General features: G+C 50.8%; 4 protein-coding genes and 1 long non-coding RNA gene across 6 annotated transcripts; 2 read left to right on the top strand and 3 right to left on the bottom strand.

The window, feature by feature from the left end:
* The first annotated feature begins 3,184 nt into the window (after positions 1-3,184).
* On the top strand, positions 3,185-13,341 carry LOC114508583 (pyridoxal phosphate binding protein). Its single transcript, XM_028526554.2, has 8 exons — positions 3,185-3,367; positions 5,863-5,970; positions 6,050-6,085; positions 6,819-6,894; positions 8,548-8,682; positions 10,311-10,453; positions 10,906-11,004; positions 11,968-13,341. The coding sequence occupies exons 1-8, from the start codon at positions 3,269-3,271 to the stop codon at positions 12,097-12,099; spliced, it is 828 nt and encodes a 275-aa protein (XP_028382355.1). The 5' UTR covers positions 3,185-3,268; the 3' UTR covers positions 12,100-13,341.
* LOC118497425 lies at positions 8,682-21,549 on the bottom strand. Its single transcript, XR_004899952.1, has 3 exons — positions 21,538-21,549; positions 14,594-14,598; positions 8,682-8,989 (listed from the first exon to the last, which is right to left on the bottom strand). It is a non-coding gene; the product is annotated as an uncharacterized LOC118497425 (long non-coding RNA).
* A 4,478-nt stretch (positions 21,550-26,027) lies between these two features.
* Positions 26,028-64,057, top strand: ADGRA2 (adhesion G protein-coupled receptor A2). The gene is made up of 19 exons (XM_028526524.2): positions 26,028-26,700; positions 38,924-38,995; positions 51,921-51,992; positions 52,278-52,349; positions 52,513-52,584; positions 52,861-53,024; positions 53,440-53,653; positions 54,176-54,340; positions 54,891-55,089; positions 55,808-55,957; positions 56,084-56,245; positions 56,980-57,204; positions 57,409-57,625; positions 58,296-58,504; positions 59,134-59,261; positions 59,578-59,701; positions 60,181-60,326; positions 60,846-60,935; positions 61,189-64,057. Exons 1-19 carry the CDS (start codon positions 26,438-26,440, stop codon positions 62,456-62,458), a joined length of 4,014 nt encoding a protein of 1,337 aa, XP_028382325.1. The 5' UTR covers positions 26,028-26,437; the 3' UTR covers positions 62,459-64,057.
* Positions 63,848-68,044, bottom strand: BRF2 (BRF2 RNA polymerase III transcription initiation factor subunit). Its single transcript, XM_028526916.2, has 4 exons — positions 67,761-68,044; positions 66,964-67,023; positions 66,189-66,510; positions 63,848-65,335 (listed from the first exon to the last, which is right to left on the bottom strand). The coding sequence occupies exons 1-4, from the start codon at positions 68,023-68,025 to the stop codon at positions 64,618-64,620; spliced, it is 1,365 nt and encodes a 454-aa protein (XP_028382717.2). The 5' UTR covers positions 68,026-68,044; the 3' UTR covers positions 63,848-64,617.
* Positions 68,045-73,501: 5,457 nt separating this feature from the next.
* Positions 73,502-100,671, bottom strand: RAB11FIP1 (RAB11 family interacting protein 1). 2 transcript variants are annotated; one of them, XM_028526972.2, is made up of 6 exons: positions 100,137-100,600; positions 86,288-86,727; positions 84,449-85,238; positions 81,808-83,688; positions 80,897-81,005; positions 73,502-76,665 (listed from the first exon to the last, which is right to left on the bottom strand). In XM_028526972.2, the coding sequence occupies exons 1-6, from the start codon at positions 100,511-100,513 to the stop codon at positions 76,447-76,449; spliced, it is 3,816 nt and encodes a 1,271-aa protein (XP_028382773.1). In that variant the 5' UTR covers positions 100,514-100,600; the 3' UTR covers positions 73,502-76,446. The 2 variants fall into 2 exon arrangements, with proteins under 2 accessions (XP_028382773.1, XP_028382774.1); XM_028526973.2 differs by lacking the exon at positions 81,808-83,688 and having other exon boundaries at positions 100,137-100,671.
* Between the last annotated feature and the right edge of the window lie 12,315 nt (positions 100,672-112,986).

The following is a 112,986-nucleotide window of genomic DNA, read 5'->3' as shown; positions in this document are numbered from 1 at the left end:
TCTCCAGAAATTGGGGAGATTGTATGGTTTAAATGTCATCCTTTCTATATGAAAGATCAAATGCTCTCTAAAGGTCCTCTCCAAGTCTAGGGTTCTAGAATCTATATTGACATTTCAAAAGCCAGATGTGACAGCGTGTTTGCTGAGGGATTTCTGTCGTGGCTACTCGGCCTGAATTCATTTAAACTGGGACATGGGCATTATTTCTCCATTTCTCTTCAGAGCCGAGTAACCAGGCAACGGTAATTTTCTATTATTTTATCTTTTTTTTTATCCCCCAAAAGACTCACAGTAAGCTCAGAAGGAAACAATTTTAAAATCCATAAATATCTTTCTCATAATTTAAGGCATTAGACTACAGGGGCAATGTTTTAAAAGCTTCGTGGCATTTATGGTGAATAAGTATACTAGGTTTTAGATTATGAAATCTGTCCCTCTGGGTATTTGGCTTTTTAATCTTTCCCTTTTCTCCTTTGTCCTTGTAAACTATTAGAGAAATAAAAGACAGTTAACTAGCAATAAAGTGATTTTGAACTTGCATTTTTCAAGGATTAGGTAATGGAAAAGGATAAAAGGTTGTTTTAGATGTTTGAGCCCTGGCTGGTGTGGCTCTGTTGGGCATCATCCTGCAAATGCAAAGGTTGCCGGTTCAATTTCCGGTCAGTGTACATGCCTGGGTTGCAGGTTCGATCTCTCCAGCATGGATGTTTCTCTCCTTCTCTTTCTCCCTCCTTTCCCTTCTCTCATAAGTAAGTAAGTAAATAAATAAATAAATAGCTTGCTCTGGCTGGCGTGGCTCAGTGGATTGAGTGCTGGCCTGTGAACCAAAAGGTCGCCAGTTTGATTCCCTATCAGGGTACAAATGGGTTCTAGGCCAGGTCCCCAGTTGGGGACCTGTGAGAGGCAATCACACATTAATGTTTCTCTCCCTCCTTTCCCCGTCTCTAAAAATAAATAAATAAAATATTTGTTAAGTATTTTAAAAAATTAATAGATAAATAAGATGGTTGACATCCCAGGAAGAAGAGGAGAAGAAAGTAAAAATGGCGAAAACAGTGGAATAAAGTTGATTGCAAAACATAGCTAAGAAATAAAGAAATTGGAAAATGGGGAAAGATCGTGGAACTGGGGTCACCGTGGTCTTTTTGTCTGCCACTTTCATGTCATAGGATGCGGGAGATAAAAAGCGTCTTAGAAATGAATCCACAGCGAAGCCTGCCTTCCTCACCTTGGCCTCGCCCAGGGCACCTCTACAGAGACGTACCTCAACAGATGTGCTCTAAATGGATAAGCGGAGGGTGGGGGCTCACAGTCACTGAACACTGGCATCTGTTTGGGGGGGGGGGCAGTCTTCTAAGTGTATTACATTATCTTGACTGCCCCTTAATGCAACTCTGAAGGAGATGTTGACTCTATTTTATGAATGAAAAACTGAGAAGTTCAGTAACTTATCCAAGATCACAGTTTAGTGATGAAACCAAGATTCAACTTGTGTCACTCCTATGCCACCTCCCCCCAATCTTGCCACCACTGCCGTTACTGGCTTGAAAGTTTAAATCACTCTTCTCATACCTCTTTGGGAGCTACACACATTTATGCCATGATGGTGGGGTTAGGGGCATTGACCTTATAATTCAAAGGAGAGACCTGACCCGACCTATGGTTTTTCCAATGCTTTCCAAATGACATACCACTTTAAGTGTTGGTGCTCACCCAATTCTTGCTCTGTATGTCCCTTCCCCGTGACCTCATCACTGTAATCCCCTTGTTCCTCCCATCACCACCTGCTGGCTAGCACCTTTGAACTCTGTATTTATAGCAAACATCTATTATATTCACACCATGAAGGGCTATTCTACCCATTTTTCAATTATCCCTTTGGCAGGAGTAGAGATCAAGTCCAGAGATATTTGAATACCATTACTCCTAATGTCTTTGACAACCCTAGTCGTGTGTACCTGGTGAATGGGGACTTCCCCGAAAGAAGTCCTTGGTGGCAAGAACATGTCAGAGTTCATCTCAGTCCCTGGGGTCTGGGAGATGATGAGAGAAGGAAGTAAGAATATTGCCCTTGTTTTCCAGTCACCTCAGCACAACCTGGAGAACAAACTTGAGCCCTTTCTCCGACAAAGTATCATCCCACTTCATTAAGTTGAATTAATGTTAGAGAACCAACAGCACAAAAAGTGCTTTCCTTAACAAAACGGACCTCTTTCTACTTACCCACGACACCTACTATTGCATCACCTGACAACTTTGGTATTTTACCTTCTAGTCTTCGTATTGTCTGGCTCCTCATTCCGTTTATGACTGTCACGTTACCCAGAGGTAGGCAGGCACATGAGACTCAAGAACTGGACTGAAGGTGCGCTGAGCTGGCGCTAGCCCACCTGTGCAGGCCCACAAGGCAGCACTAGCCACAGGTGGCTTCTGGCCGCTTGAAGTATGGAGAGCTCGAACTGAGACAGGCTATAGGTCAAAACTACCCCTGATTTCGGAAACTGAGTACGATATAAAGAAAATATCTCGTTTGAAGTTTTTCCACTGGTTGTATGTTGAAAGCTTATTCTGGATATATTGGGTTAAATAAAATGTATCATTACGTCTTTACTTTTTATGTGCCTATTCGAAATTGTTTAGTTACATATGCGAATCACCTATTTCCATTGGACAGCACTAGTCTAAAGGATGACAAGATAAAACTAGACACTGAGTCACGCCATGTCTTTTATATCTCTTAGCGGTTCCTCACAAGACTGGGATTCTAAAAGGGATGTCCTCCGCTCAGCAGCTTTGAATCCTGGTCCGGGCGCACAGAAATCTTGGCTCACAGCTCTTTGAACGCCGGGGACTAAAAATTTGGGAGGCATTTTGAAAGGAAATAGGACAGCAGAAGCAAGCCATGTTTTTGCTTCAGGGAGGTCCCGCTAGGGCGGGGGCAGCAGCGAATCAGGCGACACAACCTTGAAGGCTCTCCCGGCGGCACAGGAATACCCCCTCCCCGCCCTGCCACCTCGCGCTGGGCGCCCAGCGGCCCGAGCCCCGCCAGCCCGTCCACCGCGACCTCCCCAAGATGGCCGTCGTCAAGGGGCGGGGCCTCCACTACACCGCCCCCGCCCCGCCCCCGCAATGCCAGGTTTCGATTGGGCGAGACGATTTGGTGGTGAGCGCTGATTGGAGTCCTACGGAGACGTAAATTGGACGGGACCGGAAAGCGGTCTCAACCCCGGGGTACCCCGGTCTGGGTCTAGACGTTGATCCCTAGGGGATGTGGAGAGCTGGCGGCATGTCGGCGGAGCTGGGAGTCGCGTTTGCTCTGCGGACAGTGAACGAGCGCGTGCAGCAGGCGGTGGCGCGGCGGCCGCGGGTGAGGAAGGGGACCGCGTGGGGACAGTGGGCGGCCGCTGTGAGGAGGGGGACACCTGCGTGAGAATGGGTCGTCACGGTGACGCAGAGGGCTCTCCCGGAGGGGCGGGACCTGTCCGCCGCCTCGGCGTTGGCACGGGTCGCAGAGCCCCAAAAAGCTAGGGAAGGGCTTCCTCGGTGACCTCGAGATGAGTCGGTCAGGTTTCCTGGAGGTTGGCTTGGCTGGAACGGAAGGTATCCGCTACTCCGGAAAAATGACCAATCTCCGGGCGTAAATCGCAGCCTTTGCTCATCCCGCTTCGTGTAGGAGTCACCAGCCTTAGGGGACGGGAGAAGGGCCAGGCCTGTGCCCAGCAGCAGCAAGAGAAGACGTCTCCTACAGAAGCGCGGCAAAGGAGGCCAGATCCGCCTGATATCACGTGTGTGGCTGCGTCTGACACCTAGTAGATGCTCAGTAAATGTCAGTTCCACGTGTAGGCGAAGCAGATAGTATTGATCGGAGGCGCGGAGCTGTACTTTCGCGTTTCCAGCATAGGGGAGCTGACATCTAATCCCCTTATGGGGAAACTACCCCCCCGCCCCTTATTGCTGTCTCCTCCTGGAATTTCATTAGACCAAGGGTCAGTCAATATCTGCTTCCCTCAGTGCAAGTTTAAGCTGGATGGTATGGAGTTAGACATACCTCAACAGAGAGGTCAAAGGTTCATCTATACTTATGGTGTCAGACTCAGAACGCTGGCCTGGAACTCATAGACACAGAGAAGAGTGGTGGTTGCCAGAGGGGAGGGATGTTGGGGGAATGGGTGAAAGAAGTACAAATTATCAGTTACAAAATAGTCACAGGCATGTAAAGTACAGCATAGGGAATAGTCAATACTATTTCACTATGTAAGGTGCAGGGTAGGTACTGGAAGTGTCAGGGGAACACATTTAAAGCATATGATTGTCTAATCACTGTGTTGTACAATGCAAAATAATATTGAAAGTAAACCATAATTGAAAAATAAAAATAAAATGTACACACATACACACACACAAAGAATGTTGGCCTGCAGACAAAAACCTGTACTAGTATAGTATAGCCTTTCCTTGGCTACTAGTTAGATATTACATTGAACAAGTCACTTAACCACTTTGGCCCCAAGTTTCCTTATCTGCATAGGAAAGGGAATGAACTCTGATTGCTCTGAGCTCACTCCTGGAGTTAATGTTCTATGATTCTTAGTGATTCTCCAAGATAAACTAGGGATTTCCCTAATAAACATCATACTTGGAGATTGTCCCAGCAAATCTGCCTGTCCTACATTTCCGTCTGGATACCATCGATTCTTCATCATAATCCCAGGAGTTATGACATGATGTTATAAAAGGCTATTAATATAGCCCTCGGAAAGATGAGGAAATTCTTTGTAATTGACCTGATTCTTCAGGCCCTTTGAGGATACTATGACTCTGTAAAAATTGCAAAAGGGTGATGGCATACATGCAAACTGAACTCTGTAAGGAGAGGTGAATCTCTTCTCTTACTGCACCTGTGTGGATTTTGTTGCAGTAGAATTTAGGGAAGCCTTGCTCTTCATATACTAGCCTTGAAAGGGGGGTCGGAGAGATCTAATCCAGAGTCCAGAGGGTTTTTTGTGTCCCTCCATCAGGTCTGCCACTGGCCCTTCATTAGATTGAACAATAGATTATATAATTAAGCAGGCTGCTTTTGAATGTGAATGGGGTCAACACTAATAATTACACCAGGACCAGAATGTCCTGGTGTAAAACAGTTAACCTGGGGTTTTCAGAAGCCAGAACTGGCCTTCCTTCTATTCAGAAAGTGGTGCCTTCCTGTAATGAAGTGATCCTTAAACCTCCTACCCTGGTGTGCAAGAGAATCACCTAGAGAGTTTATTTAAAAGGAGATTCTCAGAGTCCAGCCCCAGAGATTCAGATTTAGTAGGTCTGGAGTGAGACCCAGCTGATGACAACACAGTTGGTCAAAGACTGCATTTTAAGGAAATATATGGTTTTTACTTACCTGCCCAGCTCTCCCAAGAACTATCTTTTGCTAGATGTTAAAGTAGGTAACATATTGGATTTAAATGCAATGCATTTGGGTATTTTTAAGGTTTTATTTATTTAGAGAGGGGGAAGGGAGGGAGAAAGACAGGGAGAGAAAGATCAATGTGTGTTTGCCTCTTGCACCCCCTACTGGGGACCTGGCCCTCAACCCAGGCATGTTCCCTGACTGGGAATCGAACCAGCAACCCTTTGGTTTGCAGGCCGGAGCTCAATCTACTGAGCCACACCAGCCTGGGCTAAATGCAGTACATTTGAAAGACATACTTGTCAACATTATTTGGCACTGATCTTCCTGCAGTACTGGAAAAATGGAACTTACCAAATACCAAGTTAAGATCTATGCTGATCTTTTGTACAGGATGTATCTTACAGGGTTTATCAGGATAATGTGCCCAAACATTTACTCATCTGGCTCTCTCTCGGCAGGATCTCCCAGACATCCAGCCCCGGCTGGTAGCCGTCAGCAAAACCAAGCCTGCGGACATGGTGGTTGAGGCCTACAGTCACGGCCAGCGCACTTTTGGGGAGAACTATGTAAGAGCCCTTTCCCAAACCTCCTTTGGAAGAGTCATGTTAGCCAAACTGCTGACTTGTCTTTCTTTTAACCCTGTAGGTTCAAGAACTGCTAGAAAAAGCATCAAATCCTAAAGTAAGTAGATATCTCAATTCTTGAGTTTGTATTTAAATCTCAACATTTCATTTGAAAATTAGACCCATGTCGGTGGTTGAGTTTTACACCAGGAGGTTGGATTGGCAGCAGAAATGTCTACATTTACCTTGAGCCCCCAATATTTCTCAGTTAGATTTTCTTTCTTTATTAAGATTATAGTTTTCTCCTCTGCAGTTTTTTTGAAAATGGTGATTTTTAGGAGCTTGCTGTAATCTAGGATCCTTCTGAGATTTGAAAGCTTTAGTCAGCTGATTCTTAATGGGTGATATCTGAAAGATGGAGGGAGTTGATGGGAACAAGGAAGAGAAACAGAACAGAAGCCTTAGATGTTTTCCTAAGTATCCTTAGGAGCCTGGCTGAAGATGGTGGTAGTGCTTTATTGCGTAGACATGAAAGGTCAGAAGAGAGAGTATGCAAAGTATCTGAGCCAGCTAGACCTCCATAAAAATCTAAGCCAAGCCCTGGCTGGTGTGGCTCAGTTGGTTGAGTGTCGTCCCATAGACCAAAAGGTCACAGGTGCAATTCCTGCTCGGGGCACATGCCCAGGCTGTGGTTCCATCCCCCGTTGAGGCACATAGGAGAAGGCAACCAACTGATGTTTCTCTCTCTCTCTCCCACCGCCCCCCTCGCTCTACAAGCAGTGGAAAAGTGTCCTTGGGTGAGGATGAAAGAAAAAAATCTAAGTCAAACATAGTTCCCTTTTTCTTTTCAGGTTCTGTCCTCATGTCCTGAGATTAAGTGGCACTTCATTGGCCACTTACAGAAACAAAATGTCAACAAACTGATGGGTAAGATAAAACTCTAAATAAGATCATATGATTTTTCTTTTTTAGTTTATTGACATGTTGAATTACATTTATTGATTTTCAAATGTTAAATCAACCATGCATTCCTGGGGATGAACTTCACTTGGTCATAAAGTACTATCTTTTTAATATAATGTTTCATTTGATTTGTCAGGTGGTGTTTGGAATTTTTGCATCTATATTCCCAGGGGACATTGGTCTCTAGTTTCCTTTTCTTGAAGTATCTTTATTTGGGTTTCATGTCAAGGTAATACAGACCTCATAGAGTGAATTGGGAAGTATTCCCTCCTTCAGTCTTCTGGAAGAGTTAGTGTGTGGAATTACTATTATCTCTTCCTTAACCATTTGGTAGAATTTACCAGTGAAGAATGGAGATCACATTGTGAGAAGGTTTTTAAATATAATTTCAATTTTACTAATAGATAGGGCTGTTCACAAAATCTGTTTCTTCTTGGATTACCTTTGGTACTTTATGTCTTTCAAGAAATCTGCCCATTTCATCTAAATTAATAAATTTAGGGGCATAAGGTTGTTTGTAATTCCCTTTATTATCTTTTTTAATATCTGGAGAGTCTGTAGTAATGTCAACTCTCTCATTCCTGATATTAGTAATTTCTGCCTTCCCTGTTTTCCTAGTCTCTCCAGCTAGAGGTTTATCAGTCTTCTCAAAGACTGATTTTATTTTTCTCTATTGTTTTAATGTTATATAAGCAAAAATAATGATGTATCATGGGGTTTAGAACATGTAAAAGCAACATACATTACAACAATAGCTTAAAGAATGGAAAGGAAAAAACAGAAGTACACTATTTTAAGGTTCTTAGACTTTATGTGAAGTGGTGTAACACCATTAAAGGTAGACTGTGATACGTTTAACCTAAGGAAACCAATAAAATAACACAATAAAGAGTTAGAGTAATAAGTCAGCAAAGGAGATAAAATGGAGTTTAAAAAAATATGTCAAATGGTATCTCGTGGTGGTTTTTGTGTGCATTCCCTAGTTCCTAATGTGGTAAAGCACCTTTTTGTGTGCTTGTTGGCCATTTATATATCTTCTTTGGAGAAATGTCTACTCACATCCTTTGCTCATTTTTTAACTGGGTTATTTATCTTTTTATTGAATAATAAAAGTATTTTTATGTATTCTGGTTACCAGACCTATCATAAATGACTAGCAAATATTTTGTCCCACTCCATGGGTCGTCTTTTCACCATCTTGATGGCATCATTTCCAGTGCCCCCACCCTGGAAAGTTCAAGAACATGGTGATGTCATGCCAGAGAAGCCCTGCGGTTTCCACTGGTTATTCTTTCTGTATCGTCCTCTTGAACTGTTTCTCTCAGTTGGGAGTGAGGTTGAGGTCTGCGACTGTCAGCCCCTTGGACTGTGTGGATACAAATGCTGAGGGATTGTGCTGTGTCAGCATTTTCCTCTCCTTGTTCGTGTTTGCTGATTAGACAGTGATGGTCTAGTATTTGAACTTACGTCTAGTAAAACTTCCACATAAGTCTTCTTAACAGAACTGAGACTTAACTGTCTTTTTCTCTTCTGGGAGATTATTTTTCTGTCCACCAAAAGCTGTTGCTTGCTGCAGTGAGATACATGAAGAATTTCCTTGCTTCTTTCTCATTTCAGCTGTCCCCAATCTCTTCATGCTGGAAACACTGGATTCTGCGAAGCTGGCAGACAAAGTGAACAGTTCGTGGCAGAAAAAAGGTTCTCCCGAAAGGTTAAAGGTTATGGTCCAGGTTAACACCAGTGGAGAAGAGAGTAAGTGACCAGAACTGTATTGTAGATTTTTCCTCCCCCTGGGGTGCTGGAAGCCCGGGAAGAATGGCTGGCCTGCTCTACCTGATAGCTAAGGTTACAGAAAGAAATCACAGACTGTTAAGCGAGCCGTGTTACGTGGGATCTAGGTGGCACAACGACATCAATGCCAACCCATGTGGGATTCTTTAATATGTCATGATTTGTTATTTCTTAATTTTGAAGAGGCAGACAGAGAAGCAAGAAGGGGATTGTGATTTTGATCTCCTGAAAATGCCCAGAAGTCACCATCACTCCTGAAGAAGTTGCACTTCTTGGGCCCTAAAAAATAAATTGCTTAGTGTCACACTGGGAGAAACTGGAAGGAAAAGCAGTGTGAGCATCAGGCAGTGGATGTCATTACAGGGCTAACAGTGTAACACGGTGAGCAGAGCACAGGCTTCGAAGTCAGACACGCCGTGGGTTTGAGCTCCACCACTTCCCAGCTCCGTAATCTCGCACAAATCACCTGCTCCCCCTGCACCTCAGTCTCCTTGCCACACAGTGATCATGTGATATCACTGTTGTGAGGACTGACTGTGCTCACACAGGTGAAGCCACTGACATAGAACTTTGCACATCTTACTTGTTAGCAGTTTGTCCACAGATCAGTCACTTGCTTCCAGCCATCAGAGCACCGGCATTCACCAAATCTGAGCATGAAGGAGCTCAGTATAGGCATCTGTTTTGCAAATAGGCACTGGAGTCAGGCTACCTGGGTTCAAATCTAGGTCCACAGTTTCTATTTGTGTGACCTTGGAAATGGTACTGAGCTTCCCTGTGTTTCATGTCTAGAATAGAGAGAATAAGAATAGTCACTCAGGAGAGTTACTGTATTACGAGAAAAACACTTAGGTTTCGCCACATATGCCTGGCACATAAGTAAGTGTTCAGTAAGTTTTAACAATTATTGTAAATCTGAAATGGACTCCAGATCAAGTCTATTGCATCATTTCTTGATAATTAGCTATAATCTTCCCTAATTAATTATTGAAATAAGTGTTCTTAGCATCTACATGTGATAAATGAGGGAAAGACAGTATCAATAATCCTTACAACTGCATAACAAACGATCAGTTGCTCAAGATTCCTCCTCTAGTGGTTAATTAGCAAGTTCAGTTTACCAACTATATAGTCAGAACTGTGTGATGTATACTTTATTTTACATTTTTACAGTTTTACTAATAAATTATTAAAACTATAGAAATACCAGGTTTGGGGGGGAAAGCTCTGAGGTCAATCTGGCATTTTGGCAACGTGAATCTTCTTGGAATCCCAAGAAAAGCAATGTTTTCTTCTTTTCCTAGTGCTCTAGCTGTTCTCAGCTCAGATATTGAGACAGAATCAAGAGAGTTCAGTTTATAGCTCTTCTCTTGAGAAATTCAGAACCTGACCAGAAGGGGAACTGCATGGAGACCTCAAACACACAGTTACTGTTTTGGACTTGAGAAAAGGGGCCTTCTTGTCTGAGGATCACTCCTCTATTACAAAGGAGGGGTGAAAATAGGCCCTATGTCTGGCTACTTAAAACATTTTGGTGTAAGGGTCCTCAATTTTTTTTTTTAATTTTTGTTCTGTGTTTGTGTGTGAAGGTAAACACGGCCTTCCACCGTCAGAGACAGTAGCCGTGGTGGAACACATAAACGCCAAGTGCCCCGGCCTGGAATTCGTGGGGCTGATGACCATAGGGAGTTTCGGGCATGATCTTAGTCAAGGACCGAATCCGGACTTCCAGGTACGGGGGCCAGGGATGGGGGACTGCTGACAAGCTAAGGGAGCATCTTAGTTAGCACAGTGCTGCCGCGGCGTTGGCTGCTGGCATAAACTTCGAAGACTCCCAGAGGCAGTCTGTCAGGGGTTATAGCCCTCTTCTGAGCTCCTTCCATCGGGAAGAGAGACAGGTCTCCAAAACCCTGCAGAGCTTTCTCAGCTCAGTTTGAACCTGGCTCAAGCACACTCTTTAGAGAAAACAAGCTCCTTCTTCTTCTCCAGGGACTGAGGGTCTTCTTTCTGAAAGTAGGTGAATTTGAAGAAAGAAAAAAAAACTTTCAGTAACTACTGGCAATTTTGACAGACCTTGAAACCATTAGAGATAAATAACCTTTGTCAGAGGTGTTCAGATTCGCCACTCCCAGGCGTCTGGAGAGGGGCAGGTATAAAAAGGCGTCACGCTTGTCTTCCCGTCAGATGTTATCGTCCCTCCGGGAGGAGCTGTGCAAGAAGCTGAACATTCCTACTGAGCGGGTTGAGCTGAGCATGGGCATGTCCACGGACTTCCAGCATGCAGTAAGTGTCCTTCTGGGTGCTGTGTGACGGCAGGGCCCCAAGGCCACAGCAAACCAGGTTCTGCTGGGGGAACCTTTGAAATGCTTCATTGTAGCAATCGGGCACCCAGTAGCAGTGGTCCTCAACTCTTCTAATATCCCCCACCCCCTTCTTTATTTATTTATATGTGTGTGCGTGTGTGTGTGTGTGTGTAAGTATATGTTATCATCCCCTTCTTTTTGAAATGAAATGTATAGAACTTATAGCCTAACACACAATTTAATTTTTTAACATAATTCCCTAAGTGGAATCTAGAGGAAAATAAGAAGAAATTAAACTATAATTTTTAAAAGACATTTTGCTATGTAAACGCTTGCACATAGATATTTGACAGTAAGTCGTGATGAAGTCGGAGGCTTAATCTTATGTGTAGATCCACTGTGAATGCAGTGGCTATAAAAACTGGTTTGGTACAGACGTGCTGTATTGTCAACTCTAATACATGATTTTCTGGAACAGTAATGAAGTTGCAGAAATCAAAGAATAAACTTCCCTCTGTGTAGACAGTAGTTGCATTGCTGGAAAATTGTGCAGATAAAACAGTGCAAAAATACTTTGTGTTTTTAAGTAAAATACAATTAGATTCTTTACAGAGACAATGATAAGGCTTTTTCATCTACCAGACCGGGAACATGAGAGAGTGTGTGTGCTGCTGTGTGTGTCTCTCTCACACACACATACACACACACACACACTCACACACACACACACTGGGACATCTGGTATACCTGTGAAAGCCAAAGAAATCCTCACTTACTTCTAAAACACCCCCAAGGAGAGCCACTGCCCCACCGTCGTCCTAAGCGGCATCACCGTCCGCCCCTAGAGGCCCCTCGAGAGCCAGAATGGGAGGCACAGCTTCAGCTCCAGCTGCCGTCCATTAGTCCACACTCAGCCCTCTACACTCGCTCTTCTTTCCCACAGATCGAAGTAGGATCTACTAATGTCCGCATAGGAAGCACCATTTTTGGAGAGCGAGATTACTCAAAGAAACCTGCCCCGGACAAGTCCGCGGCAGACCTGAAGGCCACCGTGGAGGTGACGCAGGCGCACTGAGCCCAGGAACAGCCAGCAGCGGCTCACCACCCGTGGGCCCGGTCCAGGAAGACTGACTGCACTCACCTGGCTTTCACATTGATGTTCCCCAGGTTATGGCACAACCGTGCTCCTTGTGACCTGGTGAGAGCGTGCAGAGGATCACGTGTATCAGTGGAAACCATCCATATTCAGTGTCTGACAAAGGAGGCTCACTTTAAGTTGTGGCTTTGTATTGACTCTGAGAAATCCCGACATTTCTGCAGAACAAATACCAAATCCATAGCCAGGAATTGAGTGCAGTATTGACTCCTGTCCAGGAGCACCAGCCAACCCATGAATGCCTTCCCCAGGTTGAAATTAGGTCACAGATGCCTGTAATCACCAAAGTCAGGAATTCCCATCTGTCATTCACTGTACAGAACATTCCCTGTGATTACCAACTTCATGAAAGCCCTGCTGAGTAGTCACCTCTGATGCTCTGGAACAAGGTGGTTCTGCTGCCCCCCCCCCCCCCCGACACCCCACCTTACTCAGTAAATATTTCTGTCTACTCTGGAATAGAAGTACAGGTAACTTCAGGAAATGGTTCCAGTTCATGCCCCAAACCCAAATGATGGTTGATGAGAATTTGTCATTGACTACCCTGTGTTGTTGGCCCTGAAAATTGTAGGGGTCACACGCATGGGACTTGGGCCTTTCTAACATCCTCCCAAAGAGACAGGGCTTTGAGCTTTTCCCCCCGGCCCTACAGTGAAGAGGAGTTAATGATGTGATTCTCTTACGGTGATTTCTTATCAAAGCCCAGTGAATCTCACAGCTCCCCAGACGTGAAAGTTCCCTTCAAAGCCAGTTCAGGTTCACAGCTTCAACCAGGCCTGACTCGGAGGTTCCTGTTCCCCAGGAGCACTGTGCAGGCCTTCCCCGGCCCACCCCACCCCCCAACATGCACACTGTGTTTGGAAGCCAGAGCTGCAGCTCCTCTTGTTTGTTAATAGAGCAGCAGGATACCCTGGGCTGGGTGGTTTATTACCTAGATGGCTTTTTCTTATTTATTCAAGCCCCACTCTGTAATTTTATGAGATAACTTTCAGATAGGATGCTGCTGCTGAATGTGATTTTGTAAAACTTTAACCAGTATGATCCCTGTACTCTCAGTCAGAGCTAGAGTGTGATACTTCAGAGTCTATTAAATAAAAATGTGAGTTTGGATTATGCCATCTGTGCCGATTACAAAGCAATTAAAAGATTTATTTTCTAAGATCTGGTGTAGTGAGTGAACATGACAGGAGCGGGGCCTTGGGACCGGCACGATGCAGCTGTGCCTGTCACTGGCCTCGCACCAGGCGGCTCTGGGTGGGGAGGGCTTCCCTTGGGTCACAGATGCCGCCAAAGCCACACCGCGGATGAGAGAGGGATTCTGAACTTGCAAGGGCAAGAAAATGAAATGTTGGCATTTCAGGAATTAACAAAAATAGAAGTTGCCTACCTCTTAGCAAGATACTTTTAAACTGCCTCTAGATGGCGACATTGGCTAGCCTGCGGAGCAAGCACGGACTCCACCGTCAGCAAATTACCTTGCAAGGGACTCGCCCTTCCTCTCGCACCCCCTTTACTGGGCAGACACCGATGTCAGAGAGGACAGGATTTTCCCAAGCGATAGGGCTGCCTCCTGCAGAGCCACTAGGTTCCTTCAGACACGCTCCTTCGCTGACTCAGCGGAGGGTCCCAATGGTGGCTGTGGAGCGCTTTGGGAGAGGTGAGATGGTCTGAGCAGTAACCGCTCTCCGGCTTGTGCCCAGACATGGAGAACAACAAAGGAGGTGAGCCACGGGAGGCTGGATCAAACCCGGGTAAGGACAGTCGACCAAACTGTCTCTCCGGAGCACCCACTACAGGCCAGGGCTTGGGCAAAGAGAACACTGAGCAAAGTTGTGACAGGATTTTTTATTCCACCTGATGAGCAGCAGGTCTGAAAACTTCTAGATCTTCATCAGAGCAGTGGCGGCATCCTCAGCAGTTTCCTGAGTGACAACAGCACGCTGCCCTGGGTCAGACCCACCCAGACAGCCCAGCAGCCTCCGGCTTGAGAGAGCTGTCAGCAGGCTGGACCCTTGTCTGCTGGGTGCGGGCCTCAGGTTTGCACGCCCTGAGGCTCCCGACAATCCATCGAGGCCTTGTCCTCAGGAAATGCGTCATGGATTCTGACTGCTGCATCTCTTAACAAAGCAGCCTCTCAATACCCGAATTGTGCTCTCCGCTTCTTAAAACATTCGTGGCACGTGAAGCACTGTCCCGTTCATTCTCTCATTTTCCCCCACGGCATTCGGTAGGGGAATGCAGGCTATTTGCCAGTACCCCTTTGTGGACTGGGCACTTGTCTGAGGTCAGAGCTGGTTGGGGACAGGGCAAGAAATACATTCAAGACTCTTAATTCCTGGTCCAGAGCTTGGCCACCGCACCACACTGGCATCTTCTGTTGTCTCAGGCTTTGCTTTAACAATTGGTAAATGACATATTCTTATTTTACAGGCTTAATTTACAAGAAACTTACTAACATAAAAGAAATGTATGTTTTTAGTCTATTGTAATGGTTAAAAACTGACACATCCTAATGCAGAACAAACTCCAAAACTACAAGCAGTGGGCATGAGAAAGAAGGAGAGAATTGAACCCCACCTGGGTGGGGTTCACCTTCCCCTTCTGTCACCCATTTCCCCTAACACCCACCTTCCTCCCCCAAGTTCAAACTGTCCCACAGGCTGCAAGGCTCCGAGTGCATGCCCTTCATCCCCTAGAGGTAGACCGGCAGTAGGCTCTGTCCTCCAAGGCTGGACAAGGAGGAATGGCGTCCAACAGTACATACTTTTTTTTTAAAGATTTTATTTATTTTTAGGAGAGGGAGAGAAACATCAATGTGTGGCTGCCCATCACAGGCTGCTTACTGGGGACCTGGCCTGCAACCCAGGCATGTACCCTAGACTGGGAATCGAACCGGTGACCTTTTGATTCAAAGGCAGGAACTCAATCACTGAGCCACTCAACCAGCCAGGGCCAGTGGGACATTCTTAAAATCCAAGACATCTTTGCCCTTCCAGAAAAAAAAATGTGGCCCTGTGCTTCCTACCAAGACTCTGAAGGAGGAAGGACCCACCCACCAGTTCCTGAAGGGCTGCGATAAGGGTGGATGTCGTTATGGCGCAATTGGAAATGATTCGCTCTGGGAACCGTGGCTGTCTTTAGCATGAAATCAGTTGACTGCTGTTACATCAGCCTCATACTAAAGGCAAAAGAATCCAAACCCTCAACCAAGATGTTTCGCTAAGCTGCCCTCTCCCCTCGGGAAGCACACAGGTAAAGAAAAGAGCTTTCTTCCCCATCCAGTTTGCATGGACGGCTATGTGTGGTTGAGAGGCTATTTACACGGTAGAGGCCCTTAACCTTAAGAACCTCTCCCATAATCACTTCAAGGCCCCAAGGGACCTCAGAACGAACACTTTTTTCCTATAAAGTCCAGCACAGATAAGCTGAAATGGCCCTATGTGGGGGCTGAGAGGATACTTTGGGCACCCTTCTTATATTGAAAATAAATTTTACAAGCTCAAGCTCTTGAGCTTTGAGATCACTAAGGAGTGGAAACCACCCTTGGGGTGCCGGAGTGCCTTCTAAATGGGCCCCCTCCCCCACTGACTGTGCCCCCCCACCCATGGCATGTGCTCTAGTGGAGGGAGCTGTGCTGCTCTCCAGCCTCAGAGCTAAGCTTGACCCAGCTGCCAATCTCCAAAATAAAATCAATGTGTGACCTTATTCACCAGCTGTACCGAAGAAACTAGCACAAACTTGGGCCAACTTTGAAGCCAAAAAGGGAAGATGAGATGTTGGGAGAGAGAAAGGGAGGGGGGAAATCTTGGCTGGACATGAAAGGTGTCTTGTCTGTCTGTTCCCCATTAGGCGCAATTCTCTTGCAATCTGCAGCCTCGATATAATTCTCTTGACCAGAAACTCTCCAGAGAGATAGTGTCAGAAGGAAAAACAAAGAGAATAGCATCTCTGACAGCAAAGTCACTTAAAAGCCTGTTTGGGAGGGAGGGGTTGCAGGGAGACACGACAGCACGCAGGGGAGGGCACCCCTCCACATGCGGAGACACGTTTGCCCCGGGCAGGGACAAGGACAGGCTGGGGAGGGGCGCCCCCGAGAGGGCTGCGTGCAGGGCGAGGCCAGCCCCAGGAAGCCCAGCTCCCAGGCCTCTGCCCTTTCAGCCCCTCTGATGCCTCGAGACCCACCTTGTGCGGCTTTCTCAGATGTACACTCAACATGTAAATCCACGGGATGGGGCTTCTTATGGCCCCACGGTGCATTGAGGGGATCCAGAAGGCTTGCTAGAGTTAAAAAGCGGTCCCAGCTTATTCTACTTTCCCTTTCCCACTTCTGCCCGCCGCCAGCCGCCACCGAGCCCAGCTATCCCTGTCAGCGGGCAGCTGGCTCCCCAGGCAGCGGAGGCCCATTCTCCCCAAGCCCCTTTGACCTGCCTCTGAGCTCAGTCGTCTAGTGGGTGTTGGGAAGCCAGGCCCCACCCTCTCCTGCAGGCGCCCAGGGGGTGAGGACTCGGTAGTGTGGGGTGCAGGGAAGGAGAGGGTGCAGTTCTGTGCTCAAGTTTCTGGGGCAGGCATCCTGTTTTAAGAGGGAACTTTTTTAAAAGGAATAAAAACTCATCAGAAGAAAAGAAGCAAGAGCTTTTCCCTGCCTTTCGGACTTGTTTATTACTAGGATATCTGATTTCAGCAGAGGAAGCCGGCACTGAAGCAAGGTTTTTATTGGCCGTGAGCAAGAGGAATTCAGGCTTTGCCTTTGATTTGGCTTCCCCAGAACACGAGGCATTGAAGAGTGCTCGCTGCTTTGATGGAGCAGCTTGGGACTCGGGGGGCCTCCAGAATTCTCTGCTTTCTGCAGCACGGACTCAAATTCCCTTTGGGGTATGAGGGTGGAGCTGGGGTCCCAGAGTGGAAAGTGGCCTCATAAACATGTCAGAGAGGAGAGCAAAATAGGGGACAAAGGTACAAAGTTCTGAAACTGGCTCCCGGGGAGTAGAAGTGAGGCCATGCTCGCGGCCCCCCTTCCCCAGAGTGGGGACCCGGAGGAGGGAAGGCCTGGTTTGGATGAAAGCACAGTGTCTCCAGCAGACAGAGCCGGGCAGGCTGCAGTCAGGACTGACCTGATGGTTTCAATGTGTGAGGAAGATAAAGCCAGAGATCTGCAGAGGCAGCCTCTGCCAACAGCCCTCCGCCGCTGGGGCCTGGCCGGCCCCTGCAGAGGGCGGATTACCAGCTGGGCCCCAGGTTTGTGGAGCTGCTGCTGATCCCCAGGGCTCCCCACAGACACCTCCACACACACGCACGCAGCCGCTGTTTGGGGTCTGGAGCCCCAGACGGCCTCATCTGCCTCCTGCTGGCTTCCAAAGGCGGCATCTGCGCCACTGGAGAAAGAATGTCCCTCCATTTGAGGCCTCTGGTGAGCCCGGCCATCTTCTTTTCTCCTTTTTGCCATGAGAGCCGGTTCTCTAAGTACCCCACGCTTTGCCCAGCATCGAACAGTCAGGCAGGGAGTCAGCCGCTGTGAGTGCTGGGACTCGGGACCCGCACTGACCGTAGAGGGCAGCCCCTCCGTCAGAAGGTGGCTCTGCCTGGGTATGGCTGTCTCCCTTTTCCCGGTTTGTGACCAGGGACTTAGGTCCAGGTGGGAGTCACCTTCTCCGTCTCTGCCGGTGTGGGCCTTCACAGGCGTTTCTGCGTGTGCCTCTGTGACTGGTCTCGGGCCTGTCTCCCAGACAGAGCGTGCTCCTCGGTTGTGGGGCTGGATGTCCCTAGCGCGGCCCTGCTCACCTGGGAGGCCCAGGCCCCATTTGGCAGCTACAGCACTGCTTGGCGCTCGGAGCTGAGGCCCAGAGCCTGGGGCACAGGGTGGGGAGTGGGGAACAGGGCTCTCACTGTGTCCACTTCAAGGAACCCAGGCATCAAAAGGACTTTATGCAGTAAGTTCGGGAACATACAGGGAGAAGAGCTGCAGGGGTGAAAGTGGATCCCCGCTGGGGCAGGGAAACACCCCCCCCCCCCCCCCACAATGCTTGCTCTGGGACTCTCGCACCCGTCTGCGTGGGTTTGAATTTCAGATCTGTTCTTTACCCGTCAGATTAACTTGGGCTAAAGAATGTACGCCTTGGTGCCTCAGTTTGCTCATCTGTAAACAGGGATGATATTAAGAGCAACTGCCCCATGCTGGGGTTGTGAAGTTTGAATGTGATAAAGCATGGGAAGTGCTGTGCACGGAACTTGGTGCAAAGCGAAAGCTCAGTCAAGGTTAGGGACCGCACACTGGACCCAGCCCAGCTGGGCTTTACAGTCTGTTTGAGTCTCCCGCAGAAACAGGGCGGAGCACTGATGCCCAGAGCAGATAAGGACTGTTGGAAACACTCTTGCCTTCCTGCATAAAGGAAACATGACCCTCTAAGGCCCAGGAGGAAGGGGTCCCTCCAAGAAGCAACTAAAGCCCTGGGTGCCCACAACAAGCTCCCGCATGGGTGTCTCTCTGAGTGCAGCTGGCACACGGGGCTGGACACGGGGAGGTGGAAAAGCCCAGCTTCCCCTGAACACGCTGCCCAAACATGGGCACCCAAACCTTCCCTTTCGCTCCCCACAGCTTTGAACTAAAGACCTAACTAGGAACTGGGGCGTAAACACAGCAAAATCAGCCCAGAGTGAAACCAAAACTGGATACTCGAAATCACACCCTCTGGGAGCCGAGACTCCAGTGACACACAAGCTGCCTGAGTGTGTCCCCAGGACGGCAGGCCCAGAAAGAGGGCTCCTCTTGCATTTCTCCCAGCCTCCCCTCCATGACCATGGCCTTCCCGGGCCCCAAGGCAGCCTGACAGGTCTTAGGTAATAGACCCGACCTTATGCACAGAAGTTTGACCTTGACCTTCCAGAGAAAGAGAAAGGGGAGGGTGCACCAAGAGGGCAAGAGAGAAGAGGAGAAAGAAAAACACAGAGAAGGGGAAAAGAGGAGAAGGAGATGACAAAAGGGGTAGATTCCAAAGGGCTGGCCCCAGGGACGCACTGCAAGCCCACGATGCACCAAGACGACAGCTGCTGCAGGGAATTAGGGTTCCACACAAAGACAGACTTTTCCAGAGAATTAGAAATCCAACCTGCCAGGCTGCTGATGAGCCTCCGCTGTGTGTAAATGAGGGTGTCTCTCTGAGACACCTCTGTGACTAGAGGGGCTTCCCACTTGCCCCGAGCCTGGTAACTGACCCATGCGGAAGGGGCCGTGGTGTGGGGAGAGGGCCACAGTGATTCAGAGAACCAGGCTTGGAAATCTGTGGAGAGCCACGGGGAGGGGAGGTCCTGAGGGCTGGGGGTGCAGACCCGCCACCAGACAGGAAGCTCTCCCAGGTACTGAGCCTCCTTCAGGGAACTGAAAGCAGGACCAGCTAAAAGCCACCCCCGGAGGACAGGACTGGGAGGGACCACTGCTTTTCATTCTAGGCTCTTCCGCACTGTTTCATTTTTTAACACATGCACGCATTGCTTTGATAAAAATACTCTTCGTCAATAGTGTTGAGGCTGGAAGCAGGCATCTCTGTGGAGGAGGCTTTCAAGTTTGCTTCAACGCTGGCCCAGCCTTGAGCCTTGCAACAGGAGACCTCACTGCTCAGTCTGACCAGCCCTCCGGGGGCCCAGTGCTCGGTGGGGGTGACCCCAAACACGCCAGTCTTGTCTCCACCTCTCCTCCAGCCACTTTCTCCAAACAGCTTTTTGCTCCTCTTCTTTTATCTTCAGAGCTGTGTTAGGTCTCTCCCAGGGTGTGTGAGCCTGGGCCAGGTGTCAGAGAGGCCAGAGAGCCACACCCGGCCACACCCGCCCACACCCGCCGCCTCCGAGCAAGCTGGCAGATGGAGTGGGAGGGCATCTCTCCCTCCTGCTCCCTGAGCTCCAACCACCTGCACGGGTCCCTAACTCTTCCTTGATTGAACACAGGAAGCGCACTCCTACCTTTTGGCCGCTTGCTGTTCCCTCTGCATGGAATGCTCTGTCCCCCCAAATCCATGGGGCCCGCTTGCTCCTTCCTTCAGAACTCTTCTCAAAGTTCACCTTGTCAGAGAGCTCTTCCCCATCATCTGCATTCCCTTACCCTGCTTCATTGCGCTCCATTGATCTTCTACCGCCTGCTAGATTACACGTGTGCATGGTGTATTTGTTTACGCATGCAATACCTGGCTCCTTCTGCTATGTCAGCTCCATGAAACCACACACTTTCTTTGGGTTTATTGCTCTATCTTCAGTGCCCAAAACAGTATCTGGCCTGTAGCACATACTCAATACATTTTGTTTAAATAAATGACTAAGGCCTCAGTAACACTTTGTTGAGCAAGTTAAATAAATGTCTCCTCTATGTGCTGGGCACTAACACAGGCTGAGAATCAGAGAAACGCAGAAAAGAACTCCTTCTTCTGGAATGTTACATCCTAATGGAGGAGTCCACTACACAAGCAGTGAATTATAATGTAGAGCAGAACTGTGTAGGTACGAATGAGAAAAATAGCAGCAAGCCCTAGGAGCTGCAGGCTGGCTCACAAGCTAACATTTCCTGAGGACGTGCATGTGCCAGGCTGGGGTGTTCTCTGACGCCAACCCATTCTCCAGTTCTCTGATATCTGCTGGTGCCTGCAACTGAGTTCAGTTCTGACACTGACAGCTCAGAGGGAGCGTGGCCTCCCCAGGTGAAGGGCTGGGTCCCACAGGACTGCCTCCACGTCAGATGCCAGGCGCAAGTCCCGGGCCACCTGGACATCTGACTGACTGGCTATAAATCGTCAGAGATTTCTACAACACCCTCTTTGGTTCTGACTTTTTTTTCTCTTCTCTCCTGTTTTTTTCCTAGAACAGTTCATAGAACTCAGGGAAAACTTACATTTGCTGGTTTATCATAAAGGAAATAACTCGGGAACAGCCAACTAGAAGAGATGCTTAGGGCAAGACAGGGAGAGGGGCACGGATCTGCCTTACGTGTCTCAGGTGTGCCGCCCTCCCAGCACCTCGAGGAGGTCACCAACCTGGAAGCTGTCTGAACGCCATGGCTCAAGTGGGCTCATGACACTCAGTCTCCAGCAGCCCCTCCCTTTCTTGGAGGCTGGTGGGTGGTGCTGAAAGTGCCAGCCCTCCAATCGCTTGCTCTTTCTGGTGACTAGCCCCCTCCTAAGGTTATCGAAAAGCAGCACCCTAAATTACCTCATTAGCACAAATGCAGGTGTGCTGGAAAAGGGTCCGAGGGATAACAAAACATACTCCTATTACTCAGGAAATTCCAAGGGTTTTTAGAGGCTCTGGGTCAGGAACCAGAGACAGAGACCAAATATACTTTTGTACCCTACCACCCACACTTCATTTACATATGTCAACATAAGAGAAGTCCAGACCTGTAGAGAATTTTTATGAGTTTATTTGAGCCAAATGGACAACAATTGCCAGGAAGAAAAATCTCAACAGATTGAGAAAATGCTCTGGAGAACGGCAGTGTTGCAGCTTATTTTATACACTAGAATAAAAGGAGAGACGTGAGGAAGTTACATGAAATCCACTGGTGGTGCTTTAGAGAGGCAGGGAGTTTCTGAGACGGGATAAAAAGCAACATGGAGAGACACGTACTTCCTTTACACTGGTGGGTAGAAGAGAGTTAATGCCTAGCATTTACGGCACAGCAGACACGGTATTCAGGGAACAAGATAATGAGGGGTTCTGTGCTTTACTGGACAAGATTACTCGGTCGTTTCCAAGTTATCTTACATGCAAACGGACAACAGACAGGCTCGCTGAAGGTAAAGATTGACTTTTGTCAAGGACGCTTCAGGCCTAGAACCAAACTACCTGGCGTGACTCGCTTTTAATTAGGAAGTTTTAATTTCAGACCATCCTATGGGGTTACTTTCCGTCTCTGAGTCTGTGAGGCTGCCACACGGGCCTCCCCTGAGCTTGCCAGGTTTGGTATGTGGCACCCTTTTCATCCACACAGGTAACTGAGGTCAACATCACAATCTCCTGAAGCCAATAATGGCTTTGTCTCCCATTTCGCAGATGAGAAAACTGAGGCCCCGGGTAAATTAAGTGACTTGCCCAAAGTCACACGATGAGTACAATGGAGGGACAGGGTTTGACTTCAATTTCAGAGTTCATGCTCTTAGCCCCTGTGCTCACAGTGAGGAAATATTCCATTATCTGAAAAATGTGAGTATATCTCGCTCAGAGAACGAGTCATACCTTAGTGGAGACAAAGCTCATAACCCTGGGAATGTCTAAATTATATGTAGGGATCTGCTATGCGGTGAAACCAAGCACCAAAGGAAAGCCCTGGCAGCCCCCAAATATTCTAGATAGGAATGAATTCTCACTCATTCCTTCTGCTTGAGGCACACACATCTGTCACGAACGCTCGGTGTGAAAGTTCCAATAGGACAGGCAGCCCAGCACAGCCCCCACAGGGAGTACAAGGCAGGGAAGAGGAGGACGGCGTGCTCAGAACACGGCCCAGTAGAGCCAACCCGGGGGGGGTGTGTGAGAATGGGGTGGGGGTGTCATGGACTCAGTGCCTCCATGTCTTTGCAAGCTCATGGAGCCCTAGGGAAATGTCCCATTTGCATTGTCAATTCAACTGTGGGCTATGACCTTACCCACTGTTGTCCTCAGCCTGCATTAGGACATAGGCTCTGAAAGGCAACAAGGCACAGAAGGAGCTCAAAACCCTAAGAAATAACGGTGAACCCCCAGGGTGGGGCCTCCACAGCAGGGCCCGGAGCTGGGATACGTTCGGACTCCGTGCATGTTTGCAGCGTCCTGACAGTCCTTACTCACCCCTCACGTTCTCCTGCGTGAATAGTGACGCTCCTTTGAAAATTTCTGTCTTCCTTGACTCCGTTGGAAGAACAGGGGAGTGCATCCTGGTTCTACTAACAGCTCTGATTTGGGAGAGGACATCTCTAAAGGTCAGAGCAGGACCAGAAAATCAAAATCAGGAAACCTCAAGGAGAGTAAGACTCCTGGGGGAATTGTTGAGAGTCCCTTTTCTCCTAGAAATGATAGAGCACATCAGTGAAAACTTGGGAGTGCAGAATACCCGCTCCAAATCCTGGTTCTATTGCTCGCTGTATGTCGTTGGGCAAGTTACTCTCAAGGCACCTCTTCACCTTTCAGTTCCCTGTCTGCTAAAACAGTCACCTTCCCTGTGTCGTGAGGACTAACTGAGCTAATTCTTACAAAATGCAGTCAACAAGGGCCTGTTGACTCAGTGACGTTACCCTCCTTATGGGCAGGTCTGAGGTCGCCCTGGTCTGCTCCAGTCTCGGAGGAAGGGGTCAGTGACCGGCCCCCCATTTCGGCTCTCAGCGGCTCCTAGTGAAGGGCCTGGGCTATCCTGGGGGAGAGCCCCCAGCCACTCCTTGACAAGGGGCCATGGATCAGCACTGAAACTGGGAAAAGGGAGAGGCTGGCCCACAGCTAGCACCTGGCAAAGACAAGGTTTTCTTTGAGAGGGGCATGGCAGATGTGAGGCCCCGGCCCTGACGAGGGTAGTTATGGCCTAGAAGAGTCCTGTGGGTCACACTGCTGCCCCAGATCAGACAAGAACTGGTGGTAAGCCCCACTCCCTGGCTTCGCTCAGGGTCACTTCAGCCTGGTAGCCACCGTCTGGGCACCTTATCACCACTCCATTCAAGTGCTTATCACACACTAGGGACTTTGAGCAAACTCCCCAGGCAGACTTCCTGTGTTTGGGAGCAAAGTTTGAGTCATCCTTCTATCTCAAACAAGCCTCAAGACAAAAAGATTTTCATGTAGGCCACTCATTCACTCCGCCCTGCACCTCTGAGGACAAATAGCCAGGAGCTCCTATCAGAAAAGCTTTGAGTGACTCGGAGAAAAGCGGGCTTAGAAAGGGATCAGAGGGTGAGCACGCACCCCTGGCTCCTCATTGCTCAGTGAGGGATTCGGTTTCTTCATGCACACTTACGAAATGGGAAAGTAACCCGGCCCACTCACCTCCCTCGGTGGGTAGCAGAGGCCAGAAACCATGGCCAACAGAAAGGACAGCACCTCATTCCCAGCTGGGGGGGAGCATCACCTTATTAAATGTCATCTGGCCCCTACCCAGCCTCAGAGAACGTGTGTTACAGTGGAATTCCTTTCCAAACTTTGAGTGTCTTCATTCAGCAAAAAGAAAGGACAGAAAAGCTGTGTGACCCAGGCCAGGGCTCTCCTCTCCTCTCCCCTCCCCTCCCCTCCCCTCCCCTCCCCTCTCCGAGTTTCCCTCTCCCCCCGCGCAGGACCGTGGCATGGCAGACCCTGCCTCTGGGCAGCGGCTCTGCGACACACTCTGCTCTCCTGACCTTTCCTGAGGAATGCAGCCTCAGCCCGCCTGCCGCCTGTGGAGGGCTCCTGCTGGGGGAGTCCATTGCCCTTCTCTCTTCCTCCATTTGCAATCACTATTTATTTATATTTGGAAGTTGAAGGAACCAGAGCCTGCAACTGGGAGAGACTCGTGGAGCCAGAGAGGGAAAGTGAAGAGGCCAGCGTCTGGGCCTGTGTCTGCTGCTGATGGGTGAGGAGGAGGAGCTGCTTCCGTGCAAAGGAGGGTGGGAGACGGGCTGAAAGACCACCATCCTGGAAAAGGTGCCACACACACCAGCAGGGCCAAGAACACGGAGAGAAGGTGCTGGTCACCACAGCAACCACTTGGGTCACACCGTGAAGGACAGAGAACAGGGGTCCTGCTCAGGGACCCCTTATCCTGGGCTGCCGGCCCCTCAGCAGCAAGGCTCTGTTAAGTGGCAGACAGGCCAGGCTTTGTGGGGAAACTGAGGAAGCAGACATACTGGGCCACACTTCTCTTCTCTTCTGTCCCCAGCCCTGTCCGGGCTTGCATTACAGTCCATCAAAGACCCACAGGCAATTTTCATCCCCATCCCCAGCTGTCAAGGTCAGACCCCTCCCAAAGCCACCAGCTCTCTGCCTCAGGTAACTGGAGGGTGTGCCCCTTGCCCACTCACTCATTCTCATGTCACAACTGGCATTCACAAAGGAGGGGCAGGCAGGGCCCCATTTTGACTCCAGAGATTAAAACTACTCCAGGATGTCAGCAGCCGCGTCCTAAGTCACACAGAGCTTTCTGACCGACTCACAGCACAGTGCTTTCTCCACACCGGGGCTTGGATCCCTGCTTTTCTCTTCTTGGGCTCCCTCATTGCCACTGCCCGCCCCGCCTACACACACACACACACACACACACACACACACACACACGATGGGATGTAGAAAAGGTAAGAAGCTAGATCTAGCCTTGGCCTTTGCCCCCTCCTTGGCCGAGAGACATGCACGCCCCGCTGGGCAAGGTCACACCAGCAGAGGAGGGTCTGGGCCTCCTTAGCCTTTGGCTGTGTCCTGCGGGGCTGGAGCAGGGCTGCGAGAGCAAGAGCCGGCTTCCAGACTGACGCATCAGGTCAGGGGCCAAGGGAAGCCGAGCCTCGGCAACCCCAGAGCCGTGATCAAAGTTCAGTCCCAGACAGGGAGCAGCAGACCTCCCTGGTCAAGCCGGCAGGCCCATGAAAGCCCCAGAAGCATCAGGGTGTGGGCTGGATGAGCAAGAGGACGGGAGGGTTTCGAGGAAAGTGACGGCGCGGGGCTTGAAGATCTGAGATGAGTCGTGGGGAGGGGCGGAAGAGACAAGGAACCTGGGTTCAGGGCGGGTGCAGGGGACACGCGAAGCCTCAAGCCCGCGAGCCCTCTGTCGCGCCGAGGAGGGCATTGGCCTGGCTGCGCATCGGGAGGCGCTAGGGCCTAGCGGACGAGCTGGCAAGGGGAGGGCGCACCCTCGGGAGGGCGGGCGGGGTCTGGCGGCGGCGGGAGCTGCGCCGCGCCGAGTAGCCTCCATCCATGGCACGGAGCGGCGGCGGCGGCGGCAGCAGGAGCTCGGCGCAATCCGTTAGGTCCCAACCCAGCGCCGACAGACCAGGCGACGCGGAGGGTCCCGGCCTCCACCAGCCCCGGGGCACCGCGCAGAGACTCCGGCAGCGCCGCGGAGGGCCGCCTGCTCTGCGCTGACAGCCGCGCCGGCGTCCTCCCCGCCGGGGCGCTCGCCGGACATGCCCCCGGGGTGCGGCGGCGGGGACCCCGGGGCTTGCCTCCGCCCAGGGCCCCCCGCCCCGCCCTCGGGCGCCCCGGGACCCTGCTGAGCACGCCTCCCGCACGCCCGGGTCCCTCCGGCCCGTGCGCAGAGCGGCCCCAGCGCTGTCGGTCCCCGCGGGGCTATGGGCTGATGGGCGCCGGGGGACGCAGGATGCGAGGGGCGCCCGCGCGCCTGCTGCTGCCGCTGCTGCCGTGGCTCCTGCTCCTGGCGCGCGAGACCTGGGGCGCGCCCGGCTGCCCTGTCCCCATCCGCAGCTGCAAGTGCTCGGGGGAGCGGCCCAAGGGGCTAAGCGGCGGCGCCCCCAACCCGGCGCGCAGGAGGGTGGTGTGCGGCGGCGGGGAACTCCCGGAGCCTCCCGAGCCAGGCCTCCTGCCTAACGGCACCGTTACCCTGTGAGTACCCTACTCGGCCGGCCCGGCCGGAGCCTGGACCAGGGGACGAATGGAGACCAGACGGAAGGGGCGGGAAGAGAGGGACTGGGACGGCGCCGACACTTCAGAGACTTTGGGACGGGCCTGAGTCCAGGCGCCGAGAAGGGAGAACTAGAGAAGAGATTAGGGCTCCAGAGATGTGGAGGGAAGAAGGGGCCACGGAGGGCGGGCGAGACCCAGAGGGAGGCACCGCGGGCACCCACTCACCTGCACAGGTGAAGGGGAACGCTCGCTGGCGGGACCCCCACGCCCCTTGAGTTTTCAGCCTGGGCTGGTGTTGCGAATTTCGGGGACGTGAGGTGGGTGGGACGGGAGAAAGTCTCAGGGAGGATCGACGCCCGCGGCCCACTGTGGGGATGTGGTCGTTAGCACCGCGACGCGTCCCTGGCCCGACTGGAGGAGTCTGCGGGGCTCACCCAGCGGGCCAGGCTCCTCCAGTGGGGGGCGCTCCGTTCGCTCACGGCTTGCAGCCGGTCGGTGTACTTAGGGCGGGCAGGAGGGTGGGCTCGGAAAAGTCTGCCCTTGGAGTGCAGGCGCTTCTGGTCTGAGTGAGACCCCGGCGTCCCGATTCCTCTCGGACCCCACTGCCGCCGCGCGCACCTGGGAAGTGAGTTATGCGCTGGGTCCTGCATCCCTCCCCTGGCTGTGACACCAGCTTCGGCTGTTACTCCATTGAATTTTGCTAAGACAGAAACCTGGCGGAGTGGGAGGCGGCCGCCTCCCAGCCTCCTTCCGTCATCCCGTTTCCCTTTCCAGCCAGGGCCTTAGCCCTCACTTTTCAGGCAGCCCGACCCCACGCCTGCTCGATAGGGGTCTGAAGGTCCCGAAACCGCAGGAGTTAGTGACCCCTCCCCACGGCTGCGATTTCCTGCGCTGAGCATGTGCTTGGAACTCCACGCACGCCACGCAGTGAAGTGGAAGTTTGGGCCCTCGCGGCGGCCCTTTCCTTTCCTGTCGTTCTGGATCCCGCCTGCAAGCGGCTTCCCTTCCCCGTCCTCCAGACCCCGGTGGCAGCCGTTTCCCCAGCGCCCCTCGCCCGAGCTGGCCCACACTCTGTCCGATTGTGTCCAGAACAATACAGGAACGCCTCTGGTTGGGTGAGTTCAGAGGCTGCCCGCTTCCTGACAGGACAAGACTGGTCAGCCTCTGACGCTGGCCTCCTGGCCCGCGTTTCCCCACCAGCTGGGCTGTGTGCGCGTGCCTGTGTGCATTATTAGGTGGGTGAAGGTAGTCTGTCTTCCTTCTCGACTCCCAGCAGCTCGGGGATGTGGCCATGGCCTGGGAAGGCGGCTGTGGCTGCTCATTCCAGTTCCTGCTGAGTGTCCCCTAGTGCGGAAGGGTCCAGACAGGCCCAGCATTCCCCAGCCCACTCAGTTCTGGAAGAGAAAAATGCTTGCAGTGTGAGAGGCTGGGCCCGCGACTGTGCTGGGCCACGACAATTCAGTTCCCAGAGGGGGGTGTGTGTGTATACTGGATCTTGTGGCGGTGCTCACACACCTGGGAAGGTCGCTGTCTCTCTGCATGTCCGTTTGCCGGGATTAGGAAATCCTAACGTACTGAAGGCAGAAAGAAGGGGCAAACCATTAAAAGATGGTTTAGCAGTACATCTTAGAATGATTTGGCAACTAATCCTTTCCAGCCATGGCTAATTCCTATCGACGCCACTCCAAAGAGAGAGCCGGGCCAGTACTGGGTGAGAGCCTATGATGACAGGGCAGCAGCAAACCTGACTGCTGGCTCACCTTCCCATCCCAAAACCCTCCCCAGGGGAAGGACCCCCTCTCACCCTAGGGCACGCATCTAGCTGGTTTAAGAAACTTTCCAAACCAGCAGGCCCCTGAGCCTGGCTGGACCTCCTCCGCACGGGGACAGCAGACAGGCCAGGCCAGAGAGGAGCCTGCGAGCCTCTGAGCTCATCAGCCTGGAGTGAGAGTGAACCCCAGCTGCAGATGTATTTCTTAGGTTCTCCCCTCATCCCAAATAAGCCTAATCCTGGGTCCTGCCCTCCCACCCCACCCCTCACAGTGCTGGCTGTGAGGGGAAAAAGAAGCCAAGTTCTTCTTCGAGAAGCCCGGCCGGGGTTCTCTTCTCCGGGCCCAGTCCCTCCAGCACACCCATCCCTACCCCCCATGCGTCGTGAGGGAAGGAGGAAGAGAGGCCTGGAAAGGGGCTGCCGCCTCAGCCTGGCAGCAAAGCAAGAGGCTCAGAGCCTGAAAACCTCCCCCACACCCTCCCAAACTCCTCCTCCTTGCTCTTTTTCTTTTTCCACACACATTTCCCCTTTCACCTTTTTGCCTGTCACCTGGTACGAGCAACAGGACTCGAGCCAACAGTTTTTGCAGTGGCCCTCTCCTCCCTCCTCCTGCCCTGCTTTCCTCCCGAATGGGCCACCAGACCCCAGTCCCCTTCACACACCACCCTGCGGAGAAGTCCCCAGGGCACCCGGGACTCCGCCTTGGGAAATCTGGCAGGCTCTGGGTGTTGGGACCGGTCAGGCACAGCAAGCGCTAGACTAGGTGCCTGTCTGCAAGGAGCCTCTCAGCTCAGAGAAGGCTTCCAGGCCGTGCAGAGGCATTTCTGTGAAGGGTCAGCCCCGCTCACCTCACCAAAACCCCTTCTACCTCCACCCTGTTATCGCAACTGGTGCCTCTGTTTTTATGGCCTGCATGCCCGCTCCCCACATGGATTTTTATTCGAGGTTTTCCAGGAAAGCAGAACTCTTGGCTTCCTTCCTGATCCATCTGTCCCGCCCCGCCCCGCCCCACCCCCAGTATCGGGGCCCAGTCCACAGGACAGCTGTGGGCACTTATGTTCCTGTCCTTTATGGAGGAAGGTCTCGTGGCGGAGGAGCTTACTACAGGGAGAACCTGGGTGTGAGAAGGAGATGCCCACCACTGTGAGCCCCCACCCACCAGCAGCTGTGGATGGGCCTGCCTGCTGGTTCTCAGCTCTGGCAGTCAGAGTGAGAGGGAGGGGGCATTATGAGGAATACCAAGGAAGGACTGACAATAGAGAACTCCAGAAGGAAATTTCCTAGGAGGACCTCCCAGGACATCTGAGCAGCCCCCAGAGGACACCAGCCAGTGTCGTCAATTCCTAGACTGTTTGCACGTGCTGAAAAGGGCCTTAGAGATCAGTGAGTCCAACCCCTGCACCTACAGGTCACAGCTGAGCAAGCTGAGGCTGACAGGGGCGGTCCGGGCGCTTGCTAACAGTCACCCAGCTAGCTGACGCCAGCCTCAGGATTAGCTGATTAGGTTCTCTTAGCGTTCCTCTCAGGTCAGGGACTTGCTGTCCACCTGGCTGGACTTGGAACCCAATGGACACAAAAGTTGCTTTAAAAAAGCCCTGTTCTTTCTCAGCAGGATCCGGGCCCTTTTGACCTGGGAGCATTCCAAGGCTGGGTGGGGAGGGAGCCAGACATGGGACAGGTCACTCCAGATTGTCCCAGAGCCAACAAACCCTCATCCACTCAGCCCTCCCGCTGGGGGGGGAGGGGGGTGCTGCCCACCACATAGGCTGTCCACATAGGGGAGAGGGGCATTTGCCACACAGATGTACCTAGCCGTGGCTGGTCCTTTTGCTGTGAGTGTGGTGATCTTCAGAAGCACCATGGCGGGTGCTTGCCTCAGCCTCAGGGGAGTGGTTCTTGAGCATAGATCTCCCTCTGGACCTCCAGCTCTGGACGGGGCCCTCCAGTCAGTGTCCTCACCCCAGCCACCAGGATCCAGTTAGGGGCGTTTGGGGCAAAGTGTGCCAACCGCCGAGCACACAGCCTGAGGGGAGTGGAGTGATGCTGGCTGGAGGGGCGGGCCCACGCCGGCTTCCCCACCCCCTTCTCTTCCAGCCTCTTTCCCCCATATGGTTCTCATAAGGTCTGGGCTCAGAGACAGCAGCCAGAGGAAGTGGCTGTGTACAGAGAGCTTTTGTGAGGGGAGGAGGGGGGAGGGGGAGAGAGTGAAGAGAAAGGAGGAGAGAAAAGAGGGAAGAAGCAGAGGTGGGAGGAGGCCAGGACAGTCCCACACACTCCCTTACCCTCCAGTGGAGCAAGGTCTCAGCTGCGACACCCCGCTCGCTCAGGGTCCAGAACCCCGCCTGTCTGAAATGAGGGGCCCAGAGGGAGTCCAGGTCCCTTCCTGACTCTTCCCACCTACCTGCCAGAGGAGGTGGAGACAGCCAGATGCTCTCCTGGAGGTCTCGGGGTCCCCTGCCCCTGTGGCCCCCCTCTGGTGCAGAATGTCAGGGTCCACCCTCCCATCGGGGTGAGCACAGGGCAGAGAACAGAGCCTTCTGGGATTCGCTTGTCGGCTCCTCGTGGCACCGAGAGCGTGAGGAGGCCGTGGCACTGGGCTCCAAAGACAGCACCTATAATTCAGCCCCACCAGTGGGGTCCAGAACCCAGAACACGTTCTTTGACCCGAATTATTCAGAACCTGAGCATGAAGCCAGCCACTCCTGATCCCTAAGGTGGCCCCTTCCTGCTGACTACCAAGGATCATCCCTCCCGTGTTGGGGTGAGGGGGTGGGCAGCAATCCCTAGTCCTGGGGGTGAGTCTGAGAACTCCCCTCAAAGGCACAGGCAAACCAATGTAATTTGAACCTAACCAGAAATTGACCCTTAAATTTGGGGTCATGTTTTTAAAGGGAGAGAGTGATTTTAAGTTTAAGCCACATGGGAGTCATTGGGATAAGAACCCTTTCCTGAGGGAGAAAGCGTTCTAGCCACCTCTGTGTTTGATGCCTGGCCTTCCGTTCAGCGGGCTTTCCTCACCAAAGCCCAGGCCCGACGCCACACAGCCCGGACCGGGCCCTGCGCTCCCCCAGCTCCCCGAGACGGAGCTTGCCCCGTGCCGCCCTGGGAGCAGGCTGGGAGCAGGGGAAGAGAGAGGAGGGAAATGGCCCCGGGCTGGGGAACCAGAAGGAAAATCCGGTATCTGCGAGGAAGGGGCTGCTAGAGGGGCTGTTTATTTTCATTCCCCCAGCCCAGCCGCTCTGTTCTATTTAGAGCTCGGACACTGACAGGACAAGGCTGCCTCCTCCCCTTCCTCCCTCCTGGGGGAGGGGGCATCCTTCCCAAACTCCAGAACATTCCTTTGTTTTTAGGACTGGGGGGTGGGGGTGGGGGAGCAGAGACACTGGAGTTGGCTAGCCCTGGGCAGCCTCCCAGGACCCATCTTCCCCGGCCCCCCGGAGTGAGGAGAGGCAGATGGGGGAGCAAAGGGTGTGCAAGATGGATGGGGCCAGGTGAGGGGCAGGGGAACCGATCCGTCACAGACGAGCTGGGAATGGGGCAGAGGGAGCAGGCTGAGGAGGGAATTCCAGCCTGAACTTGAGGGGCCAGACATCTCCCAGCTGGGAAGGAAGGTCTGAGCGCCGCCCTCCCCCCAGGGCGCTTTGCCTGCTGGGAGCTGTGTAGTGAGGCAGACACCCTAGACTGCAGGCTCCCAGAGTCTGCATAGCCGGGATGGGAAGAGCCGTCAAATGCAAGGAGTGCAAGGAGTGCGAGTCTTCTGTACAGACCCGTCTGTCACAGAGAAGAAAACCCCAGGGGAGGGACTGGCCCGCCTGAGGTCACACAGCTCCCAGCCAGACCCTAGGGCTCCTGCTCCCCACCAGCCTCTTCCCACACTGACCAATCAGAGATGTCATCCCTGGGGACAGACCGGGAGATACGCTAATCCACTTCCTCCGCAAGGATCTGGAAGCCAGGGAAAGAGGCACCCATCCCCAGCGACTGCCTAACAAGTACACGTGTCCTTAGGGGAAAACTGGGACCGTCCAGAGTATTTGAAATCAGACCCGCCCAGGGAAAAGTGGGACCTCGGTCTCTAAAGCATTCTCCCAGTGTTCCCTGTCCCTCCCCCATCCCCCCATCCTCAGCTCCTGGGCTTTGCAACCCCTAGGCTGTCCCTGGAGAGCTGTGCTCAGAGCCAGGTTAGCTCAGGAGTGAGCCCTGCCGAGACTGTGGGGTGTGCTGGGAATAGACGTAGCAGGAAACTGCCCCCTGACTTGGGACAAGCAGGGTTCGGCATGAACTCTGTCTACTGAGCACCCCCACCTTCCCTGGAGCTCTGTCCCTCCACACATCCATCCATTCATGCAGCCAGTGCCCGTGTGCCCAGCCCCAGGCCAGGAGGTGAGAGGCCTGGCCTGTGCCCAGGTCCCTACAGTCCTGTCGTAGGGACTGGATACAGACTCTCACAAAGCAGGGCAGGATCAGGGCCTGGCATGGAAAGATTAGAGACAAATTATACTTATGCATGCAAGACTGATAAAAGAGTGAGCCTTTCAAGTTTACTTGTATTCAAAGAGAAACTCACTTTCTTCACCCAAAAGCTTGGCTCTCCAGTGGCGAGACTTGAGGCCCTGCGTGGAAGAAGTGTGACAGTGGATCGAGAGTAACTTCCCAGCTTCCTCCGATCAGGTGGACACACACTCACAACCATCCCATCCTGCCTGACACCTCCCTCCACCTCCCACGCACGGAAGCATGTAGACACCCCGTCTCGTTGAGGTTGGAGGTCCCAGAGTGTTGCACAGGGCTGAGCACACCATGGGTGTTAGTGTGGGTTTGAAGAACGCGTGCGTGAATGCCTAGGTGTGAACGATCACAGCTAGTGCCCAAGTTAGGGTGCTGGGGGCCCCCAAATCCCCACCAAAGCACACAGTCCATCTCCCGCAAACACCAGCTCACCACCAAGACAGGGTGCCTGGTAGGGCAGGTTAGAGAAAAGGAGACAAGAAAGCCCCATTCATAGCAGCCATTGCAAGACTGTTCTCTTGACCTTGACCTCAGGCCCTGCCTGGACAGCCCAGCATCAGGGCTGAGGTCAGCGGCTGTCTCAGGACACGACCCTGTAAAGCCTAGGGAAGGGAGGCCCTACCTGAGTCTCCTACTAACCAGCAGAGGTTCAGGGCTGACCGGACAGGCTTCCGGCCCAGGGCCAGGAGCACAGAAAGTGCAGGAGTGTGGAATGTCCTCTCCAACAATCATGTCCCCTGCAATCAGGACATAAAGGGCAACCTGGAGAGGAAGGCAAGCCCTGGGAGGGTGGCCCTTAGCCTGCAGGTGTGTCAGAGTGGAGCCCCGGACCGCAGGCGGCCTCAGTCCTGGAGGCCCTGCTGCCGAGTCAGAGTCACGGTACTGCGATGCACCCCCTCCTCCAGGAACCGTGCCAGTTACTGCTCATGGACACGGGATGATATTTAGTAGTCACGTAGTTAAGCTTTTATTAATTACAGTTTCGTAGCATTTATGTTTCAGAGGGAGTGATTTTTTTAGGTCTCAGACATCTTTGTGAGCTCTGGAAATTGCTCAAAGGCCCTGGGCACTATACCTGTGGGAGAAGCTGGGACCCCAGTGTCACCTGGATGGTCAAGGCACATTATAGACCTGATGCCTTTTTGGTGCCAGCAGGCAGACCACCCCTCCCCTCACTGATGGTCTCCCTAAGACACCGCCCAGGTACCAGCAGCAGGTGCTGGAGACGGGCCTTCCAGCCCAGGAGGCCTTGGCGATGGTCTGAATTTCAGGCCCGGACTCTCTAGAGAGCCGGATCCCTGGTGTGCAGACCTGTGGTCCATACATCCCTGTGCGCCGGGGTGGGGTATCGTACATGTACGACTCTTCCTGCACACGGGGGAACCATTTGGTTCAGGCATGTGCTGGCCCCTCGCCCCACAGAGCAGTGCCCACATGACCCCCACAGGGTCATCTCTGATGTCAGGCTGGGGTCTGGTGAGTTCCTGTGGCTTCCCAGAGCCCACAGGGCCTCTCCGTAGACGCCAGGCACTCGCTCCCTTGGCCTCCAGCCTCATTAGTGGTAACTCCGCTTGCTTCTGCTCCCTAAAATAGGGCCCTCGCTGTGAGAGAGTTCTGAAATGGACTCGGTGTGTCCCTGCTCCTTGGCCAGATTCAGAGTCTGGGGTAGAACACAGGGGACTCCAGGGACTGGCTGCCTTTCTCTGCAAATCTGGTGTTGGAGTGGCGGTGCTGGGGGTGGCGAGGGAAGCCAGGGAGACGGGAGCCGGAGATGCCGGGCCGAGCGAGTGGGCCAGAGGTCAGTGGGGCGGGTGGGGTGGGGTAGCCAGCGCGGTTGGGAAGGAAACCCACCTGGCCGGCTCCCTAGGCTGGTGCAGGGCCAGAGGCTGGTGCAGGCCGAGGAAGTGTCTGTCTGGGAGCGGGTGTGTGTGGGGGGGAGTGCAGGGAGGAGGTTGTTAAGATGGGGCCAAGACTGGCACTGTGTCTGCAACGCTGCAAAGAGCCTTGGGGCCGAGGCTCCTGCCTTCCCTGCCTGATTGTTGGGGCCGCCCTGCCTGTCTTCCTCCCTCGAGACAGACTAGCATGGTGGGAACACAGAGCAAGGCTGTGTGTGCTTTCGTTCACCCCAGTGGGAGCCCTGTGACCGCCAGCTCCCTACCTGCCCAGGACACAACGCCCGACCCACAAGGGGTGGCTCCGGGGAAGTAAACAGACAAGCACAAGTGAGGCCATTCTCCGGAGAGTCTGAGTCTCAAGTAAAACTTCCTGAGCCCTGCCTAGGTCGTTGAGGCCAGAAGACCCAATTCTGGGTATCTGGGGACTCGAGTCATACAGATGTCTGCTCGAAGTCTGTCCAAGAACCGGAAATGCAGCTAGAAGGGGGCCCATTGGAGAAGGATGAAGTGCTGTTTGCCTGGTGTCCCCGCTTTTGTGAGTGGCTTAGAGGGGGCAGGATCAGGGTTCTTCTGCAACAAGAAAAAAAAAAATCTCATTTCAAGATTTTCAGGGCTGGACTTTGCACCAGGCTAGCCGAGCTGGAAGCCTGGGCTTCCGCAGACCCTCACCCCATTCTGCCCTCCTCTCCCCAGCACAACAGAGGCTGCCCCAGAGGGAGGGAGGGGCTCTGGCCTGCAGGGGACCTGGGTTCCCGGTGCAGAGCGGTGGGACACAGGAGGTGAGCTCTTCCGGGCCCGAAGCTGGTCCTCACCTGCCTCGGGCTGGTCCCTGCTCCTCTGCATTGCTCCTGCGCCACACGCATGCATGCAGACTCGCGCACACCACTCAGCATCTCTCATGCTACGCAGACACCCATCCCCCGGGGAGGCGCTGGCCACCGGACACCAGGCAAGGGTTAGGGCCACCAGCCACACGGGGCCCCTGAGCACCTGTAATGCGCTTGTTCACTGAGACGTGGAGGAAGAGTGTACACACCCGATTCTGAAAACTTAGTACAAAAAAATGAAAAGGAAAATACCTCAATAATTTTGTGTGTTAATTACATGTTGAAGTGATAACACTTTGGATAAATGTGTGAAATGAAATGTTAAAATTAATTTAATTTTTCATCTTAAAAATGGCTACTTGAACATTTTAAATTACATACGCAGCTTGCATTGTACCTCCATTGTTGAGCTCTGGGTTAAAGAATTTGGAGTTCAAGGGTTAAAGGTTGAAAAGTCTGGTGAAGGTGGGGTACTTTCCCCCCAACACCACCCTATACCTGTCTGGACATGGTTCTCAAATTAGGATCTCAGGTTTTAATCTCAGTGATTTGGGAGTTGGAGAATTTTTAAATATTCTGTTCTCAATTCCATGATCTTTTTGAAAACCTCTTGCAGATTAATTTTTTGTTAGAAGGTACTTTCATAGTATAAGATTTTCATTTCTGAAGTCAAAGTTTCTTAAACTGGAATCCTCAGACATTTTCCCAGGAAATAAGATACCTTTTTCCATCCCTTTGACAGGTCCATACTCAACCCAGGTTTGAGAAATTACGTTCCCAGGCCTCCCGCTTCCTGGGTGGGGCTGTGAAAAGGCAGCAGCCCTGTTCCCCACCCTCCCCACCCTCCGCCTCTTCCCATGCCCCCGACCCGACCCTACAAACCTGGGCAGGGACAACACCTGGGATGGGGACAGGCTGAAAGGGATGCCTTTTTTTCATTTTTTTTTAAAGATTTTAATTTACTTTTTCGAGGGAGAGGAAGGGGAGGGGAAAGAGAGGGAGAGAAATAATCAGTGTGTGAGACAAACATTGATCGGTTGCCTCTCACATGGCCCCAACCAGGGACCTGGGCTGAAACCCAGGCAGGTGCCCTGACAGGGAGTCAAACCAGTGACCTCTTGGTTCGTAAGCCAGCGTGCAATCGCTGAGCCACGCCAGCCGGGACTCACCCTCTTCCTGATACGTCAGGACCCCTCCTTGACATTCCTAAGGATACTGGGGAGCGGGGCTCTTCATGCCATCGACAACTTGTAATATAACCTCGGAAGCTCACACCCCGGGGTTGTACTGAGGGAGTGAGCTGGAGGTGAGGCGAGGCAGGCTCTTTTTTTTTTTTAACTGATTTTAGAGAAAGAGAGGAAGATGGAGGAGAGAGGGGGGACACCGATCTGTTGTTCCACGCATGTATGCACTCACTGATTGGTTCTCGGATGTGCCCTGACCAGGGACTGTACCGCAACCTTGGCGTATCGGAATGGTGCTCTGAGCAACTGAGCTCCCCTGCCAGGGCTGAGGCAGGCTTTGGTTTAAAAGTCATACCATCAAGAGCCAGTCACCGCCGAGGGTGCCAGCCCAGCTCCACCGGGGCCTGAATGAGACATTAGAGGCACTAGGAAGTGACAAGACTAGTTATGATTTACCACCACCACGTGTGATGAGAAATAAAACTATCCTAATCCATAAATGCGAATAAAGGAGTTCGTGAAAGTTCTGATTGCTCACGTAGTGACTTGTGCGGTGTGCTTTTGGAAACACCATGATAATGGTGTGCGTGTGTGTGTGTGTGTGTGTGTGTGCACGCAAAGCACTTTGGACACCCAGCATTCTCCCCCTCAACTCTTCCACACAGTCGCCCTTCGGGCCCTACTGGGAAATGCCATCGTTGGAGGGGCCGTAGGCAGGGACGGGATGGGTCGGGGATGGGTCGGAAGGGTCTGTGTGGAGAGGGGAGGAGGGAGGAAGAGGAGGAGGTCTCCACCCCTTCCCATTGACCCGGATAGCCCCTTCTCCTCTTGCCTCCATCCTGGCCATTGTCTGTCCTCCGCGAGCCCTTGAACACGTAGTGCCTGGAATGTCCGATGTCTGGGGTCCCCTCGCGCCTGTTGGTGTACTCACCCACACAGCTCCAGTGACCTCCGGGGCAGAACTCTTTGGCAGCTCCTCTCACGTTTGTCCCTAGCCCTGCCCTCTTCCGTACTGCCCAGCTCCGAGGCTGCCCACTCAAAGAAGCCCCCAGGCCTGTACCTCTGGCCCTCCCAAGTCCACCAGTAGGAGCAAAGGAGGGAAACCCTTTGCATCATCCCTGGGCAGGCAAGAGTTTGGGCAGAGAGGCTCATTAAAGTGTTTGAATAAGCAATTAACTCAAGGGATGAGCCCTTTGGCTGGTCTGGAACTGCCTCCTCCCAGCGGGGAGCCTGGCAGAGAAAGGCTGAGTGGGTGGGCCGGGTGGGTTCAGACAGCTGGCTCCGAGCCTCTTCCCTCCTCCCCCAAATACAAACTAATAAATAAACAGAGCTCCGAGAGCGGGCAGAAGGGCTGAGGCCTGGGGGAAGCCCAGGGCCCTATCAGTTTTCTCTTAAGGCAGCAGACAGGTTCAGGGAGGCGACGGCACTCGGGCCCCCTGAGTTGGTGCCCTCTCAGGGCTAGGAGTGGCCCCTACCAGTGAGGGCTTCAGCTCACAGAGGAAGTGTCCGAGACCCCAGGGAGAGGCAGCTCCTCCAATCTGCCGCCACACCTGCTGGGCTTACTGTTCCACCTGCCAGAACCCCGACCCAGTCCTCCCCACCACTGTCCTCGGGACGCTGGGCTGAGGACTTGAGCGAGACAGAGCTGTTGAGGGCTGGAAGGGGGCGCTGTGGGCTAGACCCTGCGGTTCCACGGTGTAAAGGAGCATTGCAACTTTACACCTACACGGCCCACTGGCATACAGAGCCCTAAGTCAGACCCAGGCTGTAGGGGCACCCAGGGCAGGTGAAATATCTGATTTGGGACTCAATGGGTTGAGCAGTCCGCCTGAACCATTTGCTGGCCCCTCCCTACAGTCTCCTGGAGCTGATGGTGGGCCTGCTGCCTTGCACGCCTTTAGGCAGCGCATTCATGCAGAATGCAGCATGGCTGCAATGGTGAGGCTGGCTCCCCACGCCATCGACACCTGCCAGCTTGTAACTGCACCTTCTCCTATCTGTGTTCTCTGCCCTCAGGCTCCTGAGCAACAACAAGATCACTGGGCTCCAGAACGGATCCTTCTTGGGACTGTCCCTGCTGGAGAAGTTGTAAGTGCAGGGGCAAGGTGGGGCGGAGGTGGGGGTGGAGGTCACGGGCAAGAGCTCAGTCCAGGGAGGATGAGGCACACTGGTTGCTAAGGGACCCCAAAATCCAGAACCTGCTGGCCAAGAGTCAGATCCACGGGGACCCCACCCAGAACGTGGCCATTGGGCGAGAGGCAGAGAGGGGTTCTTCTGAGAGACCAGCTCCTTCACAGTGACAGCAGAGAGAAGGACGGAGAGTGTCCTCAGGTGATCGGGGATACTGGTCTAGGCAGGGCTGGGACTAAGGGAAGTTCATTAACGCTCTGTAATGAGCAATTAGCTATGAGGGCTGAGCCCCTTCCTTGGCCAGAAGCCTCTGCCTCCTCCCAGCTGGGGCCCAGCAGAAAGAAAGGGCTGAGAGAGGATTTAGTGTGGTTGAGACCTCCTTCCTCCTTCTCTAAAAGCAAATCAACAAACAGAGCCCCCAGGGGCCACAGCCCTGGGCTGAGGGTGGGGTTGCTGATCAAATGGAAATCCACCCCGACCTCGAGGTACAGAACTGCCAATTTTGCGTTGCCCTGCAGACCCAGGCAGGGCGGTAGTGGACTCGGGAGGGCACTGCTAGCCCAGACGAACTCACTTAACGTCCCAAATGGGGGGGATTGAACCAGCCCCTCTCCCAGGTCCGTGTTGAGTTGGCATGCCCCCGGACCCACAGACTGTGTAAGAGCTTTGGGTCCTGTCTCCTCCACAGAAGACGTGGGCTTCCGGCTCTTCCTGGAGACTGAACCCTTCAATCTGCCCTCCTCCTGCACCCCCTCCCATCTCTGCTCCCAACCTGCTGGGCGTTCCCAAGCCCTCCAGCGGGGTCTCTGCCCCCTCTGGTACCGTTCTGCCTAAAATGCTTGGGTCAGTGTGACGGAGGATGCAGAGAATGAGGCAGAAGCCTGCTCTCAAAGGGCCAGAGAGATTACTGTCTACCGGAGACCAGACAATGCCATATCTGTTAGAATAGGTAGGATGGGCTCCACCTGAGGTCCAAAGGAAGGATCAGGGAAGGCTGGAAGCTTCAAGGGGAAGAGACAGGCAGTATCTACATGACAAGGAGTTCAGATCTTGAACCACGACAACCGTTTGAGGTTGTCTCCACTACACCCACTTCACAGGGGAGGGGAACGCGTCTCCTCCAAACTCCCCGGCCCACCCCACGCGGTGGGGAAAGCTCGGTGGCCTGCATGGCTAGTGGCGTTGGGAAGGCAGAGCATGTTTTCTGATCTGGAGCATTCTGGGGGTCTGAGGGGGGCCTTGGGATGCTGACTCTGGTGTATGCAGAGCTCTGGGACCCGGCCCCTCTGATCATCTGCTCAGCAGCTGACAGGCAGGGCGACCCAGGCAAGGAGGAGGAGCGGCCACCAAGCTGCTATTTAGACGTCTCCGTGGGAACCGGCTAACAGGGCAGGTTCTGCCCTCCCAGAGCAGTTAGCGTTCAGAGAGCTCCAGTTCCTGTGCCCGGCCCAGCCCAGGCCCGGCCTCAGAGGGCTGAGTGGCAGGAAACCAGACTCTCCTTCTAGGATCTTTCGGAGGAAGACAAACCGCAGCTGCCTTGCCAGCTCTTTGCTTTGCCCCACAAGGGCCGGTCACCACCCAGAAATGCTCCCCCTTCTCCTTCACACGAGCAGGCACCCGCTCAGAGCCCCTCGCGCCTCACTGACATCTTCCCACCTCCGCCCTCCCGCTGCAGGCGTCAGAGCACCCGGCTCTGCCCGCTTCTCGTCCTTCAGTCTCGTGAGGGCAGATCTTCTGATGAAGATGAAAAAGATGGGCCTTTTCTCCCCATCCATGCCAGCACCCTGACTCGGACCCCTCTCCCCAGCACTGCCACTCTGGGCGCCACAGCAGGCGCATGCAAAGCGTGGGAGGCAATCAGAAAAGCGGGGGAATGGTCAAAGAATGATGACTACGCCCTGAGTCTCGGGAGGCAGAAGGGGTGCTGGGCACGAGGAAGAGCACCCGAGTGGAACTCGAGGCCCTGAGTTTGCGCCCCTGCTCTGTGTGAGGGAGCATTCTAGACACTCCCTTTAGAGAAGGTTTTCCAGCCCCCTTTATTGATTTTTTTTTTTTTTTTCACTTACCTATCATGAGTCTCCTTCCTGTACGTGCCAAGCCCTGTTCTAGGCACCGGGAGTGAACACAATAGACAAGTGCCCGGGCCCGTGCAACTTCCCCTCTCCCGACGGGACCCAGAAACTAGCAGACGGATGTATCCTATGTCAGGAGCTAGTAAGTGCTACAAAGAAAAGCCCAGCAGGGTAAGCAGGGAGAAAGCAATGAGAGGGTTGCTGTTTTATTTAGTGAAGCCAAGGAAGGCCTCACTGACAAGGTGGCAGCCTGAGACCTCAAGGAACGGACTCATTGGGAGGGGTCTGGAGGGTAGAGTGAGCAGCCGTGGCGAGGCCCTGGGGTCCAGAGGGTGCCTGGCGAGTCTGCGGAGCAGAGGGCGATGTGACCGGGAAGTGGTCCGCGATGGGGTCAGACAGATGCAGGGGTGGATGCCAGGCTGGGGCCTGTCTCCTCCTCTGTAAAAACGGGAGTGGGGACAGGGCGATTTGTACCGTGCACTATGGATTTAAAAGTCTGCGATCCTGTGTGTGTGCGTGCTCTCCACAGGTACTGCATGTGAAAGAAAAGATCAAAGGTCAGAGTGATGTGGCCGGTCATTGCAAAGGAGGGCAGGCACTGTGCTCAGCAGGTGCCCACGCCGCCCAGGGACAGGAAGGCAGTGCAGGGGCTGGGGGCCCGGGGTCTGCAGCCTGGCTGAGCACTGCGCAGCCAGCCAGTGTCCTCCAGAGAAACAGAGTCCGTCAGAGGGGCGTGTGTGTGTGTGTGACACACATGAAGAAATTATTTCCTTTCTTTCTTTTTTTTTAAAGGCTTTATTCACTTATTTTTAGAGAGGGGGAAGGGAGGGAGAAAGAGAGGGAAAGAAACATCAATGTGTGGTTGCCTCTCAGGTGGCCCCTCACTGGCCTCCACTGGGGAGCTGGCCTGAAACCCAGGCATGTGCCCTGACTGGGAATTGAACCGGCGACCATTTGGTTTGCAGCCCATGTTCAATCCACTGAGCTGCACCAGCCAGAGGTTATTTCTTTATAGAGAAATGTGTTTTAAGGCAGTGGCTCCCATGATGTGGGGGCTGACAAATCCAAAATCTGTCGGGCAGACCCGCAGGCTGAAAAGTCAGGCAGCAGTCGACGCTGTGGTCTTGAGACAGAATTTCTTCTACGTGAAACCTCTGTTTTTGCTATGAAGGCCTTTGACCGATGGGATGAGGCCCACCCATATTATCAAAGGTAATCTTTACTTTCAGTCAGCTGGTCGTAGATGTTAACCACATCTACAAAATGCAGACACAACACTAGCTTAGTGTTTGACTAAGTTACCTGGTGGCGATAGCCTGGCCTGGGGGACACTTAAAACTAATCACCACGCTATCCCAGAGGTGGGAGAGATCCCGGGCCCCGGCTCCTGGAGATGCTAATTCATCAGGTTGGAAGGGGCCTGGGAATTGTTTACAAGGTATGCAGGCGATTCTCATGCTCGTCCGGGGTTGGGAACCAGTGGACCAGATGACCCCCAGACTGTGGGCCTATTCATGACAAATGAGACGCCGTGGCCTGGGCGTGCAGTTGGTGCCAGGAAACACTGATCTCTCTGTGCTGTCGGGCTGAGACGTGCAGGCTTGGGCAGCTGCGCCACGGCGGCTCAGCGTCCCACAGTCCACAGCAGCAAGTCCTGTGGGAGGGTCGGGGCCTAGTCTAGTAACTGAAGGGGCAGGTCTGGCCTGCTCTAGAAAATGCTGGCATTGCCTCCCTGTGCTGAGCACCCCTCTGGCCTCTGAGAAGAGGGCCAGGGTGAGCATGGGGGGAGGGGACAGAAAGGGCGAGGAGCCGGCATGTGCCTGAGTTGGTCCCATGGGAGTACCCATGCTCCAGAGAGGTTGGGGGTGAGGGTGGGGATGCAGGGGCACACCTCTATCAGCCAGGCAGTATGGACAAAAACACCTGAAATAGTGTCCAGCAGAGGCAGCTTGTGGCCAGCCCCAGGAGTGTGCAGAAGGGCCCAGAGGAAAGACTTCCGGAGTGGGCGTGACCAGGCTATGCAGGGGCACAGAGCTTTACTCTGCTTTAAAAAGAGGCCTGGGATTGAATCCTGCCGCTGCCGTTTACCTTTTGGGTGCCTGCCCAAGGGTCTGGTTTCTCCCCTGGAAAACGAGGCAAGGTACGACCCCCTGGCAGGTTGCCACGGGAATGGATGAGTTTGGCTAGGGAGAGAGCCCCAGACAGCGTGGGCTTTCAGTCGGTAAATGGCCGTTTCCTTCTCCTCGGAAGAATTCCAAGCTGCAAGATGTTCAACAGCCCCTCACTGCGTAGGCTTTGTCCGGAGCCCCCCAGCCTTGAGCAGGCAGGCGGGGAGACGGAATGGATGAGCTGGGAGCACCCAAGACTGGCTTATTCCTCTGGGGCTTCACGTCTCTGCCCCGATTTTCCCACCCACGCACATTCAACAAGGAGCAGGCCACCAGAAGACTTCCCAGGGTTCCAAGAGTGCCCCAGTCACAGTGAGAAGCCCCCGCCCGGGACCAAGTGGGCCACAGGGCAGACAGTCCCCAGCAGAGGCCGCGGGAGCGAGACTGGGCTGGGAGGGAGCGAGTGGATGTGTGTGGACACTGCCCCCAGAGGCTGTGCGCCTGGAGGAAAGGGCCCCGGGCGGGGAGCCTGCTTAGCCCAGGATGATTTGTCATTGCCTAATGAGATTAATAAGCCTGGGGTGGGGTGGGGGGGGCTGGTATGCAGGGGGATGGGACACTCATTAGAAGCAGATGGTCATGGGAATGGTGGCAAGTGGGGGCCTGGGGGTGGAGTGCTGCTCACCCGCCAGGTGGTTTCTATTAATCTGTAGGCGGGGCCAAGGGACCTCAGTCCCTCCTCCCCTTTCCATCCCCCTTGACAGTGGGGAGGAATGCCTGCCCTAGGCTCTGGCGCAGCTGAAGGCAGGGAAGGGAGGCTCGTGGGTTTTAGAACAGCTCCAACGCCTGGCACAGGGTACGTGCTCAATAAATACCTGCTGGATGATATCAGAGATGAGAGGGCCGAGGGCCAAGGGGTGAGAGGGAGGCCAGGACCGTCTTGGACCTCCTCCCAGCCACCAGAAGCTCTCCCCGTCCTCCCCCCAGACAACCTCGATACCTGCGGGGGTGTTTTGGCCCCCTTCTCAGCCAGCCCTTGCTTTCTAATGAACCCTGGAAGTCCTGGAAGAACCAGGGAAAGCTGCTCTGCGGCCTCCGAACCAATAATTTAGTTTCAAAACCCACAAGCAGGGAGGTCTGAAGGGGCCAGACGAGCCAACTTCGTGCCGCCCCACCCTGTCCTAACGTGGTACACACACACACGCACACACGCACACACGCACACACGCACACACGCACACTGTTCTTCAAACTCACACACCCTTTTGACAGCTTTAATGAGATACAATTTGCATATCATAAAGTTTGCCCATTTAAAGCATACAATCCGATGGTTTTAGTATATTTACACAGTTGTGCAATCATCATCATAATCTAATTTTAGAACATTTCCATCGTCCTCAAACCCTGAATCATTAGCAGGCACTCCCCATTCCTCCACCCCCTATTTCCCAGCCCTAGGCAACCACTGATCTACTTTCTGTCTCCACAGTTTTCTCTGTAGATTTGGACGTTTCGTGTAAATGGGGTCATGTGGTCTTTTGTCAGTGGGTTCTTTTACTTAGCATAATGTTTTCAAGGTTCATTCATATAACAGCACGTATCAGTACTTTATTCCTTTTTATGGCTGAATAATATTCCTTGTATGACTATAGCACATTTTGTTTATTCGTTTATCAGCTGATGGATATTTAGGGGTTTTCCACTTTGGGGCTTATTGTGCATAATGCTACTATGAACATTCCTGTACAGGTTTTTGTTGGATGTGTGTTCACTTACCAGAGATATCTACCACCTAGGAGTGGAAATGCTGGGTCACATGTTAACTAACTGCCGTACTGATTTTCAAAGTGGCTGCACCGTTTTACACTCCTGCCAATAATGTACAAGCGCTCCAATCTCTCCACATCTTCATCGCCACTCGCTCTTGTCTGTCTTTTTTATTGGAAATGAAGTGATTGTAACCAAAACCTCAGGTCTGGCTGCCTGCTGCAATGAGAGCCAGGCTCGTGAGTCTGGCTCTGGTGCAAAATGAAAGAGGTTTATTCAGGTGCTGTGACCTGGGAGAAGGATGAACGTCAGTCTCAAGGACCATCTCCCCTTCCGGCTCAAGCTCTAGGCCCTTACAGGGATAGGGAGGGGACGGCTTTTTTCTATGCAGCTACCTTGCTAGCTTTCAGCATGCCGAAGCCCTCTCCATTCGTCTTTCTAGCTTTTGGCACCACTCAGTGTGAGGACCTCTACCTCCCCCTGTGCTACCCCGGCCATGGGGGAGACTCCCCAGTACTCTGAAGTGGCTGTCTGTGAGTAACAGTTGCCCCCTTCAAAACTCTGGACCCTTGTAATCTTATAAGGGTAAATGGATGGAGGTCTCATCTTTTATAGTTTCTTCCTGCTGTCAAGGGATGTAGTCTAACCTATCCCCAGAGGTCTTTGCTGTCTACTAAAGGAAGAGGTAGTGTCAAGAATGGAGGGAAGCCTTTATGTGAGGGAAAAGAATTGCTGTCTTCAGAAGGCAACATGTGCAGTGCCTGGAGGATGGCACTGCTGAACAAGAGAAGCTGGTAGACTGCTTTATATTTTAAGAGGTGGTGTTGCAGGTGGCTTTTTAAAGTGAGACCCAGGGTTCCATCAACCCAGACAGCTCAGTCAACCTGCTCATAGATCTCAGGTGGGAAGAATTCACCTCTGGGCCCTTCGGGGCAAGTCAGGAGCACGTGGAGCTGCAGAGCATGTTCCAGCAGGACTCCTAAACACAGTTGCTGCTTCTCAGGGGAAAAGGTTACTTGTGCATGCAATTTACAAAGTAAATCTTGGCCCAACAATAGAATGGGGCAGTCTGGCATATTCGAAAATTATACATAAGTTTTTGATTACCAAGCTGGCATTCTACAGGCTGAAGGAATGACTGTCTGTAATTCTCTGGTGACTCCAGTAACCAACACCATAGCCGAACTTTCTTGGTTAGTTTTGTATTTAGCACTGAGTATGTAGCTGCCGTATCTACGTGGGAATCAACTAGCTTGTTCCCCACTGTCAGTTGCACCCCAAGCTTCCGTGGGGAAACAGTTTGGGGTTGGGAGTTGTCTAGGGGAGCCCCTGGGTCTCCTCATTTGTCATCAGATTTGTCATTCCTCTCTAACATTTCTCAGTGAGGGTTTCTACAATTTTTCTTTTTTTAATCTCAGCCAGTCCTTTCTCCAATGGCCTTCCTCTTTGCAATAGGCACGTTGATTGGCACCTATGGGTCTTTCCCTTTTCTTTTTGGGCCCCACCTCTCTTTCTGGTATTTCCACACTATTTCTAAGAAAACGTGGCTTGCTTTAATTTCCTTATCTCCCAAGCATAATAAACTTTAAAGGTTATGTCCACCAACTGGGAGGGATTCATTCCCAAAGCCCTGTCTAAACACTGGAGCTTCCTATTGATATCCAAGGCACTTTGCCCAATAAAAGTCATATTTACTATCCAGACATTTTCTGGTGCCCGTGGGTCAGCATTGGTGTGCCTGCTCTTTCTTTCTTTCTCTCTTTTCTTCTTTCTCTCTCTCTCTCTTTCTTTCTTTCTTTAGATTTTATTTATTCATTTTTAGAGAGGGAGGAAAGAAGGGAAAAAGAGAGGGAGAGAAATGTCGATGTGAGAAACATCAGTTGGCCACCTCCTATACATGATCAGACTAGGGACCAAATCCACAACTCAGGTATGTGCCCTGAGTAGGGGCTGAACTGATGACCTTTTACTTTGCAGGACAATGCCCAACCACTGAGCCACGCCAGCCAGGGCAGCATCAGTGTGCTTTCAATAGGCCTGATAGAGCCATTCTAAAAATTCAGAAGGATCTTTGCTTGATTTTTGATGAATAGCCTGTAACATATTCAGGCTCTTTTCCTCAGGCACCCCTTTCTTAAGCCCTTCCGGTGTACATCTTTTGTAACGTTCAAGGAAGGCTAGGTCCCCGCAATTCAGGTCCTGGTTGGGATCTGTCAAGGGGATTGTTCTGGCTCGGTTGGGGGTCCCATTGGGATTTTCTTGATGGAGGTAACAAGCCTTTTCATTAGCTTTATTTATAACTAGCCACCTTTCGTCTGCCATTACCAAGATGTTAAGGGCAGCCTGTACATCTGCCCCATTTGAATGGTGAGTGGCAAAAATGGAGGTGATAAGATCTGCCATTTTCTGAGGATCTCTATGAGGGGTTGGAATTCTTCCAATTCAGTAAATCTGAAGTGGAAAATGGAGTATTGACCCAATAGTAGCCAGTGGGCTGAGCTCCCTGATTTACTGCACCTGTAGGGTATTGCCTTAAAGGGAGTTGTCCTGCTCTGCGTAGGGTTGCCCCTTGGCCAAGTTGTGTGCCCTGCTGGATCTTCAAGGGAGAGACTATTCCTTCATCATATATATAGAGGTGTGGTTGTTGCCCCTCTGGGCCCTATTGCAGGGGCATCTAGCAGCAAGGGTAGTGGTGGAAGAAATCTTTCTGCTGCTAATCCTCGGTCCCCTGGGTTCAGGGCATTCAAGAGACTCATCTTCTCGTTTTCCTTTTCTTCCTGGGTCCCGCTGTCAGGTAGGGGATTTGAAGTCAGTTCCCTTCTGTGCAGGATCAGTCTGTTCCCTTTGCTGAATCCTTCTTGTGTGAAGACATAAATGTATGGACGTAAGGGGTTTTGTCCCAGTTCCCTGACTATCAGCACAACAATTCCAACTGTATGATGGTGTAGTAACTTAGGGGACCATTTAGGGGCCATTTTTCCTCATGGTATAAAGTATACATAGGCCAAGCAGTTTTACAATAGAAAACCAATTCCTTCTTTGTCATTGGATTATAGCTATACATGGACCAATCTGTTAAAATTTGGCCCAGTGGGCTCCCTTCAGGAGTCGAAACAGAACGTGGATGGCATGAAAGTACAAACCCAAAACCATAACCATAGAAAGACCCAGACAAAGAGGGAACATATGAACCAAACTTGGATCCATAATTCCATTTGTCCAAATGAGCACTCACAAGCAAGTCCTAGCATCTTATTTCCTGCCAGCCAACACCGCAAGTAGTCCTGACCAGACCCAAATGGCACGAAGCCCAGGTGGCACGAAGCCCAGGTGGCACAGAGCCCAAGCGACAGGAGTAGTCTACCAGCCAGTCCCGCCAATGGCCCTGACCAGACCCAAGTGGCACAAAGCCCAAGCGGCAGGGATAGAGGACCTCCAGTGCGCATGCTGGTTCAACTTACCCAGTCTTGAATTCCATCTGCTCCCCAAAACTCGTTTCCTTTCACCAGCCCAGTGTTTCAGACAGCTGGTGCCTTGAGGAGTGCAGGGGCATTCCCTGAGAAAAGCTCTCCACAGCTGCTGAGCAGTCCTCACGGTCTGCTCCTGGGGGGTCAGTCTGCCACCGGCAGCCGGGACCCCCACCTGGGGCCCCAGGAAGTCCCTGTTGGACTTCCTGAGGTCCACGCTATACAACCTGGGCCACCCAAAACTGTAATTGAAAATGCAGGTTTGGCTGCCCACCACAGTGAAAGCCAAACTCTTAAGACAGGTGCTGGTAAAAAAGGAAAGCGATTTACTCAGGTGCTGTTACCTGGGGGAATGGTGGACTTTCATCTCAAAGACTATACCAAGCCTTTCCTGCTCAAGCCCATGGTTCTTGTAGGGATAGGGAGGGGAGGGGAGAGCTTTTATTTTTCTATTCAATTATCTTGCTAGCTTTGGGCTCAGGGGGCCCTATCCATTCACCTTTCTAGCTTTCAGTGTACTCAGGTCCTCTCCCCTCATCTTTCTAGCTTTTGGCGTGCCTGGGCCCTAGCCATTCATCTTTCTTTTGAGGCGCTCAGTGTAAGAACCTCCCCGTGCCCTTTGGCCAATGGGGCGGCTCCTCGGCACTCTGAGTGACTGTCCGTGGTAACAGAATCTCATTGTGGCTTCGATTTGCATTTCCATAATGACTAATTGTGCTAAGCATCTTCTCACGCATTAATGGGTCATTTTTATGTTATATCCTCTGAAGAAATGTCTATGTAAATCCTTTGTCTATTTTTTCAGCTGGGTTATTTGGCTTTTTATAACTGACCTGTAAGAGTTCTTTGTAAATTCTGGATAAAAGTCCCTTATCAGGCATAGGATTATGGAAATTTTTTTCTCATTCCATGGGTCATCTTTCTTAATGGTGTCCTTTAAAAATCAAAAGGTTTAACTTTTTTATTAAGTCCAACTTATCAATCTGCTGTTTTGTTACTTGTGTTCACACACACACTCTTACACACTCAGCTTCCTGAGCTGTTTTCTCAAGAAGGGAATAGGGTACGATTTGCTCCCAGAAGTCCCCCCTCCCCTGACTTCTGTCATGGGGGTTCCTTCTCCTCCACATCAGCCCAGACACCGGGAGAAGGGTGTGCTGAGTGAAGGGAGCCTGGTCCCAGCTGGGCACGGGGCAGGTGGAGGGGAGGCTCCATCCGTGTGCATACCTTCTCCATGTTCCAAGATCACGCAGCTTTGTGGAAGCGGCGGGGTGGGGGGGGGGAATCCCACATCACAGAAACATCTGTGCATCCTCATGACTTCACCCAAGAAACGAAGGGATCTAATTAGACAGTGCGGAACGGGGATTCAAACTTGGGTTCCACAAGCCCCTGAAGTCACATGCACAATGTTGGATGTATGCACTGGCGGGGTGGGTAGGGCAGCAGGAGTCCATAGCATAGCCATCATCAAATTTTCAAAAGGATGTGTGCTAAGCAAGAAAGGGGCAGAGAACCACCACCCTATAAGGGCCTCATAGTTTCTAAAAAAAGTTCTATCATAGCATACCCTCTTGCTGCTCAGGAGGGCACCACCCCAGAGCTGTTTAGGGACCGGAGACCAGGAGTCAGCTGCTATGTGGGGGCCCAACCCCACTGGCCTGTCAGAGCTCAGCCCGGTGAGAAGCAGGACCCAGGACTGGCCGGTCCAGGAGAGCAAGCCAAATCCCAGGGGCAACTGAGGTGCTGCCTTGGTCACCCAGGAAGCCCCTCTGCGGGTGTGAGGTGAGGGGGAAGGGGTGCCAACACTTGAGGGAAGCTCCCCTTTCACTAGGCCCTGGCATGGCCAGGCTGCAGGAAACACGGGGCAGGAAGGCGCTGGGGCAGGCGAGCAGGCCCAGGCCGCCTTGCTCCCATCTGCATAGCATCAGTGGGGCAGGCGGGGTGGGGGTTCTCGAGGAGGGCCAGGGAGGAAATGAGAATAAACACAAGTGAACTAGAGGGAAGGGGCGGGGGGCTGTAGCCTCGGCCCCTTGGCAGCCCATGAAGGGAAGTGACACAATGAGGAATGTGTTTCCCTCTGCCTGTCCCCCCGCATGGGGGTGGGATACAGAGTCCTGAGAATGGCCAGACCCCAACAGGGGCCAGGGGGCACATGCTGGAACAGCACCGCACAGGGGAGGGGGGCTGTGAAGGGGGTGTCTGGGCAGCAAAAGGGGGGTGGCAGGCAGGAAGGGCAGCCCTGGCCAGGCGGGGCACTTCTCCAGTCCTCTGCAGTCTCCACTCTCCAGGAGCGTGCTGGGGTCTGCACGCTCACACATTCCTGGCCCGCGCCCAGCACGCCTGGGTAGGGAAGCCACCCCTCTAGGAGGCTGACCCCTTCTGGTGGCTTTCTCTTCTTCCCCAAGGGGCCTCGGGGTTATGGAGGCCGGCAGAGTCTTGAGTATGAGAAGGAGCTGAGGTATGAGGACCCCTGGCCATGGGCAGAGCTGAGCAGGGTGTTTCCTTCCCGTGTGTCTGTCTGTCTCTCTCTCTCTCTCTCTCTCTCTCTCTCTCTGTGTGTGTGTGTGTTTACGTCCCCAATTGGGACGGTCAGTTCGAAAACAGGCCCCCTGGTGGGACAGCACCTCCCCATCCTGGACACCCATTTCCTCTCCTTTCAGCGGGGAGCTAGCTCCTTTAACCCCCTCCTGCCCACAATCCAGACATTCCCCTGAGGCTTTGGCAGGGAGAGCCATGAGCCCCCTTCTCAGTCTGGGCTGGGGGGTCACAGGGGACTTCACCATCTTCTGTCCTGTCTGTGACCTGCTGGAGCTCAGCCCTGAGTGGTGCTTTCCCTGCCACCTTCTCTCGGCGCTGTGGGCTCCTAGGGGACCCTGGGGGGAGACAGGCACAGGACTGTGAGCAAACCTCTGTCCTGAGGGGCCGGCCTCCAGGTGACTTACAGCCCTGCCCTGGAGTCCGGACCCCGGGACCTGGTCAGCAGCACCATGCGGTCAGCAGCCGGCAGCCTGCCCTAGCTCCTCACTTGCCCAATGGAGAGATTCACAGGAGAGCCATAAAACACCTCTCAACAGCCAGGCTGAAGAAGACTACCTTTGCAGAGCAATTTACAAAAGAGTATAATGCCCATTTTGGAATGATTCTCACACCTGCCCTGTGAGACCCTCGGGGCACCTCAGAGGTGGCACCAAGGCCTCCCGACCTCGAGGCCAGTGCTCACCTGAGGCCCTTTCTCCCCCTCTCTCGGCATCCGGCGCCCCTCAAGTCGGGCAGGGAGGCTGGAGAGACCTGTGTGAAGGACGCGGTCCTTCACCCAACTTCCCAGCCAGTGCTAAAGGGAGCTGGGATTCTAAAGGGAGAAGGAGACTGAGACCCAACACTTCTGGTGAGAGTGAGGCCGCCGGGCCCCAGGGGGCGCAGCCCCAGAGCGGGAGAGGTACGAGGTCTCCCATTTCCTCCACAGGGACCTGAGAAACAACGTCATCAGCACGGTGCAGGCCGGGGCCTTCCTGGGCCTGGGGGAGCTGAAGCGCTTGTGAGTGGCATGTCCTGCCCCCCAAACCTCCCAGCCCCACCCCTTGTCCCAGGAGAAGGTCCCATGGATTCCATGAGCAGCCACCCCTCCTATTCACCCCCACCCAGAGATGCCCCCTCCCCATGCAGCATATTGTCTGGGAGCAGAAATGCCACACCCCAACCCGCCTTCTTTCTTACTCCACTTCCCACACAAGCCCCAGCCACACTGGTGGGTCCCTCACAAGCTGATCTGTGTGCTACCACGTGGCTGACTCGCTGTGGTTGTGTGTGTGTGCCTTTCCAGAGATCTCTCCAACAACCGGATTGGCTGTCTCACCTCCGAGACCTTCCAGGGCCTCCCCAAGCTTCTCCGCCTGTGAGTGAAGGGAGGGGGAGAGGGAAGGCTCACCCCAAAGGAGGGATTGGGAGGAGGAAGGCGACCCCAGACCCCTCCAGGTCTCTGCATGCTCTTCACTCCCCCACCCCCTCTGGTGCCAGGAGACCCTAAGATCCGTCTTACTGTTGCCTGCCCCCTGCAGAAACATATCTGGAAACATCTTCTCCAGTCTGCAACCTGGGGTCTTTGATGAGCTGCCAGCCCTTAAGCTTGTGTGAGTATCTCTCCCCAGCCCAGGAACTAAGACCCCCGCTTTGCTCCTCTGCCCAGGAGGGAGACACCGAGACATCGTGACCGGTGGCCAGCCTCATGAGTAGGCAGGACAGCCAGTGGCTGAAACTCCACCACATATATTTGCCTTCCCTTAGGCTGCTGCACGCAAACCCACGTTTGCCCTCTCCAGCCTCAGTGCCTTCCTGGGGCTCCACCCCACTCCGTGAGCCCACACGCCTCTGCTCCACTCCATGGCCCTTCTTCCCGCCCTCTGCAGGGACTTCGGCACCGAGTTCCTGACTTGTGACTGCCACCTGCGCTGGCTGCCCTCCTGGGCCCGGAATCACTCGCTGCAGCTGTCCGAGCGCACGCTCTGTGCCTACCCCACTGCCCTACGCGCTCAGGCCCTGGGCGGCCTCCAGGAGGCCCAGCTGCGCTGCGGTGAGCAAATCCTCACCCCGCACACCTGCCAGGGGTCGTCCCTGTCCCTTGGGCCCCAGACTCCCTTCTGAGGGGCCTGGCTGGCTCAAGGTTCCCTCTGCCTGCGGTATTCCTGGGTGGTAGGCAGCTCTCCGGGTATCCTTTCCCTCAGATCCCACTGGGGGTCATCTTCCACCACCTTCTAAACTTTCTCTGGGGCCGCTGCTTTATGTTTTCATCTGGGTCGATAAGTATGCTGTGGAAAGCACCACCTTTACTTATGTGTCCAAAATCTTCCTGCTCCTACCGCTGGCGCGTTCTCCTGCCCCCTCTTCCTTCCTGAGGCCCCAGGCAGCAGAGGCCGGACCCTGCCCTGCGGGGCACTCCCACATTGGCGCAGGCGCACTCAGGCCGCGGCTCCCGTCTCCTCCCACAGAGGGGGCCCTGGAGCTACACACGCACCACCTCATCCCATCCCTACGCCAAGTGGTGTTCCAGGGTGACCGCCTGCCCTTCCAGTGCTCCGCCAGCTATCTGGGCAACGACACCCGCATCCGCTGGTACCACAACCGGGCCCCGGTGGAGGGCGATGAGCAGGCAGGCATCCTCCTGGCGGAAAGCCTCATCCACGACTGCACCTTCATCACCAGGTACAGGCCCCGCTGCCGCTTCTCAGCCAGGGCAGAGGGTGGCCACGGCACCCATGTCCCAGCCCCCAAGGGGGCTGTGCCCACAGGGGTATGCCGTCTGTGTGAGGGTGTGCACACGTGCATGTCTATAAAAACCCAGGACTAAGTCAGTGGTCTAGCTAAGGGACAGAAATTAAATGCCTGATAGAAAAAAATGATTATACTTGACATTTCTTTAGAGCTTTTCCAATGTATACTCACCTGAGTTATCAGACTTAATCTCTCCAATAGACTTGTAAGGGAGGTATTATCTCCATGGTAAAGATGGGGAAATGGAAGCTCAGAAAAACATTACCTCAAGGCCAACCACCATGAAAGGAGTATGTACTTGTATCCCTCACTCAGTTAAAGAACAAAGAACCTAAGCTCATCCTGCACACCTGGGGCAGGGCGCCTGTGGGCGGCCAGGCCGGGGGGGCGCTGGGGGGATGGCATGGCCGAGCGCCAGCAAGCCAGCCCTGCCCGCCCGCCCGCCCGCTGCAGCGAGCTGACCCTGTCTCACATCGGTGTGGGGGCCTCAGGCGAGTGGGAGTGCTCCGTGTCCACGGCCCAGGGCAACGCCAGCAAGAAGGTGGAGATCGTGGTGCTCGAGACCTCCGCCTCCTACTGCCCTGCCGAGCGCGTCGCCAACAACCGTGGGGACTTCAGGTTCGGTGTGCCCTGCTGCCCTGGTGACCCCACCACCTTCCCAACCCGGTGCCCCGCCCCACCCCCAGCTCCTGCCTCTGAGCCCACAGGCGACCAGGGTCTCACCTCCACTCTGAAATGGAGAGAACACTTCCCTCTGTGTCAGCCCCGAGATCATGCCTTCTGAAATGTGAAGGGTTCTTATTTGATTCCTCACATTAGTAGCTCACAAAGCTGTCCCACAGGAATACACATGCAATACCCTAATGGCCTCTCAGTTAGGAAAGAGGTATGGTTCTCCACACCGTACGACTGGGAACACTGGGGCCCAGAAAGGAGAAGTGACCTGAACTTGGGACTTGGAGTCTAGCCCCCATAGCACCAATGGCAGCGTTAGCAGTACAAACACGGTTAGGAAGAAGATGGAGTTTGGGAACCCCTCAAAGGCCGGCCCCAAGCCCCTGTTCTGGCTCATTCCCTCAAGGGCTCCAACATCCCCGTTTCAAGGGCAGGGGAGGGGCCCTTGCCTCGAGGGGCCTGGGTCATGGGCAACTCCTGCCTCTGCCCCCAGGTGGCCTCGAACTCTGGCTGGCATCACAGCCTACCAATCCTGCCTGCAGTATCCCTTCACCTCGGTGCCCCTGAGCGGGGGTGCCCCTGGCACCCGGGCCTCCCGCCGGTGTGACCGAGCTGGCCGCTGGGAGCCGGGGGACTACTCCCACTGTCTGTACACCAACGACATTACCCGGGTGCTCTACACCTTCGTGCTGGTGAGGCCAGGACAGGGGGTGGGGGTGCCCGTCAGCTCCGCTGGCAGGGAATGGGACGGGGAGAGGCCTCACAACTGCCCCGCCGCTCCTTGGGCACGCACCACGAGGAGCTCTCGCTCTTCTCCGGCTGCCCTCCTCCCAGGGGACGCAGACCCTGGGGGCCGCACTCAGGATGCCGGCCAGCCCGAGCATCTTGATCTCCTAACACAGTAAGGGCAGCCTTGAGGGGGAAACAAGGACACACGAGCCATCCTATGATCCCTGGGCCAGGGGTGCTAGGAGTGGGTTGCCTCGGGTTGTGATGAGCTCACTCCTTACAGGTGCCTCCTGTCTTTTTGTGGGTTTTTTAAGATTTTACTTACTTTCAGAGAGAGGTAGGGAGGAAAGGAGGGAGGGAAACATTGATGGGAGAGAGAAGCATCAATCCGTTGCTTCTTGCATGTGCCCCAACCAGGGACCAAACCCACAACTCAGACATGTGCCCTGACTGGGAATCATAGCGGCCAGCTTTAGCTTTGGGCGATGACGCCCAACCAACCGAGCCACACTGCCGAGGGCCAAGTGCCTCCTGTCTTGATCAGATGCAGCTGGTGGGCCGGGCCCCCTCTCCCTAGGCACTGGGCCCGAAGCATCAGCACAGAGGAGGGGCCGCAAGGGGCGGTTCCGGGGGAGAAGGGGAAAGACTGAACCGTCCCCTGTCCTTTCCCAACACTCCCAGATGCCCATCAATGCCTCCAACGCTCTGACCCTGGCCCACCAGCTGCGTGTGTACACCGCTGAGGCTGCCAGCTTCTCAGACATGATGGACGTAGTCTATGTGGCTCAGATGATCCAGAAATTTTTGGGTTACGTCGACCAGATCAAAGAGGTGAGATTCAGCCAGGCCTCTGGGGCCCCTGGAAACCTCCTGCTCCCCATTTGCTCAAGCCTTTCACACCCCAGTCCCTGGGTCCCAAACCCCACTCGTGCCCCATGACTCCCCCCTCCCCCACAGCTGGTGGAGGTGATGGTGGACATGGCCAGCAACCTGATGCTGGTCGATGAGCACCTGCTGTGGCTGGCCCAGCGAGAGGACAAGGCCTGCAGCGGCATCGTGGGTGCCCTGGAGCGCATTGGGGGCGCCGCCTTGAGCCCCCACGCCCAGCACATCTCTGTGGTAATGTGGGTCAGCTGGGAGGGAGCTCCTCAGGGAGCCTGGCACTGGGAGGGGACTTAGAGTCGTCCAGAAGGGAAGCGCTTCGGTCTCAGGCAGCAGGTCCTCCAGCTGTGCACCTGCCACGACCCCCTGACTTGACTAGACTCCCAGCCGAGTGGAATCAAATCCTGAATAGTCAGGGGAAGTGCAAAGAGAGGGAGGCCAGTGACCCTGGAGAAGGGAGGCAGGCGTTATGGTGGGGAACCAAATTGTAGGGGGTAACACTGCGCTGATGGGAGTGTGGGGGAATGCAGACTCCTGTTCCCTGTGGTGGGTCGTGAACCGATTAACAACACGGCTGAGCACCTTCCACATGCAAGGTATTGTGCTGGTCCCTTTGGGTGTCGCAGGAGGTTAGACATGCACCCTGCTCTGCAGCTTAGCTGGGGAAGCAGAACTAGTCCGTGTTAAGAGGCAGCAAGCAAGACACAAGGTGGGCGTGCACGAGTGGGAGGAAGAACCTTAGGAGGAAGGAGGCACCGTAGCCAGGAACTGGGGAGACTCCACGGCAGACGTAAGACTGGCCACGCCTGGAGAAGACAGTGAGGAGCGGAGAAGACAGTGAGGAGCGAAGAAGGGTACAGGGGCCCGGCCTGAGCAGATCTGCTGAGAGGGCCTGTGCAGTCTCAGGCGAGAGAGGGCCAGAAGGGAGTCACCGATCTCAAAGGGTCGGGTGACGAGCTCCCTATCCCTAGAACTCGAGGAACGTGGCATTGGAGGCCTACCTCATCAAGCCAAACAGCTACGTGGGCCTGACCTGCACAGCCTTCCAGAGGAGGGAGGTGAGCGGGCCCGGCGCCCGGCCCGCAGGCCTCGGCCAGAACCCCTCTCCCGAGCCGGAGCCCCTGGCTGACCAGCAGCTGCGCTTCCGCTGTACCACCGGGAGGCCCAACATCTCTCTGTCGTCCTTCCACATCAAGGTGGGCACCGGGGCAGGGAGGACACTAACAGGGGAGATGCCGAGATGCAGGAGCCTGGTGGAGGCAGATGATATGACAGGACGCTGGAGCCAGCAACGGAGGTGGGGAGGTGGGAGGAAGGGCTGGGGAACATCCGAGTCCCAGAGGATCGGGTGTCTCTGAGGAATTCTCTGAGGACATCCTGTGTCCTCCCCCACACCCCAGAACAGCGTGGCCCTGGCCTCCATCCAGCTGCCGCCCAGCCTGTTCTCGTCCCTTCCGGCTGCCCTGGCGCCCCCGGCACCCCCAGACTGCACCCTGCAACTGCTCGTCTTCCGAAATGGCCGCCTCTTCCGCAGCCACGGCAACACCTCCCGCCCCGGAGCTGTGGGGCCCGGCAAGAGGCGCGGCGTGGCCACCCCTGTCATCTTCGCAGGAACAAGTAAGGGGTTGAACTCCAGGTACCTCGTGGGGCCCCTCCTAAGTGTCCACCCTGCGCCCCTTCATCCTGCTCTTCCCTCACCTCCAGCACCCCCTAACACCCCGGTGGAGGTGGCAGAGAATGGTGGCCCTCACCTTTTCCAAGGAGGATGGGGGACACAGCCATCCCATAAAGAAAGGGCTCATTGGAGAAAAGGTTCAGGAAGACACCGGGATTTATATGCCAGATTTGTCAGGTTTCAAAAGGGCTATAAGTACAAACCATCAGCCCACCCAGACCGCCCTCTGTCCCACCTCTGCCTCCCAGGGACACCCCCCTGAGTCCTCTCCTCACCTAGGCTTCTGCTCCCTCAGCGTGACCTTCCACCTTCTCGTCCCTGACCCCAGCCCTGGAGTCCTCTCTTTCAGGGCATGTCACCACCGCTCTTTCGGCACTTAGAGTGGGCCGCCTCCCAGTGCTTTCACTCTGACTCACCCTGGTGTCCCCTCATTAGACTGAGGGTGTGCAGGGCAGGCTCGCGTTGGCATCCAACTCCATCCAGCAAGCCCAGGGCACACCCCACGCACGGGTCTTCCCCACCTGCTTGGCGGCTGCTCAGTTCCCCCCGCCGCCCACCCGCCAGCCTCCTGTGGCCTTGCGCGTGCCTGTGTGGACTCCTCTTCCCCCGTAGGTGGCTGTGGCGTGGGAAACCTGACGGAGCCAGTGGCCATTTCGCTGCGCCACTGGGCTGAGGGGGCTGAACCCGTGGCAGCTTGGTGGAGCCAGGAGGGGGCGGGCGGGGCTGGGGGCTGGAGTGCCGAAGGCTGCCAGCTCCGCTCCAGCCACCCCAACGCCAGCTCTCTGCACTGCCAGCACCTGGGCAACGTGGCCGTGCTCATGGTGAGTGGAGTCGGGTCGGGTGGCGAGAAGGACAGGGCACAAGGCAGGTATGCCGGGGGCTGGGGGCAGGTTCTCTGGTCACCTGAGGGCTCAGGGAAATGTCCCTCTGGTCTCCCCCACACTTCGCACCTTTCAGGAGACGGGGACATCCTGCTTCCTCTCCCGAAATAAGAGAGCAGGAGCTAGAACTACCCAGCCCGGTCTCTCGAGACCCGGCCTGTACTCCCTGAGATCCAGGTTATTAAAGTGGAAAAAAGTCTGTCAACCACTCTCCTTTCTGGCCACGTTCCTCACTCACCCCTGTCTAGCTCCCCCTCCCTGACCACATCCACACCCCACTTTCCCAGACCTGGAGCAGGCATGCAGCGGTATTGTAGACAGAGACTCCCCCTCTGAAAAGCCCCCAGAAAGGTAGGCGGCAGATTATTAATGCTACATAGGCCGACCTTCTAAGAGTGGATGCCTGGCACGTCCATCTTTGCCTACCCAGACAGACTATGCTGAGGACCACAGCCGGCTGGGCTTGGAAGGAGGAAAACTGGCCGGGGGACTGGCCCTGGCAGGACTCCGTGGGACGGCCTCTCCTCCTGGCTTCCTGGTACACACTTCCTCTCTCCTACTCTTTCCAGGAGCTGAGTGCCTTTCCCAGGGAGGTGGGGGGCTCGGGTGCAGGGCTTCATCCGGTCGTGTACCCCTGCACAGCCCTGCTGCTGCTCTGCCTCTTCTCCACCATCATCACCTACATCCTCAACCACAGGTGAGAGCTCCCTCGGGGAAGCGGGTGTGGCGGGAAGGCTGGGGCAGGGATGGTCTCACCAAGTACTGGCAGGTGTTCCTCTCCCAGGTGGGGCCATGTCTCTTTCCCAGGCTCTTGCCCAGCATTTTATTTGAAGTCCTGGGGTTGGGCAGCACATTTTGTGGGTTAAGGCCGACCTGTCCTGGGGCCTCTATCACATTCACATACATGCATGCACACAGATATCGGCACCTCTCTCTGGACCTCCCAATGGCCTTGAGCTCCCATGGGCCTGACCTTGGGCCAGGTGGCCCATTAATTGCTATTTCTGGGGCAGCTCCATCCACGTGTCCCGGAAGGGCTGGCACATGCTGCTGAACCTGTGCTTCCACATGGCCATGACCTCCGCCGTCTTTGCAGGAGGCATCACCCTCACCAACTACCAGATGGTCTGCCAGGCGGTAAGAGGAAAGGGGGCTGGAGTGGTGGCTGGGGAACCTCCAAGATTAGTGATGGCAGCCTAGGCAGCAGGGAGGTGTGGGGGAAGGGAACAGGGGCTCATGCCAGCAGGCCCCCACACCATCGTTCTGTGTCCAGTCTTACTCAGGGGGGGGGGGGGCCTGAGAGTAGAGGGGGTAGAAGCAGAGAAACTTGGAGGTGGGACTTCAAAGTGGGGGCCTGCCATGGAAGAGAGGCCGAGGACGAACCAGACAGCCATAACAAGGTCATGGAGAGTCACCAGAGTGGGGGAAACCTGGGGTGGAAGTAGAAGTTAACAGCAGGGACAGAACCTGGGGGAGGATCTGGGCGGACCTGGGGCCTGGGACTGTGGGAGGAGGGGAGCACCCTGTAGGGCTGAGGCTCTGGCCTGGTGCCGGCGGTAGCAGCCCAGTGCCCCTGACCCAGTAGCAGTCCCAGCCTCGGCGCCTTGATCCCGCAGGTGGGCATCACCCTGCACTACTCTTCACTGTCCACACTGCTCTGGATGGGTGTGAAGGCCCGCGTCCTCCACAAGGAGCTCACCTGGAGGGCGCCCCCTCCACAGGAAGGGGACTCTGCCCCATCTGCTCCCCGCCCCATGCTCCGGTACATGCTTCCAGATGTCAGCTTTGCAGTGGGAGAGGGCTCAGAGGGTGGTTAAGACACCAAATCGATTCTCTCCGGGTGGATGCAGGGTGGGTCTGAGGTCCCGGCAAACCACACTCCAAAGACAGGAGAGGCAAGGCACTAGGTTGCTGGAGGTCACATAGTGGGTGCGTCCTTAGGGCGTCTGAGGCGACCGACAGGCCAGGGAAGGAAGTGACTGCAACAATAGCAGGGAAGGGCACTGGGCAGGGATCCCAGGAACCTGAGTGGCACCCTCTGACCTCTGTAGTTAGCAGGAGAGAGAGCAGTGTGGCCTCTGTCCCTGAGAATAGTCTTGGCCACGTCCCCTAGGGATCTATCAAGCCTGCCCTGAAGGGGCCTTGCATCCCTGGGGGGAAAAATTGACAGAATTTAAAGGGGAAAGGAGATGGGACAGAGATCCTGGGTCAAGGGTTCTGAGCACCTGGTTCCTCCCCCTTGTTCCCTCTCTCTCTGACCCCCCAACCCATTCCCCTCCAGGTTCTATCTGATCGCCGGAGGGATCCCACTCATTATCTGCGGCATCACAGCTGCTGTCAACATCCACAACTACCGGGACCACAGCCCCTAGTGAGCACGCTGCCTGCCTGCCTGCCTGCCTGCCCCAAACCCACCCACCCCAGCACCAGCTGCCTTCTAGTCCACTGGCAGGGGCGCCTGCTGGGCCCACCCAGCCAGCGATCCCACCCAAGCGCGTGCATGTTGACTACGCCAGTCTCTGCCTGTCAACTCACTGTATCCTCTGCGTCCCCAACCACCCAGTCTATGGGCCCTGCCTCAGACTTGCGCCCCCTCCTCATCCGCTGCCTGTGTCTCCCCTCAGCTGCTGGCTGGTGTGGCGTCCAAGCCTAGGAGCCTTCTACATCCCCGTGGCTTTGATTCTGCTGATCACCTGGATCTATTTCCTGTGTGCAGGGCTGCGTCTGAGGGGTCCTCTGGCACAGAGCTCAAAGGGGGGCACGAGCAGGGTCTCCCTGGACCCAGGGGAGGAGCTGAGAGTTTCCACCAGGCTCAGGAGCAGTGGCCCCCTCCTGAGTGACTCAGGTTCCCTTCTGGGTACCGGGAGCGCGGGGGTGGTGACGCCTGGACCCCCAGAGGATATTGATGGCCTCTATTCTCCGGGAGTCCAGCTGGGGGCGCTGGTGACCACGCATTTCCTGTACCTGGCCATGTGGGCCTGCGGGGCTCTGGCGGTGTCCCAGCGCTGGCTGCCCCGGGTGGTGTGCAGCTGTCTGTATGGCGTGGCGGCCTCGGCCCTGGGCCTCTTCGTCTTCACCCACCACTGTGCCAGGCGCAGGGACGTTAGGGCCTCCTGGCGCGCCTGCTGCCCCCCTGCCTCGGCCTCGCGCGCCTCACCCCCAGCCGTGCCCGCCTCTATCCCAGACGACGGTTCCCCGGTGTTCGGAGAGGGACCCGCCTCCCTTAAGTCATCCCCCAGTGGCAGCAGCGGTGGCCATGCACCGGCCCTGGGTCCCTGCAAGCTCACCAACCTACAGTTGGCCCAGAGTCAGGTGTGCGAGGCAGGAGTGGTGGCCCGTGGAGAAGGGGAGCCAGAGCCCGTGGGCTCCCGAGGGAGCCTCGCCCCCCGCCACCCCAACAACCTGCCCCACGGGCGCCGAGCGCACAAGAGTCGGGCCAAGGGGCACCGCACGGGGGAGGCGGGAGGCAAGAACCGGCTCAAGGCACTGCGCGGGGGTGCAGCATCCGGGGCGCCCGAGCTACTGTCCAGCGAGAGCGGCAGCCTGCACAACAGCCCATCCGACAGCTACCCGGGCAGCAGCCGCAATAGCCCTGGCGCCCGCCTCCAGCTGGAAGGTGAGCCTGCACTCACGCCGTCGGAGGGCAGCGACACCAGCGCCGCGCCGCTCCCAGAGGCCAGCCGGCCGGGCCAGCGCCGCAGCGCCAGTCGGGACAACCTCAAGGGCGTGCTGGAGAAGGAAAGCAAGCGCCGCTCCTACCCGCTCAACACCGCCAGTCTGAATGGCGCCCCCAAAGGCGGCAAGTACGACGACATCACCATGGCCTCTGGCGCCGAGGCGGCAGGGGGCGGCTGCATGAAGACAGGCCTCTGGAAGAGCGAGACCACCGTCTAGGGTGGGTCAAGTGACACTTTAGGACATGCTGGCCACTGGGTTTATTAGCCCGGCTTCTCGGGAGGCCTCAAAGACGTCGGTCGGTACGTCAACAGGTTTGAGGTGGAAGCGCCCAGGGCTGCACCCGGGCTCACCAGCTTTGGTTCTGGAGGTTGGGGTGGGGAATAGGCAAGGGCCTACCACCGCCAAGAGGGCCATGCCTCTAGGGTAGCGACAGACAATCCCAGAGCCACAGCAGGATAATCTCCGTCGCAGCCCAGGCTAGTTTGGGCAGTTTTCAGTGCCGTCCAGGGTAGGGGGAGGGCCTGTCAGCCTGCAGTGATGAATCGTGGACCAGCACCGCACAGCCCAGGCAGGCTCCTCCAAAGGTGCTGCCGCATCCTGTCCACCTGCCTCGCTGGTGGTCGCTGGCCTCACTAGGAAAACACGGATGGGAGCACGAGAACAATGTTCTCTCACTGCACTCTTCTGAAGTCAGCCATCTGTGCCTAGATTCTAGGGTCTCTCCCTCACCCAGTTTTTGGCTAACTGGGGAGCCAGCCTTAGCAGATGAGCCAAGGGACCAGGACCAACTGGAGGTGATAAGGTGCTGCTTTTCAGATTAACTATGCAAGAGAAGGTGGAGCAGTGTGAAAGGCAGCTTGGGAGATCAAGTGGGGGGAGGGGCAGGTGCACAATTAGGGAGGGATACCGTTCCCACGTGAGTGGTGCACATACCATATAGCAGGGCTCCAAGGTGGCACTTGAAGACAAGCCAAGGGCCACCTAAGAGGCTGACGGTGCCTGGGGATAATCTGAAGGAAGTAGAGGGCAGTGCTTGGACTTGGGGCTGACATCAGTCCAGCCTCAAACTTAGCCCTATAAACAATGCCCCGAATGGGGCCCCTGCACAGGACTGCAAGCCATGTTGGAGAAGCACTTTCTGTTCACGTACAAGACCCACGCCTCCAGTCTCAGCCTCCCAACACCAAGGGACTAAGGAGAAGTACTTCCCTGCCTCCATGAGGCCACACGAAGACCCATCCCAATCACTTGACCTCTAGCTCCCTGTTAGGGGGAAGCCTCCAAAACATCAGACCAGCTTCCCACCGCACGGAAGCCCAGGCCAAACCCTTCCAGGTGGCAGGCACGGTCCCGACAGCTCCCCTGGGGCCTGAGCCTCCACTTTTAAACACCAGCACTCCTATTTTTCCCCCAACCTACAAAGCAACCACCAGCCTTGTACCACAGGACCCTGTAAAAGTGGAGGGAGCCTGGGGCCTTGTAAACAGCATCATGAAAACAAGACCTGGTCCAGGTCCCCCCAGCCTGATCTGATCACCAAGGTGAACGAAGACACAGGGGACAAAAGGAAACCCACACGCCTTGGGACGGATCCTGTTATTTATGCTTGCTGCACAGACAATATTAGACAGGAAAAAAAAAAGCTTTGTATTATTCTTCCACATACGCTGGCTGCTGTTTACATACCCTGCCAATGCCTTAGCACTGGAGAGCTTTTTGCAATACGCTGGGGAGAGGGGAGGGAGGGGATGAGAAGTGCCAAAGAAAACATGTTTTTAAAAGCTCGGGTTTTATACAATAGAATGTTTTCTAGCAGATGCCTCTTGTTTTAATATATTAAAATTTTGCAAAACCCTTTGAGCTTTAACTTTAGTCCACCCACGGTCCTTTTGTTATGAGGTAGAGGATCTCATGATACCATACCCATTAACCCGCCAACACCTGGGAAACGACACAGGGCCAAGAGCTGCCCAGCCCCTGCCCTATGAGGGCGTAACGTTGGAAATGCCAACTGGTCGGGAGGCCGGTCGGCCCTGCAGCAGCAGCAGCAGCAGCAGCATATCCGATTCAAACCAGGAGCAGGGCAGAGCCTGGTGTTCGCTCAAGAGTCTGAGAGGAAAGCCATCCCACAGAATGTGAACACACGTGCCCTGCTCCCTGGCACGCAAGAACGGGAACAGCCCAGGTGTCCCTACATTCCTTCTGACTTCTGCTCCAGGACCTGGGCTCCAATGAGCTGCAGAGCCCCTCCTGGTTCCTTTAAACAGGAAAGACAACACATAAGGACTTGTACACACTTATTTCTCTGCACATGACAGCCTTTTATCAAGTTGCTGTCAGAACGGAGTAGTGTTCCTCTCAGCCCCCAAGGTGCATCAGGGAGGGTTAGGATTACTTGTGGCAGCCTGGGCTCTCTGGAAGTCCCGCACTTCCTGAGGGGTACGCAAGTACTGCTCTATTTCACTATCAGAAATGTTCTCGTCTCCAGTGACCGTGGAGGCAGGGGGGGCAGGGCAGACCCGCTTTGGGGGCTTCAACATGCAGGGTGGGAGGAGAAGGGCAGGACTAGCTGGTCGCTTCCCCTCTGGCAACTCTACGGGACTACTGACCACTTCCCCATTTCCCTGTCCTTGACCCTGTCCCTGTCCCTGCAGCTCCTTCTCCTGGGCCTCCACCTCTACTGTTCCTTCTCGAAAGGCTTTGCGGATCAAAGTGTGGCGGTGCTGGAGCAGGTCACCAATGTGCTTCACCACAGACCGTTTGTCAAGTTTCAGAACCTGCAACCAGGCCAGCTGCTCGGCCATCCGCATCAGCACAGCCAGCAGCTCCTGTAAGCGGGAGGCAGCAGGGTAGGGCAGGTCCACGTTTGCCAATTTGCAAAACCGGGCCAGGGAACATGTCAGACGAGCTGCAGGCTGCAGTGACTGCCAAGCCAAAAAGGCAGCAGCAGTGATGACAGGCAAGGGATGCCGCCCAGTCACCAGCCACGTCTCATCTGCCAGCTCCACCAACTGCCGTGTTCGGGACAGCATCTTCTCTTTGTCTTCCACGTACTTGGCGGGCACAGATGGGGAGGCTTGAAACAGTTTGAAGCTGAAATAACCAAAATGAGAGTCTTGTCTCAGTGCCTATGGAAGGCTGCCCTTCCGAAGTGCTCAGTGCCAGCAGGGAGGCTGCTCTTCCGCAGTGAGGAAGAACAGTCTGCTCAGGAGGGGCAAGCCCTTCTGGCCTCTTGGGAACACTCAGGCTTGCTGGGCAGCAAGCTTCATACAGGCACCGAGAGAAGACTGGGTGAGTCCTGTTTGTGAGGTCAAGGGCAGGAGAATGCAGAGCTAACATTTGCTGAGCAACCCCCGCCAGCCTCTAAATGTTTTACAGATGTGCTTTTGCCTTCTCTGCACCTTGTTATGTGAATTTATAATTGAAAACTTGCCCATAGTCACCTGGCTAGGAAGAAACCAAGCTTCAAACCCAAGACTATTTTGATACCGATAGCCTTTCCTTTCTACTCTATCTGCCAGAAAAAAATGAAAGAATACAAGTACTATAAAAACAAAACAAAAACAGGATTAGCTTCTAACTGTAGCTCTGTCATCTACTAATATTACTTCATAGTCTTTCAGCTTCATTCGCAGCTGATCCCGCTGAGGCAGTGGTGTTGCGTGAAGCCACGCGGGCCACACACGTGAGGGGTGCAACTCAGGAGCCCTGTGCCAAGCCAATCCCTAGCTTCGTACATCATTAGGTTGCTGTGAGAACAAAGAATTTTGAAAATTATAACCTTCTAGAAATGTACAATGGATTAACCTTGGTAGTAGTAGGCACAGGAGAGGGAGGACAGATTTTTCTCCAGCATCCTTTTAGATGGGCTTTAGTCAAAAAAAGACAGCCAAAGGTAAAAGGCTTCAGGACCCACCCCATCCCCACGTCTCCCACAGGCAGGTACCTGCTACAGTAGGTCTTCACTAGGTCTGTCAAGCACAGAGACGGCACATCCAGCCCCAGGAGCTTCACTATCTGCATGTAGGTGCCAGAAAACATATCCAAATCTGCATATAGCAGGGTGCAGATGGTCCCCATGGTTAGGGGCCAGTTATGCTGCCGGCAGGTGATTAAGACACAGCACCCGACCAGCACCTCCTTCTTTTGCATCCTGGCAGCACGGATGCCAGAGTGCTGGTATGCCTGTTGGTAGTAAGCAACTGCTGTGTCCTCAAATGTGGACGGCAACTGCAGAACTCGACAGAGGTCTCTCACTCGACGGAGACCTAGGAAAACCCACAGCAAGAATAAGAGGGGTCAAAGGAGCTCTTGTGCAGCTCCTAGCAATTTCTGCTAAACTCGCCTCTAATGTGAGATACACACGTAATACAGTATCTTCCTACGATAACAGGAACGCTACCTAGTAGATCACTCTAAAAGCACAAAGAAATTCATGGGAAGAGTCACCTTTTAGCCCACCATGTCCAAGAGGCTGGCTTGATTCAGGGTCAAGGCAAATTTTGATCTGGACTCCTTGAGTCTACCTCAAACACACCCCTGAGCAAACCCAAAACTTACACTGCCTCTCCTAGAACCATCTCCATCCTTTACGTCTAATCACCACTCTCTTCTGCTCTACCTTACATGGTAACACTGAAATCAGGAAAAGTAAGCACACAGGCAGGACGATCAGGCAAATGTGCTTTCAAGCCACTGTGTCATAAAAGGTTGATTCTTACCTTGTTGCTGACTGCGACTAACTTGTTCATTTTCCCCTGTGCTTCGGGAATATGTTACTTCTGAAAAAAAGGGGGGGGGGGGGGGACAAGTACCTTGTTCAGCCTTTATCCACCAAACCCCTGCACTCCCACCACACAAAGTCAGGGAGCAGAATTCAGATCACTAGGTACCTGCTTGCCGTCTCACAGAAGGTGCCCATCTATGTACATTAAAGGTCCGTCTGATTGCCTGTGTCCACAAGCACTATCAAACATGCAGACACTGAGGAAAATTAGGACTGTACTGAAGTTCTACGAATTCCAAGTTTTCATAAATATCAGTTCAAATCTGTACCCTCTCAGAAACACAATCCGGGCAATTTTCCTGGCTGCAGATCTTCAGGGCTGCACTAATCAGGGACTGGGAAACGGCAAGCTTGAAGGGGGAAAAAATATATGCTTTGCCAATTAGTACTAAAAACTACTTCGGGGCAATATCATGTGCTGTATTTGTAGAGTTGAGCCACAATATTTCCACCACGACCAGGCTGAGTAAACTGCGCAGAACTTTGTTTCTCTTTGTTCCATTTATTGAACTTTTTTATATTTACTCTACGTGCCCGTTATTTTACTAGATGTTAGGAAAACAGGCGTGAACGGTAGTCCCTAACCTTCTGCAGCTCACTCGTTCACTTTAGATCCCCCCCCCCCGTATTTAAGTGTGTACATGACAAAGAATGGGCAGAAAAGAAATCTGATTTCAGTCCTTCCACTGCCCCAGGCTCTACCCACACCCCTGGAAAGGACGGCACAGGTACCTCGGAGGTTGCCCTCGTCGCTGAAGGTTGTAGTAAGAACTCCTTCGGTGACCACGCAGCCGCAGTCAGAGCACACTAGCTGGCTCTGCGAATAGTGCGCGTCGTCCACTAGGTCCGCGGAGCCGCAGTCGGGGCAGCGGCCTCCGCCAGGCATCTCGCAGCCTGCCCAACTCCCCGGAAGCTTTCGCGTACCCACCTCAACGTCTCCAACAGCAACTGTGCGGAAGCAGAAACTAAGAGGGGAACCTTTTAAGGGATGCACCATTTTCTTCCGGCCAACACGAATTCTCTCCGCTCTGCGACAGCAGGCTACTTCCGGTCCGTGCCTTTGAAGACTCGGGTGAAAACGTAAGCTAGGAGAGGAGGTTCCTGGCCTGGACTATGTCTTTGGGTTCCCAGTTGTCTTCAGGTGGTTTGAAGCGGGTCAGACTGGGAGTTGAATTTGGGTGAATGTTCGCCTACATGGACCCACATAACAGACAAGATATTGTTGCTGTCCCCAAACAATTCTTTTTTTTTCTAAGACGCTAGGGGAATCCGAGATTCTCCATTTCTAATGGGTAACAAATGTTGATTTTGACCATAGAACAAAGTACAGTAAGCCCCTAAAAGGGAGAGTAGTGAGCGTAGTGAGAGTAGGAAATTGCGTTCTGCTTTCCAGAGCGGCTTCCTCAAGCAATTTGTAGCCCCTCTTTGCAGTCTATTTTTCTCAGCTGTAGAATGAGGGAATAGAATTAAAATCTAGAGTGGCAAACTCAAATGTGTTCAGAGTCTAGGCAAGCAATGTGTCAGTGAGTTGGAATGAAAGAATATAGAGTGGTGTAGCCTGTGGCAAAATGAAGGGCTCAAACAGATGTAGATGTTTTTAAAAGCTTGAGATTTAAGATGCTCCAAAATTCTGGCTCCAAAGTTCCTTGGTATAGCTTGGTATAGTATAAATTAGTGGTTTTCAACCTTTTTCATCTCATGACACACATAAATTAATTATTAAAACTGCACATCACACCAGGAAATATATTTTTTGCCTATCTGGCAAAAAATAGGTATAATTTTGATTCATTCACACTGGATGGCTATTGTTGTGTTGGCTGTTGTCATTTTTTTATTTGACAGTCTAAGGGGAAAGAGGTCAGTGGCCCTAACTAGTCAGTCAGGTATTGCATGTTTTAAAAATTCTTGTGACACACAGTTTGAAAATTGCTAGTATAGATCAAAGAATCTTAAGCAAACTTGACACTGTTACAGAAACCAAGCTTATTAATTAAAAAATATGCCATATTGGAGTATAAATCAAAAGTCACCAAAAAGAGAGTAAATTTTCTTAAAAGTAAATCTATATTGCACTTTAATAATAAATATGTTAATGCTTGGGGGTTTTGGAATCAGTTGTGACTGAAAAATAAGGAAGTTGAGTTAAATGACAAGTACAGCCAGAGGCCTATCCTGATGACTCCAAGAAAGCAGATGGGAGTCATTATAGCAAGTGTGGAACATTTCTGTTCCTCAGACTAACAATGGAGAATTTCAGGGAGGCCTCTGGCATTACTAGATTGTAGATGTTCTGGGAGAAATTTCAACCTTGCATTGGAAGTCGGGGGTGCAGAATGAGTTCATCCCTTCCCATTGGGAACAGAAAACCATTGAACAGCACTTATGCAGAATGAATTGAAAAGTAAGGGTGCCGTGTTAGCCCCTTAACAAATAGGATTACACACTCCCTTGAGGAATGAGATACAGGTTACAGCTGCTTTCTTTAGAAGATCGGTAAATTAGCATGTATCCTAGAGCTGAAAAAATCCTAAAGAAAAATGGTGCTTATTAGTCTGAAATGTCAAGACCATGCATCCAGTTCATCCTCAAACAGCATTTGAGTCTTAAAATGAAAAGAATCTCATCAGACAGAGCTATAGGTTCTTTGAAAGGAGCTATAATCAGTGGTCAGTCAGGTATGGATGGCTCCATCAGTGCCTAAAGAGACTGTGGATTCCCTAGACCACAATGAGGAACAAGGACATACATGATAAAAAAAGATAGCATGTTGTCTATAATCCATGCACCAACCTTGGGCATTTCAAATCCCCTTTCTTCTAGACTTCCCCACTAGTGTGATATGTGTGATGAGAATTTATTTCTGGTTGTCTAGCAGATAAATATTGAGACATACTTGCATGCTCGTGTGCCCACACACCTCAGGATTTCTGAGTCACTTTTAGACAGTACAGTCGACGTTCTTACTGAGGAGGGAAACATGTCCCTAAAAACAACATAATCGTCCATGAGAGTAGCTCTTTACATTATCAGACAAGAGCAGCATAAGATTCCTCTCATCCCTGATTTTGCACAGATCTTGAACATAGCATTTTTTTAAGGGTAGGATTTTATTAAAGTCATCTACACATGACAGACGTCTTAAAATTCTGCTTTCTCCCACATGACCTAGAGTAAAGTGGAAGAGTAATTTTATGGTCCACCAACCAGCACCAGTCGGGGTGGAGGGGTGATTTTCCTTCCCAGTCACAAGTGTGTGATAGCATAAAAGGGCCTTGCCCCTGGACACTGACAGGCTGGGAGGTGGGCAGGGCCCAAGCCAGAAGGTGGCGCACTCTACCAAGGCGTGTAAGTCTGGGATTCTCCACTCTCCCAAGAAGAAATTGATTTAGAAAATTGATTGGCCTTCCTCTGGAAAACCAGGACAGATATATCACCCCCAGTGCCCTTCCCATTGCTACAAACACTTCTAAGAGTTACCATCATTCAAAGGTAGTGATGATCTGTTTAACAGATGCTCCTCCAGCCCTTCTCCCCTACCTCCATCTGTGAAACCGAAACCTCGTTTCTTATCTCTGTATCACCAGAGCTCACAGGGTACCTGATACACAGGCTTTTATAATGCCGAGTTCCCAGAATGGGTTGGATTTGAGCAGAAAGCTACTGTGAAGGGGAGGCTTTGGAAACGCCACTCCAGCCATGGTTCATATGGGAAATACTGACCATAAGGCCACAGTTCTTTCTAGAAAGGAGACCAAAGAGGAAGGCACTGATGGTGTGAGACCTGAAGGAAGCTCTCCACCAGTCCTCCTGTGGCTAGATGTGTGTATTCTAGTTTGTTGTTTGCCGGAATGACTTGCCTTTTGATTGCGAGTCTCTGAGGAAACGATCTTGCTTTCTCATCCCTGGGTCCCAGGAACACCTCCCGCAGTGAGGGCTGGCGCCCAGCAAAGAGCCGTTCAACTCCTGGGAATGCCTGTCCTAGGCGGGCATGCCAGAAGCAACACACAGACTTTCTCAGGGGCAGAATCATTCCAATCTAGAGCAAGTAACTAGGGAGAGTTGGGCTGCTCTCAGGTCCTTAATGTGGCCTTGCTCCTGGGCTCCGCCCAGCTCAGTTGCCTGAAATGTCACTCAAAACCAGTTTCACTCTGAGCCCCGAGAACACTCTCTGCTGTGTCACACTAAGCCTGGCAGTTGGCTGGGGCCTTCAAGCTGTTCTGACAGGATTCCCTTCCCAGCGCCTCAGTGCTGCCCTGGACACTCATTCTTCACCAATGCTCACTGGGGACAGCCACGGTGCAGAGCATGGCCAGGACTCCCTAAACCCTGCTGCCGAAGAACTTCCCTCACTCATACACACTTTTCCCTCTTGCATTGTTCATTCTTCGACCCCAACACATTGGCCCTCTCCAGGGATGAGGATTTATGTGTTCACTTTCCTGAACTCCTAAGAACAAAGGCATCTGATAGAGGAGGCCTCTGAGGAGGTGGTCACAGGCCCCCTTTCACTGCATAGACTGAGGCCCTGAACACCAGTCACCTTATCTGGAACTTCCCTCTTCGGGGGGAAGTTCCCCTCACTGAGAGGCTCATCTGGCCTCCTCTGGAGGGAGGATTGAGTTGTGTGGTCTTCACTTGCCCTGCTTGCTCCAACTGTCCAGGACTCCAAGTGAATCAGAACATCTTCTTGATTCCCGAAAGTGACCCTAGACTAGGGGTCAGAAAACCTTTTCTGTAAAGGAGCAAATAACAAATATTTAGGTTTGGTGTATGATAAAGTTTCTGTTGCAGCTATTATAGTCTGCTGCTGTGGCGTAGAAAGGGTCATAAACAAGAGAATGAGCATGGCTGTATTCCAATGAAACTTGGTAGATACTGAAATTCGAATTCCATGTAATGTTCATGTGTCATAAAATAGTGTCATTTTGATTTCATCATTAAAAAATGTAAAAATCACCAGTATTCAAGGTTGTGTTGCTGACTATGGTTATCAGTGTGTGCATTAGATCTCTAGACTACATTTGAACAAAAAAAAAAAGTAAAACTCATTCTTGGCTTGATGGCTGTACAAAAACAGGAAACAGGCCGTGTGTGCTGCCCCCGTTCCAGACCTCCAGGTCAGACAGGTGAGTTCAAGTCCTGCCTTAACTGCTCACTGTGTAACCCTATGCACACTAAAGTTCTGAGGCCTGAAACTCATCTGCATAATGGAGATCTTATCTACTTTGATGAGAATTAAAAGTCAGTGCTTAGAGAACAGTAGGAACTCCTTTTGCAGGCAAGTTTCAGCCTGAAGTGAGCATTTGATATGCAAGGACAGAAGCAGCTTTCTCTCCACTCCGCCAGAGCCTATCACTGTCACCAGGGTGACAATTTCCAGGACTCAGGATACAGGTTTCTGTGTAAAATAGTTGAACATCAAAAGGTTAAGTGAGGACATTCTCCCTCAGGAGGTTCTGTGGCTCTGGAATATGCTGGCCCCACAGAGCGCAAGGAAGCCAGCCTTGAATGTGGAGTGACAGGTCCCGCCTTCCCTGCACAGGGAAGACTGCAGATCACAAGAGGCTAACTAATGAGAAGCCTCAGGCATGGCATCCATTTGCTTAGAGACTGGGTTGATGCTGCTGATACTTTGGCCCAGATCCAAGAGTGGTAACTACACCCTGTGACAGTTTTCCATGGGGGTGGGAGACAGGGTCCCCACCGCCCCCCAGCAAGTCCTCATTCTCGCCATCGGTGGCTGTGACGATAACCTGGGCTGGAAGTGACTTGGATCACCTTTGCAGCTGCCACAGCTCTTCTATGACAGGGGGTGGTTAGCCCAGGCAGATTCTCCCTCTGAATCACTATTGGTTCCTGTTGCAGGTTATCTAAAAGCATGCAGAAATGTTCTGAACACTCTACTGCGTGTTCTCGTTTTCATTTAAAAATGTATCTATTTGTATAAGGGAGAAATGCTGAGACCACAGATCAAAATAACAGTAGTTACCTCTTGGTAGTGAGGAATGTAGGATTTCTCTTCCTCCGCCCCCAAGCATATGTATAACATTACTTAGAGAAATCTACAGACCAAGTGGGGGAACAGGGGATGGATGTGCTTCGTGAAAGGTGGGAACTCGATAAATGGGCCTTCCTCTTGCAGTCAAGGTTCAGCCTGAAAATGAATGTTTGATATGCAAGGCCAGAAGCAGCTTTCACTTGGCTCTGGGAAAGCCCACAGCTGCTGCAGCAGGCCCAGGTGAGGCGTGTGTCATAGAGAAAGGCGTTCCATCCTCTGCAGGAGAAAGGGCATCGGGACCCCTGGGCACCAGGACCCCTGGGCAGCAGGCAAGGCGTCAGCAGTAGGGATGCAAGTGAGAGATTCTCCGAGGGTGAGAAACTCACGGGCCGCCCACCCAGCACCGCCGAGTGAAGCCATCCAGGAGGACAGAGACGTTTTTATTGCACCCATACGAAACCACAGACATAAATCTTTAAAAGGTAGTACCATTTTATTTAGTGTCGTAGGAAATTTTAGGTTACTTCTTAAGAACAAAATCAGAGATATTCAAAATTCCCAAAGTAACAAAGCAGGAAAAAAACTCTATAATCCAAAAACACTGGGCAATCCTTCGAGAGTCGGAGGGAGAGAGAGGTCAAGTTAGTAGCTCACATAACAGACACCGAGAAACCACAGAGTTGAGGTTGGTGTGGACACTGGGAGATTTCCTTCTCCACCTAAGACAATTAATCTTTCAGCCCCAAGGGATTATTAGTAGTTCTAAAAAAGAAAGAAGAGTCAGCTGAGAGAAGGGACCCAGTAAGGAAAGATCCTGCATAACGTAACACTCAGTTGCCTCTGGCCTTCAGCACAGCATGTGGCTGAGTGTCACAGACCTTCCTCCCTCGGTGCCCTTCTGGGGTCCCCCTGTCAGTGGAGCTGGGACCACACAACACGCACCCGTCGGTACGTGCGTGCAGGCACACACCTCTCGGGTCAACAGCTGCTCTGCGTGGCCAAGGGCAGACTTTCTCCTTCGCCATTCTGCTGCCCTGATAAGGTTAACCCAGAGGAATAAAAGGGAAGGACAGGACACCTGTCAAAGTCCAAGGAATGAGATGACATGAAACAACCAAGCAAAGGGTTGACATTTTTTTCATGGAGCTGGCCTCCGATTGAAATTCACTGCCAAGTGTTCGGTATTTAATCTGATGCTTCCCGAAAGTACTGACTGTTCCTTCTGGAGGCAGCTCGGCAAGGCCGAGAAGAGAGCCGCCCCTGCTTCTCCCGAGCACAGCCTCCGCCCAGGGCCCATCCACCGGGTTAGCATTCACAGCAGCTGGGACGTTAGCACTCGAGTCCCAGTTCTACAGGTCGGGCACGGGTCTCCAGACCTGTGCCAGGCACGGGAGTCCCGTGCTCCCACTCAACAAGCCCTGCTAATGGCTCAGAGCGGGCTAAAGCTTTCCTTAGATAAATTCCCCCCAAAGCAGAGTCCTCAGGGACGGTTATTAACTAACTAATGACCTTCAGGCTAGCCACTTTGAGAGATACAGGAATACTGTAAGTTGAACTGTTTTCCCCCAGCAGTGGTAGAAACCAGACACCCTTGAAGTAAATTGTCCTTCATTCTCCAGAGTTCCCAAGTGGCGTTTCAGAGCACAGGAATTCGCTCCTCCGCCCAGACCAGACGTCCCTCTTACACACCGACCAAGGTACACACCCAAGGTCCTAGCAGCAACCTCCCAACCCAGCAGCCCCGCTGAACAGCGCAGGTCTCCGCGCCAGCTCTTCAAGGGAGAAACGGTTCAGAGCACGCCTGCCCCCCAGTGCACTTGGGTTATCACAGTCAAAATACATTTATGTCAAGTAAAAAACATGTTGCAGAACAAATATATACATGTACATTTTCAGAATTCAAGTGAATATACAGTTCTCTTTGTAGGTATGTAAATAAGTTTCATAGCACTACAAAAATACAAGTCATCTGAGAAGTTTACAATGGTCCTCAGTACTGTAGGAATGAATTAAATAAAATAGTTATAGATAATTAAAAGCTAATTAGATAAATCAAGTTACAGTATCATCCTTCAGATTAAAGTGCTCCAATATCACTAAGGTTGAAGCAAACATGATTTTGAAAAGAAATTCTACTGCCAACAGTCTTGCCTCTTAACCTCAATATAACAAGAACAAATGAAGAAGAGGCTCCCAGTTTAACACTTGCTAGTCCTGCCACCCTGGCCCACCCCGGCCCACTCCGCCGGCCGGCGACAGTCCTCCCCCAGGGGGAGAGGTGGAGATCTGATGAGAGTCTGTCACAGCCAGGAGAAAAAACAGGAGTAATACAGAACCCTTCTAATTCCAGTATTAGGTTACTAACAATGAAACTATCTGAGGAACCTGAGCTGGCATATTAAGAAGAGGGCAAGTGTCCTAATTTTTTAAAATATGTGTTCATCTAGTTTTTAAAATGCATCAATTCCAAAATAAGTATCATCTTCTTGCTCTTTACGATCTCATGACAAGGGAGAGAAATGCCAAGAAGAGCCGCCCAGGACACCGGGGAGCTGAGGCGCAGGGGCAGAGGTCACAGGAATCCCACTAAAATCATTCCGTACCCGGTGCAGCTGTTTCAGTAAGTACTTGGGGCGCCCAATCTCTCACCAAGGCACTGACCAGGCCGTGCTAGCCGGCGGGGGCCCTGCTGTCATGCGAGGACTTGGACCAAAACCCCCAAACTGAGTGCAAAGTGACTCTCTCATTCCCCTCATTCTCTTACACTTCTCCAGGGCCTGCGGCCCTACACAGAGCACACTATAAGGCTAGAAAGTAGTGGAAGCTGATGTTTAGAAAAGGCACCTTGTTCCAAATCTACAAGGCACGCTCAAAGGCTTTCCCTGCTCCAGTCCAATCAAGACCAAGCCTAAGAAGCCTGTGAGGTTGACGTGGTATCAAAATTTAGCATCTACAGCCAAAAAGCCACACCTGAGCTACTCAACAGCCAAGAAAGGATGTGTAACACAGCACCTTCTCATTTCACCCCAAGCATTAGTGACGGGGGATACGTATTTTAGAATCTCAACGTCAAAGAAAGGAAACCCCAATGTAGAAAATCTATTGATACCCCTGGCACCACGTGAATCTCTGGGCCAGGATCAGATCTTATGACCATGTCTTTGGTCCGGATATGAAGTATTTACAACATAAGGCACAGTGGCATTTAAAAATAACACCCTGGGAATGTACAGTAAGAGATTCATTGTAATAATTAACCGGGCTCCTGGCAGTAGGACTGACTCTTGCCAGATGACACGCAGGGAGATGGGAACTTGGAGCCTGTGTGCTAGTTATCAGGCACATGGAGTCCTTGATGACCTCGGGAGGAGGTGGAAACAAACACACAGAAAAGTCTCAGTGTCGTTTGCCGGCCTCTCACATCTTTCCTGCCTTCTTGCCGACCTGAGCCGGAACTCGGAGGATGTTGGGGGTCTCTTCCATGACCCTGACTAGCAGGTTGTCGATGTAGTCCTCCAGCTCACGAACCTGGAACTCTTTCTTGCTTATTGTTTCCTTCTGTTTGAGGACCAACTGGATCAGCTCATCGTGGGTTAGCTGTGCATAAGCAAAAGCAGGGTCCGAGGGGGTGTATTTCTTTGGAGAAGAAAGAAGGGGGGAAAAAAGAGATAGAGTCAGCAAAGAAGTCTAAATATCTAAGAGAAATACAAAAGAGGGGCTCAGTGACCATAACCCGAGGCTCGGGAGGTCAGAGTTCAGGGAGGTACAATGTGCTCTCTGAGCTGGACGAACTAGAAACCACTGCCACACAGGTGATCAGACGAGCTTCGAAGACGGAGTGACATCTGAACCAGGCCTTGGAGGTGAATTATAAGTAATTTCCTTCCCAGAAAACAGGAGTTTGGTTTTAATTATAAACGGAACATTTGCTCATCATTGGAAATCTCAAATACGGAAGGAGGGAAAAAAATTATTGCCTATAACTCCAACATATAACATTTGGGTCTCTTTCTTATTTTCCCTTGGTTTCTTTATGGTATGTTTTACAACTTTAACATCACACAAAATACAGTTTCATAGCTTCTTTAACTTGTTATTTTGTGAGTCTTCTCCCATCAAGTTTTAGCAAAAACTGCTGTTGTAATGGATGCTTAAAATTCCATTATATTTTAACCATCTCTCTCGTTGGGTATTTAGGTTGTTTTCGGTTTTCACAATTGTATAATAACATTTTAATTAATATTGATTAACATAAATCTTTGGTCATATCTTTAAACATTTCCTTAAGATAAATGCATAGGATTAAAAAGGCATACACTTAAGGTATTTCACACAAACTGTCAAACAGCTATGCAGTTTAGATTCTGTAATCCAAAGAGGAAAGTATGCAGGACTTTGAAATCATTAGAAGATTCTAGGAATGTGATGACCTTAAAAACTATAAGACAATTTAGCATTATGGAAAGTGCACAATGGCCACGAATGGGAAGAGATTCAAAGAAAATGCCCATTTGCTCAGAAACAACAGTGCCCAGTATCGCATATTCCCCCAGGATTTTTACATTGGGTTTTTCCCCACACAGTTGTAATAATAAGGATGTACATTCAAATGGTGGCCAACTTTTTCCATGGGACAGATGATTTTCGGATGTAGTTGGCTGTATTATTTTTAAAGGGAAGTGTCAAAGCCACCTGAGTAAATAATATATCCCTAGTTATAAATCATCTATAACAGATGGAGGCCCTAAGAAAAATACCTCCCCCCAATCCAATATAGTAATGATTCAGCTAGCTTTTCATAGCTGTAACTATGCAATGTCTTCCTTTAACCTCTGTCCTACTTTGCAACATTCCAAAGAGTAATTCTTTTGATAAGTATTGTTTTTGCCTTAGTGCAAAGCATCTAATATATGGCCGGCCAAGAGCAGTCTCAAGGAAACGTTCCATATTTGCCCCAAGTATTTACTAGGTGTGGTCCAGGACCAAGAGCTTTGCTGCAGGCAGGTGGGGAGACAACAGCCAGGCTTCCAAAGCATGAGCAAACCAAGCAGCAGTTGCCTTTGTTTTAAGTAAGTTGTTCTCTCGTCAGGGCCAGGAGATAAGCCCCTGATCAAACAAGCTTTGAAGAGTAAATACATGGGGAGCCAAGGGTCTTTCTGGCCCGCTTCCTGAAAGTTAGGTGTTGTTTCTCTTTGGAGCCAAGCTGCATTCCACAGTAAAAGGAAGAGGCCATGGGAGGCCACTAAATGACTTTAGTTTTCATCACCTTCATGCTGTTCTTTCGCCCAATTTCCTGATAAATATTGTCAACTCCAGAAAGACAAACGCTGCCTCTTCTACCCAACCACAGAGGCCAGCCAAGCTGAGCTGCTGGAGTTCCAGTCCATGTTCAGGCCAGGGCTAAAACACAGTCGGTACACAGCTCTGGCTGCAGCTGGTAGTTGGGAGATAAGGCAAGGTGGCTAGAAGAGGCTTACCTCTTTCCAGCCACAATTCATTATCACTACTCAACCTTTCTACCTGCAACTCAGATCTCCAGCTTCCAGTGAAACCTCAGCCTAGTCCCTGGTGGCACAGGTACAGTGTGCTCAGAGGCATTAACCACCACCCAGCACTGTCAGCATGCTTGCAGGGGGGAAGGAGACGTCAGCAGAAAGCTTTACTTTAAAAACACAAAAACTCTCTGACATCCTAGAGTCCACAGGACTGTAAAATCTATGGCTGGATGAAGCTTCGAGATGCCGTGTATAAAAATAAACCTTATTTTGTACAGACTACAGTCCCCAGGGGTCATTTAGGTAATTCCTCTCCACACATTTCAAACACAGTGCATCCTTGCCCACTAATGGTCACCAGTCACTCAGGAAGTCATCCTCCTCCAGAGCATGTGACAATGAGTCAAAAACCAGAGGTCTGCCACAGGGCAGGATTCTAAATCCTTCCGATCGCAGTACCAGGAAGGGCAGCATGCAGACACTCCAGGCAGAAATCATCTGGGAGGTTGATTTGTTTTTGTAACCAGTTTGTTTTGTTTTTTAAACGTTAGCTCAAGGTTTTTAAAGAGAAGAAAGCTTCTAATCTGGCAATATTCTTCTAGGAAATTGAGCTTAAGGAAATTAGATTAAAGGAAGGAAAAAAGTTCTATGCAAGAAATTATTCACTGTGGTATTACTCATCTTGCAAAACAGAAAACATATTGTAAAGTTGTAGAACTGAAATTTATGTAATATTATTAACCAATGTTATCTCAATAAACTTAATTTTAAAACAGAAAACAACCTAAATTTCTAATAATTGGGAAATGGTCAAGTGAATATTGGCATAACCATTTCAAGAATAATTAAGTAGCAACGTGCAAAAAAGGTTAGGGTACACTATTAGGTGAAACATAACTGAAGAGTGTTTCCGTGCAGTGGATGGACCTGGAAATATCACCACTTTGCAACCATCATATCCATCAACAGATACTAAAGCCTGTGAACCAAAGGTTGACGAGGAACAGGATGTTTATACAGTCTGAAATTAATCCCCCACCCATTTCTTATTCATTGCAAAGGGAAAATTAGCAACTTCACATTCGAGAACCTGCGTGGACACCACCTAGACTAAGTCATTCCAGTTAGCACTGCCCTGGCAGGGGGTGGCTCGGCTGGTTAGCGTGTCGTGCCGATTCGCCGAGGTTGTGGGTTCCGTCTCCATCACGCACATCCGAGGATCAGCCAATGGAGGGATAAATTAGTGGAACAAGACATCCATGTCTCCCTCTCTCTCAAATTACTAAGTAAAAATTTTAAAAAGAAATCAATTGCCGGGTTAACACTCCCATGGCTGCTACAAACTGATATAATGTGCCTGTTTATACATACACTGAGAAGGACCCACTGTTTCTATAGTTAATTCCTGCCAAGAGTGTGTAACCTCAACCAAACCATGAGGAAGCACCACGCAAACCCAAACTCAGGCAAATTCTACAAACAACTGATTTACACTCTACAAAGACAGAAATGTCTTGGAAGACAAAGAAGGCCAAGGAACTATTCCAGAATAAAGAAGGCTAGAAAAAACTACACATAATGAGTGATCCTGGATTGGATCCTGGACTGGAGGGAAAAATTACCTTAAAAAGGACATTAGTGGGACAATTGGTGAAACTGAAATATAGACTGTAAGTGATAAAAGAGTATCACATTAATGTAAAATTTCTTGATTTCGATAAATATCCTGATCTTAGGACATTTATCCACACTGAAGTATTTAGGGTAAGAGAGGCATGATATAAGACACTTACTCTCCAACGGTTCAGGAAAAAAAAAAAACATACAAAAAGAGAACAAAGCGGGGGTGGGGAGAATGAAAAAGTATATCCAGTAAAATGTTACCAGTGGTGAATTGGGATGAAAGGTACATAAGACTTATTTGTACTATTCTTGCAACTGTTTCAAAATTTGAAATTATTTCAGAATAAAGTTACAAAAGCTGCACATATCTATGCAATGATTACAACTATAAGAATTTTATATCCTTGCCAAAAGATAAAAAAGGATACAGGACAATGAAAATATCTCATTTGAATGAGCCTGAGGGTGCATGACATCTTCTTCTCGTTAAAGAGAACTGCCGATGTCAATTACGTTGCTTGAGACACAACAAATTCAACAATAACCAGATAACCATAAGGGAAAAGTAGTTACTCAGTGGCAGGTACAGGGACTTCCAAAGATTATCCAAAGACAGGAGATGCATGACTAAGTCACTCCTGGCGTTACCCACTGCCCGAGGAGCTGTATACAATGGTGATTCTAGATATAAAGGGGTTTTTTTTTTTTAGATCCCTAATTAACACGTCCATTTCTTGGAGAAGACGTACCTTCATTATGGCTTCGTTGATCAAGTTCTCACTGATGATAGTGGCAGTTCCCAAGCTGGAGTTAGAAGTCTTGGTGGCTGTCGTGTTCATTGGCTTCACAGGATGAAGTCTAAAGAGAAGGGAGAAAGGACCCTTAGACCTTTCTGTAACCACAAACTGAGACAATGCCCATCTCAAAGACGGCAGCCGGCCAGGAGGACAAGGGCGGAGAGTGGCGAGACGCTCTGTTCTCCTCTCCAGGCTAACACACGCCAACGTCCCTGAGGAAATGAAAGCAGTTGGCAGCGGGCAGCCACAGGCAAGCCAGCAAAGCACACCCCTGGCGCCAGGCGTGCTGACGTTCCCACAAGCCCCTCGTCCTTGTCATAGATGTCGGGAGAACATTAAAACCCATCTCTTATTTTGGGAGGCGACTACAGCCTAGCACTCCACTGTGGGCGTCCTTGCAAAGCCTTCCACTCCTCAGCAGCAAAGTAAAGAAGGAGTTCAGAACAAACATGCCAGCTTCACACTGGGTGGTGCAGAAAGGAGGCTTTAAAACACTGCTTGGTGCTACTACTCGACCTCAGTTGGCTTCTGACACTATTAAGACACTGGCCGTAATACATCTATGCTACCTGAGGGATCCAAGTCTGACTGTGCAGAATCAGCCCTACAATATTTTTGAAGGCTACCACTACACTGCTGCTACAAACACAGGAGTTTATAGCAAGACTGCTCTTGAGGTATTCCCAGCACAGGAGATAACCCTTTTAAAACAGGCCCGACCAGCAAAACAGGTGGGCGCCCGCCCCATTAGGGTGTCCGTGCAGTTAGAAATCCGTAGTAACCTCCATAACCTGCCATAACAACAGGCAAAGGCAAAGCGGGCACAGCTCACAGGTATGAAGACCATCTCCCCCCACTCTCACCTGTGCTTGGCTGACCCAGTTCCAGCTGAGACTGGATGTGTCTCCGAGGGTGAGACCCAGGCCTGAAGAAGCGGCTTCCTCTTGCCAGAATTTTCCACTTTACCAGGGAGGCCCTCTGCTGTTGCTTTTATTTGAGATTCTGCTGCACTGGTGTGGTGAGTGTCAGAGTGCGGATAGCTGGGGCAAGAGTGTGTGGCGGGAGAGGGCTCAGAGAAGGAGGGGCTGGAGACAGCAGAACCCAGGGCCGAGTCAGGAGGCTGCCTTAGCCTCCCGTTTCCCATCAGTTTTTCCTCCTCGCCATCGCCAGGGCCTGGCAGCTGCGTATCTGAGCAGGAGCTGCTGCCAAGATATGGTTTACGAATTCCTGAAGCTGCACTCTGCTCTGAAGAAGCCCTAACAGATGCTTCGGGTGCTTTCGACCTGAGGTCATGCAGGCTGCCCGTGGGCACCGCCAACCCGGCTGCCTCGCCACTTGGCACCTTCTCGGGATGGGCAGGCCAGGTGCTCGAAGACGAAGTGCCCACTTCCAAAGTCACCGCCTTCGCTGACTCTCTGTCATCTTCCACCTCATCTACTCTCTCATCGTCTGACGTGACTTCAGGAATGGAAGGAAGGGTTAAGTCCAAATCAGCCGTGACTGGGGATTGAACATCTGAGGCAGACTGAAGGTCACTCATGGGATCAGACAATAGACCTTCATGGTCACTGGCTTTGCTCTGATTTTGAGCCATGAGAGTATCGTCTTCCTCAGTCCTAAAAAGTGGAATGTCTTTCCCTGGGCGTGGGTCACACACTGGGCCTTCTGAGACGCTCTTCTCGTTCGAGGGGAGGGGAAGGTGATCGGCCGTGGCACCTGGCACACCGGAATCCAGCGGCCTGGGTGCAGGCACAAGTCCCCCCTCAGAGTCTTCTGCATGGGGCTGCTCAGCAGGCTCTCCGTCAGACACACTGCGGGGGGCGGCCCCTTCACACCTCAGCTCCTGGGTGTTACTTCCATCCTCCTCCACCCGTCCAGGGGACTTCTCCACCGCCTCTTCTGTAAAGAGCTGCTCGGAAAATGACACGTGCTTCTTGGGTTTTTTCCGGCCCTCCTCCACACTCTGCCCCATCTCCTCATGTCCCCGACTCATGGAGTCGGGCGAGGAGGCCGATTCCCCCATTTGAAGAGGAGGCACTGCTGGTTTGACTGCGGAAGCCACTCCACCACCCCTAACTCTGTTCTCCTCGGAAGACCCAGGCGGACTCTCCGGGTCTGTGTTCAGCTGCATCGGAGGCTTCCTGGCTGGGCTTTGCATCCTGCCACTTCTCCCTGAACGGGCAGCTGTTACTTCCCGGGCCCCGTCAGACGAAGGGATATAGTCTTGCTGTTTGTTCAGGGGAAATCGCAGCAGTTCTTCTTGTTGCCCCGTTTCAGGCTGCATCAGGGGAGACTTCTCCATACCATCACCACTCGTATTCTTCTCCACGTCTGTCTCACTGGTCCTCCCCCCTGGAGACTCTTCTGACCCTTTACACTCGGGAACGGGGGGCTGTTTGGGAAGTGATCCCAGGGCATGAGAACCAGTATTTGGAACTTGCGTTAAATTCTCCTTCCGCACCTCCGCGTTAAGGAGCAGAGGTGCTTCCTCAGAACCAGCCTGGCCCTGGTCGATGGAAGGCCAGCTTTTAATAGGAGTGGATGTGGAAACGGGAGCTGCTAGTGGAGGTGAGAAAGAGGAAAAGACAGAAGGAGATTCCGAGGACTGTGTCTCTGACTCAAGCCCCAGCTGGGAAGGGACAGGTGTCTGACCAGAACGGGAAGGGAGAGCAGGGAAAAAGGGAAGCAAGTCGGGGGAAGAAGGAAGCCTGGCTGTGGGTTGAACCTCTGGAGACACTTCCAGTCTGCAAAAAGGACAAGATAAAATCTGCAGGTCAGTTGCAGATGCTGCAGGAGAGGCGGAACACATGTAAAAAATACAGTCACATTCAAAGGGGAGAACTTACTGTTATACTTGGGGCAGTACCTTCATAAGGTAAAAAAGGAACACAACACCACTCAGTATGCAAAAGGGACACTCGTTATCACCAAGCATATCTGCGACACAGTGGGCTCTCCAACAGAAGCAGAGAGACCCGGGTAGAGCGACAGCCTAGTTTCTTTGGGTGACACACAGAAAGCATCTAAAGGGTTCAAAGCAGTAAAAGCTGTGCCACAAGCAACATGCACAGATTTTGAAGAGCCACAGTCTCTGTGTGTCTGTGTGCATCTGTGTGTCCCTGTGAAATCAAAGCAAGCAGAATCTCAAAAACAAGCCTCTCCCACCCCAGACCACAGAGACGCTGGGAGGGAAGGTGAGTCATGCCGAAAAGCAGAAACCCCGGGGGCTCACTCAGGCCCTCGCAATGAGATGCAGAGTAAACACAGAGAACTGTCACATGCACACTCGAGAGTGGACCAAGCGTCTCTGATGACAGCAAACCAGTGCCACGGTGTAAGGGGGAAAGATAACACCAGCCTGGACAGGAGGGGTGTGAGAACTCAAACACAGGTCCTGCACACACAACCCAAACCTGGCATTTCCAACGTGCACTCCCCAGAATCTGCTGCACCCCGTGGCTTTCCCCTGGGTCTGCTGATCGCGTGAGAAGGGCCAAGACTCACCGAGGTTTCACGGCTTTGGTCTGGGGAGCCCTGGCGGAGGTAACAGGCGGTGTCGGTTCAGGCTTGGGCGCCGGGTCAGCTTCCGGTTCTGTGAGCTGCACTTCTTCAAAGGGGTTCAGGGACTTTCCCCGCCCGGAGACGACCGCCGCTGTGTCCTCCTCGGGTCTCTTCACAAGGCCTTCCGCAGGCCCCGGCCCCTCCTCCCGAAGCACGCCTTCCTTCTCCCTCCCGGGGGGTGCGGCGGCGGGGCTCTCGCCCTCGCTGCCCTTCGCCCCGTCCTTCTTTCCCGTCACCAGGGAGAGCAGGGAGGACTTCTTGTTCTCCTGCTTCTTGCTCTCTTTGGTTTCTTTCGCAGCCTCGGATCTCGCTGGGGCTGTGTTCTCCCGCACGTCCCCGCCGACTGGAAGCCAGGAGGACGGCAGGGTCATGGATTTCGGAGAGGTCTTCGTGGAGGACTCCGAGAGCCGCTTGTCAGAAGACCCAGCACCCGCTTCCCCGGGTTCCTTCCAAGCCCGGGGAGCCAGGTTTTCTGTGGACGAGAACAAATGCTTCTTCCTGAGGCCCTGCGGGGACGGCGAGGAAGAAGAGGCGCTGTCCTTGGTCTCAGTCTTGCCCTCCGGCTGCTCCACGTAAACGTGGTTCCCGTTAATACAGACGTTGGAGCGGGAAAGGGAGTCGTTCTTGGACCGCAGGCCGCCCAGAAAGGAGAGCCCTTCCTTCCTGGGCAGGCTGAGGTTGATCTGGTTCAGCTGCTTAGGGTCTGCACTTACTGTTCTCTTGTGAGACATGACTGCGGGGAGAAAAAGAGAAAAGGGAGCAAGTTAAACGAGTGGTTCAACACTTGGGGGAAGGGGTGGAATGTGTCCGTGTCTGAATACCTTTTTTTTTTTAAAGATTTTATTTATCTTCAGAGAGGGAAGGGAGGGAGATAGAGAAAGAGAGAGAAATGTCATTGTGCGGTTGCTGGGGGTCATGGCCTGCAACCCAGGCATGTACCCTGACTGGGAATCAAACCTGCGACACTTTGGTTCGCAGCCGGCGCTCAATCCACTAAGCTACACCAGCCAGGGCTTGAATACCTTTTTGGCTGTCACAACTATGTGGGGGTGTCCACTGGTGGCGAGCACACAGAGCCCAGCGATGCTCCCAAAGATCACACAGTACATGGGACAGCCCCCCCACAACAAAGAGTCATCTGGGCCAAACTATGAGTAGTGCTGGAGCTGAGAAACCCTGCACTTAGCCAACAGAAAGGGCAGCACTCTTGGTAGAGGAGCAGGATCTGGCCAACAGTAGGAATTTGATCATTGAAACTGCAGTTCAAAATACACAGTTAATTCAGAGTTCAGGGAACTGGATTCCTCAGCTTTTATGAGGGGCGTGTCCCATGACATTTAAGTCTAATAATGGGAGTTCAATAAATACCTGATGAATTAATGAAATATCAGTAATGTTCTATGGGCTCACCTTTAATTTAAAGAAAAAAAAAAAACAAACAATCCTGGATACACTCATTCTGTGAGTTCCAGAAGTTTAAACTAATGTGCATCAGTTACAAAGTCAGGCATTTTGGAGACGGAATTTGTACATTCCTAGAAGCCAGAGGGCTAAGAGACAGAGAAGGCTCCCTAACAGAGACAATCCATCATCATGGCCACCACGGTCCCCCATCCCCATCCTAACCAATCACCATCGTCATCCCTGCCACTGTCGTTTTAAGTAACTGAGAAGCTGAACCACAATCTTTCTCTTAAGACGTGTTTGTCTTTTCTCCCACAAAGCAAAGGCGGCTAAGCCGAGGGAGAGAGGCCCAGCAAGGAGGAGGGGGTGGAGGCTCACCATCCGAGGCAGAGGAGGACTCATCCTCATCGTCGTCCTCCCAGCGGGACTGGAAGTCTCCAGGACGCAGCAGCACTTTGTCTGACTTTGACGTAGGCAGGACGGACATGGACTGGGAGAGCGGCGTTTTCTGCAAGTTAGACTTGGAAAACAAGGTCTTAAGCTTTGACTTCTTTTTCTTGTCTTTCAAAGGTGACTCATCATCACTGTCGACCGAGGCTGATGTGCTGGGGACGATGGCCGAGGCGGTGTCGGAGGCGCTGTCCTTGTTCTTCCCCTTCATCTTGTCCTTCAGTTTCCCAAACGGACTCCGGGACTTGTCTTTCATGGAAAGGTCGAACATGCTGGCGGTCATGTTGTTTCGCATAAACTGGATGTCAACCTCAATTTCTCCTCGCTCTTTCTCCTTCTTTCCTGGCTTGGATTTCAAGGTGTACCACCTACAAGGAGAAAGGCCGAGAGGTTAGCTTAGGGCTGAAGAGCCTAAAACAGTGTTCACGATCCCCACTAACTGGCCTTTCCTCTCTGCAGCCACCAGTCTCTCACACAAACACAGTCTTGTGCTCTCTTCTTTGGGGAGCCAAGACTGGGGTGGGGGATGAAGAAAGAACTTATAGTTTTATTTCTGAGGCACCATCCACTAGGCAAAGAGAAGATCTGATTCTGTACTCGGCGTATCATCACCTAATATCTTAAGTTAATAGTATTATGTCTAAAAATAAAATAAATAAACACTCCATCAAATCATGTCCTATGACCGGTATTTTCCCTCAACAGGGCAAAAATGCAAAGATTGTACACAAATACGCAAATAGTGAAGAAGACAGACTGCAAATTTACAAGTGAATCTCGGAGAAAAGCAAGAGTTTATAGAAAGGTCCCTGCCAGAGAGTCAGGGGAAATGTAAGACACAGTAAAAACATATAGAGATTCTATTTGCATGAGGCAACTCAAGTAGTCAAAGGCAAAGAGACAGAAAGGGGAACGGTGGTCACAAGAGGTGGAGGACGCAGTGAACGGGGAGTTAGTGTTTAAAGGGGATCTAGCTTCAGTCGCGGCAAGTAGAAAAGTTTTGGAGATGGACGGCGGGGATGGTTGCACAACAATGTGGGTGTGTTTAACAGCACAAAACTGTGCACCTAAAAATGGTCAGAGTGGTACATTTTGTTATGTAATTTGTTTACCACAGTGTTTTTAAAGAGAAAAACTGAGAGGACGCATTCTTCCCTTGCTTAATAATCAGGGGGAAAAAGGGGGGAGTACTTCAAACATTACTCAAGTATTTCTCTTGGTCATTTGCCAACCACTTCAAGATATGGCAAATGATATATCACTTCGACTCCACTGAAAGACCAACTTCAGAAAAAGGAGATCTGCCCACGTCATTTTCCAGCTGATGAAACTGCAAGAATGTGAACAGCATCCACGACAGAACACACAGCTCCAAGTGCATGACCTCCTGACAGCCAGCCCCAGGGCCACCTTCACAAATTGAGAACCCAGATCTGACTCTCTTTTCAGTGACCTATTTAAGAGCTGAGGGCCGTGGGCTTTAAGGAAATGATGGTTTTGCCCAAACAAGCACAATTTCCTCTTTCACGTTCAGCCTGCCGTGCTCACAGGGCAGAGCACCACTAGGGTAGCCGGCCCTACCCGTAAAGGAAGGGAGCAGAGGGAAGTAGAAATCGAACACTTAAGCACCACTGCAGCATACCTGGCATGCACACACGGAGAAACGTCCTCAGCTAAGTCTCGCAAGAATGCCATCTCTTTATCTCTAAAATGCGGTGTTCTACCCATTGACAGATACAGAGATTGAGCCTGCAAGAGAGGTAACTGGTACGTGGTGTTGCAAGTGCTAAGGGGCCCGGCGGGTCCTGAACTGGCTCGGCTCCGCAGAGCCCCCATCTCTCCCGCGCACCGAGACTCCTGCCTGCACGCTCTCCTCACTCATCTTCCATGGGCTGCCTTCCACAACACGCAGAGAGGAGGGCTCGAATTTAAACTCTTTTCAGGGAAAGTTTCCGCTTCTAATTTAAACGTCCTAAGATCAAAGTAGAAAGGGGAAAAACTCCCCATAGCTTGCCGTCAATCCTAAATCATAAGCTTTCGTCAAGTCCACTGTACAGAGCCATCAAGAGATCTTAACCTGCTTTTATCAACATCCAGCCAAGACCTGAGAAAATGACGTGAGCTCTGATTTTGGACCTTGAGGAGAAATCTCGCGTTTGTGGTTTTTGAAACCACAGTCCACGGCTGGAGAGGGAGGTGGGGCGCCGTCCTGACGGACAACCTGGCCTCTGCCGGGCCAGTGTCTGTCCAGCGCATTCTTCAGGGCCTGGCCTGGAATCGTTTGCATATTTCTGACTCAGATGTTGAGAGGATTATTTGTACTTTTCTCTTCTGACAGTCATGTGCTAAATGGTAGCCTTGGTGATGGAGGGTGGCTAACTTTTGTAAATACCAGTTGTAGGCACCTTGAAAAGCGGAAGTTGCCGGAAGCTGAGTGCAAGGGGCTCAGATGACCACAGCAGCCACAGCAGAGTGTCACCTCCCACCCAGGGCATGAGGAGACAGGACAGACCTTCAAAGAGTACTTGACAGTTCTGGGGACCAGGCCCGCCTTTCCAAAAATATCAGTGCCTGAGGGCTGTTTACTTTGAGCAAATCTCCAGCCAACTCTAGAATCCTCCCTGAGGGCCTATTATCACCTGATGCACAGGTTCAATCCCCAGGCACTAAAGTGGGATTTGTTTTGGAAATTTCCAATACCATCAGGAGGTATGAACACGCCCCTCACCAATGGGTCCTGCTTGCTCATTTTCACAAACAAACCAAACACCAGGTAGCCAAGAACAGCCATCAGGCTATTTAAGGAGGTAAAGAACAGACAGAATCAGAGGGAGGTAAGCATCCCATGCACATGTGGAGAATTTTTAAATACCTGCGCTGGGTTTATTAGTATCTGCCATGAAAAAGTAACAAATAGCTTGAGCTAAAGCCGACCCTGTGCTGGGTTTATTAAAGCCAGAGAGGAAGACAGGAATTGTTTCTTCTATTATCAATATCATCCAAGGGATATTACATAAGTATAATTTGATAACAACAGTGGAAGCCATGATCCATAAATCACCTTATGGAATCCCCAACCAGAACATGTAACTGGGTTTTAATACTTAAAACATCAATTCAATTTTAAGTGTTTCTGTTCATTTGCTTTTTAAAAAGATTTTATTAATTTAGTTTTAGAGAGAAGGGGGGGAGGGAGAAAGAGAGGGAGAGAAAGACTGATGTGAGAAACAACTATTGGTTGCCTCTCCTACACGCCCCGACTGGGGACGAACCCACAACCCAGGCACGTGCCCTGACCAAGAATCAAACTGGCGACCTTTTGCTCTGCGGAATGATGCCCAACCCTGAGCCACACAGGTCAGGGCCACACAGGTCAGGGCTCATTTGCTTTTAAGTTCACTTAATTCCAGCACCTTGCAGTGGTTCATAAATATTAAAGCATGGCCACAGAGCATGTGATGTCAGCGTGGGTGTGTTCAGCATTACCTTTCACGCAGGCCCAGAAACCTTGCATTATCTCAGAAATCAGGGCTGGGTTCCTAGTCCAAAGGGCAGAGAATAGAAAGAAAGCCATAATCCCAATGTAGCAAGTTTATTTTTAAACCCTGTCCTGGGAAAACCCTACAACCTATCAAAAAATATCAAATGATCCCTTCCATAAGCAAATAATGATTTTTACCTATAATTGAAATTCAGTTCTTCAAAACTTAAAAGGATCTCTGAATACATAGGAAGTGACAGAAAACTCACATAAACTATATTTTTTAAGTAACAACAGGCATAGGGTAAAAGTTCAAATCATACAAAATGGTGCAGAAAACTGCATTTAAGTCTACACTTCTCAAAAGAAGCCTTATTGAGAGCAGTAGGAAACGTGAAAAAGCATGAACTGGGCAGGGGAAGGAAAGAGGCAGGACGCAGGACGCAGGACGCAGGACCCCCCACCCCATCATTGCCAGTGGCCAGGCCGGGAGCTACTGCCCAGATCTGCATTGTCGAGTCTCCTGGGCTTTGCAACGGCCATTTCGAGAACAGCTGAAACCATCCAACCATGCCCAATTCTCAGGGTTGATCTGCCTCCGAAGGAACGTGGAGTTTCTCAAACACAAGCGGATCCCAGGGGCCTTCCCGCGGAATGCGGAGCGGCAGGGTGCGGGCAGTGCAGCTCCTGCTCCGGGGAAACGGGAGGCGCCGGTGGACCGGGGACTGCACTTGTGAAGGACTGACTGGTGTGTCTCCAAAACAATCTTTCTGCCGATGAGGCAAGCATGTTTTCCCCTCAAAACATTCCTGAGGGCAGACTCGGAGACATGATGGTTTTACATGCTGGGCACTGGAAACACAAAACGAAGAGGCCAGGTTCTGCCCTAAAAAACTTAACTCCGGGGGGTAGGGGCCAGGGATGGGGTGGAGAGTGAGCTCACAAATGTCACAAAGTGTCTGTGGCACTGGCACAACTGCTGCCTTTTCTTTTTACCTCTGAGGCATGAAAAAATAATTACACGTGAAAAGATCCTATCATTTTATCACAGATGAGAACTCACATGCGAATACAGTCGGCCGGCAGCTAGCTTAAACCCCAAGGGGCTACAAGAACCACCTACTTAGGGATCCAGCGGAATGAACTAATACTGTATCCTCGGACTGGGCACAGAAAAGACAATGCAGAGGAAGATCCCAGCTCACCAGTTAGCGCAACATTTCAATGCGTTTGTTTAATTTCAAGGGAGCCTCATCTATGGGTCCAGCTGGGACTCGAGGGCCAGTGGTGGGCTGCCTGTTTCCTTTCCCTCTGCAAAATCTCACCCGTGACTTGCAGCATGCGTCACCTCCACCATAACCAAGCAACGTGACTGTGCATCATGACCCAGGGGATTACGGCCCCAGGTCAGGGAAGACGCAGGAAGAGCAACACAGCACCTGACATGGTGTTTTGAGACAGAGGGCACATTCATCTTTCTCCAGTGAAGAAATTTTTAAAAAGCAGTTCCTTAACTGTCTTCCCCAGGGACTAAAACTAAGGCTGAAAATCATGTGAGGTTAGCAGCTGCGGACGCCTATGAGGGTTCTGCAAAGGAGTGACGGGTAAAATGTCTAGACTTTGCTCTTGGGAGCCCAGGAGCAATGCATAGCAAACAGGGACAGAAATGTTTATGACCTATAAAACATGTGCGGTGTGTACCTTCCAGAAGCTAAGTAGTTTAACCAGTTTGTCATTGACCAAGGTGGCTGGTCATCATGACCGAACTCTGAATGTAGAATTACCAACCAGCCAACTCCCCTGCCCAGGAGGGCCTTCCCCTCTGCCCACTGTCAGCTGCTGAGAAGAACTGGTAAATCACAACAGCAGCAAACAGATCATTTTTTACCCTCATTTTAGCCATTCTAGCAGTAACGAAAGGCTATCTGTAGCTTCCAAACTCAATTCTAAAAGTTGGTAAGTGACATGGTACAGAAAAAGCAGGTTGAAAATGATTTTTGGTCCTTTCTATATTACTTGCTCTACCGACATTCTGTTAGGAAGTAATCAAAACAGGTTATAGAAACATTTTCAATTTTTTAAAAAAAACTGACTCACACTCATGCCAATCCAACCATTATTACCTTTTCAAGTATTTTCTTGAAGTCTTTTTCCTGCGCATTTTAACAGTCACGAGCTGAGAGAGTTCAGGCAAGTTACATGACCTCTCTGTGGCTCAGGTCCTCCTCTGAAACAGGGTAAAACGCCTACCTCATGAGGGTGTGAAGATTAAATGGCTTCATACATGTAAAGTGCTTAGGACAGTGCCTGGTATTAATAAGCACTCGGTAAGTGCCAGCTGTAATTATTACTCAGTTGTAGCCAAAGTACACATGTGATTCTGTTTGCAGTGTGTTACAGACTTCATCGTCTTGCAGTCTCCGTACCCGTCATTTGCAATGACTGTGAGACCTTCTGTGAAGTGCATACATTCCCCAGTTTCCCCGTTCAGATGGCTCTCCAAAGGGAATTCAAGATATCTTTCAGTTCTGACTGATGAGGCATCCAAGCATCCATTAAATAACTATTTGCATTTGAAGAGGGTAAGTAAGAAAAGACTCGATTACAAAATTAATTTGTATTACATGATTTCCAAAACTAGAAAGCATATAGGGATTTTAAAAACACCATGATCGGTGTGTATTTTCTGTAACTTACCAAGAGGTGTAGTTAATGGTCCTCAGGGTTTCTACACAGGTAGGAAAGACCCGAAACAGAGGGCTTCCAAACTATTTCAGAGATATGCCAAGATGGCATACTTCACTGAAGTATAAGGTTCAAGACATGTTTTCTGAGTTGAAAGCAATATTAGACTCCTTGTAGGTAAAGACTAAAGGGAATAGCAGGCAACAGCATTTCAAGATTCTCTAAGAATTAGAAAAATTAATGCACTTTTAACCATGTAAGTCCACCCTTGCAATCATTTACTGACCAATTTTTTTACTTGATTGTATCTCAAAAAGCCACAAATGTTAATATTCTACCATCAGATCAGGTGTCTCACCTCCAGCCCACATGTAACGGTGTCATGGCAACCTCGGGATCCTTTATCACTCATGTAAAGAGATTTTAAGGATGGAAAAAGAGAATGCAATGTTTTGGTTCACCATCTTTTGACCAGGACAAAGAGAAACAAACTCCAGCAAGACAGACATTAAAAACATTCAGCCTACTCTCTACCCCACAAACAGATTCACACACTCCTTTCTATGAGAGTTCCTGGCAAAGAAGCAGAGTATTTATGATTTATCTTGCAATCAAGGTAAGTCCCAAAGGTGGGGGGGGCGGGGACCCATACCAAGAGCAATCCTGTTTTCACAACCAATGACTAGTGAAGATGAAAAGTGCCATTAATTCTGGCTGGTGTGCTTCAGCGGATTGAGCACAGGCCTGTGAACCAAAGGGCCGCCGGTTTGATTCCCAGTCAGGGCACATGCCTGGGTTGTGGGCCAGGTCCCCAGCAGGGGGGGCGCATGAGAGGCAGCCACACATTAATGTTTCTTTCCCTCTCTTTCTCCTTCCTTTCCCTTCCCCTCTCTCTAAAAATAAATAAATAAAATCTTTAAGAAGAAAAAAAGAAGAAAAGTTCCATGAGTGTAAAAGGAAAACCCCGCAGGTCTGCTGCTGTGGCGGGCCACACCCTTGAGGAAATATCCCAGGACCCAGCCTACTGCTGGTCTCTGCACACAGGACACCATTCTTCCTGACCACAAGAGGCCTTTTCAGACTAGACTTTCTGGAAGCCTTAATTGTTCTACCTAGGTTAGCCATGTCCACTTTAATAAAAGAGCACTTATTTTTCAAAGTGAAGTATGCAGAGCAGCCACACCTCTAGACACATTTTTCTAGGATTTCTTATAAATGCCTTCCCTCCTCTCCATTCAGAGGCCAACATTCAGGAAAAGACACTTAATTACCATTGCCTTTTCTCTCTCCACAGGCACATTCCTAAATGTGTCCCTGGGGGGCACCCTGGAGACTAGCACGTGATTTTTTTTTTCTAACAGATTATCTACATACAGACTTCTCCCTGAAGGAATGGAATTTCTTTTCTCATTAGTGACTAAAAGTGGCTCCTTTGCCAAAAGCATCATTAGCCAACAAGCTGCAGAAGGCACCTGCTTCTTCAATGTTCAGAAAGAGCACCAACTGGGGAATTGAAAAAGCAGAGCTTTAGCCTCTCACACTTCCGACACCTCTAGTCTTTAATTCCCTGGACTGAATGTAAGACTTAACCATTCTCCATGTCCACGCAGGCAAACACGCCTGCCCGTGCCTAAGGAACTGCACAGGCACACGCACACACATGCGCTCACTCAGAGACCGTGAACTCTGAGATGGGTCACACAGCAACAACGAGACCAAAGTGGCCCCTGACAAGGGAGAAGCAGATAAAAGCCAGGCGTGGTCTCCTCTGGGGCCAGCTGGGGCATCAGGTCTGACCCGGGCCACCTGAAGGGGAGCAGAAAAATCATCCTGGCAGCGGGCTTCCTTTCTTCAGAGGCCATACAAGGGCCCGACTGTTGATTTTGTCGGAATTCCAAGGCCTGGGAATTCTGAGATCTACACCAGACCCAGAAACAGAGGCCACCCAGGGAAGTGCTCTGGGGTGAAGATAAGGCCTAAAACGACCCCCCATCACACTCTCCACTCGGGTTAGGGTTTCTCAATCCTTCTGGAGCTAAACCAGAGCTAATGTCCCTCCAAAAGTACAGAGTGAGAAGAACAGTTCTCTAGGACGAACGGCAATTAAAACGTAAGTATTTTAATAGATCTAAGATTATTGTTAAAGAGGAGGAAGAGTGATATCAGCAAATATGTTTGAGCTGATGGCATTTTAATCAGCACATGTATTGCTTTTAAAGGTAATTACAACATTTTTGAGTTAATAACTACAATTAAAATGACAGATACTATTTATAAAAACCTTCCCACTGATGGCAGCTATAGACATACAATAGAAGTCTTTGTAACCAAAAGGAAGTTTAAGCAAAAGGGGAAAAGCACAGGGCTCTTGTACACTTACATTCTCTAATGTGAAAAATGTTCAAGCGGTTAGCTTACTTGCCTCCAGAGTTTTATTTTCCACTTATGGGTTTACTTTTCCTAATGTTACATATTATTTTTCCCTTTTCTTAGTCCTACATTCCTCGAAGTAGTGACTTCATCAGCTGTGTTGGCACACACCAGTAGAACTATACCAGCAACACTATTACAAAACAAAGACCTGGCCTGTATTAAAACTGTAAATACTTCAAGACACACATATACACACCCTAGCTTTAATTGTGTTTCCCACTAATGCACTCCAGCAGCAGACTCAACTCAACTCACAGGTGTCACTGCCCAAAACTGTCTTGGTGATGGTGACCTCACCCTATTGCAACGACTGTTGGGAAAAGAAAGCAGCCCTCACTTCCTGGTTCATTGTCAACAGCAAGCTCTCCTCATTTCATTTGTTCATCCGCATCACTTCCTCTCGCTCGCCCCCACCCACATCCAATCCATCACAAGCCACGCCAACTGAGCCTCCAGAGTACCTCTGAAATCCACCCACCTCTGTCCATCTCCACAGCTATCACCCTAGTCCAAGCCACCAACATTGGTCCCCTAGATTACTGCAGTGGCCCCCTATTTTGTTTATTTGATTCCAAACCAGGCCTGCTGCAAGGCCATTCTCCACCCAGCAGCCACAGAGATTTCTGAGCAGTGGGTTACACCACCCCCATGCTTTTAATACTCACTGGCTTCCCACTGTTCTTCAGTAAAGCCCTGGCTTTCCTCTTCAGCCTTGATCTACACAATCTCTCCAGCTACTGCAGGGCCTTTGCACAAACTTCTCCCCCCACTCCCCGCATCAGCCCTCCTTCCCCTACTCATCACTAGAAAAACTCCTCCTTATTCTTCAGGTCTTTGCCTCAGAGAGGCTATCTGCGATCTCCTTTAACTCATGTCCTTCCCGCTCTTTTCTCTTAAGAGAGCCTGTTCTCTTCCTACACAGTACTTACCATAATACATGATTATTTATTTACGTGTTCATTTGTTTAATGCCTCTACCCTCCACCATCACCACCACCAGCCGCCCAAGGCTCCGAGCTTCCCGAAAGCAGGAATCGCGTTGGTTTTGGTCACCATTGTTTACACTGTATACCTAGCACCTGGCACATAGTAGGTGCTAAACAATATTTATGAAAAGCATGGATAAACTTTAAGGACAAGGGGGGGAAAGCAGTTAAAACTTTCCCCATGCTAACTGAATGTCTTACAAATAAAATTATCGTCAAATCACACCGTGAAAAGCACAAGGGAACATCTGTAATGGCACCAGAAAAATGGCTCTGAGGGGCCTTCCCCCTTCCAGGTCACTTCACTGCATTGCCACAAGCAGGCTGGGGTTCATCCCAGAGCGGACAGACTGCGCTCTTGGGCTCCGAGCTACCAGTTTCCTACGTGGAGTGGGAAGGGACTGGGACTGGGCGAGAGGTAGGAGGGTTTCCAGTAAGGCCCAATAGTATCTTTAAGGGGAATCCCAAGAAAGGAAAGCCTTACCCGTGTTGCTCAAATGTTCCATTCTATTACAAACAACTGAAGAGTGTGCTTAGGAAACCTAAAGGTATAAGCACATATACCGACTGTTTATAGTTTGTGAATTATACATCTCTACGGTCTTCTAAGTCATTTCCCTGCATCCAACTCTCCCAGAAAAACAACTCCCTTTATTCCTCTTTAATGACCCAAACTGGCTTTGGCAACTCATTACAACACCCTTCTACACGTACAGTCCTTCAAAGTAGTGAACCTTTATAAATCCCCGAATCCTTTCATATACAACGGAATTCCCTCTCAAAGCCTAAACGGAATGAGGAAAATGACTCTCCACCACTCACTCATTCTCTTCCTGTCTGGAAGACGATTCCAGGATTAAGTTTCAGGAGAGTTACACAATGGCCTTCCAGTCACCAGCCTGAATATTTATTTTAATCTATCTTCAACAGGTAATTTCCCCCAAATTGTGTTGCTCTCAGTATCCTAAAAAGTTTTTTTAATCAGTCTGGAACCCAAACCACACGAGACAAGAGAACTGAGCAGAGACCCCTACCTGTTAGTCACCTGATTCTGCCTCTCAGATGCATGTCTCTTTTATGACCGTTGTATGAACCTTGGAGGCTCAATGGAGTCACAGCCGGGGCCCCAGGTCTTTAACAGATGCGTGTAAGTGTGAAACCAATTCATTCCTATTTCTTCTTCAGTAAAGGGGCTGTGCACTCTGCCCTACTGAATGTACCCTATCCTACATACAGGTCTGCCCCTGTTTGGTGTTTTTAAAACGTGTGTCATCACACTAAAGTCAAGGTCCGCAGAAGCTGAGTCATTATAAAAAGCATATTCTCTTGACTCCTCGCAGACAGGATAGATGAGGGCTTATCAAGATAACAAATGCACACATCAGCACGGTCAGCTCTAAATGCCTTGACCTGCAGCTTCTCGGCCCATGACGAAAGTCACACTCTATAGCAGCAATCTCCTCTGCTAGAGATGAACACGCACACATACACAGACCTGTAGACCAAGATAGGAGCTTTTGTTTTGTTTCATTTTTTTAAAGATTTTATTTATTTATTTTTAGAGAGAGGAGAAGGGTAAAAGAGAGGGAGAGAAACATCAATGTGTGGTTGCCTCTAGCACACCCCCAACTGGAGACCTGGCCCACAACCCAGGCATGTGCCCTGACTAGGAATGCAACCAGCGTCCCTTTGGTTCATAGGCTGGTATTCAATCCACTCAGCCACATAAGCCAGGGCTTGAGCTTTTGTTTTAATTCTGGTTTTCAGTGTCTGAGGTGGAGTCAAACCATTAATAACTAGCTCAAATTACTTCCTAGCCCAACCAGTTTGCTAAAATTCCTCCTTTCAATTCTCCAAATCTTAGCTCTCTTGAGGGCCCAGGTGATGTACCCTGGCCTCAGACAATTTGTCTAACTGGGTTCCCCCAGCACCTTGGAAAGTCCCAGGAAGTGATAGATGGAAAGCTTGTAGTTTCACCTCCTACTAGAGAAGCAAAGACGCCTTCGTTTGCAGTTATTAAAAAAAAGAAAAAGCCCATCCACTAAGCACCATTTTCCTACAGGCTGATATTGTGACTCAGTGGTAATCAGCTCATATAATAGAGATAGAAGTGACCATCTCGGTTTAGGGTTACATTGGAGAGGATGAAAATGAAGATGCAAAGACTAAACCCTTCCTGAAACACGGAGCTTAAGGGAGGTGTTCTTGCCTCACAAAGCAGTACCAGAACTTTTAAAACCTATATTAATCCAGGAACCCAGAAACAGCTTACAAACATTAATTAAGTCGGGCAACGAGCTCCATTCATAAATAGGGAAACCTGGGTGTTGAGAAATCAAGCAGCCTGAAACCAACAATGAGTCAGGACCAGAGCAGGTACCAAACCGGGGAACCTGGAGTCCCCATCTCTGGCAGGGAGATGCACTTTGTCTTTCACGACAATAAAATGTTCCCATAAGAAACAGATGGTAGAGACAGATGATAATATCCACACATCTTGGGTTGGGAGCAAACAAAGAGCCGCTAATGGCGCCCAGTTGAAGTTGAAAAGGAAGCCAACCCAAGGCTCCTGATGTCACTTAATAAAATGAAAAATGAGCATGGCTTCAGCCCCTCCTTAGCAAAGACACTAATCACCTTATGGCTTGTAAGCTGATGCCAAGAAGATACCCCATCCATCCTCACCTCAAGGCTCTCTGTTTTTATCTGATTCGAGTTCAGAAACGCCTATTCATCTTTGGCCAGGTAAGCGAATCAGGTATTATATTTGCAAGCATGCACGCTGAAATTGGACCCACCCTACAGAAAAAGGAGTCTGGTAACATTAAACCCTCTGGGTTTTCCCGTCTCCTTCACAAGGTAAAGTTAAAATACTGTTTATATCTAAAACACAAAATGTGAATCAGCGTGCTTCATAAACTGTAGGGGCTAGGTGGTAACAATCCTGGCTTGCATATGTAAGGTCCAGCAAGTAGTCAAGAAAGCTAAGCGAGACTAGCTTTTGGTATACTAGATGTATAATCAAATGTTCCATTCCAAACACGTAGGAAAGAGAACAAAAAACTGGGTAAGATCTTGGAGTGAACTGGGTTTTGCCCAGCTTTCCCTGCAGGAGTGAGATACCCTTGACTGGGAGCTACAGGTGAACAGCCATCTGGTGGGAGCAGGGCCAGGGACACAACTTGACAAACTCCAAAGAAAAACAACGTCTACCTCCCAGCTGAGCTTGGCCAAGGACAGAGCCTGGCTCCAGACATCACTGGGAAATTCAGACTAATTTGGAGCCCAGGCAAACAGGGTTAATATTTTTTGGTCTGAAGGTTAAGACCAAACTGTTCTAGCATTCTTTGGGGAAGAGAGGGGGGAAAGGAGGGCCAATTCTCTTCAGGAATCCCTTAGGCCAGGGTAAGGTGGGGGTGGGAGACAGCCATCACCAGGCAACCTGCACTGCCATTCCCCGCCCTCACCTCCACCCACCCCTCACTGTAATACCCCTGTTCCGTCCCTGGATGAGCCTCTAGAGCCGAGGTGTCAGTGGGTTTCACTCCCCCAGTTGATCCTCTCTGTGCCCTGGTCGAGTACAGTAAAATACCTAGGAAGCTTTCCACATAATTAATGCGTATATCAAATGTACACACTACTGGATTATGGGGAGGGGGAGGGGAAGGGTCGTCAAGGAACATGTTTAATGGACACATGGACAAAGCTAAAGGGGAGCAGGATCGAGGGGGGAGGTGGGGGTGGGTGGGGTGGGGGGAAGTGAGGGAGAAATAGAGACAACTGTACTTGGACAACATTTTAAAAATTAAAAAAAATAAATACACACACTAACTACACTACAGGAATTCGTCAGCCCACATGTATTTTCAATTCATCAAAAATTCATGAAGTGCTTACTAAGTTCCAGACGCTGAGCGAGGTCTTGCCGATTCAAAATCGCCCCAGGTACCCCTCCAGCTTTCAGAGCCCACACACTAGGAGAGCTGGGGCGGGACAGCCGAAGAAGTTGAAGCTAGGTGAGAATGCTACTCTTGCTCCAGGGAGGGATCCCTTTTGAACGGTCTCTCCCTGTCTGTCCTCTTGAGACAGCAGCGCCGTGACGGCCCGATCACTGTAAACGGATCTAAGCTCCCAGGCCACCCCGCACTCCCCGCGCTCCTGCTCCGGGCCCTCTCCCGCGGCCCGCACTCACTGCGTCTTCCGGCGACCCTGGTTTTGATGCAGGTCCCGCAGGTCCACCTCGGCGCGGCCCAGGAACTTGTCGAGGCCGAGCAGCGCGCGGTGCAGCACGGTCAGTTGCAGGGTGGCGGCGGCAGCGGGAGCAGCCCCGGCGGACAGCAGTGGCGGCAGTTCGAAGGTGGCCTCCTCCCGCCACACCGGCGCACCCAGGCTGCGCTCCGACACCGAGGTGGCGTACTTCTCCTTGCCCACCTGGATCACGGCGTACGCATCGCTTGTGCCGCCAGGGCCCTTGGCCCTCAGACCCCGCGCCTGCAGCACCGTCACCTGCACGTGTGTTGGGGACCACACGGTTCCCGGGCCCCGGCCCGCCGAAGCCGCCAGGGACATGGTGACTGCGCTGTGGTATACTCCAAACCGAGAAGATCGCCGCGAGTCGCGGCCTCTACAGCCCGCCCCGCCGCCCCGGCCACTTTAAGGCTTCCGGCCACGCCCCCGCCTGGGCCCTCCACTCTCAGACCGCCCCGCCCCACCCAGGCTACCCGCCCCAAAAGCTGCGGCTCCGCCCCGCTGCGCCCGGAGAGCCGGGGGCGGGGCTGGCGAGGCGAGAGAGGGGCGGGGCTTGGAGGATTCTGGTCTGTGAGGTGGTAGGTGGGTGAGGGATGGAATCCACAGTCGCCCAACCGGAACTGGACAGGGAACTGACTTGGGAATCGGACCTCATTTCCAGTCTGGCATTGCCCACTGGCATGTGTGACTTTGCACAGATTAGAGAACATCTTTTGGTCTCAGTCTCTCCATCTGTAAAATGAGTTAACAATCACCTCCTAGAATTGCTGTAAAAAAAATAATGTAGTCTGGCACGTGGTGGGTTCTTAGTAAATACTAGCTATGAGAGTAATAAACATGATAAAAAAAATTCACCACTCTTTCTGCTTTGACTGCCCAGGTGGTTACCATGGAGGACAGCGGGTTCTGGGATGGTGCCAGGTGGGTGGGGAAGGAGGAGGATCATGTCAAAGCCTGAAAAGGGGAAGGTAAAGTGGGGCGGGGTGGGGGGACGGTATGAGGTGGTGTGGGGTGTCTTATTTTGCCCTGCCCTCACCAAATATGGTGAGGCTAAAAGGCTAAGTTAGGGAAGGAGAAGAAAGGGGGAACTGAACCTGGATTGCCAAACCAGAAGTCAGGAGCAGAGGGTCCGCCCACCCCCATTTCCCCATTTCTTCCTGGGGGACCCTCTTTGGTTTCTCCCTGCTCTTTATCTCTGGACTCCTAGTGAGTCACTTCCTTGTTCCGAATGTCCATTAGATTGGCATATTCCCTTCATTCCCAATATCCTGCTTCTAAGGCTCAACTGTGGATCTTTGAAGGTTTTTAGGTTTTACAGTTAAGAAAAGGCCCAGAACAGAGAAGTGACTGGTTCAAAGCCCCACAACAGAGCCAGGACTAGAACCCAGGTGTCCCGACTTGCATCCAATGTTTTCACTGCTTTCCTTGCTTCTTCCAGATCCTCAGAACCCCAATCTTGCATTTCTATTAGTATCCCCCTGATTTCTGGGCTCTCTTCCCGCCAGTCCACACTGCATATTGTTGCCCTAACTAACCTGCTTGAAATCCTACAATGTTGCCTCACCTATATCAACTTCAGACTTAGAGACTTAAGGGCCTTCCAGTTCTGACCCCACGCTGAGTCATTCTCCTCTAGCTCCTGAACAAATTGTAACCCAGATAATCTTCCCACCTCCACGTCTTTAGCACTTGGCTGTCCTGTGGCCGCCCTGCCAACCTCTGCCCAGCCAAGTCCTTCCCGCTGCAAGGCTTCACTCAGATTTGTCCACAGTTTGGCTTCTGAGATCCCTCTTCAGGGTAGGGACCAGGCGGTGACTTATGTGACTCGTCTCTGCCACAGCCCCTCGCAGAAACCTGGGTACACAGTAGGTCCTTGGACAGTGCTGTGGAATTGAAGAGTTGCTGGTTATTCCAGCCAACCATGAGTACACAATGTTCTCTTTTACCACATAGGAAATGACAAAACAAACATTATACCTCAGGTTTGACACTGAGGGCGACTACAGTGTGGGAAAAGCCTATTTAGTACGTTGTAAACATTTAATGTGATCAGTAGGGAAAAGGAAAGGAGGCACCAGACACGTAAGAGGCAGGAAAGCTTAACAGAACTCTGTTGTTTTTGCGCTGTTTTCCCTTCCTGGCCATCTATCAACCTCATTCAACCTCATGGCTCCATTCATTACCGTAAAGATTCATTGAGAACTTACTTCGTGCTAGGTGCTACCTTCTAAGAGACTCAGTTCCAAGGAATGACCAATGCTATAAGAAGACCTGTATTAATATAATGCTTTGGATGCTTTAAGGAGAAAGCGAGTTCTCTGAGCAAGTGGATTTTTATGAAGGGAGTAGTATCGACCTGTGTCTTAAAGGATATACCAGATTTGATGGGCAGAGAAGATGACGGTGGAAGAGCATTTCAGAAGGAAAGAACAGACCAGCCTTAGCAAGGGGTGGGGTCTGGTGAGTTCATGGCATGTTTAGGGGTTATGAGCCCCTTGGGGCTGGAATGTGGGATATTTTAGGAAGGCACTGGGGACAGGTGGTGGAGATTAGACAGCCAAGAAAGGGGTGCCCAGATCATGTAAATCATGAACTCCAGGCTAAGGAGTTTATACTACAGTGTTAGACGAGGTGAGCCAGCTTTCAGAGGATCTTGGGCAGTGGCTGTGCTGTAGGTTATAAGGCAGGTATAAGGGGTAGGCCAGCAGCCAATAGCATGGCAGGTCACAGCCAGATACCTTCTTCATTTTCACCTGGGGACATCTGCCTACAGCCCCGTTCTGTCCCAGCCCTTATCCACCCTTGGTGTCTATTTTGTACTGGTACTGCATTAAATAATAAAGAATATTCTTCCCTCTTGCTTGTCCTACCTGTCTACTGCTCCACTACATCCCAGCTGGACAAAGTCAGAGATCTGGAGTCAAAACTGATGCTGGGAGAAGTTTTTCAGCCCTGGCCTCCCCTCCCCACCTGCCACACTCACACGATTAGCACAGCCCTCACAATAGAGTTGGGAATGAAACCTACCCGGACAGCCTCACAGGCTGAGTATGACACGAAGCATTCCTTCCAGTCGTGGAAAGGATTAGAAGACAAAGTGGAGGAAGGGCTCCATAGAGAGGGGAGGAAAAATGATAGTACCTGTGACCTCATCTATTTGGGTTTCTGTCAGACACAAATAGGTTCTGTGGTTAAAGCAGAGGTGGCGGGTTGGGGGAGCGCAGGGCTGCCTGGCCACCCCTGAGAAACCGAGATCAAGAACTTTCTCTGTGGACACTGGGCAGTGGCAGGGATAAATTCAGAGGAGTGGGGGTCACTAGAGGCAGGAATTAGACATTTGTCAGAGAAGAGAGACGCCAGGAGCTCCAGAAGGGGGCTTGTTTGGGAATTGGCTCCTGCTCCCTAGATTCCTGGATAGTCCTTTTCTCCCTCCTCCAATCAGGGCACATTGTCTGTACCTTAAGACTCACACACTGACTGCTCTGCAGTGAGAATCTGTCTTCTCCCCGCTTTACAGACCCACTGTCGTTGGCCCTGGGGCGGTGGACCCTGAAGGTTCGCTGAATGCCGGGAGTGTTTGCAAACACCTCCCACAGCCAGGGTGCGGCCAGATGACTGCTCCTTCCTCTCACCCCGCCCCGCCTCCAGCTCTGACTGAAAGAGGAAAAGAGTTTCAGTCGACCCAGAGCACTTGGACAAGGTGTCGGGCAGGTTAGACTGGACAAGTTAGCCACCTGTCCTCTCCCAAAGCGGCAGCACAGAGAGCACCAGGACTCCAGTCGGCAGGCCCGACCCTGGGCCTCTCCACAGGCAGCATTCACCTGTGTAGTCAGACTATGAGCAGATTGTCTTGTAGGCACAGTTGGGAAGAATTCCCCTCCAGGACATTGTGTGGAGCCATGCTAGGGGCTGTGAGACAGGGCATGCCCAGGGAGGGACTTTGACAGCCTTGCTACCTGCCAATCACTCCTGCCCACAGCCCCTCAGCACCCCCCAACTGCAGGAATGCTAACTCAAAAATCCCCTGTGGGGGCTCTGGAGGGGCGAATGTGCTATGCCAGAAAGGGGCTGGGAATGGCTGCTTGTCTTTTTCCTCTGCCTCAGACTCAGGTGTGGCGACAAAAGTCCACAGGCATGACTCATTCACTACCGAGCTTGGTAAACAGCCCTCTGGCTTCTCCAGGCTCACTGGGCTGACCAAGGAGACTACCTTCCAGGTGTTGTCTCTAGCAGCCAGGAGCGAGGGGTTCTCTGCAGGCAAATGGCTCCCTATTTCCCATACACACTTGCGGATGGACGGCATTTTTTGTTAACAAAACTTGCATCACTGATGCCACAAAGGTATTATCTTTCCAATTTGTCCAGTCCCTTCGGAAAAAGGCACTTGAATCCCACAATTAAAATGCCGTAGGGAATGCGTACCCCATCCCTCCCCACTTTCTGCACAAAGCCTTCCCTCTGCCTCTCCCTTCAGAATTGTCTCTTCTTTCTTAGCTTATTTCTTTCTTTTCTTTCTTTCTTTCTTTTTCTTTCTTTCTTCTTTCTTTCTTTCTTTCTTTCTTTCTTTCTTTCTTTCTGCTTTCTTTCTTTTGCTTTTTTCACTTGTAAACATCTCAAGGGCAGTAAGTGTGGTCCTCACCATTTTTAGCTCTCCAAATTCTTTGCAATAAAAAGCAGTTCAAGTTAAGCAGAAGAGGTATAAATGACTTTTAAGCCATCAGCATTAACCCATTCATTGCTGCCACCACCACAGTTAGCACTACCCTGCATAACCACCTTTTAAAAATATAAGGTTTAGCCCTGGGTGCTGTGGCTCAGTGGATTGGGTGACGGCCTGCGAGGCAAGGGGTAGGTGGATTGGTTCCTGGTCTGTTCCTGGTCAGGGCGCATGCCTGGGCTGCAGGTCAGGTCCCCAGTGTGGGGGTGCGTGAGAGGTGACCACACATTAGTGTTTCTCTCCTTCTCTTTCTCCCTCCATTCCCCTTTAAAAATAAATAAATATTTTTTAAAGAACATAAGGTTTATTTTGTCTGGATATAAAAGAACTATATGTTCATTGTTTGCAAGCTATACTCCACCTTTCCAGAATAAGTTTTACAGCATACAGAGAGAAAGCAGATATTTTGAGTACACATTCCTCCTTGAGTTTTCCCATTAGAGTCTACCTCTCAGGCTCTTGTTCTCGGCCTCTCCCATACATGCCATGAGCTTCCACCTTTTCAACTGCTGGCACTTCTGGATACAGACCTCACTGCAGCAGAGCTGGCCAAGAGGTGGGTGTGAGTGGACCCACCATCCCTGCACTCCTCTTCCCTTTTGATGCTACAATACATAGCACAGGGCTGATGAGTCCATTGACTTTTCTTTTAAGTATAGTTGGCATATAATCTTACATTAGTTTCAGGTATACAACATAGTGATTCAACATTATATACCTTACAATGTGATCACCACAATAAGCCTAGTAATTATCACCATAAATGTGATCACTATATTGTTGACTGTTTTCCTTTGTTGTGCATTACATCTCCATGTCTTCCTTATTTTGTAACTGGAAATTTATACCTCTTATTCCCCTTCACCTTTCTCATCCATCCCCTGCCCCTCCCTTCCCTCCCAGCAACCAGTTTGTTCTCTGTATCTATGAGTCTGTTTCTATTTTGCTTGGTTTGGTATGTGGACTTTTGACCCTAAGGAATTCCAAAGTAGGCCTACAAGCTTAAAGCTGAGATCAATATGACATTTCACCAAGTCCAAGGGGGAGAACCAGAAAAAAGCTCTTTACCTGCGGGTGCCCTGTAGGAGGCACCCCCAGGAAAGGAGAAGTGCCCTCTTCTTACCTGCCGCTGTAGTCCCTCCTATGACTCTGCCCACCTTCAAGAAACCCTACCCTTACCCATCCCAGTAGGCACAACACCTTTCCTAAGTCTGAGTCAGTCGCCCTGGAACGTCATTGCCCACTACCACCCCAACCACCACACTCCAAGTCTCAGCAAGGAAGGTCGGGGACACTAGGTCTCACAGGGCAGTTCAGAAGCAAAGCACAGCTCAGCCTGTTCCATGCCACAGTTGAGTTCTCCAACTCCACTTTCCTTCAAAATCTGTTAGACTGAAAATATATACCCACATCCCAAAATCAAACATTCCTGATAGGTGGTATCACCTAAACCCATGAGAAAGAAAATGTAACCATTCATAAATTTTAATACATATATTTTAATTTTAATATAATACATATATTAAAAATATATGTATTAAAAATATATATGTGTTGTGATCTAATATATTCAGCAAATGGAAGAACACTGTTTGTATAACAGGGACAGATTTTTTTAAACCAACTTTATTACGGCTTTACAAGCATAGCTGTGATAAAGGCAAGAAGATGAAAAGAAAAATGTGCTATAACCATTATATGAAGAAAACGGCACAGAAGTGTTCAGCCCGGTGAATTTCCACCACTCAGATCAAGAAATAGAACAGTATCAGCCCCTGCACAAATCTCTCTCGAGTCCCCTCCAGCCACTAGGTGCCCACTTTTCCAAAAGTAGCCACTGTCCTAACTTCTGTCTGCATAGATCAGTCTTGCTATTTTTGAGCATATTATATAAATGAATCAGACATTTGGCATTTATTTGGGTCTGGCTTCTTTCACTCGGTATTATTATCTTTATGAGCAACACCAATGGTGTTGGTATAGCAGTAATTTATTCCTCTTTATTGTTTTATAGTGCTCCATGATATGAATATACCACAGTTTATCTTTCATTCTACAGTTGATAGACATTTAGGCTGTTTCTAGTTTGCAGCTTGTAGTGGGCTGAATATTGGTCCCACAAAAGATACGTGCACATCCTGGTCCCCAGCACCTGTGAATATTACTTTGTTTAGGAAAAAAAGAATCTTTGCAAATGTAATTAAGAATCTTGAGATGAGGAGATCATCCTGGATTACGCAAGCAGGCTCTAGATCCAATGATAAGAGTCCCTAAAAGAATGAGGCAGAAGGAGATGACAGAGACTGAAAGGGAAAAGGCCATGAAAAGGTGGGGGCAGAGATTGGAGTGACGTCACCAGAAACCAAAAAGTGCCAAAAGAGACAAGGAACAGACTCTCCCCTGGAGCTTACGGAGGGAGCGCAGCCCTGAGCACACTGGATTTCAGACTTCTAGTCTCCAGGACTGACAGCGAGAAGCGAAATCACTGCTGTTTTCAGGCAGCCAAGTTTCTGGCAATTTGTTATGATAGCCATAGGAAACTAATGCAGGGCTACTAGGAACAGATGTGCTATGCATTTTGTTGTATATTACTGGTACAATACACACACCTAACAATAAGCACACACACACCTAAGAATGGAATTGCTGGATGATAGGGAGGCTATATGCTTAGCACTCGGACATTGCCAAACAGTTGTCCAGAGTACTTACCAATTTACACTCCCACCAGCAACATTTGACAGATCCAGTTTCTCCACATCTTTGTCAGCCTTGGAATTGTCGGTCTTTTCTATTTTGCCCCTCTGGTGGATGTGCAGGGCTTTTAATTTGTGTTTTCCCAGGGACGAATGGGGTGTGTGCTTGTTTCCTGGCCACCAGAACACGATCTTCTGTGATGCACCTCCTTGCTCCTTTTGTCCATTTTCCCAGTTTTCTGTCTTATTGATTTGTTATATGTATAATATATGTGATACTTTTTTCATTATATATTTGTTTTATGTGTTTATGTGTGTGTATACACACACACACACAATACCGTTGTCCAAAAAATATAATGCAAATATCTTCTCCCACCCTATGACTTGCCTTTTCGTTCTCTTTGTGGAGTTTTGGGGTGAAAGGAATTTCTTACTTTCCTTTAATGAAATCTGAATGATCAATCTTTTCTTCTATAGTTGGTGCTTTTGCGTCCTGTTTTAAGAAATCTTTGCTGCTTGTAGAGATGAACAAGTGTGGTGATTGAGGGGGATGGGGGGTGGAGGTGGGAGACAGTATGGGGGGATAAATGAAAATGGAAAAAAAATAAAAATGTAAAAAATATTTTTAATACCGAAATCATTTTAAAAAATCTTTGCTGTTCCAAAGTCATGAACACATTGTTTATAATCTTCTAGAAGTATTATTTACTTTATCTTTCACATTTAGATTAGCAATCCATCTAGAACTAATTCTGTATATTATTAAAAGAATAATAAACTTATAATATAAGTTTTCATTGGATAACTTTCCAATGAAAAGATAAAATCATGACTCTCATACAGATATAAAAAGAAATGTTAGCATTTTGTTTAATGTATTAATAAGGAAAACTGGCAAGGTGTTTCCACCTGTTCAAAGGTGAATCCAAAGAACAGACACATTTATAGAACAGGAATATTGAAATGAGTATGCAAATTGAGGCAAAACTGGTTTTTGCATGATTGGAATGAGGTTATCTCTCCACCAGATGGAATTTATTTTCATGAATTTGCATTGATACCAATTATGCACAAGTTATAGAGTTATAAAATAGCTGCCATAAAGTCAAAATCAGATAAGCCAGAGGGTATGCTACAGAAAGTGCATTTTTCCATTGAAGCACAAAATTTTCCTACCCTATGGTATCAGATAGGGGTCAGGGTTCTTCATATATTTTTTCAAATAGACCTTGTGTCATTTATTGAAAAACCCAGCCTTCCTCCACCAACTCTTCACTATCGCCATTTCACCACACGTGTGGATTCGTTTATGAACACTGTTCTGTTCCACTGGCCTGCAAGTCCATTCCTAAACTAATGCCATGATGTCTTAGTCATCACAGCTTCATGACACATCTTGATATCTAGTCACGTAAAACCTCCAGTTTTGTCCTTCCTCCATCTAGATTTCTTGGCTATCCTTAGCCCTTTGCATTGTCATATATATATTTTAGAATAAATTGTCAATTTCTAAAATAATAATAATAATAATTTTGGTTAAGATTGCATTGAACTTATAGGACGATTTGGGGAAATTTGATATATTTATAATATTGAATCTTACAAACAATGAACAAAGTATGTCCTTTTAAAATTTAATTTCTTTCAGTGTTTGTAATTTTCTAGATAGAGATCTTATATGTCCTTTGTTAGACTTATTTCTAAGTAGTTGATGTTTTTAACATTATTATAAATAGTATCACTATATGTTTTCATTTTTTAATAGCGTTTTATAATTTGTAAAACATCTCTGGTTCTAAGAGGAGCCAATCAGTCACAAAACACAGAGCAGTGTTTGCTCCTTCTCATTCTCCCTCTTCCTCTCTTCTTCTCTGACATACACACGCCTCAGCGAGGTCCTTCGGGCCAACCAGGAACAAGAAAGGGGGCTCCCTTAAGAACACAAAGAAATTAGCATTTGAAAATGGGCTCTATTAAATTCTTAACCCAGAGCCCTCATTCCCCTCAGTTTCTCTCTCTTTTTTTTTTTTTAAGATTTATTTATTAGCCCTGGCTGGCATAGCTCAGTGGATTGAGCGCGGGCTGGGGACCAAAGTGTCCCAGGTTCGATTCCCAGCCAGGGTACATTCCTGGGTTGCAGGCCATAACCCCCAGCAACCGCACATTGATGTTTCTCTCTCTCTCTATCTATCTATCTCCCTCCCTTCCCTCCCTAAAAATAAATAAATAAAATCTTTAAAAAATAATAAAATAAAATTTCCTATTTAAAAAAAAGATTTATTTATTTATTTTTAGAGAGGGAAGGGAGGGAGAAAGAGAGAGAGAGAAACATCAATGTGCGGTTGCTGGGAGCCGTGGCCTGAGACCCTGGCATGTGCCCTGGCTGGGAATCGAACCTGCAATACTTTGGTTCATAGCCCACGCTCAATCCACTGAACTACGCCAGCCAGGCTAGTTTCTCTTAAAAAAAAAAAAAATCTCAAGCCTCTTTTTATTTATTTTATTGAGATATAATTTACACAACATAGAATTCACCATTTTAAAATGTGCAATTCAGTGGGTTTTAGTATCTTCGCTATGTTGTGCAGTCATCCCCACTATATCGTTCCAGAACATCTCCATTACAAGGAAAAGAAACCCCATGCTTATTAGCAATCAGTCCCAGTTCCTCTTCCCCATCCCTCAGTTACCACTAATCTGCTGTCTCCACAGCTTTGCCTGTTCAAAACATTTCCTGTGAGTGGAATATATGTGGCCTTTTGTGTCTGGTTTTTTTTTTACTTATCCTAAAGTTCTCAAGGTTCATCCAGGTTGTAGTATGGAATAGTACTTCATTTGTTTTTATGGCATTTCCTCAGTTTTAATCTAGAAAAGGAGAGAGAATTGGATCATAGGAAACCTGGAAAATAAGAAAAGTTAAAAAAAGCTTTTTAAAAATCACATATTCCACCTTGGAAAAATAACAACTGTTATTGTTTCAGTGTATGTTTTCCAGTACTTTTTCTATGTACACATTAAATGTAGTTGGCATTATACTGTGTACAAAATACATACAATTGTATGTACTATTTCCACACATTGCCTCATTTTATTAGACAATTTCATTTACTTAATTTCCAGTGGTTGCTTAATTTCATTATGAGAATGTAAACTAGCATTTTTAACCATCTCCCTATCACTGAACATAATACTATAACACATGAAAATCTTTGTGCATAAAACACTGTCCACATTTAGCTCTGGCAGAGTAGTGCAGTTGGTTAAAGCATTGTCCCAATTCACCAAGGTTGCCGGTTTGATCCTGGTCAGGGCACATGCAGGAATCAACCAATGAATGCATAAATGGGTGGAATGACAACTACCTCTCTCTCTCTCTTTTTCTCTCTCAAACTCAATTAAAAAAAACACTGTACATATTTAGATGTATTTCCTTAACAGATTTCCTTAGGATATAGTCTGGAAAATGGGTTAAAAGCTGTGAACATTCTTAATGCTTATTATCCATCATGACAAATATGTACTGGAAAATAATGTACTGGAAAAGCTATTTCACTCAACCTTTACCAATATCATACACTTTTTATGCATGTTAATTTGATAGATTGAATGGTAATTTCCGTGTTTATGCAACCGCAAAACAGTGTAATTTGCATTTCTTTGATGTCTAGCAAGGTTGGATATTTTCATGTGTGTCAATCAATTATTTTGTTTTATGTGTGAACTGTTCATTTGTAGCCTTTTTCTAACTTCTCTGTTGTGGTCTTAGTGCTTTTTTACTAATTTATAAATACCCTTATGTAGATATTGACCCTTTCTATAGTTGCTGATAGTCTACTTTTTCCTCCCTTTTTGTCACTTACCTTTAATTCAGTCATTAATGTCTTATTTCTGTACAGACAGAAAAGTTCTTCATGGGAGGAAGAGGTGCTGTTTTCCACTGCTCTAAGCTTAGGTCTCCCCCCCTTTGGATATCAGATAAATATTTGCTTTATCTGATCCTTTTTCACCTACCCTGTTTTGGCTGGAATTTTTACTATTTTATGCATTAATCTCTGTGAAATTTATATTGGTATATGATGTGGTATAATGATAAATTTTACTTTTTTCCACAAAGTTCTTTTTTTTATTTTATTGATTCATTTTTAGAGAGAGGGAAAGGGAAGGAGAATGAGAGAATTATCAATGTGTGGTTGCCTCTTGCGTGCCCCATACTAGGGACCTGGCCTGCAACCCAGGCATGTGCCCTAACTGGGAATCGAACTGGCGGCCCTTTGGTTCACAGCCCGTGATCAATTCATTGAGCTGCACCAGCCAGGGCTGCAAAGTTCTCATTAAATATTAAAACACAATTTATTGAATAACCCCACCCTCCCCTTATTGGATTTATGATCATTTTTAATTGTATAATAAATTCCTATATATACAGACAGGATCTGTTTGAGACATCTAATCTTCCTGAGTGATTCCAACCATCTGATTACATAAGATTGGGTCAACCTATTTCTGTATATTTCAAGAAAAGAGAAGAACATATATATCCTGGAAAGGCTCCTCTTTGCTCGGTTTTACTGAACCCTGACGTCACAGGGTAAGAAGAAACTTCCGAGTGTCCACACCTGTCTCCAGGCTGAACTACACTGAAACCATCCCATGAGGCCTTCACGAGCCAAGAAGGGCCTCACAGTCTACCACCACGGGGTGTTTTTATCAAACATTATGAAACATTCATATTGCACTAAGGAAGGGTCTTCATAAACTATGATCCAAAAACAGAGTGGGATCTATATTTTGAGGATTTATATTCAATAGAAACAAAGAGAATACAGCTAAATATATTTCATGGCACTTTCCAAACATACATGAAGAAAGAAAGCCTGACATGTTTTAATGGTCCTTAACTAGATCCTTGACCTCCTATAGAAAGACAGACAAAACCTCTAACAAGTGGTGAAAAGTTTTATGCAGAAAATTGTTATACAAACATGTGTAAAAGTGAAGCCATGACAAGTGCTATTAAGGTGTCTCAGCGTTTTTCAACTTGTTTTGACTATGATATCTTCATCAAACGCACTGGACATCAGGACATCAAATGCATCTGAGCTTCTCTGAGAGTGGCACTGGAGGGTGGTAGAAGTTATGTGGGTGAAGAGGGGAAGAACCGTCCGAACAGAGGAAGCAGTGTGTGCAAAGGCCCTGTGGCAGGAGGGAGCAGAGATGGGAGGCAGTGTCAAAAGGCTAACAACTAGATCCAAAGATGATAAGGCTGGGAGAATGGCAGGACGCAGACCATGCACAACTCTCGAAGCCACGGCAAGAACATTTACCTTAGGAATGGATTTGTGTTTTGAAAAGATGACTGGCTGAAGGGTGGACACAGA

The sequence above is a fragment of the Phyllostomus discolor genome, chromosome 11, assembly GCF_004126475.2.
Source record: "Phyllostomus discolor isolate MPI-MPIP mPhyDis1 chromosome 11, mPhyDis1.pri.v3, whole genome shotgun sequence".
Taxonomy (NCBI): domain Eukaryota; kingdom Metazoa; phylum Chordata; class Mammalia; order Chiroptera; family Phyllostomidae; genus Phyllostomus; species Phyllostomus discolor.
The sequence above is the reverse complement of the archived record's forward strand: the minus strand, read 5'-3'. Positions and strand labels throughout refer to the sequence as shown.

Excerpts from the sequence above, each read along its gene's own strand:
- LOC114508583 (XM_028526554.2), top strand. The coding sequence starts at position 3,269 with ATGTGGAGAGCTGGCGGCATGTCGGCGGAGCTGGGAGTCGCGTTTGCT. Across the intron at positions 3,368-5,862 it reads CGGTGGCGCGGCGGCCGCGG|GATCTCCCAGACATCCAGCC; the intron begins GTGAGGAAGGGG and ends CTCTCTCGGCAG. Across the intron at positions 11,005-11,967 it reads CCACGGACTTCCAGCATGCA|ATCGAAGTAGGATCTACTAA; the intron begins GTAAGTGTCCTT and ends TCTTTCCCACAG.
- ADGRA2 (XM_028526524.2), top strand. The coding sequence starts at position 26,438 with ATGGGCGCCGGGGGACGCAGGATGCGAGGGGCGCCCGCGCGCCTGCTG. Across the intron at positions 59,262-59,577 it reads ACCTACATCCTCAACCACAG|CTCCATCCACGTGTCCCGGA; the intron begins GTGAGAGCTCCC and ends TTTCTGGGGCAG. Across the intron at positions 60,327-60,845 it reads GCTCCCCGCCCCATGCTCCG|GTTCTATCTGATCGCCGGAG; the intron begins GTACATGCTTCC and ends ATTCCCCTCCAG.
- RAB11FIP1 (XM_028526972.2), bottom strand. The coding sequence starts at position 100,513 with ATGTCCCTGGCGGCTTCGGCGGGCCGGGGCCCGGGAACCGTGTGGTCC. Across the intron at positions 86,728-100,136 it reads CAGGGTCGCCGGAAGACGCA|GTGGTACACCTTGAAATCCA; the intron begins GTGAGTGCGGGC and ends TTCTCCTTGTAG. Across the intron at positions 76,666-80,896 it reads TCAACGAAGCCATAATGAAG|AAATACACCCCCTCGGACCC; the intron begins GTACGTCTTCTC and ends TCTTCTCCAAAG.
- BRF2 (XM_028526916.2), bottom strand. The coding sequence starts at position 68,025 with ATGGTGCATCCCTTAAAAGGTTCCCCTCTTAGTTTCTGCTTCCGCACA. Across the intron at positions 67,024-67,760 it reads CGACGAGGGCAACCTCCGAG|AAGTAACATATTCCCGAAGC; the intron begins GTACCTGTGCCG and ends CCTTTTTTTCAG. Across the intron at positions 65,336-66,188 it reads GTGAAGACCTACTGTAGCAG|CTTCAAACTGTTTCAAGCCT; the intron begins GTACCTGCCTGT and ends TGGTTATTTCAG.